Below are 121202 nucleotides of genomic sequence, written 5' to 3'. Positions count from 1 at the left end.
CTTTTTACCAAATGGTGCCTTAGCCACATGCGGTGTACAGTATCTTGTTCTTAATAAATGTATTGTGTTTGAAAAAAAACTTGTTTGTGTGGAGTGTAATTATAGAGTATAAAGACTAGGATTATTTTCTTTAGTACTGTAAAATTGTAATAAAAAGCAGGTTGCCTTAAGAGTAATATGTACATATTATTAAGGTTGATTTACCTTTTGAGTCTTAAATATAGAACCTTGCTTTGGATATCCCTGAAACTTGACCACAGGCAGTTCCTTGACCATTGACACTTGGAAACTACAGGCTTCTGCAACTGCTTTGGTCCCTTGGATGCCACCAATGGCAGGATGACTGGTATCACATTGTGTTTTTGTATGAATCCCATTTCAATTTGCTATGCCATGATAGACAGATCTCTTTATGAAGGCTCCTGGAGGAATACACTGTTTTAGGACTATATGGGCTCAGCGCAAGATGTTATGGTGTGGGTGGCTACTGGGTTCCACTCCCATTCCCAACTCTTACGCACCATTGAGACCCTGACCATAGAAATGTCACTTTGACATCTCACCTCATTCTTGGTGTTGCCATTTTAATGGCCAGCAGTGTATATTGTTAAAACGTGATAGATTAAAAGATGGCCAGATAGATGCTTACAGTGCCTATAAAAAGTATTGATTCTTTGAATTAATTGACATCTGTGATACATCACAGAGGTGTTGGAGGTCAAGATAGTACACTGTCTGCAGAGTTTTCTGGTGTATTCCAATAGGGCAGTGCCCTACCATATGTGGCACAAAACGTCTTAGTTTCTGGATGACCACCATGTTCCAGTTCTTCCCCAGCCCCAGCCTGCATGTTCACTTAATTTGCACATATAGGAAATGTTTGGACAATGACTGGTGAGCCAGAAACTACCAGTGGACCACCACAGATGAGCTTTGGGCACCTACAGAGGCTGCATGGCATTCCATTCTGCCAGCACTCCTCGCCGGACTTATTGGATATACCAAATACTGATTATTGTGCATTCTGCATGCTTGAACAAGATGTACTGCTAATCAGGTTTGCCATCTATCAGAAGTAATCTGCCATAGAAATGTCACTTTGATAGCTCACCTCATTCTTGGTGTTGCCATTTTAATGGCCAGCAGTGCATATTGTTAAAACGTGATAAAGTAAGATTAAAAGATGGCCAGATAGATGCTTACAGTGCCTATAAAAGTATTGATTCTTTGAATTAATTGGCATTTGTGATACTGACCTGCAGAAAGGACCCTTTAATGTCAAAGTGGAAACGAATCTGTTTTGCCAAATTATCTAAATGAATTGCAGGTGTAAATCACAAAATGATTGTTCTTGCAAGTATTCACCTGCTTCAAGTCCATATTTAGCAGCTGCAACCATGGCAGCCCTGAGTCTGTGTGCACTGATCTCTGCCAGCTTTGCACATCTGGACACTGCCATTTTCCCCCAATTTGCCCACCTGCTCGAGGTCTGTCAGGCTGTGTGGAAATCGGGAGTGAACACAATCGGGCCCAGTCACAAATTCTCAGTTGAACTGAAATGTGGACTCTTGACTTGACCACTCCAGAAGATTAACATTGATGTTTGTAAGCCATTCCTGTGTAGCTTTGGCTTTATGGTTGGGGTGGTTATCTTTCTGGAAAACAAATCTTCCAAGGCACAGGTTTCTCGTAGACAGCGTCAGGGTCTCCTCCACCATTTCCTTGTATTTTTGCTGTTATGTATTTTACACTCTCAAGCCTTCCAAGGCCTGGTGCAAAGAAGTACCTCCACAGCAAGATGTTGTCATCGCCATGCTTCATGGTTAAATGCTGCGTTCAATCATGGCATTTAATCTGATGGTCATAAAGCTCAATTTTGGATGAGACCACAGATCCTTCTTTCCAGCGTACTGTCGGCTTCTGTCGATGATGAAGCACCTTTTCAGTCAATAGTTGTTGCCTGCACAGTCCCTCCAGTCTCACCCACTGCAGCTTGTAACCTCTTGGTGGACTTCCTCACTCCTCATCATCTTGCACAATCACTTAGTTTTTGTGGACGGCTGATTTAAAAAGTGTGTGCTATATATACTCTCTCCATCTCTTCATGGCAGACATTTTCTTGTCACCATTCCCTGACCTGCTTTTCAATCTCCTCCTCTTGGAGTTGCTTGAAGTGTCCTTTCGTCTCCATTGTGTAGGTTAGGCCTTGATAACTGACTCAGCGTGACTTGGACCCTCCAGATCAAGGTGCATTTATACGACAGTCAATTGAAACCCCTGACAGGTGGTCTCCATTGAACTGGCTATGTGTCTTCTGAAACCAGTTGGCTGCACCAGTGATGATTTAGATGTGTCATATTGAGGAGGTGAACACTTGTGCCATCTAAGAACTTGTTTATGTTTATAATTAATTTAGACTGTTCCAGTGAGATTCAATGTTTCTATAATAATGAAATAATGAAAACTTGCAAAAGGATGAATACTTTGGACACTGTATGCTCTCTCTAAGCCCCTAATAAAAGCTTCACGCTAGGACACTACAGTATGTTTACGTGGAGAACAACGGCCTTCATGAGAGGCTTGACCCACTTCAATAATTTGCTGAACTGCTAAGATAATTTGCTTAAATATCTTCCATTTGTTAAATCCTGTGATTCACGTGAACAGCCACAAGAACCGCGGCCTGGTGTCCTTGTGTTCAGAGTGATGGTACAGATGAGTTGCCTGAGAAAGAACGGAAATAAACCTATTTTGAAGGGCATATCATGTCAGAAGCCAGTCCTATTATTTACTAATTTTGCTTTGCTGGCTTTACAATCCCATATATGACCTCTGCTAGTCTGCTATTTTTTATGCTCTAGACCAAACATACTTTCTCAGTAATTTCCTCCTGTAATTCAGGGTTGCCTGGCAATTTTCCACGGAGCACAACAGGTAATTATCAAAAGATCCGAAGTCAAGTTAAACAAACACAACCTCCTCAGTTCAGGAAACCATGGTTCAGGAAACCATGCAAAACTGACAGTGGTCCTCTCCGTCTCCGGTCATATCTAAGCAATAATCCCACACACAAGACCCTTTACTGGTGTATTTAAGCAAGCTAAAATGTTTGATAAGATCTGCACTCGTAGTACAGAAAAAAATAATTTACAGAGGTGGCAAGGTGGTGTAGTGAGTAGCTTGTTTTGAGTCTGAAACCAGGAAAGGCAATTGGCCTGGATGGGACTGAGGTCATTAAATGCACCAAAGGTCATTTGCTTGGGAAAAAGAAGAGTAACTCAAGATGTCAAGACTGCAATATTTTCAGAAGCAACTGCAAAAACTACACAAGAATCTCTCTGCTCAGAGTATGGTGAGCAAGATTTTTGCCCAGGTAATTCTGAATAGGCTCCAGAAACCCGGAGAAAGAGTTTTAGCCCAAGTCACAGTGTGGCTTCTGGTCTAAACGCTCCACGACTGACACGATCGTTCCCTATGCACCTACAAGAGAAGAGTAAAGAGCAGAGGAAACCTCTATATTTGCCTTTTTATTGATCTGACTAGGGCAGCACAGTGGCGCAGTGGGTAGCGCAGTGAGGAGACCCGGGTTCACTTCCCAGGTCCTCCCTACGTGGATAGATAGATAGATAGATAGATAGATAGATAGATACTTTATTAATCCCAAGGGGATTTTGCATGGAGTTTGCATGTTCTCCCTGTGTCTGTGTGGGTTTCCTCTGGGTACTCTGGTTTCCTCCCACAGTCCAAAGACATGCAGGTTAGGTGCATTGGCAATCCTAAATTGTCCCTAGTGTGTGCTTGGTGTGTGTGCACGCTGTGGTGGGCTGGCGCCCTGCCTGGGGTTTGTTTCTTGCCTTGTGCCCTGTGTTGGCTGGGATTGGCTCCAGCAGACCCCCGTGACCCTGTAGTTAGGATAATGGATGGATGATCTGACTACTCATCCATTGGGATGGTCTGTTCAAAATCCTCGACAAGATTGGATGCCCTCCTAAGCTCCTCACCCTGGTCCATTCCTTCCACACAGACATGAAGGGTGTTGTCCATTTTAATGGTACATCATCTAAATAAGACTGCATCCTTGCCCCCATGCTTTTCTGCATCTTCTTGACTTTGATGCTGAGACATTCCTTCAAGGACTTGACTAAGAGAGTGTAACTTCACACAATGTCTGATAGTAAGCTGTAAGCTGTTCAGTCCTTCATGTGTAAAAGCAAAGACCAAAGTCCAGCAAGTTCTCATGAGGGACATTCTGCATTTCAGAAATGCTGTGTTGACCTGAGTAACTGCAGAGACTGATGCTTCTCCAGAGCTTGTCATTACTTAGGTTTCACTATCATTGTGAAGAACATCAATGTGATGGCCCACAATGTTGAGAGTCCACCCTCTTATTACCATCTGTGACTTCAAGCTGGAAGTGGTGCATCAGTTCATCTACCTCGGCTTCACACTTACCTGGAGGCAGAGATGGATTGGAGGATCGGCTCTGCTGCCCCAAACTTTAGCAAGCTGACTCAGAGAGTCTGGAGCAACATGAAATTGAATTGATGCTTACCAGCACAGCAAGCCCTTACAAGAGTCCATGTCATTGATGGCAAATGATGAGTCAGAGAGAGAAAGACTGGGAGGCATGCAGCAAGGAGACAAACAATGAACAACAAAGTAACACAGTGCAGAGTCACACTTCTGGCCATTGGATCCTGAATGTTCTGGGCATGGAATTGTAGAGGGGCAGAAATCAGGGGTGGGGTTCTGGAGGGCAGTAAGATGCACAGAGTAACACAAGACAAGTTACTTCACCTAAAACAGCTTCTTGTACAAATGCAGAATCGTACAAAAACACAGAATGTGCCACATATGTTATCACTGGACTGCAAAACATTTGTCTGCTGCAGTGTTGCTAGCAACCATATTGCTCAAAAATGTAACTTTGGGTTCTGCTGACTGGCAGACTATGATTGTGAAATTACAAATAAATACTAAAAATTGAAGGTATGAAAAATTATTTTACAAAGAAGTAAAATGGTTCCAATAAAGGTCTGGACAGGTATGATCTCTACAGACCCTTAATATGTAATAGTGATTGTTGTATGTCCCATGTATACAAGGGTACGAAAACTGGCAGATTGTTTGTAGGACAAAGACCTAAACTGAGTAAAAATCCAAAACACGTCCATCTACTTTGGATCAAGAGTATTCCCAGCTTTGAATGGCTCTGAACTTCTCCAAAACACTACAAGCTGTGGAAGAGAGAGCTGCCACACACAAGTAGCAGGGGTTTGTCGTTCAACTGCAACATAAGCTACAACAGCTATCTGAGGAATATGAGGAACTGTAATGAAAAACACATTTGAAACATTCTTGTGCACTTACTGTCCTTTCAACAGGAGTGTCTTACCGTTGTGCATTCCACGCAGGTGACTCATTTGGGCAAGGCCGTCTACTGAAGAGGAAGAAATGAAGAGAAAAAGCAGCATGCAGTCTTAGGTCAGCTATGGCATCTGTATGATATGAAAACGTATGATTTATATCTCCTCCCGAATAGTAGGATTGAGTGTACTGTATATTGGAGTAATAGTGATTTTGTATAATTTTTATTTAGTATTAGCAGATAGAACTCACTGTGGAGTATTACTTCAAAACAGTCTCCTAATAGGGCAGGGACTGTAGTACGTTGTTCCGATGCCATTTGTCTCGTCAAATGCCCAGCTATGTTTTGTGAACATGATCGACTGTGCCCTGCCTTATGTCCTCCTCCTAATGTGTGGCATACCCTAAATGATTATATCATGAAACTCCGGATTTTGATGATGTTTGCCACTAATCTGAGTGACTTATTTACCTATGCAAAATTTGATTTCATCTGTGCATGCTGTCTTCTACAGTTGCCAGCATGTTGCTTGCGGCAAAGATTTCCATTGTCAGCCATGTGATTTTTAGGTGTTGTGGCAGGTGTCTCATTGTGTATCCCTTATTCAAGAGGATGGCAAAATGAATCATCTGTTTCTTGGATTCAATTTCCAAAAAAACCTTGCGACTTGAATTAGAGAAATCCACGATAGTCAGAATGAAGCTCTATGAAGCTCTATTTGTAATATTTACTTTGATTCTGGTTTGTGTTCTGGTTTCAGTAATCAGTTTACCGATGCCTCTTTTGGCTTCCAGCTCTTGTCTTTATTTTGTACGTCCACACTCCCCACCCCCCCAAGTTTCTTTATACTGTATGTTTTTACCCACTTCCTCCAGTCTCTTTTTTTCTTTCTTTTTTTTTTTTTTTAACCATAAATGGTTCTTAAAACATTTTAGTGTCCTGTTTTGATTTGATTTCCTGCACTCTAAACAGAAACCTTAAGTATTTTTAAAATGCACCCAACAGTCAGGTCTTAGGTTCACGCCTTTCATGACTATTCTGAATGAAAAATGATTGATTGAATTTGGGAGGAAAGAACAGAGCAACACAGATTTTTATAAACTTGAATTTCTGAAAATGATTAGATAGCCATGGTTTAAACACAGTATGATCTTCTGTTCATTTTATCAAAGCAGCTTACCCAAGGTAGGCATTGGGCACAAGGCTTGGAATAATCCCTGGACGGAGAACTATTCCATTCCAGCAAGAGCACATTTACACTCAAACCATTGTTTGACTGGTTTTTTGTGACGTGAAGTAGATGTGAATTTATATATCTTGTTAGTCATTAGCAAAATTATTACATCGGCAAGTTAATGTTAGTTTAGTCCAAGTACATAAAGAGAAACACTGGTAGTATGGCCACACTAGACAGATAAATAGATACAGTAGATATGTAAGGTACAATATAATAGATAGATAGATAAATAGATAGATAGATAGATAGATAGATAGATGTGAAAGGCACTATATAATAGATAGATAGATAGATAGATAGATAGATAGATAGATAGATGTGAAAGGCACTATATAATAGATAGATAGATAGATAGATAGATAGATAGATAGATGTGAAAGGCACTATATAATAGATAGATAGATAGGAAAGGCACTATATTATAGATAGATAGATAGATAGATAGATAGATAGATAGATAGATAGATAGATGTGAAAGGCACTATATAATAGATAGATAGATAGATAGATAGATAGATAGATAGATAGATAGATAGATAGATAGATAGATAGATGTGAAAGGCACTATATAATAGATAGATAGATAGATAGATAGATATGTAAGGTACAATATAATAGATAGATAGATAGGAAAGGCACTATATTATAGATAGATAGATAGATAGATAGATAGATAGATAGATAGATATATATTACTCTAAAATCAAATCCACGTGGCTCTTTATTTGACCTCAATCGTTTCCTCCAGGTTGTGATACAGTACTCGCACACATAGCACACACAATATTTGGCATTGCATTACCCTTTTACAAAATAAAATAAAAAAGATTTGGATTCAGAAAAGTCCTGCATGTTTCTTCATCTGCTTCTGTCTCCATGCTGGCATGTTATTGAATTCTGTACGGCTGCTTCCAAATATGTTCTGAAAGTCGTCATCGGAAATGTATTGCTGATGAAGACAAGAGACAAGAACATGGTTGCTTAGAAATAAATTGCTCTGGCCAGGCAGGATATCAATCTGGAAGCTGCTTGTCACTTACAATTTATTTTTGTATAGCCCAAAATCAAGCAAGGCGTTCCGCAATGGGCTTTAACAAGCCTTGCTTTTTGATTGCCCTCCCCCCAAAGTCTTGATTCTCTAAGAAGACAAGGAAAAACTCCCAAAAAAAACCCTAGTAGGAAAAAAAAATGGAAGAAACCTTGGGAAAGGCAGTTCAAAGAGAGACCCTTAGGTTAGGTGTGCAGTGGGTGTCAAAGAGAAGGGGGTCAATACAATACAATACACAGTACAGAACAGAAGTAATCCTCAATAGTACAGATCAGAACTTAACAGTAGATGATATCACATAATAGGATTCAGATTTGTTTAGAGTCCTGGAGACCTCAACCATAAAGCTGCCTCCCCCTATTGGCCATTCCTCAGCTGAGACAGTGCTTGGGCAGCCAATCCGATGAAAGGACCCCTCTACCCAACAATTCCTGCAATCCTTCATCAGCTGTGGTCTACTGCCCTTCCAAAAACCCACCTTGTCTTTCTGGTTGCAGACTTTGGTAATATAATAGAAACAGACTCACAGTTACCTCCTATTAACATGGGACCACCTAAAATGAGTCTACGGTGACAGTTCAGACGTGATACCCCTCTGCACTACAGAACAAACCAAGCTATAGGCAGGCAGCCACATGAGACTCACCTCTTTCTTCAGGGGGTCAACACCCTCTGGTAGCTCCTCCACTGTTTTATTGATTAGAAGAGCTGGGTCAAACCATGCTCCCTTGGCCCCTGAAGGATCTGTGGCTGGTTTACTTTGGCCCTGTTGGTGGGGTTTGTATGCCGCATGTGTTACTCCTGGTGTGGCTGGGCCCCCTGGTGCACTGTAATCGGCTGGTACATTCTGGGTAGGCATCTTCTTCCCTGAATCGATCTCAGTTTTGTTCAGATCCTTAAAAAAAAAAAAAGCCCATTTTCATTTTTTAATTGTATTGGTAATCATAGTGAAAGCCCATGCAGCTGCATATGCCACTAGTTTGAGCGAAGGGGATAGAGATGAGCTGACCACTTTAAACTTGTGCTCAATGGAGACCCCCAGTGATCTTCATTATGTGGTGCACTGAACTGCTCCTTTATTCAAGAGACTTTTCTGCAGGGAGAAGGCCGCCCTCATGTGGCTGATAAGTATAAGTACAGGCAGAACAGTTCAGATGTGAGCACAATGCAGCGGTTATCAAATACAGTCCAGTAGGGCCACAGTGGTTGCAGGTTTTTGCTTCAAATAATTTCTTAATTAGAACCCATTTATTTTGATGTTAAAACAATGTGATTTTTTGAGCTTAATTTTATTTAACTCGCTTATTACAATTTGGAGCATTCAAATTTTATTTCAGTTTTAAAAAGCTGCAATTAGGCTTTATTTCCGATTTTCTTAAATGTAGTGAGAAGTCAAGCAAAATTACACGTTTTATTGGCTAACTAAAGAGATTACAATATGCAAGTTTTCGAGGCAACTCGGGCCCCTTCTTCAGGCAAGATGTTGTGTTTTTTGTAATGTGTTGATTGCATCTTGCCTGAATATATATATATTGTAATCTTTTTAGTTATTGTAGCACCTGTCCTCTGCACTCTAAGAGTCAGGTGAAAGGCGTAAAGTGCCAGCGTGTGAGCTGTTGTCCAGTATCACTTGGCACACATAATGACATGATTGCTGTTTCAATGAATACTATAGGCCATTTGAAACACTGTGGGTTCAACCAGTTAACTTACTAAGGAGTCAGCCATCATGTACAGCACTATCAGGCAAGGCGTCTGATCAACACTACTTTGTCTCCAAATAAATGAATCACAAGTCGAGCCAAGCCAACCAGCCACAATGTTTGCCAGCCTCATCTTGGTATCACAATATTGCTATTATGAGTGAAATTAATTGCTTCAGTTATATTAGTAAAACTGGAAACTTGCGGCAGATTGACTGTTTATGTTGGCAAGAAACTGTTGTGTTTTATGTATGCACACTCACACCATATGGAACCTGAATTTAGCACCTCATTGGTCGATTAATGGCTTCCAGCACAGCAGGGTATGATGGAGCTGAAGTTTGGCTGAGATATTGCTGACCTGTAGGCCAGTTCTCAGAGTAGTGGCAACAGGTACTCGAACCAAAAAAGTTTTTTAGGGCAAAAACACAGCATTGGCCCTCTTAAAAGGCAACTAAAATACAGTCTGTACATCACATTCATCATAGAGGTTTAATATGTTTGTCACGTCAAATACATGATAGTAATGGCTCAGGGATATGACTTAGGCCTTGTTCACACGGGCGTTAAAATTGAGCGTTTTTGCGTTCGTAGCGTCCGGTGAGCGCGGATCAAGCGCCGAGTGTTTTCTACACGTAGGAGTCAATGAGAGTGTTCACACAGGCTTTGGTGACGTCGCGTTTGTCCGCTGGCGTTTATACGGCATCAAAAAAACGTTGCATGCAGCTTTTTCTTGGCGTTCAAAACCCAACGAACGCAAGGAAACCGCTTCTAGTTCGTTTTTTGCGCGTTTATTTTACGCTTCGGAGGAGCGGGGGGATTGGTTATTTCAGTGCATAACACCGGTGTAAGCACACTCGACTGCTGTTTCCTTACCTCAAAGTGACAAGTAGTCTCTCTTCGAGGCTAACACCAAGTCGCATATTGGTTGATCGGCGTGCAATGTGGCATTGCACCATCTGCAGCAGACAATCAAAAGTGGAAACCGACATCCGACAGTAATTAAAAACTTGCGGAAATTTTCGCATTTCTTCATAAAGCACAAAAAAACTTCCTTTAACCCGACGTTGTGCAGTCAGAGCATAAACCCAGTAGCGGCGATTTTTTCTCTCCCTACGTCGCGTATTACGAGTATTTTTAAAACAAGAAGATTAATATCTAACATAGCAAAATGGTCCATATTGAAAGGAGGCACCTCAAATAAAACAAGGGCTTTCATATCCAGTTCATATTCCAGTTCCACTGCCTCCACAGGTTAACACACAAACTACAATTTGGGCTGCAGGCTGGCGTTAGACAGAGACAAACGAACGCCGGTGTAGAAGTCAATCGATCGCCACCACAAAATGCAACATAAACGTCTAGGACGTTCAGAGCAAGTTCGTTTATCCAAAAACTTAATGCCCGTGTGAACAAGGCCTTATGCGTGTGAGTTGTCATTTAGCTGATCTAGACATTTCCCTGCCTGTTTAAGCGTGTCATCATTTTCTCACTTTCTCCGAAATGTTGCGTACGCGTGGGTCAGAGCTGCCATAATCAAACACAGGTTTCCCATAAAGTTTTCTTTTATAAGTCCCAACTTTTATGTGGAAAGTTTTGGATGCACATTTTTGTGTTTTTATGCAAGTTTTATAAATCTGTCCCCCGTTGTCCAGCAGAATTGGGTCCATTTAAAACTGTGTATGTGTAAGTTTATGTATTAATTGGACATTTAGAAATAAGTGAGAGAGAAAAGGAAAGGCAGAGCAGCACAAATCTTTAACAATTCACAAAAAATATGGGTAATGTTTTCAGAAAAGGAAAACCTACAATGTGCCAAAGATTTGTTGTGGAAGAGTGAAAGCGCCAAGGAGCCAAATAATTAATCCCAAATTTCATTATCATCAAAGATTGGCTCCTAATTAAAAAAAACTGGCTGGAATGAAAACCTGCAGATATTGCGACCCTCCAGGATCATGACTGAGGACCCCTGGTATAAACCATCTAGCACTTGTTAGGAGAGTCATTTGTTTCAACCTTGTAGTTAATTGTAGCCTGTTCTCAGTTTTAAGAATGTACTTACTTTGAAAGGTGCTATTGTATATAAAACAATTTTCTCACTGCAAGCATTTTTAAAGAGCTCAGCTATTTGAAAAGAGGCTACTGTAAGCCCACATTGTCGTGCCTGTTGCTTTTCTCTTTGTTCAGTGGGTCAGACTTGCATCTGTGGTTCTTTGATCTGGTAAATACGGATTAAACCTTCCCAAACCTGTGGCCTGTCACCCCTTGTGATCAATAAGAATAATTATTTTTGTGGGTTCTTAAAACTTTGACTTAGGTTTAGGTTGTGATGGTAAGTCTCTACAAAGTGATGAAAGACACAGAAAATTCGAGAGCATAACCATCAGAAGCATTAGAACATTAGAAAAGTTTTTTGTGGGCCATTCAAGCCCAGCAAAGCTCACCAGTCCCATCAACATAAATCCTCCAAAACAACATCAAGTTGAGTTTTGGAGGTCCTTAAAGTCCTACTCTCCACCACACTACTTGGTGACTTATTCCATGTATCTATAGTACACTATGTAAAGAAAAGCCTCCTAATGTTTATGCAAAAAGTACCCTTAAGAAATGTTCCTGCGTTCTTGATGAACTTAATTTAAAGTGACAGCCTAGATCCACTGTAGTGATTCCTTTCATAACACTTCCATCTTGTCTCTTTTTAATCTCAATTTGCTTAAACTGGAAAGGTTCAACTCCTTCAGTCTTTCTTCATAACTCATATCCTGCAGTCCTGGAATCAGCTTAGTTGCTCTTCTTTGGCCCTTCTCAAATGCTGCTTTGTCTTTTTTGTTGTTGATTTTTATATAACTTAAGCATATCTTTCTTGTACTCTACACATTGTGCTATACAAAGGGTCCTTGGGTTACGTCTCGACATACATTTCGAGTTTACAATGCTAACGCCCATAAAAACTTTAAAAAATTGAGACATGAGAAGGAATAAAGATAAGCATTTTTTACACTCATTTTTTCTGTTACTACAGTACAGTGTACAGTACAGTATATTTATGTTATTTTCCTTTTTCTGTGGCTTAGTTGTGTTTTTATGTTCTAGATTATGATTTTGCAAATGTGTTAGAATAGGGAAGTGACTTAGGCTAGGGTGTGTTTCGACTTACACCAAAATTCGGGTTACATCACTGTTGTAGAAACGTAGCTGTGTCATAACCCGAGGACCCCCTGTATAACCCAACATTCTATAAGCCTTCTGAACACAGTCGGATGGTAGATAATGATATGTTTACTATGCCTCCTAAGTACTTCTCTAATTGTGTATTCAAACCTAATATTTTGCATTAAATTTTGTCTGCAGAAATCTGCCCAAGCCTGTACGCTGTCAACGTCCCTCCTCAATGATTCTTGGGTTTCTAGATTATCTGTCCTTCAATCCACCTAGTTTGGTCTCATCTGCAAACTTAACCAGCTTCTTGCTTATATTCTTCTCCAGATCATTTTGTATACATTATATGAAAAATAGCTGCGGCCCTAGTTGTGATTCTTGACATCACCCAATTTTGATAAGGCTCCATTCACCATAACCCTCTGTTTCCAGTGTTTGTGCCAATTTCTGACCCATCTCAACAGTACACCCTAAACTCCCACTTCTTTTAGTTCAATGCCCAACCTCTCAAGTGGGACCTCATCATTAGCTTTCTGAAAATCTAGATAATTAATATCATACAAACTACAGTGGAACCTCAGGTCATGAACGTCTCTGAACACGTACAAATCAGGTTACGACCAAAAAGTTCGCCAAACTTTTGCATCTGTTCACAACCCCACACTCGGGTGACGAACAAGTCGACAGCTCCAGTCAAAAAGGCCAGTTTTAATAAATAATCACCACACTTGCGGCGTGGTGGTGTGTGGCTGAAGTGGTTCCTGAGGAGTTTGTGATGTTGTCGTTTCTCACCTAAGTGCACAGGTGAGAAGCGGTCCACATCCGTAATTGTTTCCAGGAACTGCTGATTGCCACGACTACCACATCCTCTTCATAAATAGGAGCGCGAGTCGGCTAAAGGGAAATAGAAGAGAACAGGAAAGAACGGCAGGTTGCAGGAGAAGGCAGGAAGCAGGAGGAGAAAGCTGGTGCAGGAGAGAGACAGCGAGAGAGAGCGAGAGAGAGAGAGCGTGAGAGAGAGAGAGAGGGAGAGAGAGAGAGAGAGAGAGCGCAGACTGACGTGCAGCCGAGAGAGAGAGAGAGTGCGCAGGCTTGCGTGGGTGTTTGTCTCAGTGTTATTCAATGTTTTTACATTTAGTTTACTATTACACATTACATTTACACATTCTATGGTATAATTAACTATTTTTGTGCTTAAAATTTTTTAAAGAAAATATATTTACATACAGTTCGTATGGTTTGGAATGGATTAATTGTATTTACATACAATCCTATGGGGGAAAGTGCTTCGGGTCACAACCAAATCGGGTTACGACCAGAGTTTTGGAACGAATTACGCTCGTGACCCGAGGTTCCACTGTACTCTGAAGTTATCCTTTTGTTGCTTCTTCATAGTATTCCACTATGTTAGTAAAACATGACCTCCCTCGTCTAAATCCATTCTGAGTGATCGCGAACGTTCCTGTTTTTGTTGTTTGTCCTTCCCTTAAGTTACCTGTGATGCAGATAAATCTTACTGGACTTGTGTTTTTTTTTTTTTAAGTTGAAAAGGATCTCAGAGAGCATAAGATGAACATATAGGGGGCTTAGAAAGCCCAAATGTTCACAGACTGTACAACAGGAGTAATCTGAACCTGGACTCTATTAGCCACTTGACTCCACCAAACCCTTGTTATCTTCTCAACCATGCCCTGGTTCTATTGGAAGCAGCTGGCATGCTTCTAGTCCACAAAAAAGTGTAAAGAAAAAAGAGAAGATGTTATGAATTGTAAAATGAGAGTACAATACGTACAACAGTGATTTTTGATATCCCAGAAACATCACCCAGGCTTTTCTTCATTTCATCATAGTTCTTTATTCCCTGCAGGGAAAAAAACAGCATAAATTAATAGAGAAAGAAGAGAGACACCCAACCCGTATGCTTTAAGTTTCTCATCACTATCAGGAACTTCTGTCTGACATATTGTGAACATATTAAATGGCATCCAATATTCTACAGTATGTGCCAGCATCCCTGTGGGCATTACAGGTGGTAAGGGACTAGATCTCTTTTCTCTTCAGTTCAGACTTTCCCTCTGTTCAAAGCTATACTAGTGAAATGGAGGTTTGCATGGTGTTTTGTCAGTTTATCCAAAGGGCAGGATCACCCCGAGTCAGGATTGACCTTCACACGGCTTCACCTCTCAGAACACATGATTGAGAGAACTGCACTTCTGCCTGAATAATGGCTGACTGAAACCCCTAAACAGATGCATGAGCTCCACACACTGCAGTGTCAGGTTCAACACTATTTTAAAACATTACTCATTTCTTTTTGCTAAATATTTAATAAGCAACTAATTTGTTGGTTCATTATGTTTATCTCTTCATCTCATCAACTCATCTCATCATCTGAAACCACTTCTCCAGGTGAGAGTCGAGGGAAAAACAGGTCAAGTAATCAGCCCTGACTTCCCTATCCCCAACTGCAGATTCCACCTATTCCTGAGGATTTCCCAAACATTCCCAAGCCAACTTAGACATATAAACCCTCCAGTGGTTCCTGTGTCTCTGTTCCGTAATGTGTGCTGCGAGCAGGAACAGGGGAACCACCCAAATAACCTCAACTGGCCCCTCTCGGTCTGCAGGAGCAGTGACTTTACTCTGAGGTTCTCCTGAATTGCTCAGCTTCTCACCCTATATCAGAATGTCTCTACAGAGAAACCTCATGTCTGCTGCTTGTACTCCAGATGTCATTCTTCTGTTCACTACCCACAGCTCATGACCACAGGTAAGGACAAGGATGTAGGTCGATCAGTAAACCAAACGTTTTGCCTTTAGACTCATCTCCCACTTCACTGCCATAGACTGGTACAGAGCCCACAGAACAGCTGACACTGCAATCCTCTTGTCAATCTCATATTCCTTCTTTCCATTACTTCTGAACAAGATCCTGAGAAACTTGAACTCCTCCACTAAAGGCTAAATCTCCACACCTGGAAAGAGCAATGCATTCTCTACTTAGAAAAAATCATGACCTCAGTCTTGGACATGCTGATCCTCATCCTTGACCCTTCATACTCAGCAGTGAATAGTGAATAGTGAATAGGAAAACATCATCTTAGCCTCCCCAACTAGACACACGCACATCCTCAGCTGTGCTTTCACATCCTGTCCATGAAAAACCACAAACAGGAGTGATGGCAAGACACAGCCTTGATGGAGGCCAACACCTAGAGTGAACGAATTTGACTTAACGCCAAGTATTCTGACACTGATCCCACATAAAGGGAATAAATATGAGTATCTCAGGATTATTCGGCAGGCTGTGCAACCATCCTGGTGAATGGATCTTCTGCTTGTTGAAGCATCTTAGATATGCAGATTAAGTTTAAGGCATATCTTCTTTCTGATAATGTTTCCACAAACTTTTGTTGTACAAATATCTCAGTGAACTTTACACTATCGCTATCATGTGAAACACAATGTTAGCCAATGAATAAGCTCTGACTGGGCTGGACTCATGACCAATTAATGAGAGCGGAAGGCAGGTCTTCAATTCAAATGCTTTGGTGCATCTGAGTGAGTGCTGTTCTACTTGATGAGAGTGTTTTCAGAAAATGACTTATTTAGCAATATTTTAGTAAAACTTCATGTGTTTGGGATGTTGTGAGCATATGACTGGATAACTTCACATGTGGATTATGTGACACTTCCAAAGTTGCTCATTATATAATTGATTTAAATTGTATCAGAAATATTTTTTATCTCTTTTCTGTGTGAAAACAGAAATTAAAACTTTTTCTTGACTATCCCTACAAACTACATGGAGTAAGTAACATACAGGGTGAGGCAGAAAGGACGGATGTTTTTTACAAAATCACAAAATTATTAATTTTTTCTTACAAAGAAATGTATTAAAAGATTTGAGTTCATATTGAAATAGCATTTGACAATTTGTAAGGATGGAAATGCAGGTCTAAATGCAAAATACATCTTACCGAACGATTACTGAGGCCAAGTTCAGAAGAATGCTTCCGAGCAGATCGACTTGGACTGCGCAGCAGGGCTAGTCGTACGCTATCCACATTTTCAGGGGTACGTGCTGTTCGTGTAGTCCCTGGCGGTCTTTTGTTCATTAGTGTACCTTGTGTACGAAGTGCTTTAACCCAACGTAGGATAGTGTTACGAGCGGGAACAGCTTTATTTCTGTGGATATTGAAATGGCAACGAAACTCACGCTGAACTGTGGTAAAAGATTGGTTGTTCTTGACAAAAGAGTTGTGCGCAAAAACTCGGTGTTCTATCGTCCATGGCTCCATGGCTTCAACTAAAAATAAAATAAAAAATGCTAAGACTTCGCGAACCTAACGCCACCTACCGCACATCTGTCACTCCACCTAGTGGTGAGTTCTAGCCATTTCAATGAAGTCCGTCCTTTTTGCCTCACCCTGTATAAAGAAATATCAGTTTTGGTTGGAGTATTTATTCCCTTATTCTTTTTTTTCTTCTGATTATTATTTATCATTATATGAATATCAGTATTATTATTTTTTGGCTGATGTCTTCATCCAAGGCAATGTTTGACATACGGTTGGTTACATTTCTTTTGATTTTTTCCAGTTGGATCACATGCAGGTGAAGTGTAGGGCACAGTCACACAGTGCTGGTAGCAGGATTTGAACCCACAACCTCATGGTTTGAAGTCAAGTCTTAGCCACTCTGCCACACTGCCTATTACAACATCATTATTGCAGCACCATTTTGTTTTCTGGATACACCATTTTGGAATAGTTTTCTCATGGCTGCACTGATAATTGTTTATTGGTACTACAGTAGGCTATATCTCTTTCTAAGCATTTTTACTTAGCATTGTGTTAGCACCCATTTGGTTATACTTGAGCTTCAGGATTAACAAAATAACAAAAAATAACTCTTTATAAATGCTTTGCTGGAAGAGGTGTTGGTGATTCCAGCAGAGGGGTGCTTACCCTGTGCTCTGTGTGTGGATCCCAATGCCCCAGTGCAGTGATGGGGATGCTGTGCTATTCAAATGGCTCTGTCCTTCAGATGAGATGTGAAACCAAGGTCCTCACTCTCCGTGGTCATAAAAGATCTCCGGGTATCTTTTGAAAAGAGTAGGGCGTACCCTAATGTCCTGGCTAAATTGCCCATCACAGCCCTATCCATTCTGGCCCCCTAATCATCCACTGTCTCTAATTAGCTCTCTCTCTCTCACTCCTTCACCACCTAATAGCTAATGTGTGGTGAGTGTACTGGCACAATAATGGCACAATCCAGGTGGGTGCTACACATTAGTGGTGGTTGAAGTGGTTGCCCTCTGTCTAAGTGCAGAAAGAAAAACACTATATAAATTGAATTAATTATTATTATTGTATTTAGGGAAAGAACATTTTTCAAGAACTTTTTTCCTGACTTTGCTTGCTGGCTTTAAACACCTTTCTAGTAAAATGTTAGTTCTGTTTTCTAATGATTCTTTTGCATGCTCCTGAAAAAACTTTCATCTTCCATGCTTTGATGAATTATTGTGTTCCTCTGTGCAAGCCAGTTACTATCCTGGCCATATACTTACATCCCACTTGTGGGGATCCCAGGCGTTGAACCAGCCAGTGAAGGTGGGTGGCTCGTGGCCTTGCTTCACCATAGTGACGGGGGTGCCCAGGTCTCTCCCAGCTGGGTGGGTCTTAAGGTATTCCATAGAGCTGTTAACCGATTCCTTCTTTTCTAGGTCATTGGCATTTTTGCCAATCCATAGAAAGATCTTTGTAGAAAGAGAAAAAAGAAAGAAAAAGAAAGATGAGCGACCAGTTTCTTATTGAGCCTTTGATTACACCCACATTCCTGCTGTCATTCATTTTCCATTATACTCCATTTTCTTTAACATTCCAGTGGTCAAGTAGGATCTGATTACATGTTATTGCAACTCCCCATTTATTAAAAAATCACAAAAAGTCAGAGCTTATAATATCAGCCTTAGGCACAAATAATAACTAACCCAGTTAGGAGGCCAGTCCATCACAGGACACACTCATTTATAGAAAAGACCATTTAGATCAGGCAATCTATGTGTCTCTGGTGTGTGGGACGAAAAAAAAAAGAGAATGCAAAGAAAATATTCTTGCACATGAGCAGGAAATATCATCAATGTGAAATTTCAGTTTTTTTACAATTTCAATAAATTTCCAGATATTTCTAATATCCTGTTTTCACTTTGTCATTGGGGGTATTGAATTTTGTTTGATAAAGGAAAAAATGAACTTAAATAATTTTAGTAAAAAGCTGCAACATAGCAAAATGCGAAAAAGCGAAGGGGTCTGAATTGTGTTTGAATCCATTGTATGCACAAGCAGTCCCATCCTATACTCAGTTAGGAGCACAATAAAAACATACATTGAACCGAATCATTACTGCACCCTTCTGAGGTGAAGACAAAACCACCACAGAGATCACCTGACACTGAAACTCACCTCATCCCAGGTATCCAGCAGCATGACATCATCTTCATCCAAATCTTCCTGTGCAAAGTCTTGTACCTCTGTCATCATGAAGCGTCCCGTCTGATTGGAGCACTCAAAGAGGCGGGGCTTGTAACTTGTTTTCTCTTCTTCAAACCTGAAGAGCAGGGAACACACAGAGAGAAAGCAATTTTCAGATTCTGGGCACAGCCTCCTGGTGCTTTTCCACTTGCTGGGCTGAGGCCACAGATGGGTTTTGGCAGGCCTCTAAAATGCATGTGAAATATTGTAGCTTAGGCAGACAGCGTCAAATTTACTTTTCTGTGTGTTGGCATTATCAGTTGGAGGTCTGTATATACGGCCAAGGAGATGACCTTGAAACCAATGGGTCACTGCTTCAAGTTTTATTATCTTCTCTAATTCACTCTCAGGCCCTGAGTGGATCACATGCTTGAATGCACTTCGGCAGGCAGCATGGCTTACTGGTTACAGTTCACAAGATCATTAATTAATTCTCACTTCATATACATATGGTTCATTTGATCTTTATATATTCAAAATTCATGCCATAATTTCAAATTAAAATGTGTTTATGCAAAATTAATGTGATACAGTATATTCAAACAATTTATATCAAGTCTGACTCTTTATGTTCCAAATATATTTGACTGTTTGGCACCCCATGCTCTAAGATGTAGTGTTCTTTATCTGTTGGATTAATACTTTTGTAAATTATCTGTGGTAGACATAAAGTAAGAATCTCATTGAACTATGTAGACATGAAATAAATTTAGATTTGACTGCAACACCGCCATGTGTTTACATGTGTCTACATGTGTTTTGTGGACTTGGAAAAGGCGGTTGACCGTGTTCCTCGGGGAATTCTGTGGGGGTATAGGGTACCAGACCCCCTGATGAGGGCTGTTCGCTCCCTGTCAGAGCTTGGTCCACATTGCCGGCAGTAAGTCAAACCCATTTCCAGTGAGAGTTGGACTCCGCCAGGGCTGCCCTTTGTCACCGATTCTGTTCCTAAGTTTTGTGGACAGAATTTCTAGGCACAGCCTCTGCGTTGAGGGGGTCCAGTTTGGATGACTCAGGATTGGGTCACTGCTTTTTGCAGATGATGTTGTCCTGTTTGCTTCATCAGGCCGTGATCTTCAGCTCTCTCTGGATCGGTTCGCAGCTGAGCATGAAGCGGCTGGGATGGGAATCAGCACCTCCAAATCCAAGATCATGGTCCTCAGCCGGAAAAGGGTGGAGTGCCCTCTCAGGCCCCAAGTGAGGAGTTCAAGTATCTTGGGGTCTTGTTCACAAGTGAGGGAAGAATGGAGTGTGAGATCAACAGGTGGATCGGTGTGGCGTCCGCAGTGATGCGGGCTCTGCATCGGGCTGTCGTGGTGAAAGAGGACCTGAGCTGTAAGGCAAAGCTCTCAATTTACCAGTCAATCTACGTTCCTACCCTCACCTGCGGTCATGAGCTATGGGTAGTGACCGAAAGAACGAGATCGCGAATACAAGCAGCTGAAATGAGTTTCCTCCGCAGGGTGTCTGGGCTTTCCCTTAAAGACAGGGTGAGAAGCTCAGGACAAGCTGGAGGAACTATGTCTCCCGGCTGGTCTGGGAACGCCTCGGGATTCCCCCGGAAGAACTAGAAGAAGTGGCTGGGGAGAGGGAAGTCTGGACATCTCTGCTCAAGCTGCTGCCCCCGCGACCCGATCTTGGATAAGCGGAAGAGGATGGATGGATGCAACACAGCCAAGCCCACTCAACATGAAGGATGCCTACTACGTTATACATGTAGCAGTCAACAGGCACCACTGTAATCTCTGAAAATGCCATACTAGAGGCAGTGTGGTTCTTGGTGTCTGACAGAAGGGGCGTCTTTAAGGCTCTGAAATGACATGAAGTTGGCAAAGTCACTAACTCCTTCTTCCATTTTGCCTTCAGAGTTGATGACTGCCAGCCGGAAATGTTATAGCATCACTCTGTCATGATGAAGCTCCTGGCTATTCTGCCTGGCCTTCTGTATAAAGGCAGGAACACCCAGAACTTGGAGTTCAGTTAGGATCCTGCAACTGCAAGAAGATGACCTTCTAGAGTAGCTTCCTATTTTTTTGTGAAGAAGACGACTGACTCATGTAGTTCCCTTTTGTCATTTTCATCTGGTTTTCTTTCAGATTCTTTAATAAGTGTGTGTATTAAATAGAGATTGACTAACAGTGTTCCCACCTCTTTATCTTGTTTGGTCCAATTATATGACACTGGTCAGCCCTAATCACATTTTTTAGTAGTCACCTGACTATTAAATAATAAAACATGGACCAAGGTACTTTGCTGACCATAATTACTCTCATAAACCGACTGCCAAGTTCTACATCATACAAATTAGCATTGTGGGTTTGCACCTTACCATCATTGAACTCATTTACATATTATCACACATCCACATTTAAGCTTAGTATGTACCTCTTGTCACTGGCATAGGGTGCCTTGCCCCCAAGTGCTACCCAGAAGTCAGCGGGCTCCTGTCCCTCCATGACAGTCTGCTTGTCTCGCTTTGAGATGATATCTGCAACAGTTTTGGCCATCTCACGTTCATCTCCGCTGCAGCCCTGGAGAGACAGAAGGGATGGATAAGGAACTGGACAGAAGATTACAAAAAGTTAAAACAGAGCTGGAAGGAAGAAGACATTTGATGGACAGTGTGTGTCCAACTCTGTCTGAGATTAATTAAGAAATGAATCATTTATATTTATAGCTGCACTTACTGTGTTAGCAAATCAACAAGTGTCTACTTTACTGGGTTTACCCGTGTCTGCCATGTGCTACATGTCCTGTCAGTGACAACATCACATTTGCACACAATAAAATATAAAGCAGGTGTGGGGTATCAACAGATCACATGTGTATGCAATTCAGAGAGAAAATAGGCAAGACAAATCAGATAAGTAGCTGTAAGCATTGAATGGTGGTGAAAGCTACAGTATACAGTCATATGAAAAAGTTTTGGAACCCCTCTTAATTCTTTGGATTTTTGTTTATCATTGGCTGAGCTTTCAAAGTAGCAACTTCCTTTTAACATATGACATGCCTTATGGAAGCAGTAGTATTTCAGCAGTGACATTAAGTTTATTGGATTAACAGAAAATATGCAATATGCATCATAACAAAATTAGACAGGTGCATAAATCTGGGCACCCCAACAGAGATATGACATCAATACTTAGTTGAGCCTCCTTTTGTAAATATAACAGCCTCTAGATGCCTCCTATAGCCTTTGATGAGTGTCTGGATTCTGGATGGAGGAATTTTTGACCATTCTTCCATACAACATCTCTCCAGTTCAGTTCAATTTGATGGCTGCCGAGCGTGGACAGTCTGCTTCAAATCACCCCATAGATTTTCGATGATATTCAAGTCTGGGGACTGTGACAGCCATTCCAGAACATGGTACTTCTCCCTCTGCATGAATGCCTTTGTAGATTTCATACTGTGTTTTCGGTCATTGTCTTGGTGGAATACTCAACCTCTGCGTAATTTCAACTTTGTGACTGATGCTTGAACATTACCCTGAAGAATTTGTTGATATTGGGTTGAATTCATCTGACCCTCGACTTTAACAAGGGCCCCAGTCCCTGAACTAGCCACACAGCTCCACAGCATGATGGAACCTCCACCAAATTTGACAGTAGGTAGCAGGTGTTTATCTTCCATCATGCAAAGCACTTTTTGTTATGTACAAATAACTTAATTTTTGTCTCATCAGTCCAAAGCACTTTCTTCCAAAATGAATCTGGCTTGTCTAAATGAGCATTTGCATACAACAAGCGACTCTGTTTGTAGCGTGAGTGCAGAAAGGGCTTCTTTCTCATCACCCTGCCATACAGATGTTCTTTATGCAAATTGTGCTGAATTGTAGAACGATGTTCAGATACACCATCTGCAGCAAGATGTTCTTGCAGGTCTTTGGAGGAGATCTGTGGATTGTCTGTAACCATACTCACAATCCTGCGCATATGCCACTCCTGTATTTTTCTTGGCCTGCCAGACCTGCTGGGTTTAACAACAACTGTGCCTGTGGCCTTCCATTTCCTGATTACATTCCTTACAGTTAAAACTGACAGTTTAAACCTCTTTGTAGCCTTCCCCTAAACCATGATACTGAACAATCTTTGCTTTCAGACCTTTTGAGAGATGCTTTGAGGATCGCATGCTGTCACTCTTCAGAGGAGAGTCAAGGGGAAGTACAACTTGCAATTGACCACCTTAAATACCTTTTCTCATGATTAAACACAACTGTTTATGAAGTTCAAGGCTTAACGAGCTAATCCAACCAATTTGGTATTGCAAGTAATCAGTATTGAGCAGACACATGCATTCAAATCAGAAAAATTACAAGGGTGCCCACATTTTTGCACAGCCAGTTTTTCACATGTGATTTAATTTCATACAACTGAAAATCTTTGTTTGGAAAACACCCCAGTACTCAGATGTTCCTAGGAAATGAAAGACATACCACTGTTATCTTTTTTGTTGAAAGTAGAGTCAATTATTATGCAGGTTGAGAGGGGTCACAAACTTTTTCATATGACTGTATGTGCTAATAGGAGCGTACCAGGAGCAGGAAAGTGAAAGACACCTGAATGCCACCACACCTTGATTGTGTCAGTCAGCGCCATCTATGACAGCTGCTAAAACATCCAGGCTGTATGGTCTGATAGTCACGCTCATTTACTTCGCTTCTGCTTCAGGCACATTGAGAATGTTAAATCTATAGTGAATGAATCTAAAGTTAGCGTCTGCTTCTCTGCTTACCTTGTTACTTTATTTTGCCACCTGGAATCTAGAGACTAGGGCAGATGCTCTCTAATTGGGGAAGCAAAGTCACAGTAGCAGTCAACCCTGAGTGAAGTCAAACCGTAGTGCTAGGTGCAGGTGCATTGTGGCTGTGGCTCCTTCCCAGTTAGGTGCGTGGAGTTTGCTTGTTCTCCCCGTGTCGGTGTAGCTTTCCTCTGGGTGCTCCGGTTTACTCCCACAGTCCAAAGACATGCAGGTTAGGTGCATTGGCGATCCTAAATTGTCCCTAGTGTGTGCTTGGTGTATGGGTGTGTGTGCCCTTTGTGTAGATTTGTTCCTGCCTTGTGCCCTGTGTTGGCTGGGACTGGCTCCGGCAGACCCCTGTGACACTGTGTTAGGATATAGAGGGTTCGATACTGGATGGATGTTCCAGAATGAATGGATGTTTTTTCCTTTTAACCAATTGATTGATTCTAAGTCTCAGTGACCCCATGGACAACTGCTCATCAGATGTTCTGTCAGTGATATTTGAATTTCTAATGCCAACACTTCTTGTTTTCTGTCTTCCAGCTTGTCTTTCAACCTTTGACTTTACTAATCAACAGACCCCTTTGGAATGATCTTTTTCTGATCTTCATATGTAATTAAAAGTTTCACTTTTGCTGCAAATAATTCTAATATGTTTTATTCATTTGATAACCTGTGGTTGAGTAATGTCTACTCATAAAATTAACCTGGAGAACACTGAGTGCTTAAACACGAAAGCACTAACAATGCTGCACATCCACATTCTGACACACTGAGTAGTTTCAGCCAATGGATTATTCAACAAAATTGTGTCAAGAAACACAAATGGACCTCCTTTATACCAATACGTTTGTATAAGGCCTCATTGGGGCCGTGATGGCCTAGTTAGAAGTTTTCTTCCTTTTTAAATTTTCCATTCTGGTATGAGTTCAGACCAAAGTTTATATGTGTATATTTATTTATTTATTAAATTATATGTCTGTTTATGTATTTATTTAAAAAGATTATGTAAAAAGCCAAAATTCCACCTGGGGACAAATGAAGTTCTATCTATCTTATCTAATAGGTTTCTTTTATTTGATCATCAAATAAGGCAACAGGAATCTATCAGAAAAGGTGCCATTTAACTTAAATTATCATACCTTGCCACACCACAGGTAGCAGATATGGTCCGTTTTGAGCAAGAAGACGTCATTTGAATTGAGAGAGGAAGCTCGAGCTGGAACTTCTGTAGCTTTAGTGTTGAATGCATCTGTTCCTCTGACCTGGAAAAGCCTGATTCCACTTTCTTGAGATTTTGGTCCTGTACGGCTTGTGCCCCCCTAATAAAAACATAAAAAGTTCACAAATGAAAGGAGACCACTTTGCCCACTTGAATAATGAGCATGAACATGAACGGAATATGTTTTTAATTAAAGAATTGGAGGTTCCAGACAGATCAGAAGATGGAAAAACATTTTGTAGTGTATATTCTGATGTTCTTTTTCTTTAATTCTTGGATGTCCTTATAACAACATACCACACTATATACAGTGGTGTGAAAAACTATTTGCCCCCTTCCTGATTTCTTATTCTTTTTCATGTTTGTCACACAAAATGTTTCTGATCATCAAACACATTTTACCATTAGTCAAATATAACACAAGTAAACACAAAATGCAGTTTTTAAATGATGGTTTTATTATTTAGGGAGAAAAAATCCAAACCTACATGGCCCTGTGTGAAAAAGTAATTGCCCCCTTGTTAAAAAATAACCTGTGGTGTATCACACCTGAGTTCAATTTCCGTAGCCACCCCCAGGCCTGATTACTGCCACACCTGTTTCAATCAAGAAATCACTTAAATAGGAGCTGCCTGACACAGAGAAGTAGACCAAAAGCACCTCAAAAGCTAGACATCATGCCAAGATCCAAAGAAATTCAGGAACAAATGAGAACAGAAGTAATTGAGATCTATCAGTCTGGTAAAGGTTATAAAGCAATTTCTAAAGCTTTGGGACTCCAGCAAACCACAGTGAGAGCCATTATCCACAAATGGTAAAAACATGGAACAGTGGTGAACCTTCCCAGGAGTGGCCGGCCGACCAAAATTACCCCAAGAGCGCAGAGACGACTCATCCGAGAGGTCACAAAGACCCCAGGACAACGTCTAAAGAACTGCAGGCCTCACTTGCCTCAATTAAGGTCAGTGTTCACGACTCCACCATAAGAAAGAGACTGGGCAAAAACGGCCTGCATGGCAGATTTCCAAGACGCAAACCACTGTTAAACAAAAAGAACATTAGGGCTCGTCTCAATTTTGCTAAGAAACATCTCAATGATTGCCAAGACTTTTGGGAAAATACCTTGTGGACTGATGAGACAAAAGTTGAACTTTTTGGAAGGCAAATGTCCCGTGACATCTGGCGTAAAAGGAACACAGCATTTCAGAAAAGAACATCATACCAACAGTAAAATATGGTGGTGGTAGTGTGATGGTCTGGGGTTGTTTTGCTGCTTCAGGACCTGGAAGGCTTGCTGTGATAGATGGAACCATGAATTCTACTGTCTACCAAAAATCCTGAAGGAGAATGTCCGCCATCTGTTCGTCAACTCAAGCTGAAGCGATCTTGGGTGCTGCAACAGGACAATGACCCAAAACACACCAGCAAATCCACCTCTGAATGGCTGAAGAAAACAAAATGCAGACTTTGGAGTGGCCTAGTCAAAGTCCTGACCTGAATCCAATTGAGATGCTATGGCATGACCTTAAAAAGGAGGTTCATGCTAGAAAACCCTCAAATAAAGCTGAAATACAACAATTCTGCAAAGATGAGTGGGCCAAAATTCCCCCAGAGCTGTAAAAACTCATTGCAAGTTATCGCAAACGCTTGATTGCAGTTATTGCTGCTAAGGGTGGCCCAACCAGTTATTAGGTTCAGGGGCAATTACTTTTTCACACAGGGCCATGTAGGTTTGGATTTTTTCTCCCTAAATAATAAAACCATCATTTAAAAACTGCATTTTGTGTTTACTTGTGTTATATTTGACTAATGGTTAAATGTGTTTGATGATCAGAAACATTTTGTGTGACAAACATTCAAAAGAATAAGAAATCAGGAAGGGGGCAAATAGTTTTTCACACCACTGTATATATATACATATATATATACATATACATATATACATATACATATATATATATATATTCTTACTTTATTTACATGAAGTTATTTTGAAGGTCACATGATTTGGATTGCTGCACCAGTGACCTTCAAAACAACTTCATGTTGCACCAGAAGTTACACTCTAAATAAAGTGGAGGTCACTTTTATCCCTCTGTGGACACAAAAACGTTTGATCTTCAAAGTGATAGTTGTCTTTATTTCCAAGCAGACCATAGACTTAAAATATTTGTGTTCTGGTTGAAATCTTTTTCGGATTCTGACTTTCAACTTTTGTCTTGCTCTTTGGTTCACATTGCTCATTTTCGCTTTGGCTCCTCCTGTATTCTTGCCCTTGCTTGTCTTTTGACCTCAATTTATCATTTCTAAATCATCTCCTTTTTGTTTTTGGTACACATAATCCTTTGCATTAGTCATGTCACAACTGATACTGAACGTTAAGTTGTTTTTGAAAATTTTGAATGCAAATCACAAATTACGGGGAGAAAGGCCCATTATGCATCTTCTACTCATGTATAGTTAAAAAAAACAAGCATGAAATATGTGGCGTGGCTCCTACTTGTAAACATTACACCAGCCCACTACATATTAATAAATACGATGCATGTAGCCTTCACTCACTTTTCCTTGCTGCACACATTCTGCTCCCCAGTAGATACTGACACACTGAATATGTCATCTGCAGTTTTTGTTAATAATCCTGAATTTTCTACCATAACAACTAGACTAATGGTAACGCAACCAAAACTCATTAAAGAGATATTCCAAGCCAAATGGATGTCACATTAAATTGTATAGGTAAAAATTCTACTTGACTGTGAACAAGAATCAATCCTAGTATACCAAATCATTTTAAATGTAAACCACAGATAAATGTCTTCATAATTACATCTGCCAGGATCATTTTGAATGCTTCCAACGGCTTCATTGCATTGTTTTTTTTAATCATACAATTAGTTAAAATAGTATGCTATTGTTTAGTAAAAATAAAAATATTACATTGTTGCATCATATTAGATGTTATTTCCACATCCAACAAGTAACGAAGACTTCTTCTGCACCTGAGTCAGCAGAACTGCCAAAGTATTGCATTTAATGTTTTTAAACTATCTAGGAATTGAAATTCAGCTATTGTTCCTTTCATAGGTGCCCCAATGCCCATTTCTAAACCCTCTTCACTTCTTGTTATTTTATGCAAATCATTTACTGAGAGAAAAAAAAAATGAATAAGAACCTAATGTGCTGCAAACAACATGTCGAAATTGTATTTGTGACAACTATACCTCATAAACAATGAGCTTCCCCTTGAAGATAGCCAGAAAGTGACGGGGCTCCTTCCCCATGGTCACTCGCACTTGGACTGGCTCGCCATTATATTTGTTGTCCAAGTTGACAGCCTGGTAAGCTGAAGCAGTGATCTCATCTTGAGTTGCATGTCGACCCTGCATTGGGGGATAATGAAAACATTTTGAAAATGAGAAACAGAAGGTGGCATCTATCTGTCTGTTTATCTAATGGTAGAAAACATTGAGCCATCCCATACTGCTACCACAATTTTTTTTACTACAACCAAAAGTTTCAACACATTTATTTTTTGTATATTTAAAAGTAACATGCTACATTTTAGTGAGCCGTAATCAAATTTTTACAAGAAACCGTCAAAAAATCTAGCCTTGAAAAGTATTTATCCCATTAGTCTTTAAGAATGTAATATTTGCAGTATTCCAGCATCAGCACTCATATTTATCAAGCATTTTAGAATTACTCTTTGGAAATGCATTAAAAGTCTGACCAGGATAAGAATTCATCCTGTCCTAGAAAAGGAGATGAGAAGTAGTTATGAAGCATCCTACACCCACTCCCAGCTACTTGTAGGTGTTGGAGCTACTTGTAGGCATGTTGTAGTTTTCCTGGAAATCATGATCACTCTTTGTTGTCTTCTGATATTAATACCAAGGCTTCAACACAAAATATTATTATTATTAATAATACCTAGGTGATTTCTATGTGAATTTATGTCAGGAGTTCAATCACACAAGATGTCTATTTCCTCCTTTTTAAGCCCATAGACAGTAGCTGTGGCTTTGTTGTAGTTTATTCAATACTTGTTAGAGTCAGATATAGATTTGAATTTGTTTTTTAATAGTGTATTTCTTAATTAATGTGGTGCGTTGATGTAGTGGCCTTACAGCAATCCTAGTTTCAAATCCTAGCCTAGACGCTTCCTGTGTCACGTTTGCATCCCAAAGATGTGCAGATTAGGTTAACTGACAACAATAAATTGGCCCAGAGTGTGGGTGCACTACAATGAATATGGCATCCTCTTCAGAGGAGGATTCTGCCAATGCCACCTATGACCCTACAGCAGGTAAAGTAATTTCAGAGAAGGGATTCATGGATGGGTATAGCAAGCATAATCAACATTCAGAAAGTGTGAAGTCCCTGGATGGACCGTCTCTTCTCATGGACATGTAGCTTATGTACAGCGGCTGCCAAGTCTAAACTTTCCAGATCTGGTGAGTTCATTGTCACAGGTTTTATGAAATCCAGGACATCAGTGATCACAACTCAGAATGTTACAAGGTGCCTACTGTACATCTATTTAAGGAAAAAAAGAAACAGGCAATTTAGTGCTTTTATTCTCACCCTCACCTGATGACCTCCTAAAAGTGATCTTATCAAGTCACTTTCATGCAAGCTGTGATTGCTGTTTTACGGGACTTGTCTTCGTGTCATATTCTTTTTCTCTATCCTTTTCCACGTTTTGACAAACATGTTCTCTTTCTTTCCTTCTATTTACTGAATTTGATCCCTTTGTTTTCTTTTAATGTCCCCTGGGATGTAATATGGACTAGTGGTTAAGGTTTTGGACTGTAAGCCTCTAGGCTGTAGGTTAAGACCCCATCACTTGTTTTTGAATGAGTGACCTTTCCAGCCAGGACATTACAGAAAATGTTATTCTAGATTGGTAGACTTTGCATAAAATCACCCTTTACATAAATAAACAAAAACATACACAAATACTTGGTCCTGACAGTCCAACTCAGAGTCACCAGTTAATGTAATACAAATGTGTTTGGGATGTTGGAATGGACAATAATGTGCAAACTCCACCCAGGCAGTGATCAGGCCAAGATTCAGATACAGACTGCTGGAGCTGTAAGGCAGTAACACTAACCACAATGTCACTAGCTACAAACCATGCTTTTTGTGATTCAGCATCTTTGGGAGCCAGTTACCTGGGGAATGAAGCAAAAGACAATTCTGTGTAATGACTATTGTTAAGAAGTATGAAAAAATGATAGGACCCCCAATATTTTTGATGCTTCATCCACCCCAAACTGAGGAAATCCCTTTCTTCTCAAATCCAAGAATGCTTTAATTCTTCACCACCCTCTTTATTGTCCAATTATGCAAGTGTTGCAGTGAAACACTTATCACTGACTTGATGGTTATTTTTGAGAAATTAGGTGCATAGGATGGGAGTTGAACGGTCTGTTCTCATTAAAATGTCCTCATGTTCTAATTAGATTAAATCGCACTTCTTTTTAGCCATCAGATAATCCTGAAGTAATTATAAAGACTATTATTTTTTGATTATTGCAAGATAATGATGATCATCAATCCGCAGTTGCTAAGTTACAAACGCAGCACCCTGAGGCGCTTGTACTAATCGCTGGAGACTTCAACCATGTGATGCTGGACAAAACATTACCTGCCTTCTCCCAGTATGTGGATTGTAACACTAGGGGAAACAGAACTATTGACCTACTGTATGCAAACGTTAAAGATGCATACAGCGCCACCTCGCTGCCTGCGCTTGGGAAAGCAGATCATAACCTGGTTCTGCTTCAGCCTCACTACAAACCAAGAGTGAGGGCGCTACCTACAACCACACGCTCATTCAGGAAGTGGTCCCCTGAGGCAGAGCTGGCACTGAGAGACTGCTTAGGAACTACAGACTGGGATATCCTGCAGGGGTCACATAGAGAGAATATTGAAGAGGCTGTTGACTGCACAACTGATTACATCAACTTCTGTATGGACATTGTAGTTCCAGTAAGAACAGTATACTGTTATGCTAACAACAAGCCATGGATTACAAGTGACATCAAGGGCCTTTTGAACCAGAAGAAAAGGGCTTTTAAAGGCGGTGGTCAGCATGAGCTCAAACGCGTGCAGAAGGAACTCTGAGTCCAGCTCAGGGCAGTGAAGGAGCAATACAGGAGAAGGCTGGAGAAGAAGTTGCAGAATAACAGCATGAAGGAAGTGTGGGATGGGATGAAGACCATCACTGGCTGCAACTCGAAGCGGGGTGCCACCAACGAGAGACGTGGAGAGAGAAAACCAAATGAACAACTTCTTTAACAGGTTTGACCGCCCTAACCCACTCTCACATTTGAGTACTGCACCCTCCACCCATCCTTCTGCTGATACCAGCACAGGAGAGACATTCCCACCCATAATTACAGCAGCACAGGCGAGCAGAGAGCTGAGGAGACTTCGTGCCAGCAAAGCAGTGGGTCCAGATGGAGTATCGCGACGACTGCTGAAGGCCTGTGCGTTGGAACTGGGGAGTCCACTACAGCACATCTTTAACCTGAGCCTGGAACAGAGGAGAGTCCCGAGGCTTTGGAAAACATCTTGTATCACCCCAGTCCCAAAGATACCATGTCCTAGTGAGCTGAACGACTTCCGGCCTGTTGCTCTGTCGTCACATGTGATGAAGACCATGGAGCGGCTGCTGCTTCACCACCTGAGGCCACAGGTCCGCCACGCCCTCGATCCTGTGCAGTTCACATACCAGGAGAAGGTGGGAGTGGAGGATGCCATCATCTACAGTAAATGCTACACTGATCCCTCTCCCACTTGGACAGAGGCAGTGGTGCTGTAAGAATTATGTTTTTGGACTTCTCTAGCGCCTTCAACACCATCCAACCTCTGCTCCTTAGGGACAAGCTGACAGAAATGGCAGTAGACTCACACCTGGTGGCATGAATGGTGGAGTATCTTACAGACAGACCTCAGTATGTGCGTCTCGGGAACTGTAGGTCTGACATTGTGGTCAGCAGCACAGGAGCGCCGCAGGGGACTGTACTTTCTCCGGTCCTGTTCAGCCTATATACATCAGACTTCCAATACGACTCGGAGTCCTGCCACGTGCAAAATTTCGCTGACGACACTGTTATCGTGGGCTGCATCAGGAGTGGGCAGGAGGAGGAGTATAGGAAGCTAATCAAAGACTTTGTTAAATGGTGTGACTCAAACCACTTACACCTGAACACCAGCAAGACCAAGGAACTGGTAGTGGATTTTAGGAGGCCCAGGCCCCTCATGGGCCCTGTGATCATCAGAGGTGACTGTGTGCAGAGGGTGCAGACCTATAAATATCTGGGAGTGCAGCTGGATGACAAATTGGACTGGACTGCCAATACTGATGCTCTATGTAAGAAAGGTCAGAGCCGACTATACTTCCTTAGAAGGCTGGCGTCCTTCAACATCTGCATGCTGCTGTTCTATCTATGGCGAGCGTCCTCTTCTATTCTATGCTTTAGTGTTGTGCTTATTTGCTAGAATTGGCAGTAAACTAACAGAAGTGTCAGGGAAAAGAAAAAAAAAACTGTACTTTTTGGTTGAGTAGAGGTCAGTACCTGCTATGGAATCCATTGTGTGTAAGACTTAGTGAATTCATGCTTACTGCCTACAACTGTCTGCAAGACATTTTTCTGTTCTGATATTTAATTCTGTTCATTTTATCTGAGGGATGCATGCCACAACAACTGGTCCAATCATAGTTAACAGATATTCGCTTATACACCAGAGTCACCTAAAAGTTCATTACACCACAACTAATTCAGGTTCTCCTTCCCACCGACTTCAATGCATTTTGTTGAATTCAGAGAAGTTCCCAAAAATTTCCATAATTTAGTAGAACTCAAGGTGATGTGAACTCAATGAGGTTTGCTTATCACTAATGATGTCATTATTATGACGGCATAAAGGTCAGCCTTTTACACTCCTGATTCATCAAGATTTAGATTTATAAACCAATAGCTTTCAGCATTTATCTTACTGGTTACAACAACATTTTCTGCCCTCTGACCATGAATTAGGTTTCACTTTTATTTTTTTGCTCACATGTTCCTTTTTTAACTTATGACTTACTGCTCTGCTCTTTGACCAGGATTCTAGCTACACGTCCTGATCCTTCTTTATTTAAAGTTAGTCTTCCTGGTTACGACCCATTCTTAAATTCTGATCTTTACATCTCTGCATTCCACTCTCTCAAAACTGCTGTCTCCTTCAGCAAGCAGCCCAATAATGAAGAAACTGGTGGGGAACAAAAATCTGCAGCCCCTCTGGCTACTCCAGGACATAGCTTGGGAATCCCTGCTTTATATTTATATTTATCAATAAGTTGCATGTTAAAATGTGGGTTTGCTATAATGAATCTATTGGTCTATTAGTCACTTGATGCTATCTTGCTACAGTGGTAAACGAGTAATGAAATTTCTGTATCTAGGCCGAGGGTTGTCTATCCAGCTATATAATATAGTGCCTTTTCTATCTATCTATCTATCTATCTATCATATAGTGCCTTTTCTATCTATCTATCTATCTATCTATCTATCTATCTATCGCATACCAGGAGAAGGTGGGAGTGAAGGATGCCATCATCTGTATGCTACACTGATCCATCTCCCACTTGGACAGAGGCAGTGGTGCTGTAAGAATTATGTTTCTGGACTTCTCTAGCTCCTTCAACATCATCCAACCTCTGCTCCTTAGGGACAAGCTGACAGAGATGGGAGTAGATTCACACCTGGTGGCATGGATCGTGGACTATCTTACAGACAGACCTCAGTATGTGCGTCTCGGGAACTTCAGGTCTGACATTGTGGTCAGCAACACAGGAGCGCCGCAGGGGGCTGTACTTTCAACGGTCCTGTTTGGCGTATATACATCAGACTTCCAATACAACTCGGAGTCCTGCCACGTGCAAAGGTTCGCTGACGACAGTGCTATCGTTGACTACATCAGGAGTGGGCAGGAGGAGGAGTACAGGAAACTAATCAAGGAGTTTGTTAAATGGTGCAACTCAAACCACCTACACCAGCAAAACCGAGGAGCTGGTGGTGAATTTTAGGAGACCCAGGCCCCTCATGGATCCTGTGACCATCAGAGGTGACTGTGTGCCGAGGGTACAGACCTATAAATACCTGGGAGTGCAGCTGGATGATAAATTGGACTGGACTGCCAATACTGATGCTCTGTGTAAGAAAGGTCAGAGCCGACTTTACTTCGTTAGAAGGCTGGTGTCCTTCAACATCTGCAATAAGATGCTGCAGATGTTCTACCAGATGGTTGTGGCGAGTGCCCTCTTCTACGCAGTGGTGTGTTGGGGAGGCAGCATAAAGATGAAAGACGCCTCACGCCTGGACAAACTGGTGAGGAAGGCAGGCTCTATTGTAGGCACAGAGCTGGACAGTTTGACATCCGTGGCAGAGCGATGGGCGCTGAGCAGGCTCCTGTCAATCATGGAGAATCCACTGAACAGGATCATCTCCAGACAGAGGAGTAGCTTCAGTGACAGACTGATGTTACTGTCCTGCTCCACTAACAGACTGAGGAGATCATTCCTGCTCCACACTATGCGACTCTTCAATTCCACCCCCAAACGCTAACATTATTCAAAGTTATTGTCTGTTTTTACATGCATTTTTATTACTCTTTAATTTAATTTTTTTTTTTGTATCAGTATACTGCTGCTGGATTATGTGAATTTCCCTTTGGGATTAATAAAGTATCTATCTATCTATCTATCTATCTATCTATCTATCTAACTACCAATGAGAAACACCCAAGTGATTTTGGAGATTTAGTGTGTCTTTCTGAGTCAAATCACTTTTTGCAAGGCAAAAGTTAAGTTGTGATTTGTTCACTCTGCAAATCCAGTATGCATCATATTGGAGATACGCAGCTGGCCATACCTACTGTGCAAAGGGTAGAGGGACACACTTTGGGAGTGCCAGCAGACAGTAGAATCCTTGAGTCTTACCTGCCAGATGTACAGGATGTACTGAGGCTTGTTGACCTTCAGGTAGGTGTAAAGAATGAGGTAACAGTCCCCACCATAGAACTGTCCATAAGTGTTAGGTTCAACTGGCTTCAACTCCAAGTTTTCAATCCTCCACGCCTGTTGGAAAAAACATTCAGATTACTAAAAATAATTAGTTAAAGGGGTCATGGAAAGGAGATACCAAATCCCAGATGAAGAAGTAGGCTGTACATTATGGTATTAACTCTGGACAGAAGCCCACAGCATGAAAAGAGAAGCAAAGTGTGTAAAGTAATGCGGACGTGTTCACAGTGTTCAGCATAGCAGACGAGATCCAGTGCTACACTAACATAATCTGATATAAAGTAACAGCCATTTTCCATTTTCTTAATGGAAGGGCAGATTCGCAGGGCAACTTTAGCCTGTCCCAGCAATCACTGGGTGCAAGGCGGGAATAACCCCTGGACAGGACAGCAGTCCATTGCAGGGTATCTCGTAACATTCTCATTTAATTTAATTCAAGGTTGCAGGGGGCTGGTGCTTATGCACCAAACTGAAAATAACCTGGCGGGGGCACCAAGTAGGATCAGCAACTCTACTTTTGTTGATGTCTTCATCATGACATAGAGTGTCAGTCCAGCAGCCCTGTGTAGAAACCTCATATCTGCTGCTTGTACTCATAATCTCATTCATTCATTCATTACCGACACCTCATCAGTGTTGTGCAAGTTCACACCTCACAAGAACTAGCTCAAAGTTCAGTTCACACAGATTAAAATGAACAAATTCACGTTCATAGTTCACCATTTAAATTTTGAACTACTGTAGTTCATGTTCGGTTCATTTTGTATTTTTTAAGGAGTGAGAATAAATGACCCATGAGTTTATTTTTTTCAATTTTACATGCCATATATTAGGCTATTACAGTGTTCTTGAATAAAATATAATAATTATGAAGACTTTTTTATTTAAATACACTTTATTGAGGTATACCTAGCAACAGTGGCAGTTACAGACCAAATTTACCAGGGGGGTCTGTGTTTTTTGATGGGGGCACAGAACATCACCGTAAGTGATTCATTAAAATTTTATCTCTTCAGCACTGGGGCCATAACAGGGGTCAGGGCCAGTTCTACAGGGGCACTGGCCCCTGTTGGCCCCCGTCTAAAACCACCTATGCCCAGCAACAAACACGTATAACCATATATGCCAATATCTTGCCTGTCAAAAAAGAAATTAAATCAATGCAAGTATACATGTAAATTACCGCTTTACTTCCAACCGTGTGCCACAAATGGTGACTTTGGAACCAGCGTGTAGGTGAACTAACTTATTATGCTGCCGGTCAAAATTCTCATCACATATTGCATGTCCAATGGGGAAAATATAAAGTGGCCTCACAAAGTACAACGTTTTCCTAAAAGCGAAAGCAGAGCTTCACTGTGTGTTCGTGTCAGCCGGGGTGCAGCTTAAGCACAAGCAGGCAGACACAGACAGTGCCTATTTGATTTTACGTTATTTTTTCAGAATACAAATAAATGCCAAAAAATCGTACAAAATAAATATTTGAAAAAATACACTATTTGTACTTATCCAAGATTTGGATCCAGATCCAGATTCGGCTCCACCCCTACATTACAAAACGTTTAATCTGGACCTAAACCAGATCCAGAATGTCACATAAAACTGAAGAAGCTCACGTTCAAGTTCTTCACTTGCAAATCCGTTACGTTAAGTTCACCATTTTTAGAAAAATGAGTTTGTTCAATGAACACGCTCTTTTGAACTAGTTCACGCATAACACTGCAGCTCATGACCATAGACGAGGACAGGGATGTAGATTGACCAGAAAACTGAGGGTATTGTCTTTAGATTCGGCTTTCACTTTGGCACCATATGCTGGTACAGCACCTGCTGAACAGCTACTGCCACTGCAATCTACTTGACGATCTCACGTTCCTTTTTTCTGTCACTCATGAACAAAATCCTGAGATACCTGAATTCCTCTACTAAGGGTATTTGTTTCCCCCTTCACCTGGTGAGACCAATCCACTCTTTTTCAAGAGTTAACTGTGACCTCAAATCAGTGGCATCACTAGAATTGGTGACCCCCAGTATGGTAACCAAGGCTGGATTGACACCCCCACAGGCCCTGGGTGCATACAGTTCCTTAACAGAGAGTAGATCACACTTTATACAGTGAAGTGCGTGGACTCCTGGGTGTTTAATGCATCGTGGTAATCTTCTAATATTAATGCCGTATGGAGACTCAACCATTGCATCGCACGGGGAAGGGGAGATTCAGTCCCCCTTAGTGATTTCAGCCCATGGAGACTCGATTGTTTCTAAAACACTCTACACAAATTTTATAGACAGTTAGTTTGGGGTCACCTGCTGTGATCCCAGTGATGCCACTGCCTCAGACTTGGAGGAGCTCATCATCATCCACTTCACACTTGGCAGCAAATCGCTCAAGTGCACGCTGAAGATCATAGCCAGACCTACCCCTAACCTCTCCAACTGGACACCCTCTCATCCTTGGTTACAACCTTGATGTCCTGTCCATGCAAACCACAATCAGGAGTGGTGACTGGACACGGCCTTGTGATCAATCGATATATCTGTCTTTTTATGCAGCAAATTTTATTTCTGTGTGTTTTAAATTCACTTTAAGATCGAGGTGATGGACACGCTACATTTGGTAATATGTGCAAGATGTGCGGTTATCTTGGTGTTACATGCCCTTCCTCTCCTCTTTCATAGCGTAACTCCCATTCTGCCCATAAGGTCTGCTAAGTCAAGTTATTTATTTGCAGGAGTCTTTTTAACAGTAAAAAAAAAACTTAAAGGTTTAGCCATTTAGTATCAGTTTGTTTTTTAAAGTGATCAGATGTGTGGAAAGTATAGGTTTATAGGGTTGTTATTGTCACAAAAAAATTCTTACTTGCATGAGATAATAAGAAACATTTGTGGATTTTATAATCAATGAAACCCACACAGTGTGGTAAAAAAGCAAGCAGCCCCCATTATCTCATGTTCTTACCAAGGCCTATAAGTGGATAGACATAAGATCAATTAAAAAAATTCAAGAACGCAAACTTGTACAAAAATCATTTGATTTTTTAAATATATAGAATTGTGTATCTTAGTTGTCAAGTGTATTAAACTCTTAATAGTGAATGTGTCATCACGACTTTGGAAATCTTCCAGAAAAATTATTTGACTTAATAAAACTCTGAATGTGATTTCTGATTCATGGGTGTAACATTCTGACAACAACAACATTTATTTATATAGCACATTTGTATACAAAAAATAGCTCAAAGTGCTTTACATACTGAAGAAAAGAAAAATAAAAGACAAATTAAGAAATTAAAATAAGACAACATTAGTTAACATAGAAAAGGAGTAAGGTCCGATGGCCAGGGTGGACAGAAAAAACAGAAAAAAAACTCCAGATGGCTGGAGAAAAAAAAAAATCTGCAGGGGTTCCAGGCCACGGGACCACCCAGTCCCCTCTGGGCATTCTACCAATAACATAAATGAAATAGTCCTCTTTGTAGTTAAGGTTAAGGTTAAAGCTGTTTACGGTCTAATGGCTCACCTCAACTTTTCCTGTGGCATCATCTACCATCCTCTGCTGGGCAGCGAGTTCCGGTCTGGCGTGCAGCTCCATGACATCAAACTTCACCTGGTCCACCTTAGCTGTCAGGATACAAGTATAAGATAACTGAGGATGGGTAGCATGGTGACACAGCTTCAGAGTGCTACATTTAAATATCAGCTTGAATGCTTGTGCTTTAAATACAAAGTAAGAAAAAAGTGACTAAATGAACTAGCCACGCATTGAAGGCTGATTGACACTTCTCTTAATTCTTTGACCCCATATTCTCCAGGATTGTACAGAACCCAAACCCCTACATCTGGACATTATGTCAATCCATCGTAAGACAGACTCTTCTAACCTGGACTAATTTAGAGTTTGACAGTCAAGTTAACCTGCATGCTTTTTTTTTTGCATGTGGGAAAAACCTGAAGTGCCTAAAAAAACCTCATGTTGACAGTGGCAGAACATGCAAAATCCACACAGAGGAGCACAAGGACAGGATTCAAATGAATTATGTAAACTCAAACACTTACTAAATTAGTAACTAGCCTAGCATTTGTCATCTAAAAGAGTAAAGCCGCTCTAAACACGTGCTGCGTAATATTATTACTTTTGTATTTTTGTGATGTCAGCTTAGACTGTGTTTCAGATCCAGCCACAGACAGGCTGAGCTTAGCTCTTCTATTAATTTGCCACTTCCTGGTGAGTGTCAAATGACCATACTTATGAGCTTCTAGTAATTATGGCGCTGTCTCCTTTTGTAGCATCGATATATTGCATTGAAAGTGACAAATGGCAGTGGATCGGGGTGCACTGTTTGGAGAGTCCAAGCATTGACATAGCCTATGCTCCATTATCCAACCCGCTATATCCCAACTACAGGGTCACGGGGATCTGCTGGAGCCAATCCCAGCTAACACAGGGCGCAAGGCAGGAAACAAACCCCGGGCAGGGCGCCAGCCCACCACAGGGCACACACACCAAGCACAATTTAGAATCGCCAATGCACCTAACCTGCATGTCTTTGGACTGTGGGAGGGAGTACCCGGTGGAAACCTATGCACACATGGGGAGAACATGCATACTCCACGCAGGAAGGACCCGGGAAGCGAACCTGGGTCTCCTAACTGCGAGGCAGCAGCACTACCACTGCACCACCGTGCTGCCCTCAGTGAAGCACGCTATACAAAAATAAATAGCATTGAAATGAATTAAACTAACAAAGCACAGTTAACCATGGCTGCTCTAACTATACTCAATGTATGTAAGCTCTGAATTGTGGATAGTGGTCCACTCTCTCTTAAAACATTTCCTATGTCAGGGGGGGTGAACTCCAGGCCTGGAGTGTCGCAGTGGCTACAGGTTTTCATTCTAACCCTTTTCCTAATCAGTGACCAGTTTTCACTACTAATTAACTTTTTCCCCATCACTAGCCCTGTTAGAAGAGTTCAGCCCTCTGAATTGATTCCTTTCTTCATTAAATGACAGCCCAGCAGAAATGAGATGTGAAACGAGCTATCAGATGACCAGCTAAACTGGGGCTTCAAACTCCAACCAATTTCACTCCAATCACTGTCTTAATGAGAAGCCAATTCTTGCTGTTAATTAAACCCGTTATTTAATTCCATGGCTTGTTGCTGCTCTCATTCTGCCACAGCACACATTTCTAAAGCTGGTGTTTTTCTGTTCTTTCTAAGAGCACCAATGTCAAAATGTTTTGGTGACCTGAGAGATCAACCTTACCGAGACCATCACCTCTCTTTAATTTCAGATATTGTGTGATGGGCACAGGGGAGCTGGTCATGTGGTGGCTTGTTTTGTGTCTCATTATTGTTTGGCTACTAATTGAGGAAAAAGAAACAACTATGGGGCCTGAGTGAAGATAATTAAAAGAAGTAATCAGCAGCAAAAACTGGTCACTAATTAAGAAGATGCTAAGAATGAAAACCTGCAGCTACTGCGGCACTCAAGGCCTGAAGTTCACCACCCCTGTCCTAGGTTATGCTCTGCAGGTACAAGCCATGCTGCTCCATAAAACCTCCTTCAAAATGAGCAAGAGGGCTTCTTAAACTAAGCTCTGTGACAGATAAGACTTTACCGATCTTGCCCAAAGAGTGGGTCTTTCCAATGCCCTGAGTTTGCCCCTTCTCCTTCCAGGACTTGAAAATCTGCTTAAACACAGACGACTCGGCACCTTCATTCATCATCTCCACATTGGTAGTAGAAGGGTAATTCTTGGCTTTGATAAACCCCTAGAAGAAAGTAAGGAGAAAAATCCAATTTGAACAATGGCACAACAACTGTACAGGTTTAACTTTGTGTATCAGATGTTATCCCCGATTCCCCGTAGTCATCAAGATGACACATCTGAACATTTCCTGGTAGAGTTTTAATTGTTAGAACAAGGAAGAAGTAGCACTGCCTGAGTAGAGTGGCTATAAGCCAGAACATTTTATGAAAGTCTCTTTTTTTTCTTTGCATAAGCACTATTAAAGTACAAAAGGGATTGGCAGTCCTGATGACATTCACTCCAGGTGAACTTTTAATCCCTGCATAATAACCTGACTTGAAATGATAGCGCAATTCAATTAATTTTGGATCAGGTGTATGTAACCTGCACTGTGTTAAGTGCTGACATAAATAAGAATGAGACCAAGCTGGAAACTGATCTGCAGAGAATGGCACAGGCACACCTAGAAAACTCCTCAGTCATCCAGCGAGTGATTATTGTATGTAGTGCCTTTCACTGATTGTATCACAAGGTGCTTTACAAGACACACAGGAAACAAGAAGATAACAAAGTGAAATAAAAAATACTGTAGCCCAGTGGTGGCCAACTCCAATCCTAGAGAGCCTCAGTGGCTGCAAGTTTTCATTCTGTTTTCTTAATTAGTGACTAGCTTTTGCTACTAATTTAAATCATTTAATGTATGTGATATTTAAGACTCAGACCCTTTAAATCAGAGCAATGTCAGTCCTGGAGGGTCGCCATGGCTTCAGGTTTTTCTTCTAATCCAATTGCTTCATGAGAAATCATTCATTGCTGATGAAGCACTTACTGCTCAAGTGATGTTTTCTACTTCATTTTAGTTGTCTCACTTATTAAGATTTTGAACCCTTGACTGCTTATTGTAGTCTTAAACAGCCGTATTAATTGTTTTTAACTGCTCCTTATGTGGAATAAGATGCAAATGACAAGGGAACCAGCAGTTCTACATCTAGCTTGTCTCCATTTCCACCCATGTGTATTCATCATTCATTATTTGGTTTAATTACGTACTCAGAAGGAAACTGAAGAGAAAGTGAAGAACTAAAAATTACTCCTCCAGTTTAGGCTTCAAATCACTTGGATGATAAATATAATTAGAAAAGAAAAAAAATCTATGATTTAAGAAAGATCTGATATGGTAGAGTGAAAACACTAATAAGCCATGAAATTAAATTTGAGGATTGGCTTCTAATTAAGCAACTGGGTTGGAACAAAAACCTGCAGCCACTGCGGCCCTCCAGTATCGGAGTTGGCCACCCTTGCTTTAGTTGAATAAATATTCTGATATCCAATGGTGTAGAATGGTGGTTGAAAGTGAATTTTATGTTACATAACATATTAGATATATTATATGGCTGTGCTACCCGTATAAGATGGGCCTAAATAATCAAGTGGACCTCAGCATTAACATTTGCAGAGCAACATCTATTGAAATGTACGTATTTTGTAATGAATACAGTAATAAACTTAATCGTGTTAGTCATTTATATTAATAAAATGCATGACCACAAATGTTTGTCAATGAGCCATCTGTTTGAATGACATATGTCTCTGTTATATGCCTTTTGGTATGGGATTTGTAAACGCAGTGTTAATGTTTGTGATGCGCCATCTGTTGGAATGACTGAGACATAGCAAGTGGATGGACACACAGATACACAGACACACAGACACTTGTTCTGTTATATATATACGTTGGCAAAGCAACAGTCCAATTGTTGCACAGTGTTTGAGTGGCAGGCTTGAACTTGAGGAAAGCCATAAAGGTGCTGAGAGAAGAAACTGAGAATGGGAGTTACTGGCTTTGGTTGCGGAGGAAAGACATTGGTTGGGGGTCAGCACCCCAGTGAAGGCAGCTGCAGGGGGTGGCGGTGTGACGTCCCCAGGATGCCACTGGCCCCCCTGTGAAGAGATGTACTGGTTTAGAAGGGTGAAACATTTACGAGCAGCGGTTCCAGCTGACAACCCTGCATCTGACCTAACAGCACCGGTGAAGGTGTGACAGGCTGAAGATCCGAAGCAGCATCTTACATGTACAATGAACTGAATAGGAAATGTCATTACATGGGAAATTGACATACAGTAATGGGAATGAGGAACCAAAGTTGTGAAAGATGAACAGGAGAAGAAAAGGAGGAGAGGGGAGTGTGATATAAAGGTAAGACAGAGAATTAGCTACCCCACTGACAGATCAATGTACGGTAAATAGGCAGGGAGAAGCTCCAGTGGTTTGCTATTTCATGTACAATCACATTCTCTAATCTGCTTAATCCAATTCACTGTCACTGGAGACAAGATTTGATCGGGACAGTCACAAACACAAGGTAGGAACTAAGTGTGGACGGGGTGCCAGTCCATCACATGGCCTTGAAATATACCCAGGGCCATTCACTAATTAGCCTAACATGCAAATCTTTAAAATGTTTGAGTAAAAGTAAAGTACCCACTGGACTGACCTCCTAGTCTGCTTCCATTGTCCCTCTTTATGCATTTACATCCTGTTTATACTAAGTTAGGAACACATCAAGACCACCACCAGTATCTACTCTAGAAATAATCCCATCTTCCACAGTGCCATTGCCTCTTCTGGCATGTTATACTGTATTCTGCTCTGTTCACTATGCATCTGCTTCCTCACACTCCATTTGCCTTATCCACCAAAGTGTTGATGGCATCACTAGTTCACATCTCCTATAGGCTGTACGAGTCTATAGTAGTAATTGTAATAGAACAAATGAATCAATTAAGTATTTAGCCATTGCTTCTTAACTGAACACATAACTACTTTTTGAAACTGTTTGATGCAGGGGGATATCAGCTAAAGAAGATTCAATAAACACAGCACCAAGGCCATCTTTACTTCTCCAAGAGATATGTGAGGATGATCAGGTGCTTCACTAAGAAAAGACAGAAAAACAAGCAGCACACTTACCACGGCTCTGCTAAGTGCCGCCTGCCTCTCCTGCTTCGATGCTAGCTTTCCTTTCCATACAAAAACCTTGGCACCACCTTGATCCAAAATGTAACAGTCCTGCAGAAACCAAAGAGAATAAATAAGCATCCAATTTGCTTATACTGAAAGGGAAGTAGCCCTCATACCACATACCCATTATGCTCCAAGATGGAGAATTTATCCAATGATACTTAGGTAAGATTGTGAAGCCATAGTAATTACTACTTGCTGTAACAGCATTGTGGTAGAATGGAGACTGAGTATTCTGTTCGACAGTATTGGACATCCTTTGCTTTGATGAGGGGTTTCAGGCATGCAATGACACTACTGTTTTAAATATGCAAATACTTCCCACTTAATACTTAAAAATAGTCACGTTTTGCTAATTAGCATAATGCCATCCTCCTTTTCTCTCTTTAATGTACCTTACTTGATGTATCACTCTTCTAAATAATCAATGCAAAGGTGACTATGAAGAGCACATTCTTATGACTATGTATCGTCAGACACACATCTCTACACTGATATCATGCGTCACGACTGAGCCATGGTGCCACCCCAGCTCTTCTATTTGCCAGCAGTTTCCTCCTAGCTCTACTAGCTGATGGATAACACTGGTCACGTTGCCGTTACATGACAGGATGAGTAAAGGAAATAAAAGAGCCTGACAAGAGCTCTGCACACTTCCACTGTGCATTATGATGCAATAAGGAATGCAGGACAGGCTCCCTCTTTCATCTTCCTTGATTTGACCAACACATGAGTGCAGTGGGATCGCTGATGCCCAGCAACTGATATAAATAGGAGGATCCAGAGCCTAAGTGCAGTTAAAAGGAGGGGCAGGGGCAGAGTCCAACCATCTAAACTACAATCCACTCCAGCAGTTTCAGCTTTTTTTAAGCAATTAATCTGCTAAGGTAAAATGCAATGTAAACATTTCCATTCCTTTCTTGAGACACTGAATTGTACATATTGGGTGAAGAATGGTACCGTATATACTCGCGTTTAAGTTCTCCCACGGATAAGTTGTGGATTTGATTTTACTATATAATTTCTGGTATTTTATAATGTCGGTTGTATAAGTCGAATGAGGAAAACTCACGCTATTGGTCCAAGAGATTACGATATGCTAACGCCCATCTGAGAGAGTAACCACGGAGCACACGGCCTCTTTTTTCTGTGTATTGTGCCTACGTGACCACACAGTAATACCTGAACTATTCCGAAGTGACGTTTGCACTGATTTGTGTTTTTTGTATCTCACACCCTGATACACCTTTATCATAACAGTATCCCTTATCTACGATGGAGTGTTCGATCAGAAGAAATATGAGGCTGGTTTTAAATTAAAAGTCGTTGAAGTGGCGAAACAAACTGGTGACTGCGCTGCTGCAACAAAATTCGATGTGTCTGAGAAACTGGTGTGAGATTGGAGGAGGCAAGACGATGTAAAAAAAAATTTAAGGGGCGCATTTTTAATGCCCGTATAAGTTGGAGTCTGATTTTATGATCGATTTTTCGGGTTTCAAGACCTGACTTATATGCGAGTATATATGGTATGTTACTACTTTTTCTTATTTAAGGTTAGTTGTTTCCTTGGTTAACAAATGCGCAGCGGCAGCAGGCTTCTTATTCAATCCACCAATTTTCTTTATCGGATTACAGTATGGCAAGCCAAATTACGATTTAGAGTTATCTCAAAATGAATTTCAAATGCAGTTCACTTTTTAAAATATCTGCAATATGTTTTCAGAAAACTCAAATGCATTTCAAGATATCTCAATATATATTTTCAGATATCTCAAATTAACCTTGTATCCATTTTAAAATATCCGGTATTAGGGTTAAGGACCCGCCAAGAGTCCTCTTTTCAATTCAAAAGCACAGAGTCATGAGAATGCATTTTCCCGTTTACGATGTATGCTGCTTTTTCCAGAACTGAGAAGAAAATGCATGCGTTTTGCACATTTTGAGCAGACGACTGGATAACAGACATGTGGATTATGCACCATGAGTAAAGTGATTTTTTTTCTTTTTTCCATGGAAGTTTTTCACATCGTTTCTCATTGTACAGCACGTGTTACAATTATGTTCCATTATAGCATATACTTGTTTGTTTTCGTTCTTAATGGAAACATGAGAATACATTTTTTTCTCGGCTATGACTACAGAATGCATTGGGTGAGTAACATATAAAAAATACTTTTTTTGAGTATTCCTTTAAGAAATTTTGAAATGTACTTGAGATATTTTGAGATACCTTGAAATATATATAAGATACTGTATCTTGAACTGTATCATTGATGCAGTGAAATTTTGTAAATGATATTCGGATATCTTAAAATAAGTTGTCATCTTTTTAAAGACATCTTGAAATGTATTTGAAATATGGAATAAAATTTGAAATATCTTGAAGTAAAGACCTATTTTAAGATATAATTAAATGAATTTGAGATATCTAAAAATGTATTTTAGATATTTGAAATGTGAGTCAATATGAAGATTCCTAAAATGCATTTTAAAATATCTTGGTTACACTTCCACATATCCTAAAAGAACATCCAGATCATTTTGACAAATCTGAAATGCAATTTAAGAAATCGCAAATACATTTTCAGATATCTTAAAACAGCTTGCTGTCCATTTTCAGATATCTGCAATGTGTTTTGAGACACCTCGATTGTATTTCAATGTACATTATTATAAAATTGACAGGAAGTCCCATCGAATGCATTGTCATTTTCAGTGGCAGGCCTACATTTTTGGGGCCCTGAAGCTTGAACTCTTATGTAGGCCCCTTTGCCCCCGTATGTTTAGAACATATTAGAATGAAACATCCATCCATCTATTATCCAACGTGCTATATCCTAACTACAGGGTCACGAGGGTCTACTGGAGTCAATCCCAGGGCGCAAGGCAGGAAACAAACCCCGGGCATGGCGCCAGCCTACTGCAGAGAATGAAACATCCTTAATGAATTAATTTTCATTTACGACAAGCCTACATGATGCTTTAATAAACTTTTTATGTTAATTAATATGTTATTTATATATTATTATTTTTAAAAAACCCATTCACATACAGTACACACACAAAATGTATAAGCAATATGGACTAAAGTCGTTCCCGGGGCCCCTCCAGGATTAGTGGCCCTGAAGTTTAAGCTTCATTAGTTTCATAGCAGATCCTCCTGTGGTCAGTTTTATAGTAAGTTATTTTGAGATATCTTGAATTACATTTCAGATATCTCAGACTGGGTACACACTTACTTTAAGATATCTCAAAATCCACAGGAACTTACAGTATTTCAAAATATCTTGAATTGCATTTGAGCTATCTCCATATGAGCAGTGTGTCATTTCAACATGTTTTGAAATATATTTGAAAATGTATTTAAGATATATTGAAATTGACATATTTTCAGATGTTATTGATTTTAATTCATTTTAAGATATCATAAATGCATTTCCAGATATCTTAAAATGCATTATGAGAGATCACTAAATGTTCACTTAGCTCGACATATTACAAGGCCAAGGGGAGCTGAAGTCTAAGTCCATCCTATCTTGCTGCCCAGCTTCCAGGCTTGCTACCTGCGCAGGTTATAACCCACTGCTGTCTTGTGCCAGACTAAACATGAACAGAAAATGGAGGGATCAGTGAGTATTATGTGGGAAACTAATGGTGAATGGGATTTTTTTTTATTAAATGTGTTTGTTACATCAAAATACTGTTATGCATCATGAAGGTAATAACTCCAGATAAGGAGATGTATACACATTATGGCCTACACCTTTATACATTGTCACACACGTGCGCTTAGGAGACAGTTGGTAAGCTCAAAGGTGAGTGAAACATTGCAAGATGAAGGGTTGATATACGGTAACGGTGCCTCTTTCTCTCTTTCTTCCCATCAGGAAAAAAAGAAGAAAAATAAACATACACGGACGGACTCTCGCCTAAAATGTCACATCCGTCCAACTCAGATGACGTATCTACCGGCCCCTTCAAATGACTTCAATTTCAGCTCTTCCTGATGACATCGCTACCCATACCACATCACTTCCGGTCCATACTTGATGACATTGCTTACATCAGTGGCCTGATTTTCCTGACTTGTGCATGAACTGGTTGCCTTACCTCAGATTTCAGCAGGTCTTGTGTCAGTGGCTGTGTTGCAATCTCCTGAACCATCAAGTTGCCACTTGCATCGGAAACACTGTGAAGACAAAACAAAAACTGTAAGGATCTGCTTTACCCAGATGAACAACATGAATGTTATAAAGAGGAGTGTGGTCCTGACTAGCCATTGAGCTGAAGAAACGTGAATGCTCAGGTATGCTGTAATTATTGATAGGAGACTGTCTGCTAAGTAATATAACGCACATCACACAATCATACACAGTACCCACTGTGGGTTCAATAAAAGCAAGAAACATTGGCTCACACACAATGGGAGCTGTGTTTTCACTGTTCATATACAGAACACACCCATCTTACATATTTCAGTAGTGAGCACACAAAGGAATTGGATCATTGACAAAACTATTTAGGGGTTTAGGCTATCCTGGCACAATGAAAGAGCTTATTATGAAACACATGTAATCTTGCTGCCTATCCAGAGAATTAACCTACTGATAGAGCCGAATATTTGCCATTTGGTACAGGTCGGGTTTGTCATCCGGGATGCTGTCCTTCAATTTGCCCTGCCGTTGCCCCAGCACAGCCGTCATAATCTTCAGCAATTCTTGGGAGGCGGCCTCATTTTCACCATCAATGATGCCAATTTGTGATCGGCCACCCCGCTCTCTGTCACGGATATCTTGTGCCAGCATCATACCCTACAACACACCGACAGAAAATTATTATACCACTGCAAAAATCATGCGTAAGAAACAATATTTGTTTTTTCAACAGGAATCTTCTTTTTAACAATTTTTACTTTCATATTCACCCACTATTCTTGGTTTAGATGTAGTATTCATAGTCACGTTAACATTTATTGAAATCACTTGATCTATACATTGAACAATTTGCACAACTTCCCCAACTTTGCCTCAGTTCTACAAGTCACTGCTGTAGTACAATTAGTAATGGGGACTGGCGATACACCAGTTCAAGTTATCAAGGCAATAGCCTAGAACAGCTGGAGTGAAAGGGGACTCAGTATTTTATTGATGACTCATAACAGGAAGTGAAGAGATTGTGCCAGTCTTTAAAACATGGGCATAGTTGTGTGTTTATAGCACTCCAGATGGGTGACTGTTATCCCAGTTTACATTTCTTGTAAGTATCAACTAATGATGGAGATCAATTGACTTCCTCTCATACCTTGACACTAGAGTCAATCTCCCTCTAGAAACCCAAAAAGCAAGGAATGCCAGCCTGGGCTACACATTAGCTGTACCAATCTCGTTCCTGGAAAACAAAATGACCAACCTTCAAGCGCTCCTGTTTGTTGCTTTCGGGTCCATTCCACTGAACAATCACCTTGCCCATGTCCAGGAGGAAAACATCTCCGCTGTTGAAGCTATTCCAAGAAACCTCCACCTGCGAAGCCGAAACATCAGGTCATTCAGTCCAGTCCAATATAGCGCCCTTCATTGAGTAAATCTCAGGGAGCTTACACAGATTTACAAATATAATATGGCCACAGCAAAACACTGCGTTATTTAATTTTTTCCCCAGAGCTTTTATAAAAATTTCCATGTGCAGAATAGGTTTTTGAAGCCCGAAGGAATCTATTTCTAACATTTGTTTTTTGCTTTAAATTCACTTTTACAATATTAAAAAAATAATTTGCATTTCCAACAATGTGAGTTTATATTTCTACTAGCCGTCCCCTGCGTCGCTGCACGTGTATTAGTGAAACAGGACAAACTTTAAAAACCAATAAACAAACAGGTATCGCTAGCTAAGAGGAGGCAAGGTATACACTCCAAACCACAAAGTTAGAGTGACTCAAACAGAGGGTTGAGCATGAGTGAGGAGGGCCCAGCCTGGCTCTCCACTCCTGACGTCATGCTTCCTCCTCCCCTCGGCCCGCAGCCTCTTTCTCAGATTAGCACGAATATATCGCTCCTGCAAGTGAACTATGATTCATAGCGCAATGAGAAAAGTCACAAAATCAACCAGAAGGTTCAACCAAATTATAGAAAAAAAACAATTTAAATCCGCTAAGTAGTTCTCTCATTCGCTAGCTAAGAGGAGGTAAGGTACACCCCGAGGCTGAAGCATGAGTGAGGAAGAACTCTGTCTGCTGCGTCTCTCTTGGATTCGCACAAATAAATCGGTACTGCAAGCAAACTATGATACTTAGCGCAATGACAGAAGTCGCAAAATCAACAGGAATGTTCAAGCAAATTATAGAAAAAAATCTGATTTAAATCCGTTAAGTAGTTCTCTCATTCACTAGCTAAGCGTAGGTAAGGTACTCCCCAAGGCTGGAGCGTGAGTGAGAAAGAAACTCGGTCCACTGCGTCTCTCTTGGATTCGTACAATTAAATTGGTACCGCAAGTGAACTATGATACTTAGCGCGATGAGAAAAGTCGCAAAATCAACTGGAATGTTCCAACAAATTATAGAAAAAAAAACGATCTAACTCCGTTAAGTAGTTCCCTTGTGAAAAGTGGACATACATACAGACAGACAGACAGATGCTGGATTTGACATATATCGAGCTGGGTCGGGGGGGTGGTTATTGGTTGTAACTTTTTATTTATTCTGAATATGTTCGTCTTAAGTTTGCATATATATTATATATATTCGACTTTCGTGGCTTCACTCCATCGCGGATTTTAAATGTAAGCATATCTAAATATATATCAAGGATTTTTTAAATGAGTTTTTTTTTTAATGAGTTTTCATTTTGCAATTGCTAAATTGCCAATAAAACAAGTTTTAATGGCAGTTTAGGAGAACAGGGTGTGAACTGAAAATGACTTGTTACAGCCATCATTATTTTTAAACTTGGCCTGGCTTTTTAACTCCGCTTCATCTGCTGATTTTTAATTTCCATCACTATATCAATTGAAGTTCAATTTAAATACAGTCATATGAAAAGGTTTGGGAACTTTTTTCTCAGCCTGCATAATAATTGACTCTACTTTCAACAAAAAAGATAACAGTGGTATATCTTTCACTTCCTAGGAACATCTGAGTACTCGGTGTTTTCCGAACAAAGATTGTTAGTGAAGCAGTATTTAGTTGTATGAAATGAAATCAAATGTGAAAAACTGGCTGTGCAGAAATGTGGGTCCCCTTGTAATTTTGCTGATTTGAATGCCTGTCACTGCTCAATGTTGATCACTTGCAACACCAAATTGGTTGGATTTGCTCGTTAAGCCTTGAACTTCATAGACAGGTGTGTCCAATTATAAGAAAAGGTATTTAAGGTGGTCAATTGCAAGTTGTGCTTCCCTTTGAGTCTCCTCTGAAGAGTGACAGACAGCATGGGATCCTCAAGGCAACTCTCTGCACTCACGCCACAAACAGAGTCACTTGCTGTATGCAAATGCTCATTTAGACAAGCCAGATTCATTTTGGAACAAAGTGCTTTGGACTGATGAGACAAAAATTGAGCTATTTGGTCAGAACAAAAAGTGCTTTGCATGGCGGAAGAAGAACACCGCATTCCAAGAAAAACACTTGCTACCTACTGTCAAATTTGGTGGAGGTTCCATCATGCTGTGGGACTGTGTGGTTAGTTCAGAGACTGGGGCCCTTGTTAAAGTCGAGTGTCGGATGAATTAAATCCAATATCAACAAATTCTTCAGGATAATGTTCAAGCATCAGTCACAAAGTTGAAGTTATGCAGGGGTTGGATATTCCAACAAGACAGTGACCCAAAATACAGTTCGAAATCTACAAAGGCATTCATGCAGAGGGAGAAGTACAATTTTCTAAATGGCCGTCACAGTCCCCAGACTTGAATATCATCGAAAATCTATGGGCTGATTTGAAGCAGGCTGTCCATGCTCGGCAGCCATCAAATTTAACTGGAGAGATTATGTATGGAAGAATGGTCAAAAATACCTCCATCCAGAATCCAGACACTCATCAAATGCTATAGGAGGCGACTAGAGGCTGTTATATTTGCAAAAGGAGGCTCAACTAAGTATTGATGTAATATCTCTGTTGGGGTGCCCAGATTTATGCACCTGTCTAATTTTGTTATGATGCATATTGCATATTTTCAGTTAATCCAATAAAGTTAATGTCACTGCTGAAATACTACTGTTTCCATAAGGCATGTCACATATTAAAAGGAAGTTGCTACTTTGAAAGCTCAGCTAATGATAAACAAAAATCCAAAGAATTAAGAGGGGTTCCCAAACTTTTTCATATGACTGTAATTGAGAACTTATCAAGATGCTTGACATGATTTAATAGCTGCATGTCTCCGCTTGATATTGTGTCACAAATGGTGTTGAGTCCCTATGATACTCATCCATCCATCCATCCATCCATCCATCCATTTTCTGAACCGATTTACCCAACTCAAGAAAGTCTGAGCCTCTACCAGCATCATCAGGCAAGGCCCCAATCTAATGCTACAGTGCCAGTTCAGAGTCTCTAATCAACAAATCATGTCTTTGAAATGTTAGAAAAAACACTGAATACCTGGAGAAAACTCCCACAGAGACAGTAACCCTGTCAGCATATTAAACCAGTGTTCTGGTAATGGGAATCAGTAGTGCTAACTATGGTGTCACCATGTAGTCCTACTACTTAATTCACTTACCTCTTTTGCCGTGCAGTTTTTCCGCCCTTTAACGTGTAGCAATCGCTTGATGTTATACACATTTGTCTCCACATGCTTGAAGCCTGAAGCTAATCCACCCTTTTTGTAGCTGTTTAACAAACCAAGAATAAAGAAACAATTAGAAATAAGCCAGAATGAGGAGTGACTTTTCTTGGGTTTTGTACAATGGATATTATGTGTCAGACACAATGGAAAGAAATTAAATGCCATATGTGATCTGGACTCACAGAATATTCTGTGTGTCACACAGCCTGCATTCGCAATATCTGATGTGTTTAATGTCTTCAAAAGCATACCAAAGGAGAGAGGGTCCAGCAGAAAACTTTACTCACATGATTCCATTCTTGAAATAGCTCTTGAAGGTAGCCGACTCATAGCCCTGCACCTCTCTGTACTGGACAGGGCTGCCGCCAAGAAAGTCGTCCAGCTGTGTGACTAAGATGGCTGCGGCCCCCTGTTCATCTTGAGATGACTCACTCCCAATCCAATAGTGGATATCGAAAGCCAACTTGCTGGAGACTTGTTTTCCCTGCATATAAAGAATAGGAGTGTTTGCAAAGTGAATCTGATTCAGATTGATAAAGATGCGGACATTCTTTTGAAATAACTCTACTGAAAGCAATGGTAGGCTGAAACATGCTACTGCATGACACTATTTTTATTATCTTTTGAACGTAATTTGTCTGGAAAATATGGAGGGTTAATTTGGCAATTCTAGCCAAAGAAATCACGTTTCACTTTTCTAATAATTCTATAATAGAAGAATGTCAAATGGCGTACCTTTATGCATACAGTCCCTGCTTTATTATGTTAGTGACAAACACTTAAGCTGCCTGGCTGAATGTAAATAATTGTTCTGGAATGACAACTTTGACGTCAATTCTGGAACAACAAGAAGCTAAGAAATTAGTAGTAGTAGCACAGACCGCAGAACCACGGGGCCACTTGGGTTGTTTTCATCATATAGTTGTGTGCCAGCCATTGTTACGAAATTGAGGCAACAGGGAAACTTAAAATTTTGCTTTACAAAAAGAATCAGTAAACTATACCGTTTCTTGACCAGTCAATTTCAGGCAATTGATCCAGGAAGAAAGGTATTTAATACTATTGGGCTTTGCCCCCTGCTCGCTTCGCTTGCCAACCCCTTTCACCCTCTGCCAGCGGCTGCTTCTCCGAAACCCCTCTTAGACGGTGATACAATAGGAAACAAATACATTTTTTTTAAAGAGTGATGCAAAGGTAAACAAATACATTTTTTTTAACTCCTCTTTGCTCGAGCAGCCGCTGGAGTGCAGCTGGTGCCCTCATGCGTGATCTGCAATTCGCTCGCCTACCCCTCCCCCTCCTCAGCCAGCGGTAGGCGCCGTTGTGAAGATGGGGGCTTAGCGCACCTCAAAGAGATGCGGCCACTCCTCCGAAACCCCTCTTAAACGGTGTTACATTGGGGAAACAAGTAACAGGTGTTTTTTTCACCTCCACTTTGCTCGAGAAGCTGTTGGCTTGCGGCTGCTGCTGCTGCTGCGTGCCGCATGATCTGCATTTCGTGCGGATCTTCTTACATTTAAAAACCTGTACATCACCTGAATATTCAATCTCTTTTCACTGAGCCATTATTTCCCAGAGTAATATTTTCAGTTTGTTTGCGCTAATGTGATCTTTACTCTAATGTTTTGAGACTTTCAAATTTTCCTACTTCTATTTTCGCACGGGACTTGCGTCTGAGAGTTGTAAGTATGATGTGACTTGTCCATCTCGCGGGAAGTGAAAATGTCTCTGTCTCTCTTCTAAAGATCACATCTCGTCCCTGGGAAAAAGCCTGGTCTCGTCGCAAGTTTTTTTTTATAATGGAGAGATATATACCCCACTCTTTAACACCCCCCATGTATTCATCTCATCTGCAACCTTGTGACAATGCCAACACAGGGACTACAATTCCCATCAGGCAGAAGGGGTGTGCTGTGCTGGACAATTTGATCAACGTCCACAAAGTTTGAATAGAAGTGTTGGCAAAAGCGAAATGCCATCAATGATAGGGGCTGTTGTTTTTTTTTTTCTATTCTCAAGCACTTTGGGATAACAGTTTCATTCTGCGGGATTACAGCTTTTGCCTTACTGTTTGTCTCATCATGTATTTTATTTAGCCATGTTGCTTTTACAAAAGACTTTCCCTCAGTGTAATTTAATCTGGCCCATTTTCTGAGAAATGAATGGGTACAAAAGGAGTTTATGAACTGTTGCCAAATCCTAAGGGAGCAATTCTCCTTTTTTTTTCTTTTTCACAGTCCCCCACTTTAAAAACTCTCAAGTCTAAGTAACTGCTTTTAGTGAGTATCGCTATTGCAGAATCACATGCGACGTATAATGTATTTGAACAAAAACTTATCTCCTCTACATCTTGCTACCTATTGTGATGATCTCTAAAGTGAGATTTGGGCCACTCAAACGTGCTGACATCATGAACTTGATCAGGTGTGCTCTTCATTTTACTGTGTACACCACACGTGACAATAAATCTGAAATGATCTGATTAGACTGCATTGTTTTTATTAATACACAGTCTTACATTTTTTAAAAAGCCAAGACTGTTCATCATCAAATTCAAAATACCAATCAACAAAGACTGTAAAATGCTTTTTGAAGTAGGAAAAATAAAAATACAAAAAACACAAATCAAGCGATGGAGCTAAGCCACGTTGGAACAGAATGAACTGTAATTTTTCTACAAATGATAGAACTGCTGCTTTTCAGAATGTGATAGAAAGAGAACATCAACATCACTTTTGAATGAGTAAAAGTTATCAGTAACTTGTATTATTTTTTGTTCAAACCAACTTAATAATGAGGCAGTACTTATTTAATAATAATAATAACAATTCTTTGCATTTATATAGCACTTTTCTCACTACTCAAAGCGCTCAGCAATTGCAGGTTAAGGGCCTTGCTCAAGAGTAGAGTCCCTTTTGGCATTTTTACGGGATTCGAACCGGCAACCTTCCAATTGCCAGTGCGGATCCCGAGCCTCAGAGCCAATTGGGGTTTTGATGCCAATTCAGAGAGATTTATAGCAGTTTTTCGCTTGGAATGAATGAACTTTAAATCACCTTTATAACATTACCAGATACGGGTATTGGTGATGTCCGTTAACACAGCATTTGTTTCCACACCATCCACCGCACCCCACCTTTGACAGATGCTTTCTGCAGTCCACGAGTAGTAGTAGTAGTAAAGGGAATGTCGTGCCTGCACTTGTAAACTAAAGGTGTAGGATGAGCAGCAGTGGGGAGCTGAATACCTTGTGTTGGTCATAATAACTCCTGACACATGGCAGAGGGCAGCATGGAAATGGAAGGGGTTGCATACAATTACTCTTACAAATCTTAAGGAAGAAGATACAAAATTGTAAAACATTTTAAAAAGCAGCCAGTGTGTATAAGCTATAACAAATATTCATGCAGAAGTCAGGTAGAGTGGTGGCTCTGAGGTGAAGGATCTGTGTTGGTATCTGGAAGGTTACTGGTTCAGGTAACCCGTTACTGCCAGACGGAATCCTACTCCATTGGGCCCTTGAGCAAAGCCCTTAACCTGAAAATTGTTGAAGGGTCACTGTACAGTGGCTGACCCTGAACTTTTAAACACCAAGATTATGCAAAAAGACAAGTAACCCTTGGGGATTAATGAAGTACTGTATATCAAATCAAAATATGGACTACCTGCAGCCTACAGTGTCAAACAGTGCACACTATTGTAACGCTCTTTTTAGTCAATTAGGAATAACTCTCCAGCAGCCAAAGATGTTTTAAAATAATTTGTCCTTTCATACTCTTGTGAGTTTTGTAAAGATGATATTAAAAGTCATCTCTGTGGCTGGCTCTGTAACAAATAAAGATGAATTAAAAAAATGAAAATAAAACGGTACAAACCATGTCGCCATTTTGAAATGAAGGACAGTTTTCTTCGACATTGTGATGTAATATACTTACTGTATATAGGGATTTCATAGTAAACATAAGTTATTAGTTTAAATGAAAACATCACTAATTTTGATGCATTTACAATTAACACTAACAATATATAGAAAAACAGTAGAACAACAGTCAGGATGCAACATATTATTATTTTATTATTGGCTGCTAGGAAGAGATTAGTGCCTGTGATCTGCTGCGGTGACAGTAGCCATTCCTGTCTAATATGTCGCTACATCTCTAAAATGTTGCAAGAGACCAACCACAAGTCAAAGGGTTCTGAGGCACATTCATATGGTAGCATGGAGGAGAAGTTTGTGCATCTTCAGCTTTAATGGCTTTACCATTTCAATCTTAGGCTTTGGTGTTAAAAAGAAATTTATGGATCTTAATTTATAAATAACAGAAGAGTAACACAACCAATTTAAATATGTAATTAGTTAACAAAGAGACGATATTCATCTAGCCATCTTGTAAACCTGCTTATCCTGGAGATGCTAGAGCCTAAAGGCAATATCTGAGTGGCAAAATTCACAACATTTCCATGAAAAAGGTGATACCCTGTTCTCTTTTTAAAATTAATTGACGCTGGGTCAAATAACAGTCACCTTAATGCTTGTCAGTTTGTAGCATTGCCACATAAATTTGTATATGGTTTGTTTTTTAGTCTCTCTATGTAAAATCCCATTGCCATTTGAGAGTACTGTAGCATAAGATGGGCGGGTTGGATAGAGAGGACCTTTTGGGAGGTACGGGGCTGCCATTGTGATTTTCGGGAGTGCCATGGAAATGGACGCACTATTTAAATAGGGGCACGAAAAGGCAGGAAGAGAAGGAAGAAAAGACAGCCCGAGTTTTTATGGTGGAGGAAAAAGACATGATGACCCATCTGAGTGCAGGAGTGGTGGCTCTGAGGCTAGGGATCTGCACTAGCAATAGGAAGGTTGCCAGTTTGAATCCCGTTAATGCCAAAAGGGACTCTGCTCTGTTGGGCCCTTGAACAAGGCCCTTAACCTGCAATTGCTGAGTGCTTTGAGTAGTGAGAAAAAGTGCTATATAAACGCAAAGAATTATTATTATTAGGAGAAAGATTGTTTTCAGGGAGCACCACAAGTTCAACGCAGTCTGGGGTGGCCACCTCAAAGATATCGGATACACGGAAGGAAGTGAACTTTACCGTGAAAGGGATTGGAAGCAGAGTGAGCCGTAAATCTTTTCTTCTGGGATTAGCGTGTCTAAGAAACTGAACTATGGGGAAATAGGATAATCGGATAAAAAAGGCTAAACCGAATGGGCGGTGGGGAATATTCCTCATAATTTTATGCCTTTTGTTTATTGTATATATTGGAAGAGGGGGAGTTTTGGGGGATTGTAGAAAAGGTATTAATTACATTTTGTTTGTTGCATCTTTTCTCTGTGTGGTTTTGTAAAAATCGCTTTTATTATTATAAGTCATCTTTCTATGCAGTGGGAAGGAGCTGAAGGCAGTTTGGGGTTGACCTGCAATCATCAGTACAATTTTCATTATAAACTTAGAGAAGTGTAGCGGTTACAATCGTTACAAGTTAAGGAAAGAAAACTAAGCATCAGTAGAATACTTACACTAAGTATTATGTAGCAATCTCCTTCAAAGAAGTTCCCATAGGCCTTTTCTGGGATAGGAGACATTTCCATTTTCTAAAAAAAAGGTCATTATATTAGAGTGTACTGTAAGAGACAGAGGCAAATAGTATCCAGAGGGTGATTCATAAAAAAACTGAGATACACATTGCATTAAGATCTATTATTGTCAGCTGACAGTGTATTATTGGCATCAGATCATAGTGATCATCATCAGATCTGTGAAAATACAGATTTAAACATTAAGTAATCCAAGTACCTCACAACCACTTGTTACCTGGGAAAATACATTGAACTGTCTAAAGTGAACCATAAACACCTCCAGTTTAGAACTGAACAGTTTTAAGGTGAAAATAGACAATGGCAACAATACCCAGACTACACACACTGCCTGACTCAAACACTAGCGTGTCCTGCAGCATCGCTAACCGCTGGGCAGCCAGGCGTGTGCCTAACAGAATGAGGCAGACAAATTATTTTCTACATGCAGTACCTCTTCTTAATGCACCAGCAATCTGCAATTCTTCGAAACGGGAGAATCATACCACTGGCTTGTTTTCCAATAGTAACGAACCAAATGATTTAATTCACAGTGAAAGTTTGAATTTCACGTTGCAAAAAAATGTGCGATACAGATGGCATTTTGCCAAAAGTGAAATTAATGTCATTAGAAAATATATTTTTTTAATCGAATCTAAATTCCATTTTTCTCAATGTGCAAAAGAATGGAAAGAAGGAGTGCAGCTAGACAGCACTTAGAAGCACTTCTCCAACTTTAAAATACTATTGACTGTGGCAGGAACAAAACCTGGACAGGGCGCCAGTCCATCGCAGGGCAAACACACACACCCCAACCACACACCAGGGCCAATTTAGGATCGTTAATTCAGCTAACCTGCATGTATTTGGACTGTGAGAGGAAACTGGGCACCCCAAGGAAACCCACAAAGACACAGGGCGAACATGCAAACTCCACGCAATAAAGCAATATTTACATAAATAAGAAATTACACTTAGAATGAGATGAAAAACTAAAAAAAAAATTATTATCAAGACAGTTAAGGGTGGTGGCATGGTGGTGCAGTGGGTAGCGCTGCTGCCTTGCAGTTAGGAGACCTGGGTTTGCTTCCCGAGTCCTCCCTGCGTGGAGTTTGCATGTTCTCCCTGTGTCTGCGTGGGTTTCCTACCACAGTCCAAAGACATGCAGGTTAGGTGCATTGGCGATCCTAAATTGGCCCAAGTGTGTGCTTGGTGTGTGTGTGTGTGTGTGTGTGTATACTGCGGTGGGCTGGCGCCCTGCCTGGGGATTTGTTCCTGCCTTGAGCCCTGTGCTGGCTGGGATTGGCTCCAGCAGACCCTCGTGATCCTGTGTTAGGATATAGCGAGTTGGATAATGACTGACTGACTGACAAAGCTGAAGGTTGTTATAAATATTTTAAAAATTTAGATTACTGAGGATCGCTTATTATTTATTTTGCACAACATCTGGTTGGGCTATGCCCTAATGGCCCATAATGCAGAAATGCCATTACAAAAGTATAAAAATTCAAGTATCCTCTTGGCACCTAAACATATAAAAGAATTATTTAAAAAGGCGGCGCAGCTATGGCAGGTTATGAAGATATTCAACATTTAACCCTGCATGTGAAATTAACTTATAAGTCAACAAAACCTGAATTTCTGTTTGGTGGGTGTTGTTGCCCAGTTTTTGTCCTTATCCTAAAACATTAGAAAACTGACAACAAATTCTAAAAAAGTTTGGTTCACATTCCTGGGGACATGATACGACTGTCAGGACGGGCAGCCCCACAATGCATATTACACTTTATACAAACTATAAACGTTTTGAAGACTTGCTGTTATACAGAATTTGAACTAGAACTCGGACTCATCTGCCTTTTTGAACACATATTGGGTAGCCCACTTAATCAGTATTTGTTTTGCCTTAAGGACATGTTAAAGAGAATTAGCCCCCAATAAATATATTCTGCCAACAAAGGGAAGCATTAAGATGTTGTTGTTTTGGCAGAAAATGATGTGCGGTTCATTGTCATAAACTGACTTCTGAAATTTCACACCCGCTCAGGTTGAAGAGGGGGACTTTGAGAAAGTGAAGGGCTCTTAAAGAACAATGAAGCACTCTCAGCTGGATAGGTTGGTATTTTTTTTGATAGTGCTGTCTACACGTTTACAATGCATATGTTAACTTCATACTCGACTTGATGTTATTTGGGATGAATTAAGTGGATAGGAGAGCTGAGCTTTTTTGAGCTGAATGGCCTGTTCTCGTCTAGATTGATCTAATGTCTATTAAACTGATAATAATGACCTTTGTTTTACAGTTATGAAGTGAATAGGATTTGACAAACTCATATTTACCCATTCACTACATCTGACCTGACCACAGTGTCCACAATAAAATACTAACTGAAGGCTTTCACTTAGGCCTTCACCACACAGAATATATTGTGTGTATATATATAAATAAATAAAATGTATATAAAAAGGTACTGTATATATACTGTACAGGCCAAAAGTTTGGACACACCTTCTCATTCAATGTGTTTTCTTTATTTTCATGACCATTTACATTGGTAGATTCTCACTGAAGGCATCAAAACTATGAATGAACACATGTGGAGTTATGTACTTAACAAAAAAAGGTGAAATAACTGAAAACATGTTTTATATTCTAGTTTCTTCAAAATAGCCACCCTTTGCTCTGATTACTGCTTTGCACACTCTTGGCATTCTCTCGATGAGCTTCAACAGGTAGTCACCTGAAATGGTTTTCACTTCACAGGTGTGCCTTATCAGGGTTATTTAGTGCAATTTCTTGCTTTATCAATGGCGTTGTGACCAGCAGTTGTGTTGTGTTGTGTGTTGTGGACGATCATTTATTTTTCAACAGGACAATGATCCCAAACACACGTCCAGGCTGTGTAAGGGCTATTTGACCAAGAAGGAGAGTGATGGAGTGCTGTAAATGGACATGAAAATAAAGAAAACACATTGAATGAGGAGGTGTATCTAAACTTTTGGCCTGTACTATATATTTGCTTTTGTTGAGCATTCTTTATCCATTCCAGTGGCTGTGATAACTAAATGGACTAACAGAAGAATATAGTGTATGAATCCTCCTTTACCTCGATGGTCCATATCTGCAGTCCTGGCTTCTGAATGACACTTTTGAAAGCTTCAGGAACAACTGCTGGCATCTTCGGTAGTTAATCTAGAAAATAAATTTGCCATCAATATTATTAGACAAAAAATTCCACAGCTTATCAAACTCAGTGTGTTCCAAATATTTTCAGTTAAAAATGTAATAGCCAATAATTCATTATGAAACCTTTACAATTACAGTAATCCCTCCTCAATCACGGGGGTTGCGTTTCAGAACCAACCAATCGATGAAAAATCCGCGAAGTAGAAACCATATGTTTGTATGGTTAGTTTTACATATTTTAAGCCCTTATAAACTCTCCCACACTGTTAACATTATTAAAGCCCCCTAGACATGAAATAACACCCTTTAGTCAAAAGTTTAAACTGTGCTCCATGACAAGACAGAGATGACAGTTCTTTCTCACAATTAAAAGAATGCAAACATATCCTCCTCTTCAAAGAATGTGTGTCAGGAGCAGAGAATGTCAGAAAGAGAGAGAGAGAAAAGCAAACAATCAAAAAATCAATACGTGCTTTTAAGTATGCCGAAGCACCGATAAAGCGGCATTTTGTAGAGGAGCGTCCATATCTTCTAGGCAAACAGCCCCTCTGCTCACAGCCCCTCCGTCAGACGCAGAGAGAGTGAGAGAGACAGAGAAAAGCAAACAATTAAGCACTGCGCGGGAAGCATATCGTATATCATTGAGGAGTTTTAGTTAATATGTAATACGTGCTCTGATTAAGTAGCTTCTCAGCCATCCGCCAATAGCGTCCCTTGTATGAAATCAACTGGGCAAACCAACTGAGGAAGCATGTACCATAAATTAAAAGACCCATTGTCCACAGAAATCCGCGAACCAGCGAAAAATCCATGATATATATTTAGATGTGCTTACATTTAAAATCCACGATGGAGTAAAGCCGCGAAAGTCGAAGCGCGATATAGCGAGAGATCACTGTACATACACTTTAAAGGTGAATGTAAGGTTGCTGACCATGAATATGAAAATATTTTGGATATTTGATTCTTTACCAGTGGTCCTAGCTTCTAAGAGTCACTACCAAAAGGTTACAAATAACAAATTCAAACATCAGTATCTTTTCTGACTATTTCAAAGTTACTGATTAGAGATATGATGTTACTTTTCATTTCCGATCCTTTAGGATTGGGATCTAACATCCTATAGACCTCTATCAGAGGGTGAAAAATGATTAATTTCTGTTACAACTGAGAATATTTAGACTTTAAACATTTAAATTGAAGCACACATTTTAATATTTCAAATTGTGAGAGATGGCCAGCAGCTTGTCCCGGCCAATACATCCAGGCCTCTAGATGGAGTCCTCCCTGTAGCATGGAGGTGCCCCGGATTTTCGTAGGGCATCATGGGAGATGGAGTTTGACTTCACAGCCCTGCTGGGTGCCGTGGGTGCCATCTGCAGGGAGACACAAGGATTTCTATTTTCGCTATAGCCCGGAAGTACTCCCAAGTCACGGGGACGGAAGAATAGAAGTACTTCCGGGCTGAAGAAAAATATGAATCTTTATCTAACCCGGAAGTGCTATTGGATCACGTGGACTGAAGGACAGGAGCACTTCCAGGTCAAGGACTATTTAAAGGACTGTGGGAAACCCAGAAAGCTAAGCCAGAGTTGGGAGGAAGTGTAATGGAGCTGCTGGGTGGAGAGGAGGATTTATTGTTGTGATTATTGATTATTGTTGTGTATTGTGAAGGTGGAGGTGCTTTGTGTACATTATAAAAGAAATTTAAATTATTTCTGATACTTTTACCTGGTGTCTGGACATGTTGTCTGCGGGTTTGGAGGAGCGACAGCACCCTCTACTAGTGTCACAAAATATATAATGCAACTATTCTTGTGTATTATGTACTTTTACCTCATGCAGTATATCAGTACATTTGTTATGAATACACTGAATTAGGGCAGCAGCATACTTTATAAAAATGACATTTGATGTTTCATTTTCAGAAATATGCAATAATTCTATGTTTAGTTTAAAATGTAAATCAGTATAGAGAGTATAATGTAGTGAGTAGTAAGCAGTGTTTTTTACATAAAAATATCTGCAGTGATAAATTCTGTATTTTGGTAATTACTGCTTATTTGTTTATCCCTATAATGCCTACTTATTTCATGTTGTGATTGTGAAATTACAGCAATAGTATAAATATATATATATATTATTAATATTATTATTATTATTATATTATTATACAGGCTTCTTTTTTAAATGGCATATTAATTTTGTTTTATGTTTTCTCTGTAGGGGGCTGTCAATTATTGTAATAGGAGAGACCAGGGAGGAATAAAGGCTGAGAACAGCTGCACTACAGAACAGCGCCTCCTGGTAGATCTTGGGGCCTCTGTCCTCCAAATCCCAAGGTACCTGCCTGCATTTTTGCTGATTTTTATACCATTCATTTCAACACAACTTCATGTAACATATTATAATGAAGATCTCAATAGTAATCTTTGAACTGACATAATAGTTAGTCCTCCATAATTGTAGTAACATGTGGTAAAGACTCCACAATATGGGTGGCTCATGGGCTGTTGTGCGCAGATACAGGTTGCATAATCTCCCCTGAATACCAGCCTGTTAGAAAGGAAGAGAACAGCTTTGACAATTTTCTAAATATCCCGAGGCAAGCAATGCAAGCACTTGCCAATGAATAATCCCAAAAATAACAGAAGAAAGAGAGTGACATTAGTAACAGCTGGTCACCTGGGAAAAGCTGCTTTTCAGTGCTTTGACAGCAACTGCTTCCCTTATTAGCCGGCATGCTTACCTCTCAGTGCTCGCTGGCTTTCACAATACCTGAGCAACCCACCCATCATCTCCAAAAGATCTTTGTCTGTGCCTGCTCAGTCCAACCAGCCTCCAAAAGTTAAGTTCTAGCCATTTTTTAATCTGCTCATCCATGTGCAGTGGCAGTGTCTACACTTTTAAAAATAAAGCTGCTAAAGAGTTTCTTCAGAGTGATGCCATAGGGGAAACCTTTTTCGCTCCTAAAAAACCATCCACTTGAAGTTTCCAAAAAGAACCTTTACATAATTAGATCCAAGGTGCCATAAACAGCCAATGAATAAAAGATAAAGTAACTGATTTGTGAAATACCAACAGGGTTCCAATGTAAAAATAACTCTCACTGTATACAAGAATAGCCTACCCTCAGGTTTATCTTGATCTGTGGTTATCTTTCTAGGTACAGTGCATCCAGAAAGTATTCACAGCGCATCACTTTTTCCACATTTTGTTATGTTACAGCCTTATTCCAAAATGGATTAAATTAATTTTTTTCCTCAGAATTCTACACACAACACCCCATAATGACAACGTGAATGTATTCACAGCCTTTGCTCAATACTTTGTCGATGCACCTCTGGCAGCAATTACAGCCTCAAGTCTTTTTGAATATGATGCCACAAGCTTGGCACACCTATCCTTGGCCAGTTTCGCCCATTCCTCTTTGCTGCACCTCTCAAGCTCCATCAGGTTGGATGGGAAGCGTCGGTGCACAGCCATTTTAAGATCTCTCCAGAGATGTTCAGTCTGGACTCTGGCTGGGCCACTCAAGGACATTCACAGAGTTGTCCTGAAGCCACTCCTTTGATATCTTGGCTGTGTGCTTAGGGTCGTTGTCCTGCTGAAAGATGAACCATCGCCCCAGTCTGAGGTCAAGATCGCTCTGGAGCAGGTTTTCATCCAGGATGTCTCTGTACATTGCTGCAGTCATCTTTCCCTTTATCCTGACTAGTCTCCCAGTTCCTGCCGCTGAAAAACATCCCCACAGCATGATGCTGCCACCACCATGCTTCACTGTAGGGATGGTATTGGCCTGGTGATGAGCAGTGCCTGGTTTCCTCCAAACGTGACGTCTGGTATTCACACCAAAGAGTTCAATCTTTGTCTCATCAGACCAGAGAATTTTGTTTCTCATGGTCTGAGAGTCCTTCAGGTGCCTTTTGGCAAACTCTAGGTGGGCTGACATGTGCCTTTTACTAAGGATTGGCTTCCGTCAGGCCACTCTACCATACAGGCCTGATTGGTGGATTGCTGCAGAGATGGACAAATCTGTCGATATCTACTGTATTCATGGTTATCTACTTTACATATATAAAATCCTAAGCCTAAAAGTGCAACGATTTTATGTCACGTTTTTTGTCACGCTTTAAATCGGGCTTATTTTAAAACCTACATATATATGTTTGGTATCATTCTTTTCAGAATTTATCTAATTTTTTTGTGATACTGTTAGATTCTTATTCCATTTTTAAATTACAAACTAAAATATCAAGAACTCACATCCAGCGAGACAAGACTTTTTGCCAATTGATTTAACCACACCTGGGGCCGGATATAAAAGACAAAGAGTAGATGACAAAGACAGCTGCTGTATAGGCTTTTAAATGTTCGAGGTGCTATGCGAGATGCAGATCAGCAAGCCAGCAGCTGATTGAGCAAAGAGGAGGTAAAAAAAAAAACTGTATTTGTTTCCCATTGTATCACCGTTGAAAAGGGGGTTTCGGAGGAGCAACTGCGTCTCCTTGGGGTGCGTTCAGCCCCCCTCTTCACAACACGAGTGGCAGAGACGCAAAGTGTCTGGTGAGCGAAGCGAGCAGGGGATAAGCCCCCTAGTTTACTATACAGATCATGTTTCATATCTAAATAAATAAAGGTTCTTTCTGGAACCTCCGTGTGGATAGGTGTTTTGGGAACCGAAAGTGGTTTCCCAATGACATCGCTCTAAAAACCTGGCCCCTTTCTTTTTAAGAGTGTACTCTACTAACTTAAAAGATTTCAATTTTGGCCTCATAGCAGAAACCTTTTAAAAGAATCAATTTCATATGAAAAAATCTTTTTGTGAAAGAAGTGGTTGTTTATAAAGCAATGGATCAATGAGGAACAACACAAGCCAGTGAAGTGCCATTACAGAACAGTTATTTTTAAGAGGGTACGTAGGCAGCACTGGCCATGACATGCGAGCCAACCCTGAATGAGGCACCAGTCCATTGCATACATCGCTTCTGCAGACATCACACTCACAACGAAGCAGCACAAAGTAATCAAATAATCGAATATGCATGCCTTTAGGATGTGGAAGAAAAACAGAAGGATCCAGAGGATCACCCCAAGCAGGGAGAGAATGTGCAGACCCCACAGAAAGCACAATGAGCTGCCTTCCATTTTACTGCCGGCAACACCCCGTGATTCATCCTTCGCTGTTTCTGTGGATGACGTGGGAAGGATTTTGAAATAAATTGATTTCCATAAAGCATGCAGTGCGGATGGAATTTCAGGACTTGTTTTTAAAACCATTATTACTTGCCAATTAGATGGCGTTCTCAATCACATCTGTAAAAGTTCAACGGTAGAAGCTATGGTCCTCAAATGTTTCAAAAAAACACCAATTATCCCTGTGTCAAAGAAAATTAAAGAAATCCTGTTCAAATGACTACAGATAAGAGACACTCACTCCCATTAAAATGAAATATTCAATTATGTTGATGTCTTTTTTTAAGTCGCTTTGAATAAAAGCATCTGCTAAGCAAATAAATGGACATAAATGTTTTGAGAGACTGGTGGAGGGACACATTAAACAGCATATTCCAGGTAATATTCGTGGTTACCTCCAGTTTGTATATCAACCACAACAACAACATTTATTTATATAGCACTTTTTCATACAAATAATGTAGCTCAAAGTGCTTTACATGATGAAGAAAGAGAAAAAAGACAAAATAAATAAGAATTAAAGTAAGGGAACACTACTTAACATAGAATAAAAGTAAGGTCCGATGGCAAATGTGGACAGAAAAAACAAACCAAAAAAAAAAACTCCAGCCAAAAAAATTAAATCTGCAGGGGTTCCAGGCCACGAGACCACCCGGCCCCCTCTAGGCATTCTACCTAACATACAGTAAATGACCTCAATCAGTCCTCATGGTATTCATGGTATACTCAAGGTATATTGTCGGGATCTGTGTTACTGTTAGGAAAGCCTGTCTGACTTGTAAAAGAGGAAAATATACCAAACTAGAAAACAGATAATAGAATATTTTAAAAATATTTGCTATCTCTTGCCTTACCGGTTCCTTCAGCACCTTTCCTTGGTATCCGCATGTATCTGAACCTCTCCTGACCGACTCGAAATCTCTTGAAACTGCATTCCTGCAAAGACTGCTCATTTCTGTTATTATTTCCTGTCCGTTTTTTACTTTCAGACCTTGAAGATGAAACCCCCTATAGATGCCTCCTATGCCATTTCTCCATCACCAAAGCCAAACTGACTGATTGCTCTGAGGGACACACACGGACCTTAATGTTGTATTACATAGTAGAAATAAAAGTTGAAATAACCTCTCTGAAGGTACGTACATTTGAAACATTAAGCATATTTATAACTACACTCACAGATAATAATTCTTTATTTTAAGATACTTGATTTCAAAAATTGGCCAATGCTTTTAGATAGGAGCGTTTGAAATTGTGTAAATGTGTAGCTTGTTCTCTGTTCGAGATACCACAATGAAAACTGACATTTTCGTGTAGATTAGGTGTACCAAATTTCAGCAAAGCAGTTGTTTCATGAGGGCCGACAGACATGATGAAAACAATACAGCAGTGCTTCTTGCATTATATGCAAATGGCCTCATTAATACTTAACAGATTATTAGCTCTTTTGTAGTCAAGTAGTTATAAATTTCATTAAATGATAATTAATATATTGGTAGCATTTTCTAATAACTTTTATTAGTTAGTGATTTACAAACATTACATAATGCTTGTTTGCTTCTTTACAAATCACGTATGCATTGCTGTACCTAATCTAGTAGAAACTATTTATGCATTGTAAAGGACTGTAAAGGGTCAGTCAGTCATTTTCTAACCTGCTTAGTCCTAAGGGGTCTGCTGGAGCCCACCCCAGCTCGCATAGGGACAGGGTGCCAATACTTGGGCCAATATAGGATCACCAATTCACCTAAACTGCATGTCTTTGGACTGAGGGAGAAAACCAGAGCACAAAGAGGAAACCCATGCAGACACGGGAAGAACATATAAATTCTATGCAGGGACGACCTGGGACACAAACCCTGGTCACCACTGTGCCACTCCTGTCCCAGATTGTAAAGGTTTTTTTTTAATGTAATTAATGAGAAGTGAAGCAAAATGATACTCTTTATCGGATAACAGAACAAATAACAATGTGCAAGCTTTGGAGGCAGCTCAGGTCCCTTGTGAAATGAATGAAAATTATTATAAAGTGTTACCAAGGGTTGCAGTCAGATACATTACGTCTCCACATTTTAACACATTCATGTATACAACAATCAAAGGAGGAAAGACTGGAAATTTTGAAACAAGTATAATAAGTAAGAAAATGTACACATGGTGTAGTATTCAGATGCATTTGCAGATTTGGTTAGCTGGTTTGAAGGCTGGAGCATTTTAAATTTTTCTAGTCTACTCATCAAAGAGTTTGATATTGCAATTGCACATTTTTGTAACAGGAAGGCATATTCAACTCAAGTGATGAAAAGATTCATCTGGTATCGTTATAGCTGCTGGATCACTGGGTCACTGGCTAATTGTAGTTATCAAGTTTTTAAAGAAATGCTGATGTCTCTAGCTAAAATTGTTGGCTCAGTTTAAATATGATTGATAGTGGATTATTGTGGTGTTCTGCAGATAAATTACAGTGTCACAGAAATACTTAATCAATTTAATCTTTAAATAATGCAGCTGTGAGGTTAGTGTAACGGAAATACTGAGTACACATTTACTCAATGTGGCATAAAGGGTCACCAAGCCATCGTTCATACATTTCTATATAAGTTTAGTTGCTTTCAGTTTTTACTTTTTCAGACATGAAAATTCTGTCACTTAACCGCTTTAATTTCAAGGAGCAGGAGGAGTGAGCTGCTGTGACTGAAGTTTGCGAAAAACACTGTGCAGCCATAGAGACAAGCACAGGATGAGGCAGACGCAGAACTCAGAAATGTTAGCATATAAAGGGACCTACCATGGCATTTTGGTAAAGTAAGGGATGGTACTGCACTTCTCATGTGTGGTGATGAACAAATAACGAATATCATTACCGTGCTGAATAAATAATGAATAGCATTATGTCATCTTATCATAGTTGACTGAATGAGTATATACACAGATAATGGTGTACTTTCCTTATATGGTTACACTCAGCCATCCAGCCCCACCCTAACCCTAACCCGTTCCCATGCCCTGCAGTGAGATGTATTTGCTTTATGGCAAGGGTCTCCAACACATTGCTTACGACCTACTGGTAGCTCACAACCCCTTTCCAAGTGGCTCGCCAAAGGGTTAATGAACAGTACATAATTTTGAAAACTTGATTAATCAAATTAGGGGTGGGCGATCTTTCCAAAAAAATCATATCACGATCCTTTAACACAGTTGAATTCAATTGTACTCTCGTTCGTTAAGGAACATGCCCCGAAGCTGGTGAGTGAGTGAGGAAGGCCCTTCCCCTCGGCCCGCTGCGTGTTTCTCAGATTTGCACAAATAAATCGGTACCGCAAGCGAACTATGAAACATAACGAAATGACAGAAGTGGCAAAATCAACCGGAATGTTCAAGCAAATTATAGAAAAAAACCTGATCTAAATCCGTTAAGTAGCTCTCTCATGAAAAGCAGACAGACAGAAAGACATTGGATTTTATACATTATACAGGGTGACACAGAAAAACGGGAACTTTTGAAAAACCCAATAAAAATAGAAGAAATCCAACAAAAAATGTTTATTCACAGCAATTGAACCACTACAACTTGCCTTTTAAGAGACAGTAATCCAAATTATCAATGTCTGAAAATTATGTCCTGTAGATGACGTCCTCCTGTACGTATGCATTCTTCCAATCTGCTGTTGAGGTTCCCCTTTGATCGCTGCAACATCTCAGCTGGGAGACAACAAATTTTGTCTTAAATTCTTTGTTTCAGTTCATTCAGTGTCCTTGGCCGAGTCATGTAGACCCGACTCTTAAGGTAGCCCCACAAGAAAAAATCACTAACGGACAAATCCGGTGATCTTGAGGGCCAGGGAATGAATGTCACCGAATCTTGAGATGACACGGTTACCAAACAATTCTCGCACAGCTGCCATTGATTGTCTTGCAATTGATTACTAAATTACTAAATGGTGAGACTGTTTACAGCTCAAGGTCCCTGTCCCGCAGTGCTGCCAACTGTACATGGCTGCCACCACGCGTTTCAAAAGTTCCCATTTTTCTGTGTCACCCTGTATATTAGTAATCCTTCAAAATGATGTGCACTTAAAGTCTCAACAGCATTCTCAGCATTTCTGGAGCTTAGTAGAGCCAGATAATCAGTTCTGAAAATGTCTGCTTTCTTTGGGTCTCCATACCTCTGTGAGTCTGACATGAATATCATTAAATCAAATTTCAGAACAAGACTGACAGATGAACATTTAAATGACTACATTAGAGTGAACGTCAGTGGCTTCACTCCACCATAACTAAAAAACACATTACACATGCAACTGGACATGTGAATACTCTTGTGAAGTGAAACAGTGACATGCAACAAAATGACAAATGAATAAGTCATATCTGTGTATTTGGAATTGCATTGTTTGGTTTTGACAACATTCATGTTTTAATTCAATAGTGTGAGATACGCTAGAAAATGCATACAGACATACAAAATGCACTTGCAGGTGAACTAAATATTTTTTGGTTATGTTTTTATGCAAAATGTGAGTCGTGAACACCAACATTTTGTAAATGTTCAGGCAAAACAAGCTTATTCAGTTTGTTTGGGTTGAAATAAGCTATGAGAATAAACGTTAGAAAGCACAAGTAGCTCTCGGCCATTTTCATTTTGTAAAAGTGGCGCTCAGGGGAAAAAGGGATGGAGACCCCTGATCTAGAGTGTCAGGTGTTTCTGGCAAACAAGTAAAAAGAGAAAATATAATAAATGTAAAAAAGGTGAAGTTACCAGTCTCAAACCTAATTTTTAACGGAAGTTACACAGAATGTTTCTCTGCTCTAATTTGCAGTTCTTACACAAAGATAATCCAATCTTCTTAATCTAATTAAGTGTTGTCAGAGTCCATTCTTACCCCAGAAGCACTCGACACAAGCAAGGAGCAACTTCAAAAGAGGAGCCAGTCCATCACAGGGCACACTTACTCCTTGGGGGTCAGTTTAGAGTTTCCAACAGATCAATGTCTTGATCAATGTCGACAGTATGTCTTTGAAATGGGGGTTAGGGTTAATCAGAGCAACTGAAGTAAAACCCACTCAGACAGGATGAGAACTGGCAAACTCTGGGCCTGGCTGGAATATGAGCCCAGAGTGTGGGAGAGCTGTGCTTGTTTCACAGTGTTGCTGTGACACACCTCATGAAGTCAGACGCGGTATTTTGTAAACGTATATGACTCAGGCACAAAAGCATGCATTTAGAGGTAAAACCCAAATGAGTCAACAAAAGTCCAATACAAATGAATGAAAGTAAACACCCATTAGTGAGCCTGTGACATCAGCCAGCCATAAATGCGCCCCTCTCATTGCTACAGATATCTCTGTCCCACTGAGTTCTGTGGATGCTTTCACCACAGTATGAAATCCTAACAGGCTCATTAAAGAGAACTTACATCTGTTGGTCACTCTGGAAATGACCGACTAGCCGTAATGACTTTCTCCCTGTAGCACACTGAAGTTCAAGCTTCAACAACGCAGTGAACCCTGACTCTGAAACAGCAGAGTGTACATATTTCAGTTTCATCCTATTCTTACTACCCGCACTTCCACTTATAAGCCTGGCAAGATAAATAATAATTTTAAATACATTATGAAAGAGCATAAACAAAATAACATTTTAGAACATAGAGAAACATCATGCACTATATTAAAAATGTATATACACTGCATATATGCAGCGTGTTTTTAATTTATCTTCTCAGGTCAGCCAAATTTGAATCAGATCTTAACATATAGTCTAAAAAGTCCTTGAGATTCCTATCCTTGTCCAATGACCTCTGCCAAGAACGAGACCCCTGGTTTTCTATTACTTCAGTGTAATCCTCAGAATTCTAAAAGTTGAAAAGTGGATTTTTTTTTCAGAGGATTTAAATACTATGAAGATTTTATAAAGAAGGTGGTCCTGGGTAGCGCAATACACCCTGGTGCCCTAAATGAAAGCACTTCAAGGCGTCTCAATGACCACGGCCTAGTAGTTCCTTATACTAAAGGCCAGGTGACGTCACATACCTTACTTGCGTCAGAAGGAAGTGTCCTCCAGAAAAAAATATAAACAGGAGAAAAACGGTCCAGTTACCACGCAAATCAAGCTCTGCTAACAGTGACCATCTGATGTCAAGTGCGTGACAGGCTCACATAATGTGGTGAGGTCTGCACCTGCATCCCTATTTGTTTGCTTAGCCTGCTAAGGCGTGTCCAAGTTTAGCAAAGCTCCATTTTTACCACAATAAAAGCGACAAATGATGCAGTTTCTGGGAGGATAAGCGTACTTTTTTCATTCTTTATTGTAAAGTCCAACCTCTCACTCCCTCTAAGCCAAGATAGCTGCAGGCAGGGCTTCACTAAGTGGGGAGGCCTTTCTTGTTCTTCACTGCCCGATGTACCTTTGACTCCATGCTGTGTGTGACCAAAACTCATAAAAACTCAACTCCACCTAGTTTCACAAAAACAAGTGACTTGTTTGTGGCCTAGTGGTTAAGCTGTTGTATTGTAAATATTAAGGCTGCTAGTTTAGCCCCCAAAACTCCTTAATAGTACACTGGCAAGAAAAAGTATGTGAACACTGTGGAAATAACTGCTTTAATGTATAAACTTGCCTTAAAATATGGTCTGATCTTCATCTAAGTTACAAAAACAAATGAACAAACACAATCTGCTTTAACTAATAACGCACATTTTATTCTGGTATTCTTATACCCATTGAATACATCATTCAAATATTCACAGTGAAGGCTGGAAAACGTATGTGAACCCCGAGGCTGATGACTTGGACAAAAGCTGAATGGTGTCTGGAGTCAGCAAACCTGAAGTCCAGCCAATAAAACGAGATTAGAGGTGTGGTTTAGAGATACTTTGACCAATAAGAAAGACTCAAACATTTTCACAAAAAGCATCTGTTGATGTGAAGCTTTCCTTGCAAAAAAAGAAATCTCGGGAGATTTACAATCAAGAATTGTTGAATTGCATAACGTGGGAAAGGTTTACAATGCAGTTTCAAAGTGCTAAGAAATCAATGAGTCCACAGTTAGACAAACTGTGTATAAATGGAGAGGATTTGGTACTGTGGCTACTCTCAATAGAAGTGGGTGCCCAGCTAAGATAATTTGATAGGCATGACACGGAATACTCAATGAGGTTAAAAAAAGGAACCCCTGTGGAGCAGCTAAAGGTTTGAAGGAATCATTGGAACAGTTTAACATCTCTGTTCATGAGTCTACCATACGCAGAACACTAAACATGCATAGGGTGCATGGCAGGACATCAAGGAGAACATCACTGCTCTACAATAAATAAATAAATAAATGCTGCACGGCTGAAGTTTACCAAAGACCACCTTGACACTCTGCAATTCTTTTGGGAAAACCTTTTGTGGAATGATGAAACCAAGATCAAACTGTTCTGGCATATGCAGTGAAAAAGGGTATGCAGTATTCAGAAGCACATACTTGATAAGGCACAAAATAATATATTATTCCAAATAATTCAACATCACTTCAATCGATTTTTTGTATGGTGATTTTCACTGAATAGAGGCTCACCTACACACAGACTGAGACCCACAAGAGCATTCAGAGTCATTAAACAATTTGTTAATTTTACCAAATAAAAATCCTGCTGTGATATTTTTATAGCTCTCAAATGTATGTATGACATTGTTTAGTGTTAGAACAGTGTTAGGACTTGTTCATCAATAACATTGAAGAGATATTCAAGAGTCTGAATGCTTCTGCAGGGCAATATTTAAAATAACTACGTCTGCCTAAATCCACAGGATAGATAGATAGATAGATAGATAGATAGATAGATAGATAGATAGATAGATAGATAGATAGATCCATTCATCCATCCATTATCTGATCCCGCTATATCCTAACTACAGGGTCACAAGGGTCTGCTGGAGCCAATCTCCGCCAAAATAGGGCGCAAGGCAGAAAACAAACCCCGGGCAGGGCACCAGCCCACCGCAGAGATAGATAGATAGACACAAGAATTACTAAAGGAAGAAAACCTATGACTTGCCTAAATAGAAAAAAGCAGTCACATTGAGAGGACATCCCAAACAGAGAAACAAAATAACTGGTGGCCTTAAGGTGCCAATAGGGGGCAGTAGTTCCACTATGACAGAGATTATTATACTATTCAGTGCCCTTATATCAGCTGATAGGTTACTAGAACATGAAGAATAACAGCCCCTAAGGGAGAGGAGTGCCCACAGAGACCCATCATAGGTGGGTAGTGAATACACTGCATGTTTTCTATGGATAATATAACACCACGTCCCCAGTGAAAGATGCAGGGAGAAGCCATGAGGTCTGGGTTTTTCTGTTTGCCATTCCTGGTAATTTAACTCTGTGAGTGTCTGCTGGAAATAAAAAGTGATATTGTGTTTGGAGCCACTAAAGAACAGCATTGCCTTTTTGGAGCACCTGATGGCTTATAGCAGGGCTATGTGACATCTGAGACTTTTGTTGAGTGGAAATAGGACAGAAGATCCTTGGTAAAAAACAAGTGATGAGACAGGGAACTCCCTTAGGTGTCAAGTGAAATCACAGGATGAGTTTGGGATTTATAGATTTACATGCATGGATTTCACTCCAGTCATCAAGGTAGATGCCTAGCCTGCTTCCTTCACGCTAATGCTCGCATTTCTATCTCTTTCCAAGTGCACTCTCACCTACACTCATGGTGGTGCGTCTGCTTAATAAGCATTCATGGAGACCTTTCATCATGTGAACCGTGTGTTTTGCATAAACACCTACTGCCAACCTCTTATTAGCACATGTCATTTTGGGGTTTTTCATTTTCACTAGTTATCATGGAGACATTTCCAGTAATTACAGTTTAAGCGGTGGTAGGTTCAATTTAATTTTATATGTAACACCCGGTGTGACTGCTGATGATCCCCAAAGTTGTATACACAGATTATCCACTGTCTGCAGACCCAGAGACCACCCAGCAATTACATTGTGCTCACTTTACACCAACTGTCCTTATTCAGGAGCCTAACAACTCTGACATTACAACAACAACCAAAACATCTGTGATGTTTGGCACCAAAACACAGCTGGTGGCATGGCCACCTCACAGTGTTTGAATCATCATGAAATGAACCATTGAATCATCATTTCCAGATGGAGTTGTGCATGTCGTGTGTATGCAGTTTCAGTGTTCTTTCCATAGCCTTTAAATATTTGGTGTTAAACTGAGTGTCATTGCTAAACTGGCTTGAGGTAGGCGACATTGTGCTGAAAAGCTGGGGAGAGCTCAGCAGTGGTGCCAGGAAACCACTTGCAGTGTTCAGAAACTAAAGGAGCCGTCTGTTATTAGCTCACACTGAGCAGATGCTGCGTGTTCACGACTGACCACAGTGCCAATCTTCGACCTGAGATGTTTTATGGTGTGAATACACAGCAATTCACTTGGTGACGAGGACAGGATTTGCACTGTGGACGGGTAGGGTGTAGTGGCGACATTGCACAGAAAAGACGGGGTGGACAGAGAAAGAGCTCAGCTAATGATGTCACCAGGAAGTGCTCCACTTGCTGTGTTCAGAAGCGGTCTCTGTGTGAGGCTAGCTAAAGCATTTTCATTAGCTCACTCTGTGAGGAGACCAATTCTGAGCCAGTTCTGCTTCGCAACTGACCGCTGCCAGTTCACCACAGTGCAAATATTTGAATGGCGATGTTTCAAGATGCAAATCCACAGCAAATCAATGACCATGAAAAGCAGCCTCAGAAACAAACTGGTGGATTTAACCTCGCAGCTCCATTCCCAGCCAGCCTTGGAGAGAATCAGGAGGCTTTGTCAGTCGCAAAATGTGCAAGGAAGGATTTCCATTTAGGACAGAAGATTCAGTTATTTACAGTGCATACATTACCAAAAGAAGAAAGTGAATTTTTAAAGAACACCATGGAAAAGGTGGAAGGACACGAGAAGAGGCACTGGCCATGTGTTTCATTGGTATCTTTGTGTATAAAGTATAGTTTGTAGCATTTTAGAAGGGGGGCTTCAAGTGTTTCCTTTACAGCATCTATCTGTAACTGACTGCTTTGGTTCAGTCCTGTTATGTGGCAGTCAGTGACTAATGGATGATCTACAGAAAGCCCCAATTCCAAAGTGAAATTATTAGTGCTTTGTAAATGTTTGTAATGGCCAGCATTGCCACTCTAGAGATGGGCGGGTTCTGGAGAGGTGATTGACAGCAGGGTATTCACAGGTGTGCTGAGCCCCTGGGAGCCCTGGAACCTTCTCGTTATACATTTGAAGTCCAAGAAGGTTCAAGAAGTCACGTGGAGACTCCCTTGGCATTATAAATACAGCCTTACAGATGATAATGGGGTAAGTGCAGGAAAAGGGACACAACACGAAATGCTGGACAACAATCAGAAAAACTGTGATAACGAAATAACCTGCCTAGTAAAGTGACTGTTATTTTTACAGGGCATTTGTAAGATGGATTCAAATAGAATGCTGCTGTAAATTATTTGTTATGGAATAAACACGCCCGTTTTTCCACTTAAATTTCATTCGGTGTGTGTGTCTCGGTCTTTCCATTTTGGTCATCTACAGTATTTGTTAGAGGTCTTAATGTGTACTAATAATTGACGAGTAGATGCCTAAAGGTTTCCTCTAAATTTAAAGTCTTACCAAAGACTTTACGACTAGTATTTAATCATCAAAAAAGATAAATGTATAAGCATAAAGTACTAAGCAGGAAATATGAAGAAACGCAGTCTTCAGGATGTCAAGAAATTCCAGACTCCTGCACATACAGTATACACAGATTCAAACTGCCATTTCAACCATCCATTGATTTCCCAAACCTGCTTAGTCCATTGCAGGATTACAAGGAGTCAAACATGACATCTGGAGCCAGCCAATCCATTAGGTGACATAGGCAGCTGTCATCTGAGGGGTGCCATTTGTGAAAGTTAAGGGCTGTGTGTTCCAGACACAGAGGGTGACATAGATCATCAAACTCTGATCATTCTGACTTGGCACTGTTATCCGCTGGATGCTGTTTACAACAGTAAAAGTATGCAAGCTCCATATATCAAGCGACACACTCTATTTAACGTCTGTGATATATACACAAAAGGCACATGTTTGTGCTACTGAAGGAGCACACATTCCTGGCACAGAGGGAGAATCCCCCAGGTCATTAAAGACTAATAATACTGACTACCCGGTATGGTCAATTAGGGGCACCATCCATCCACCCCACCTAGGGCTCCAAACGGTCTTCAACTGGCACAGATGGTATCCAACTTAGATCTGAAAATGAATGGAAAATGGAGTACCCAGATAAAACTCACATTCACATGGGGAGAACATCAAAACTCCTCACACACACAATATGCACATAGTGACCAGCCCAAGACTCAAATCAGGTTCAGTGTAAGGCAGAAGTGCTAAATGAACCTGAATGATTTTTCTTCAACACATTTTTTATAATATAAACATCCACCCAATTTATGACCCCACTAAGCCAGATCACAGTTACAGTAGAGGGGCAAAGCCTTACCTAATTTCCACTGTGTGCAAGGCTTATAGTGACAGGCACCACTTTGAGATGTGGGAGCAAAATCAAAATACTTGGAGAGAAACCAAAGATGACATTGACTACAAACTCACCATGGACAATGACTGGATTGGGATTTAAAAGCAGGACTCTGCAGCTGGGAGATGACACAGTGCCATCCATAATGTAGGGAGGTAGACAGTGTGGCGGGCCCTGTGGCTTTGGACTTCAGACACTAAGGTTGTGGGTTCAAATCACACTAAGGACTGTGTGACCATGAGCAAGTCACTTCACCTGCCTGTGTTCCATATGAAAACAACAAAAGAAATGTCACTTTTTGTATCTCATATGTTGTAAGACCACTTACAGTAGATAAAGGTGTCAACCAAATAATATAATATATATGAGCAACACCTCATAATGTGACATATATATATAATGGATGATGGATATACGGAGTATCAGAGGTGGGTAGTAACGGGTTACATTTACTTGAGTAACTTTTAAAAAAAATTGTACTTCTAAGAGTAGCTTTACTGCACCATGCTTTTTATATTTACTTGAGTACATTTGTGACGATGAAACGCTACTCTTACTCCGCTACATTGGGCAACACTCAAAACGTAACTTTTTTTCCCTTATATAAAGTTTGACAGACAATTTTCCACACACCTTCCATTGCGTCTCCAGCTCTGAGGCGAGGTTTTGGATGTTCCCCAAATCAAGGCGCTGCAGCTTTGAGGACAGATGTTGCATTTTTCGTTTGAAAGCATTAATTGAGCTAATCATATTGACCATGGTTTTCTCTTTTCCTTGCAGCTGTAAATTAAGATCATTCAACATGTTGGTCAGATCGGAAAAAAAATGCCAAGTCTAGCGGCCATTGATCCTTATTAAGTTGCTTGTTTTCTGCATGTTTAAAGACAAGGAGAAACTCCCTTTTTCTCCGGCCAGGGGTCTTGAAATCTCAGCAGGTATTTCTCCCTATCCATCTGCCTCAACGAAGGTGTCTTTTATCAACTGTCCATCTTGGAAGGACTTCTTATGCTTAATGATCGAGTGACTCGCCCGGAACAATGCTTTGATGTGTCTGCCTTTGCTTTTGAATTCAGCCGAGTGAAAAATGACGGCTGTCCGATTAACTGCGATTTTAGTTTCCTCTCCTTTCCCTTTCTCAGATCGCTCTTCGGAAAGCTTTTCGGAAGTCAGTTTCGTAGTTTTTATGAACAGTTCGAAAGTGCCTTTCCACATTTTCCTTCTTTGGAATAGCAATGATAGATTGACAGATCAGACAAACGCACTTCGATTATGACATTGTGAGAGAAAAAAAATCCTCTTCCAATTTCACATCCAGCCCATAAACAACATTTTTTTTTTAAATCCCTTCTTTAGTCGATATAAATTGGAAGGTTAACTAGATCACTTAGATAGCCAGAGTTTTGCAGTAGCTCGTGTGGGATGACCAGTGTGTCAGAAGAAAAGAGGTCTCAGACTGGCCGCCCTGTATGTCAATCAAGTGGCAAATGCCATAGGGAGGATATATGATAGATAGATAGATACTTAATTCATCCCAGGAGGAAATTCACATACTCCAGCAGCAGTATACTGATACAAGAACAATATTACATTAAATAGTAATAAAAATGCAGGTAAAAACAGACAATAACTTTGAATAATGTTAATGTTTACCCCCTCAGGTGGAATTGAAGAGTCGCATAGTGTAGGGGAGGAACGATCTCCTCAGTCTGTCGCTGAAGCTGCTCCTCTGTCTGGAGGTAATACTGTTTAGTGGGTAGACTAACATTTAAAAAAAAATGTTTTGAATGCAATGCGATCCACCTGCACTACCTTTCTGATCTACCAGTCGATTACGATCGACGTATTGGGCACTTCTGCTCAACACAGCCAACATCCAGGTGCAGGAAATGAACGCAAGACGCCGGATCTGTTAGGCACAAGCACAAACTACTGCACCACTCTGCTGACCATATATATCATCCATCCATCCATCTTCTCATCTACTTCATCCTGAGAAGGATTGCAGGGAAGCTGGAACCTATAACAGGAAGCTTAGGGAGAAAAGCAGGCACCAATCCATCACAGGGTGAACACACACACACATCAGGGACCAATTTAGCATCGCCAATCCACCTAACCTGCACGCCTTTGGACTGCGGGAGGAAATCGGCATATCTGACAGAAACCCATGCAGACACGGAGAGAATGTGCAAAATTCAAACAGGGATGTGAACCTTGGTCTCCTTACTGCGAGGCAGCAGTGCTACCACTGTGCCACTTATATTATTCGAAGCATGGCATTCTGGGGCAGTGTTACAGTTGTTATTGATGCACCCTAAGAAATCTGAGACCCTGGCTTCAGATCTCACGCCAGGTCTGCATGTTCTCTTTGTGTCTCTAAGGCATTTCACCAGTTAAAGTGGGCCAGTGCAAATGTGGTCAGTTGAGTGGAGTTAAACTGGCACCCTGTTGATTCCTGGCTTGTGCATGATGCCTCTGGGTTAGCTTAGCTGGGATGAAAATATTATGCTACTGTATTTCAAGTTATTTGGTATATCAGCGCATTTAGGTTTGAACTAGTCATGTTGATAAGTATTGTATTTCTTTTCTTCCATATCTGGTGACTAAAAAGATGTGAATAGCATTTTCTAAAAGTTAAACCTGATATATTTTCCTTCATAGTGAATTTATCTGTCTTGTTTAAACTCTTGGTCACTGAGTATGTGCCTGGTATACTTTCCATAAAGAGAGTGATATTTATTAGTCGTCCTTTAATGCATGTAAACCACCCAGTTGTACTGTGGACGTAATGCTCCATTTAATGTAATAATGGACCTTACCTGGAAGCAAAGCCATGTCAGGAATGCCACATTCATGTTCCGCAGAAATGAATGATATCTTTATGTGTTTAGAGGCTGGCTGTCACTCTGTGATATTTATGTCACTTGTAAGTAACAATTCTGTTATAATTACTTCTTCACAGTTCTCTGACAACACACCTGATCAGATTCTTTGTGAATTCCAATAATGCTAACATAAACTCTAAAACAGTACTCCCCATGCAGACTAAATATTATTTGTATGTCTGGCATTGGGATATTTAGTTACACTTTTAAAAAGTACTGAGGCTCAGATGAGAGACCAACGATGTGCAGCTCCTGCCACTTTGTCCAATGCTGTCACACCTCATTCCACTGGCAACTGTTGCTGCTTTAAACACTTCTTTAAATCTGCCGCCTGGCTCGATTTTAATGCACAACTGCTGCTTCATAATGGAATCAAATAAGCCAGAGCAGAGCTAATCGGGCAGAATTGTCAAACAAATTGAGCGCAGTATAAGCTTAGAGTGAAATGCAAATGCTTGTATCGGATGAAGGAAGGGCGGTCGAAAAGCCACATTCCAGATTTTGCATTCCAGTTTTGGAAACAAGTTGACACACTAAACTTGCTGCTACAGGGTGGATACGCCCTGCCGAGATCAAAGAAGGCATTTCAATTTGTGATTTTAAGAAGGTAACTTTAGGAGATACTGCAGGCTATGCAGCAAAGCAGACTCAGGTATCTGAATGGGCTGACCATACTGTCCTGTCAAGCTTCACTTTAGACATGTGATGTTCCTTAACTTGATACGAGATATCTTTGAATTTAATGGTGATCTAACTCTCCACACATGTGAATGACCCATTTGAGTCCAACAGACTTCTAGGGGTTCTTCTTACACATCACTACTGCATGAGAACAAGTGGTTTCATATCTCTTCAATGTGAGCCGTGGCTTGAACCTTGAAATCATTCAGGCTTACAGAGAGAGTGATGAACCCTAAACCCTGTGCTATGCAATCCAATACCTAGGCCATTACGATGACATGGTGACTGCATACAGAAGCCTACATTGGACTTTTCCTTTACCAGAGATTCAGACCAGCCATGTCAGGTAGGTAAGACACAAAAAGACCCTGAGCATCAATGTTTTTTATTTATTCCTAGTGTAAAAGGAACTGATCCTCAGTGTCCTTGTACAAAAGGAGCAAAAGATTCTCTGAGGCTAAAGCCAATGTCAAATTGTGTAACCTTTAGCCATGGGACCTGTCAGACTTGCTGGCTGCAGTTGCTGTGCCATGTCAATTTAAGCGACTAAAAATTGCTTACCATATCAGAATTACCAACTGAATTTTGACCTTTCAACACAGCTTTGCTCACCCGCTTTTTTCTGACAGCCAACAGCATTTTGCCTGATGGAGATGGTCCTGTACAAAGAGTTAACAGCTACTATGAGTTCAGACACAATCTCTGCCTTTTTTTTTTCTTTTTTCCATTCTCCTGTGGTATATAAAACACGACATATCCTGTTTGTGAGGTCCAAAACACCCTCGTGCCTTATTGGAAATGTTGGATGAGCATTCAGCCCTCTTGGACACTGAGCGCACCCCATGACTAAAGACAAAATCAAACCTATCTGATTATGTCTGGGCGAGTCGCGCACCAGTTGGAGTGAGTCACTGGTTTGTCACATTAGTCAACCAGCTTCACAGGAATGACCCGCAAACTGCCTATGACTTGTTAAGATTATGGTAATGAAGACTGAAAATTGGTGGAAAGGTCACATCATGAGACACTGTCTTAGGATATGTTCATGCTTTTAGGATTTCTTTGGTGTACATCTTATGATGTACCCTCTAAAGGTAAGGAAATAATTTCTTTTTATGGTAATGTTCAAGAGTCTAGTTCTCATTTTTTAAAATACTGCTTCAGTTCCTTTACCATAAAGTTCCCTTTTTGAAAAACAGGATTAAAAAACAATGTTGGAAACTCTAAATGCATCAGCATAAACAATGAGGTTACTAGAACAGTTCCTTTACAATAAACTGGTTAAACTGGCTCCCTGTCCAGATCCTGTTCCTGCCTTGTGTTTGATTGACCAGGAATGGACAAATAGGATGCCACATAAAAATGTTTAAATGCTGGGTCAGTTTAATGAAATGCCATTATTCTAACTTCAGTTACTCCTGCTTTATGTTATTTAACGTCTCTCATTGTTAACACTTTTGCAAAGTGACTTCTATGTGGGTAAGAAAATTGGATTTGGATTGACAAAGGGTTAAGAAAGGAACACACAGCAAAAGTGGAGTGGTCACGTTACCCACCTTGTGCAGAAAAAAAAAGCAATGGCAGTTTGTAGGGATAAAGGAACACTCGTTTAGTGTAGAAGGATAAGTGTTGTTCAACTTTTCGTTGAAGCTAAGGGATTTTCATGGGATTGTAAGTCTGTGTATTGTGTGGATTTTAACGCAGATGGAGACTTGTGTGAGATTTAAATGTGTGGTCTGGGGGGCTTTATGTTAAAACCTCAGTTTGTGTATGGGGGAGTTGGGGGGGTTGGTGTCTGCAATGGAAATTGATAGCAACTGCAAAATAAGATGACTTAAGGAGAATTAGCTATTACAAATAATTATGGTCATGCAGGTTAGCTTATTCTGTTGCAAGCTTTTAGTTTATTTAAAATATATTCACAAAGTTCTTAACATTAAATTAAAAATATGGTCACATCACTCCATTTCTTACACTGCTTCACTATTAGATCGAACATTGCAGCAATCTAGATTAGAACAGGCCATTCAATCCAATAAGATCACCAATCCTATTCATCTTGATTCTCCGAAATAACACTGACCTGAGCTTTGAAAGTTTACCACGCTACCCTATAACGTATTCCATCTCAAGATTTACGCTACTATCTGGAAGGCTGCTGGTTCAGATTCCATTACTGCCAGAAGAGCCCATTGAGCCCTTGAGCAAGGCCCTTAACCTGAAAATTACTCCAGGGGTGCTGTACATTGGCTGACCCTGTGCTCTGCCCCCTAAAGATCACTGAAAAAGACAATTTCCCCTTAGGGATTAATAAAGTATATCAAGTTAAAATTTAAAATCTGCGTATGATTCTTTGTATTAAGAAAAGCTTTCTAACTTTTATGTGATTTTTATCCCTTAACATGTCTCCATCTGTATCATCATGTTCATGTTGACTAAAATCTGGGATCCAATGTACTAATTCCTTTCAGAATTTTGAACCCTTCAGTCAGGTTACCTCTTAAATCTCCATTTGCTCAAAGTGAAAAGGTTTGACTTCTTTATACCTTGCAATCATGGAATCAGGAGACCAAAACTGTACACAGTACCCCAGGCGAGGCCTCACTAGTCCACCTTAATAAAAGTATACTTGTCTGTGTGTCCGTCCGGTTACTCCACAAGATTTTCAGTAATTTAATACATTTCATTTTTCATTCCAAAAGATGGCACATCACAAACATTAACACTGCTTTTATTAATCGTGTGCCAAATGGCATATAACAGAGACATAAGCATTGTGTGTTGCACTGCAAAGATCTACATTGATTACTTAGATTTCAGTCTGCTCTGACAGATAGCACAGCCAGTGTGTTGTAAAGCTTGACCATAACCTCCTCTGGCTTGTACTCTACACTTTGTAATCTAACATCCTATTAGCCTTCTTGATTGCTTCTCTAAACTGGATGTAGATAATGTCGAGTCCACTATGACTTCTAGACTTGACATCTACAGTAGGTGCACTTTCAAGTTTCAAAGCTCTCATTATGTATTCAAATCTTACTTTTTTACTTCCAATGTGTAATACTTTACATTTATTTACAGTGCATTTCATCGGCATACCTAACCAGTTTGTTATTTATTCTCTTAGGGCTTAGAAGTGACTTTGCACTCTTCCATTTGACTTCTAAAATTGACTTTTTACCTTGCAGAACCTATTAATGCTTAAAATATTACACAAATACAGGATTCAAATTCTCTAGACTAAGTAAGGTTAATGTAAGCAGAAATGTCTTTTAAAATGGTGTATCAGTTTTAGAATCCTCCTGATTCTGTCTCCATCAATGCATCTCAAGTGCCTTAAAATTAAAGATGTGGTCTACACAGACTGCGGTGGGCTGGCGCCCTGCCCGGGGTTTGTTTCCTGCCTTGTACCCTGTGTTGGCTGGGATTGGCTCCAGCAGACCCCCGTGACCCTGTAGTAAGGATATAGCGGGTTGGATACTGGATGGATAGATGGTCTGTGTGTTCAATCCCTTGGAGCAATCTGATTTGTCAGTTTAGCTTTCGTATGATTGGTCAGGTTGGCTATGTTGACATGTCCAAAGAGGAAGTGCGAGTATGAGATGCACGAGGACAATCCCTGGGAGAGTCGCCTTCAAAGATACAAAGTGTAAAATTGGACAGGAGATGAGAAAGGCACCTCAAAAATAAAGGCCGAGTCTGAGGAGCCAGCTTTACAGGGACGTGCTCGAGAAAAGGAGTGCCGGTTAATAGACGTAGTTATGATATAGCAGGTTGGATAATGAATGGATGGATGGCCTACGGCCACTTTTTAGTGTAAACTCAGTGTTGTAATTACCATATTTATTTTACAACATATATTCATGTGAAAAAATACTAATTTTCAAATCCAATTTTTCTTGATTTGCATTACAGAAAATTATCAATAATGACCCCATGAGCCTTGAAGGCAGGACTGATGGAGCAGAAGGGGTGTGTAGCCTACCATCAGCCGCATAGAATTCAATGATTTGTCAGGGGTGGGTTCTGCCATCAAGGTGAACTTTACCGCAGTAATGGAGGTTAGTTGGACAGGAGAGAGTGGCTACGAGTTTGAAGAGATGTAAAGAGACAGAAGGACTTTGAAAGACTGAGGAAGCTGACTTTGAATACTCTACAACTATGCAACGCATACATGGGACTCTGCATATTAAGAAATGCAGCAAAAGACTCTCCATGGTAGTTTTAGAGTCGCCAACAATCAGATTGTTTTACATAAATGAACATGTGCATAAGTGCATAACAGACTATTGTTTCTAAGCCATTTACAGTATTTGCCAGTTTGCTCAGATAGAATTACTGCTACTACTTGTCTCACACTTTTCCAGTACACGTTTTGAACTAATAAGGCTGTCATGCTTCCACATTACAGTATAATCATCTGATTTCCTCCTTAGTATCCTAGGTGTCCATTCCACTTTTAGACAAACAATCAATCTTAACCATAAACTACAGCAGATGAGAAAATGGCACTGGTGTAGAAAACCCATATTTGGACCAAAAACCACTTGGTATTTCTTTAAACAAGAATCCTTTACCCCCAGACAATTTCTTGAGCAGTTCTGAATGCACATTGTGGACCACCAAGAAGGAGCTGATTGGCATGCCAGTGTTTTAAAATTTCTGCATGATTTATTTATTTAAATTTCCATTACTATGATGTTTTAGTTTTACCTTCTTCTTTTAATAACTGCCCAACTGCAATGAAATGCACTCTATAATTTGTATTTTTCAAATAAAGAAGCCTGAATCTTTGATGTATTGAAGCTTTTTAATTCAAGAAAGATAGATGCTTTGAGGTAATATAGTTATTCTCACTAATTATGGTTCCAGAGAGTGGCAACATATTACATGTTGATTTTCACATGCAAGGAAAAATTTCAGTATATACTTTGTACATGTGACAATAAGGAATCTGTAACCCTATAAACCTTAAGCATATTAGATAGATAGATAGATAGATAGATAGATAGATAGATAGATAGATAGATAGATAGATAGATAGATAGATAGATAGATAGATAGATAGATAGATAGAATGTTGGTAACAGTGAATCATTTCTTTTGCTTATTCCCTAATGCCAGAGGGTTGACTATAACCATATACTGTACAGGTATTAGTATGACAGACAAATTCCTACTGCCAGTGTTTTAATGTGTGGATTACAAATTTTAGTTTAATGGTAATATGTCTCCATTAACACTATTCCTCATTCACATAGATGACCATTTCCTTTCTATCTTTTTCCACTCCTTCTGATCACATCTGAAAAGAATGGTTTCATATTTCTGTATATCACTACATCCTACTATGCTCATTCAGTGAATACTGTTACAGACTTCTGCTCATAATTTCTCAGTTCTTGGTGGAAGGCATCCCACTCCAGACACCATTGTAACCAAGGGTTTGTCTATAATGTCTACTGTGGCTTGTCCCACACTTGAGACTGAATCCCTACCTTTGGCTTATCATCCCCACTAAGAAGCATTGAAACAAGCTAAATAAGATCTGAGCCCTGGTGACCAGTAACAGTGTTTTGTGTGGGGCAATGCAATACATTTGCATACCTAACCAAGCCTGCATGCTTCTTCCTCTCATATTTTTCCACTTCTATGTGGGGGTGATGTGTTTGATCAACTCTTACTATACAGCTTGGCCCTGCACTTCGTCCCCAGTCAAGCATTTTTCCTTATGTTTACCTCATCTACCCACCTCCACTTTTTGTTCTTTCACTTTCTCTTCCCCTGTACTACCAGCCCATCACTCTTTTGCCCACATATTCATTGTCTTTCCTCCGCACATGTCTATACCACTTTAACCTACTTTCCAGTATTTTCTTGGATACCTCTCCCACTTTTGCTGTACTTCTGATTGTCTTATTTCTTATTCTGTCCTTCCTGGTAACTCTACATATCCTTCTCAACATTCTTATTTCTGTCACATCCAACTTCTTCTCCTGCACTCTCTTCGCTGCCTATGTCTCAGACTCATATATCACTTCCATTTTTATCGCTGTCTTAAAAACCTTCTATTTGAAATTCACCTTACTTCTCTGATCACTCTATCGCAGATTTTAAATGTAAGCACATCTAAATATATATCACAGATTTTTCGCTGGTTCGCTGCTTTCTGGACAATGGGTCTTTAATTTAGGTTACATGCTTCCTCAGTTTGATTGCCCAGTTGATTTCATACAAGGGATGCTATTGGCGGATGGCTTAGAAGCTACCCAATCAGAGCATGTATTACATATTAACTAAAACTCCTCAATGCTATAAGATATGCTTCCCGCACGGTGCTTGTTTGCTTCTCTCTATCTTTCTCACTCTCTCTGCCTGACGGAGGAGGTGTGAGCAGAGGGGCTGTTTGCACAGAGGACACGGACGCTCTTCTACAAAATGCCGCTTTATCGCGGTCCTTCTGTATACTTAAAAGCACGTATTAATTTTTTGATTGTTTGCTTTTCTTTGCGAGCGCTCTCTCTGACATTCTCTGCTCCTGACGGCGCTCCTTTGAAGAGGAAGATATGTTTGCTTTCTTTTAATTGTGAGAAACAACTGTCATCTCTGTCTTGTAATGGAGCACAGTTTAAACGTTTGGCTAAAGGGTGTTATTTCATGTCTAGAGGGCTCTAATAATGTTAACAGGGTGGGAGAGTTTATAAGGGCTTAAAATATATAAAAATAACCATACAAACATATGGTTTCTACTTTGCGGATTTTCACCTATCACGGGGGGGTCTGGAATGCAACCCCCGCGATCGAGGAGGGATTACTGTACTCCTGACATGTTCTTCCAGTTGTTTCATCCATACTGACTGTACTTTGTGGTTTATCTCAGCACACACCTTGGGCTCCCACTGATCCTAGATATTTAAACGTATCCACTCTTTTCAGTAGTTGTTCCTGCATGTTAATTTCTCAGTCCTGCTCATAATTAAACCTCAAATATGAAGTCTACTATCTATTTATTTTCAGTCCTCTGTCTTCTAAAGTCCTTCTCTATTCTTCCAGCTTCTTCTACATTTTCTCCTTCCTGGTGCTAAACAACCCAATGTCATCAGCAAAAAGTATGAACCAATGGGCCTGGCCCTTTACCCCATGACTCAACACATCAACGGCCAGATCAAACAAGTTAGGGGTTTAAAGAAGATCCCAGGTGCAGACTTACTGTAACTGGGATCTTGTCTGTTACCTCAACACTGCTTCTAACCTGGGTCTTAACTCCCTCATACATAACCTGGAAGTACTTCTCTGGTACTCCCCTCTCCCTTATACAACTTCAGACCTCATGTAGTGGCCGCCTATCTTAAGTCTTCTACAAATCAATAAACACCACATGCAAACCTTTCTGTTTATCTTGATCCTCCTACATCAGTTGTCTCAATGCAAAGACATAATTCTTCTGTGATGTATTATTTGAAGCATTCTGACCTAAAATAATACAAATATTATTATATTTTTCTGGAAAAGGCAGTAAGGACATATTAAAGGTAGACTAAAAAACAGAAGTTCATCCACAGCCGTCCAAATGCCATATTTCTGAATTTTGTTTTGATTTTCTCTTTGACTTACTGAGCACCAGACGATTTAGGGTGCCTGCCTGCCCAAATCCTGATTATCTGGCAAACATGCATCATAACGGGAGTGACTGCAGGAGAAACTCGAAGATCTAATTAGCCCATAAAAATCAACATCACAGCCGATGGAAAGAATGCATCATGATATAGCATGGGTGTTAAGGTAAATTCTGCATCGTGTAAATGAGAAAAGGTGACATCAGATACAACTGAAAAGCAAACAAGTATGACTTCCATGTGTTATCTTTGGTCGATGTACATACACACTGTTATCAAGACATCCTGCTGATGGCATCACACATAATGCACTGCTCCCTACAAGCCAGAGATAAGACGCTGCCACTGCTGGAAGTCTGTGCAGCACGTCTGCTTCCCTACACATCAAGCTGCAGTGTAATTTCAGGTCTTTAGTAATCAAGAAAATATTCGTGCGACACGGGAGTGGTAGATGCCAGGGTGAGGTGAGAACTTTACTACACAAGAAGGAAGCAAAGATAAAAAAATCTTTATTTCTGAGGAACTCAATATATATACGTATATTCAATTAAATGTGTAGCCTTGAGTGTCTCTTAGCTGCAAATCTTCCAGGTATTAAAAAAACATTCACATTTCACATAAATTAGGGTTAGGGTTTTCATCTGAAACCTTGAACCTAAAGCTCCCCATTCAGGTCAGTTGTACATTGTACACGACTCTGATGAAATAAATGTCCTGCAATCCCCAACTGAATAAGCACGTTAGAAAATTGGTGGATGGACGGATGGATGGATGGAAGAATATGCAGTGACTGTGTGGTGGTGCAGTTAATGATGCTGCCTGATTTGGGTTAAATCTCACATCCAGCCCGTGTCCATATGGTGTTTGCACGTTCTCCCTGTTTCATACCACATCCTCAAACGCTGTTCATTTTAGGTTTACTGCTGATTCTGAAATGTTTCTGTGTTAGTGTGAGGGTATGTGAAATCTGGAATAGCCTGCCAATAGGAATTCGCCAGGCTAATACAGTAGACACTGTAAAAAACTGCTGAAAACACATTACTTTAACATGGCCTTTTCATAACTTCACTTTAACTTAATCCTGATACTCTGTATGTTCAACTCATCATAATAACTATTCATGGTGGCTCTAAAATCCGTACTGACCCCTACTCTCTCTTTTTCTTTTTCCGGTTTCCACCTACTCAAAGCATCATGATGCTCCAACATTGATGGACTAAAAGCCAGAAGTCCACATGACCATCATCATCAAGTCCTTCTGTGAGAACCCTAAATGCAAAGAGGACTGTTTCATTGATGTTAGGTAGAATGCCCAGAGGGGACTGGGTGGTCTCATGGCCTGGAATCCCTACAGATTTTATTTTTTTCTCCAGTTGTCTGGAGTTTTTTTTGTTTTTTTCTGTCCCCCCTGGCCATTGGACCTTACTCTTATTCTATGTTAATTAATGTTGACTTATTTTATTTTCTTACTGTGTCTTTTATTTTTCTATTCTTCATTATGTAAAGCACTTTGAGCTACATTTTTTTGTATGAAAATGTGCTATATAAATAAATGTTGTTGTTGTTGTTGTTGTTGTGGGAGAATGGTGCCCCTTGTGCCTAATGTTGCCAGGATATATTAATCGTACCGTATACCATGTAATAATAAACTGCTCAAAAAAATAAAAGGAACACTTTGAAAACACATCAGACCTCAATGGGAAAAAAATCACGCTGGATATTTGTACTGACATGGACTGGGTAATGTGTTAGGAATGAAAGGCCACATTGTTTGATGGAAATGAAAATGATCAACCTAAAAAGGGCTGAATTCAAAGAAACCCCAAAACTCAAAGTGAAAAAATTATGTGGCAGGCTAGTCCATTTTGCCGAAATTTCAGCAATTGCAGCAACTCCTAATCGTGCTCAGTAGTTTGTATGGCCCCTACATGCTTGTATGCATGCCTGACAAAGTCGGAGGAGACACGTTCCTAATGAGACAACGAATGGTGTCCTTGGGGATCTCCTCCCAGATCCTGACCTGGGCGTCACTGACCTCCTGGACAGTCTGAGGTGCAACCTGGCGGCGTCAGATGAACCGAAACATAATGTCCCAGAGGTGTCCTATTGCATTTAGGTCAGGCGAGCATGGGGGCCAGTCATTGGTATCAATTCCTTCATCCTCCAGGAATTGCCTACATACTCTTGCCACTCTTGTCGTGTACCTGGAGAAATCCAGGACCCAATGCAGCAGCATAGGGTCTGAAAATGGGTCCAAGAAATTCATCCTGATACCTAATGGCAGTCAAGGTGTCGTTGTCTAGCCTGTAGAGGTCTGTGCGTCCCTCCTTGGATATGCCTCCCCAGACCATCACTGACCCACCACCAAACCAGTCATGCTGAACGATGTTACAGGCATCATAACATTCTTCACAGCTTCTACAGACCCTTTCATGTCTGTCACATGTGCTCGGGGTGAACCTGCTTTCATCTGTGAAAAGCACAGGGTGCCAGTGGTGGACCTGGCAATTCTGGTATTCTATGGCAAATGCCAATCGAGCTCCATGGTGCCGGGCAGTGAGCACAGGGCCCACTAGAGGACATCGGGCCCTCAGGCCACCCTCATGAAGTCTGTTTCTGATTGTTTGGTCAGAGACATTCACACCAGTGGCCTGCTGGAGGTCACTTTGTAGTCTCTGGCAGTGCTCATCCTGTTTGTCCTTGTCCAAAGGAGCAGATACCGGTCCTGCTGATGGGTTAAAGACCTTCTACGGCCCTGTCCAGCTCTCCTAGAGTAACTGCCTGTCTCCTGGAATCTCCTCCATGCCCTTGAGACTGTGCTGGGAGACACAGCAAACCTTCTGGCAATGGCAAGTATTGATGTGCCAATCAATGAGAAGTTGGACCACCTGCGCCACCAAACTCTGTAGGGTCCAGGTATCGCCTCATGCTACTATTTACAACCCCCTGTGCTACTTAACTGACCAGATCAATATCTTATAAGTTTCACTGACTTGATACTATACTCAGATTAAAAAGTGTTCCTTTAATTTTTTGAGCAGTATATACAGTGAATAATAATTATTTACATTTATATAGAGCTTTTCTCACTACTCAAAGTACTGTACTTTTCAAAGTGAATGGGGAGCCACTTCAACCACCACTACGCATCCACCTGAATGATGCGACAGCAGCCATTTTTGCACCAGTACGCTCACCGCGAAGTGGTAAGAGAGAAAGAGACAACTAGAGGCAGGGGATGATTAGTGGATAAAAATTAGTAGGCCATGGAAGGTGATTTAACCTGGACATGACGGATACACCCTACTCTTTATGAAGGATCCCCAAGGATCTATTATGACCACAAAGAGTCAGGACCTCTCATCTCATCTGAAGGGCGGTGCCATTTTTGCAGCACAGTGTCCTTGTCATTGCACTGGGGTCCACATTCAGACCACAGGGTAAGTACCCCCTGCTGGCCTCACCAATACCACTTCCAGCAGCAACACAGGCTTTTCCTAAATGGACTCCTATCTACAGTAAGTTCTGGCCAAGCCCGAACATTTTTAGCTTCAGGTGGATGAACTCTTCTGAAGTGCCGGTGGTATGGCTGCTATAGTTTTAAAGCATCTCCTAAATTCACTTTCCCACACAGGAAATGACAGTAAAGTGTCACCTAATACTACTGGCATAACTCAAATAATTTGCATCCCTGGACGGTGATAAGTTAATTTAGAATTCAACCAGAAGGCATTGTTCCATCAATAAAACATCAGAAGTACATTTGAAAAATTAAACACTTAATGCATCCAGTAGAAAATGTACAGTAATTGCATCGTTTAGGCAAGATGATGGGAAGAGCATGTTCTGTAAAACTGAGGAGGCACTTACAACCCACTTATAGTATATTGATTATTTTTAATGATATAGAAAAGTAAGTATAAAGTGAAACAAACCTAATGGTTAAGAGCACAGTGTCACAGTGTGTAGCCCCATCCCGGTTTTGAACCCTATGCCCAGTCATTATTTGGTGTGGGGTTTACACTTTCTGTTTGTGTCCATATGGGTTTTCCTCCCACATCCCCAAAGATGTGCACACTTGACTGGTGATTTCAACCTGGCCCTGCATGAGAATGTGCATGTTAGGACTGAAATCTTGACTAATATGTCTGGGTTCCACACATACAGAAACTCGCTCCTTTACTTGAAAGGAGCAGCTCAACCGAGAATAGAAAGGGCGAACATCCAGACTGAGGGTGAAAGTAAGGTGGAAAGGTATCAGATCTGCTCTGGCTCCATATAATGAGGAATGTTTGATCATTTTTAAATAAGATGGATGAACTGTCCCATCCCATAAATGAGTCACAATGAGTTCAGGTACTGTGACATTTTGGGTATTGTGGAGAACTGCTTAAACTTTTATTTCAGAAGCTGTTTTAATCACACAGAGTGGAAAAAGCAGGAGAGGGCCAGGACAGGACACCAATGCTAAAAAAAGTGAGTACATTATATTTAAAAACTAAAATGTGTGATCCAGACACTGGAATGTGGACTGAATTCTTCCATGTTACCATCTAGGGTACAGGTGTCAAACCCCAGGCCTGGAGGGCCGCAGTGGCTGCAGGTTTTCATTCTCACCCTTTTCCTAATCAGTGTCCAGTTTTCACTGCTAGTTAACTTCTTTTCCCTCTATTTTAATATCCCTGTTTTTAAGGATTAAGTCTCCTGAATTGATTCTTCTTTTTCATTAAATGACAGCCAAACAGAAATGAGACATGAAACGAGCCAACAGATGACCAGCTAAATTGGGGCTTCAAACTCCAACCAATTCCTTAATGAGAAGCCAATTCTTGCTGTTAATTAAGCCCGTTATTCAATTCCATGGCTTGTTGCTACTCTCTTTTTGCCACAGCAGACATTTCCAATATTGTTGATATTCTGTTTTTTTTTTCTAAGAACTCCTAAAATGTTTTGGTAACCTGAGGGATCAACCTTACTGAGACCTTCATCTTTATTTTCAGAATTTGTTTGATGGATACAGGTGAGCTGGTCATGTCCTGCTCGTTTTATGTCTCATTACTGTCCGGCTGCTCATTAAGGAAAAAACAACTAAGGGGCCTGAGTCAAGCTAATTAAAGCTAAGGCTAAAGAAGTTAATTAGCATCAAAAACTGGTCACTAATTAAGAAGATGGTTAGGATGAAAACCTGCAGCCACTGCGGCCCTCCAGGACTGGAGTTCGACACCCCTGATCTAGGGAGACGAGTTACATCATCCTTGTTAATGTTTACTAACTCAGCAACCGACACGGCTATGTACAAATCATTCTGACCCTAAAATGCTGGTGACTTCAACCAGGGAAGTTTGGAAAGAAACGACTTCTATTAGTGTGTTCCATTTATGGACACAACAAGCTGGACCTGCTCCACCCAAAGGTTAATAGCTTTAAATATAAACCTGTGGCCCAACTGGGCAGATCTGAGCACATCTTACTGCCACTCTACAAGCCTGTTACTGACAGCAGAGGCTCTCTTATTATCCATGCCAGAAGTTCTTGGGTTTTGGTTGATATATTTATAATTTTGGAGTTCCTGTGAAGACTTAATCTTCCCTTGCAAACAAACAAAGTTTTATCGATCTATCTATCTATCTAATCCTGCTGCTGCTGTTATAAACTCTAACTCACGGTGAACTTGACTTGGATTAAGTGGGGTTATGTTCAGTGGCATAGCTCAAGTTCATGCCACTCTGGGCGGGGTGGTGCTTCAATTTGCTGCCCTCCAACATATCTGAATATGTTAACCTATTTAAATAGAAAATAAAAATGATATATTGAGAAAAATTAAGTTAAATTTTGCATAGATGTATTCATATATAGAGAAACAGCAATAACGTTTCACATATAATCATTTATAAGCATCAACTAGACAAGAATATAGTATAGACACACTGATAAGCCGTGTTCTGATTGTTAGTTTAATATAATTAAGCTGCAAAAACCAGAACCAGTGTAGTGTACAAGTGATAGGTGGGGATGTTTTCTGCGCAGAGAAAGAATGCATTCGGATTGATAATGAAACAAAATTATAAATTGTAAATTAGTTGTTTATCTTCCTAGAAATTATTATTGGTGTAATGTTTAAGTTTATTTTTGTTATTGCCCCATAAATTTCAACTGCTGTGTCTGATGCTGTCACAGAAAGACAGTCTGAAAATTATTTTTGAAGCATTTGAGGATAAAAATCAGAGAATTTGACTTTTTTCTTTCATAAGTGATATTTTCCCGAACCCTGCTGCTTACACACGAATTGTGCTGAGGCTTATGGCCAATAATGCCACCCCCAAAAATGTGCCACCTGGGGAGGACCGCCCCTCCGGCCGCCCATAGCCGAAGCCACTGCTTATGTTATGCAAAGATCAAACTAAACTTAAGGCACATCTATACCAACTAACCACTCTCCCTAGTAGTGTAGTAATGTGCCATCATCCATACCAACTCATTTCCTGCCATGCGGAAAGCCCAAACCTGTAAAGAGACTTATGAGGCAATCTCCGGCCCCTTCTGATACATTACAAAAGCACGTCAGGAGTTCGCCTGATACTCTTTCAGTTTCTATTTCTGGTAATTAGAAGAGAGGGAATGTTCACCACCTTGCTGGTTTATCTGAACAGAATGGGTGGGAAAGCCAACAAACTACATGTCTGCAGAGGCAGCATCCAGCGTGTCGGCATGAAAGGCAAAAAAACAGCTACCTTATATAAAAATGGGAACAGCTACAGAAGAAGAAAAATTATTTAAAAAATGGGCAGCACAATCAGGTTAAGCCTACCATGAAGCATATTGTGCTGTCTTATTTGGCTGCTGGGGACTACTGGACAGATCTGACCACATCTTACTGCCACCCTTAAGCCTGTTATTAAAATGCCAGCAGCGCTCTTATTATCCAAGCAAGAAGTTCTTGATGTTATGTCTAGTTGATATAATATTTATATCTGGTTTTAAGTCACGGAGCGAGTGTTCTGTGTGTGAGAGTGAAGTACCAAGCAGCGCTCAGTCAGAAGTATAGGGTGGTCCAAATCTAATTATGCAATTTTCATTACGCTATAACTTATTAAGTTTATTACATAGAAAATCACCGGAAAAATCCCAGACCATCGAGAAGTGTGTGAACTGACGGCGTGAAGAATCGTCTTTGCACAGAACTAGAATCGTCCCTGCATAAATCAAACTCATCCAGAGGATCTGGATCTGCATAATTAGATCTGGACCACCCTGTACAGTGCAAATACTGTGCCTAAAATTAATGAAGAACACGGGTGTTTTGGACCTCACAAACAGAAAAGAATCTCATCTATCCTGTCTCGTTTTTTATGTTTCATAACAGAATAGAAAAAAGGGAAAAAAAGGCAGAGATTGTGGCTGAACTCGCTGCAACTGGAAAGCATTTGTCTACAGTCAACACTGACTCTGTCAGGCTGTATGTTACCGGCAATAACAAAAAAAGACACTCTTGATACTGAAATGCGAAAATGCGCTGGAAAGTTGTCACAAAGTCATCTAATTTGTCATGCCCTGCAATTTCTAGTTGTATAACTTAACACCCTCATGCAACAAAATCAGCAGCTGACTTTGACATCTCCTCTGGGTAGAGGTCATGTAATGTGCCACTACCTAACTTGTTTTCATTATCTTAATGCTGGAAAGCAAGCAAAGCACAACCTGCAGCCAAACCTTATACTGCAACAGCAAAACGGCATTTCAGTGATTCTGTTCACACGGGCAGATCAGAAGGTGGCAGAGAGCAAGAGATAGAAAAGGAGAAGCACTCAGACATACAGTACATGATGGAGCTACCTGAAGGTCTTTCTCAGTTTCGTACAAGCATCTTCTCTGTATTAACCAAGAAATCATGACCCACAGAAGAGTGAGAAGAATTTAGATTCTGAAGTTTCCAGGAGCACTATAACCAAGACAAGCTTGATCATAGTAAAATTGAACAAACTTGTTGGTGTAGTGTAAATGAATAAAACAGCTGCCACATGGCTACAGAGTGTTGGTTCAAATTCCAGTCCAGTTTTTAGATTTGCACATTATGCATCTGCAGCAATGTGTCTGAGTCTGAACCACTTTCCAAGGATGCTGAGGTAGGACTGATTGGTATCCACGACCAGTTCCTGCCAATGTGATCCTGGAGTGGAAAATGTCAATTACGAAATGCATTGATAAATGAGAAAGCATGGAGAAGAGACATGACTAGAATCCAATCATGCTCTTTAGAAGGCAGTTTGCATTGATCATGCAAGTCCTGAATTTGATCCCTGGGCTTGTTAAAAGTCTATAAGGAATTTACACATTTTGTGCCTTTATGGGCTTCTGCCTAAAAAGTGGGAATGACATTTCATTCACAGACGGTTTCGGATTTGATAGGTTTACACCCCCTACCCCAACCAGACCCTAAACTCAGTTAAGAGATTTGAAAATGTGGCCTTGAAGGGCAGCTTATCAAAGTGGCCAATGGGATCAATTGAGTGCAGATATAAAAACAAACTTTGTTTTGAAAGTAAGATCCAAGCTTAATTTCTCGTGTTCTTAGTGACCCAGGCTTAACAGAATGATGATTATCACCAGCGGTAGCGGAGTGTGAAGCAAGGATTACAGAGATCAGATTTTACTTGCCTATTCTCATTTAATTAAAAATTCACCTAGAATTGTTTCCTTGCTTTCCCTTTGCCCCTCTCACACATTGCAAGTTGTGGATGACATGCTGGTGTGTTCCCTCCTTGCGGTGATCCCCTCACCAAAACAGATAACATAAAGATCTGGACAGGGAGCCCATCCCCCAGAGACAAAACGCTTAGACACATTTGAACCGCGAACCCGGGCTGTCCAACCCTTTATAAAGCGCACAGTTCTACCGGCAGCAGCAGTTCAGTTTCAACACCTTCAGGGATGAGAAAGTCTAAGCTCGAGACGCGACTCCCTCCAGGTGGCTCTCACTTTTGTTCGGCACCTGCTGCGGGGAGGCCACGCCCTGACGACGGTTGCTAGGTGACTTGAGAGCGCTGGCACCGTCTCGCTGTCGTGTGCGCGTAGGAGGCAAACAGGATATGTGGGGGGAGAAGAGGCAGAAGTGCGCTGCCCTTCTTTCTTCAGGGGCCAATTATAGAAACGACAAACAAAATCCACATTAAAAAAGTTACCTTACGTGGAACTGGAAAGGGAGGGAGCACACGAGCATGGTGTGAGGCTGAAAAATGTGTTTAGTCGCAGCTTGTCGCTCAAGCCGTAGCGAAAGAGCGCCCCGGGGATTAGTGGCAGAACTGATTGCAATTTAGATAAGTAGTGCCATTTCCCTGAATAACAGGACGAGCGAGAACGGCTTGTAATCAGCACGAGGGAAGGCACGGAGCCATATGGGATCAAATTGTTTTGCAGGTGCCTGCCTCTCCCGCTACATCCATCCGCCCGCTGTTGCCATTACAGGCTGCCAGGGGCGCAGTGCAGGACTCACCCCTGGACAGGACACTTCCAGTGTGCCACACAGCAGGACAATTCCAAGAGTCCAGTTAAGTTAAATTCAAGACTTTTAAAATGAAGGGTGAAAACTCGAGTAATGGTGGTGGTAACCCACCTAAAGAATGGCTCTGCAAGTGTATAATAGAGCCACTTTATTCTAACAATCACATCTTTAGGATGTGGAAGAAAAACTTATGTAACTGGAGAAAAAGAACACTGTAAATGATGGAGCTTTAGTAATAATGCACAGGGATAAGAACACCTCAAATACAATCAAGAAACCGACTCCAGCTTACACCTCATCAACACCATCCAGCTCAGGTAGTAAGGTGATGCTTAAAGAGAGTAAGCCATTCATTTTCTAATTCAATTAGTCCTGAACAGGGTCACATGGGTCTGCTGAAGCCAATCTCAGATAGCATAGGGCACAAGGCAGGGACAAACCCTGGACAGGGTGCAGTCCATCGCTGGGCAAACACATACACCAACACCAACCACACACTAGGGCAAATTTAGGACTGCCAATACACCTAACCTGCATGTCTTTGGACAGTGGGAGGAAACCCACAGAGACATGCTGAGAACATGCAAACTCCACACAGGGAGAACTCAGGATGTGAACCCCGGTCTCCTTACTGCAAGGCAGCAGCGCTACCACTGTGCCACCCTTTAAAGAGAGTAGGGGGTGTAAAAATAGATTGATGTATATCAATGCATCTGTTCACATCATGAAAGACATGTGTATCCATTTACTTTTAAAAATCGAGGTTAACCGTTTTAATCAAATGTACTTAATAAATATAATAGGATTTGTTTTTATACAGTCTTAATTTTGGTATTTTTGACATTTCTAAAAATTTGTCAATAAAGTACTGAAAGTTAAACAATAATTGTCAAAGACTAGCACTGGAAGAACAGCCTTCATGTTTATCGTTCACTTTGGGTCCATAGTTGTTCTTATGCAAAGGCTTATAAAACAGTATTCATGCCAAACGTTATATTAGGGCAGTATTTTAAGTATATATTGTATTTTAGAACTGAATGGTACAGTGCTTTAGAGTATTTCTTTAAACAGTATCCTTTCCACAATCTGTCACTTATTATCACTTGTTTGAAACTTGGCATGTGCTGTTACTGTAATGAATGCTTTTGCTTGAATACTAAGTACAACATATCAGTTAAAGAGTGTCCTATGTAATTGTCCTATTATATCAAACCATATTATATTGTATCATAATGCAACATGCACAATTCCTGAGAAAATGAATATATCGTGATTTTTCCTCATGTATTGATAGTGCATTGTATCTTTAGCAGGTCCAGAGGTTTACACCCAGGGCTGGCACCACCATTAAGATGAATTAGGCATTCGCTTAGGGCGCAGATCATAACGGGGTGGGGGGGGGACCCAGCTGCACAGGTTAGCTACTGAACAGTCAGTTGGCACACTAATAAGCTTGGCACAAAATAACTTAGCACTGGCACTGCTTACACCCCTAATAAAAAGCTGGGGCTTATGCACCAAAAGACCATAGCATTCACTTAGCCATAAATCAGAGTCTGTCTCGATTCTTGTTAAAGAAAACCCATGTGGATACCTGGAGAAGGCAGCAGTGCAGACCACTGAGCCTCCATGACACCCAAAAGTAATAAAATGATCACGTTCCACATAAGCCTTTCTTATCAAATATTTGCAGATTTATAACAACATTTCTTCTCTAAAACACATAGCCAGTCCTGAAACGGTTCAGTAAAGCCACTGTCACATTACATGACTTTTTGTCATCAAGTATTTCAGATTTGCTGATTTTGTCACTGATCTCGTTGCTGCACCATATCAAATTACACAACTTGAAAATCACAGCATAGGTCATATTTATCAACTGACCGCCCATCTTCCAGTGCAGTTGTGCTTGCCCCTTTGTCTAACAGAGACAGAGTCTGACAGAGTCGGCAATGTACAGAGGATTAGCAGCTGCAGCAGGTTTAGCGGAAATCTCGTCTCTTTATTTATTTTTTTCATTCTGTTATGCTATGTAAAATAAAAGACATTAGATGGACGAGATTCTGTTCTGTTTGTGAGGTCCACATCCTCTGTGCTGCCTGACTGAGCTGGCGCTGCATCATCACTGTATGAAAGATTAATAGCTGTGGTGCATTTCGCCACAGTCTCGGCACTTTTTTCTTTTTCCATTCTGCTTTATTAGATAAAACATGAGACATCAGACAGACATGCTTCTCTTCTATTTGTGAGGCTCAAAACAAGCATGTTCCTTATTCATCGTTGTTACATTCTATGCATTGTACTTCCGGCTACATACTAATTGGTTCTCTACTCTCAAACACAAAAAGTTTGCCCCTGAAACCAAACAGAATATCAAACTTGTCTAATTGGCTTAATGGGAGTGTGCCACCGACTGCGTCCGACTGGCTAAGATTACGTAAATAAAGACTAAGACTGAAATACTCTAAAAAAAAAGTCGTCTAATGTGACCCTGCCTTAAGCAGGCAAAATCCATCCCAGTTAAGGTGATGTCACATTACACGCAAGTTAGATTCTTGTCAGATCAGGGTCTCTGATCTCATCACTGCCCCATGTCAAATTTACACAACTGTTAAATCGCAGTCCATGTCACATTTACCAACCAAACGCCAATATTTCAACGCAATCACACAGCCAGCCAGTAGAGTCTTGTCTGATGGAGAGGTGCTTTACAAAAGGTTAACAATTGTGGCGAGATCAGCAGCAATCTCTGCCCTTTAATTCTTTTTCTCATTCAGTTATGGTATGTAAAATATGCGACATCAGGCACACAAGCTTCTCTTCTGTCTGTTAAGTTCAAGACACACATGTTCCTTATTCCTTGTCACTCCATTCTATGCATTGTACTTTCGGATGAGCAGTTATTAGTTCCTTTGGTTGTCAACTCTCCTATGTATACAGCACACCCCTCCAGCTAATGAGAAAATGAAACATGCTTGATTTTATCCTAGCCTGTTGCAGACTTGTTGGTCTCAGTTGTTAAGACAGGCCATAGTAGATGATCAGCTACATGGGAGTGCGCCAGCAACTTCCCTAACTGTAACTGAAGGCCACGACTGAAAATAATTGGAGAGTCATCTAATGTGACAAAGCCTTTACTTTGAAAAAATCTAAAGTTTCCTTCAAATCATTGTGTCTGAAGCTGTAAAAGACCATCAGGTTAAATAAACTGCAGAATTTCCTCTTCTTAACCAATTGATGAGGTAGGCCTTCTAAGGGTGAGAACAAACCATGGTGAAGTGGATGGTGATACGACCCATCTCAACATACAGAGCAATTAAAGTGAGCATCACAGAAGAATGTGTTAAAGGCAGGCAGTGTGATGTCTGCATTTGCGCAATGGACCTTAAGACCATAAAATTATTTGTTCAGTCCTCACAGCTGATGAATTTTGTGAGTCTGAGCATGTCAGGCCCAAATAGTTTAAAAATATTTATTTATGCTTCCACGTCATCTTGCCAGCGTGCCTCAAACAGGGTGTAAGATCAGCCTTACACTTGGCACCACAACCAAGTCCTAAAGTCCCTTCATTCCGCCTAGGTGACTAAACAAGTTAGCTACAATTCTCTGCCCACAAGAACAACTAAACTCCAGAAAACAACAGCCTTCATCCATGATGGGAACAAAGCAGCCAGGAATGTGTCCTCAACAACAGAGCTTTGCCAGTTGCACTGAGCCTGTGACTGTGAAATGGAGGAAGTCATTGGCTCACCTTTCCATCAGAGATCACCATCACCCCTATAAGGCCTGACCTAGTCCTCTGGTCCGCTTCACTACATACAGTTGATATCTTTGAGCTCACCATACCTGAAGAAGAATCAGTGGATGAGACATCTGAGATGAAAAAGTCATGCTGTGAAGAGTTTGCTGCCAAAGCACATTATTGGGTCTGGAGCAATAAAGGCTGCCTATTGCAAGTGGGATGCAGAGGTTTTAAGTCAAACTACCACCGGGCTGCTCAGAGATCTGGAAATCATTGCCGGGCTTTAAAACAAAATAATATCAAATCAAATCTGCTTCAGATGTGGCAGAAAAGAGCAGCCAGTGGCTTTGGCTGAAGGGGCACGACCTCATTTGGACTCAAAAATAGTGATGCTGAAGAGTAGGTAGACATTTAGGTGGGGCAGTTCTGGAGTACTAGAAGTCATCGAAACCTCCAGAGACATAGTGAGCTAATAAACAACACATCAAGGGAGGAGGATATCCATCCATCCATTATCCACCCCACTAAATCCTAACTACTGGGGTCTACTGGAGCCAATCCCAGCCAACACAGGGCGCAAGGCAGGAAATAAACCCTGGGCAGGTCACCAGCCCACCGCAGGGCATGCACACACACTAGGGACAATTTAGAATCGCCAATGCACCTAACCTGCATGTCTTTGGACTATTTTCTCAGTCCATTTCTTGGACTGTGGGAGGAAACTGGAGTACCCGGAGGAAACCCATGCAGACACGGGGAGAACATGCAAACTCCATGCAGGAAGGACCTGGGAAGTGAACCCGGGTCTCCTAACTGCAAGGCACCAGCACTACCCACTGCGCCACCATGCCACCCTAGGAGGAGGATATCCACCTCAAAATTCATCCATTCCAAACAGTCTTCACTGACATTAACACAAAGATCATCTCTTGGAAGTGTATCACAATGGATGACCCCTTATCCTGTGTTACAAGAACATGGGTAAAAAAGTTTGCAAAAATACAATTAATGATAAACTGAAGTACCCCAGTATATTGATGCAGGTGCAAGAAATGGAGGTCATCCAAATTGAGGAATGAGACAGATCAAGCTCTAAAGCAAATACAATGAAGTGCAGTATAATGGCCTACTGCCTGTGACCGGAGCACCAAAAGCTATAGCTTCCTTGTGGAATGAGCACTTTGAACAATATAAAATAGGTACACTAACACCTCGTGGTCTCCAAATGGACGGCGACAGAATGTCTTCAGAAGAATGCAGTTTCACTTCAGCCAGGCTCAGAGTCAAAGAAGTCTCTCTCCTTAGCCTGTGACTAAGTACTTGCTAAACCAGTTTGGGAGAACAATACACATTTATTCGTTATAAAAAGGAATCTTGGGCAACAGCTAGCAGGGCCAGGAGTGGAACTGGTCAGGCTGCAGAGCCAAAGAACACAAGATGGATGAAACAGAAAGTCAGAATTCCTTCCAGTCTTTACTGCTTTCCCTATTTTTGCCGTAATGTTCACTAATGCATCACAAACTACGGACCACACTATGACACCCTGGGTAAGACATCTGGCACATACTGTATCTTTGCTGCCTGTCCTTTAGGTCACTTCATCATCCGCTGTAAGGCACAAGAACAGAGATGATTAAAAACGAATGTGTGGTTTGTGCTGCTGCCTCTCAGCTCCAACTGGATGAAACTGATTGAAGCTCTGATCACCCTCAGAGTGCAATCTGCAGGTCCTCCCCATGTCTGTGTGATGTTTCTTCAGGGATTTGGGTTTCATCTTTCATCCTAAAGGCATACAGGTAAGGTTGGCTGGTGACACTACATTGACCCATTCTGAGTGTATGTGCATCCTGTGATGTTTTGAATATTCTCAATTATCTGTGAACAATTATCTGAGCTTGTGTGAATAGTTTGATATTATAAACAGGTAGTGGATCAGGCTTAAGACAAGAACCACCCCTGGCAAGGTACACTTGCTCCAGTACAATAAACATAACATGGATAAATGTCACAAAGGGGCTTGGCGTGAGGAGATGTGAGTCCACCATGTCGGCTCATCCTTATTAACAGTTAAAAAATCTACAAGCTGACACATTATTGCTTGTGGAAGTGTGACTATAAAAGAAGGACCTGAATGCTAACTTAGTTCATTTTTCCTTTGTTCCAAAAGTGATGGTTCACTTGTTTATTCCTGTAGCAACGATGGTCAGGATGTTGTGCTTCACATTATTTGATGAGCTGTATTGAATGAGGCAGGACATTTGCACTCTGTAAAATGATTGATTTAATCTATTGGCAGATTAACAGGGGAAGTGCATAAGGCATTAGTCTCTCAATTACAGGACTTCTTGTTCCGCTTCTTCATCACACTCGCTTCATGTCACCTAAGGGCCATGTCACATTATGCGACTTTTCCAATGATTTTCAGTCCTAGACCTTCATTTATATAATCGTCATAAGTTGATGGCGGGCTCCAGTGAAGGTTAGTCGAGTGATGTGACAAATACTGCAGACATGCAGGCTTGATTTTGTCTTTAGTTGTAGGGGAAGGCTGTGTGTGCAGGAGAGCTGTCAACCAATGAATGTTCATACGGAGGTGCAATGCATACGGTGCAGTAACAAAGAATAAGGAATGTGGGTGTTTTAGACCTCACAAACAGAAGAGAAGCGTGTCTATCTGATGTCTCATGTTTTATGTACCATGACACAATGGAAAAAAGAAAATACAAAAGTCCCGAGATTGAGGCTGAATTTGCTGTACCTGTTAACCCTTTGTACAGCATGGGCTCCTTCAGGCAGCACATTATTGCCTGTCACAAAATGGGGCGAGCATCATTTTAGTAGAGTTAGATCACAGTTGTTAAAGATGATGTGTCCAGAAATTTTCAGTCATGTAAACTGATGTGGTCTGGTGGTGGGATCAGCAACTGCAGTTGACAAGTCTGACATATCTTACTAACAGAAGTTGCGTAATGTGAACATCAGCTTATCCTGTGTAAAAAAATTTTATATTGAAGTCATAAGGGGCCATAAATAAAGACATCAGCAAACTACACAGTAATACTAATTAATGTCATCACTGCCTTATGCCCGTTGCTTGCTGGGATAACCTCCAGCTTCCCTGTTACGTTACTCTGGATAAACAGGTTGGTTAAATCGATGAAAGGACTGATGCCATCACGTTTTCTAAGTGCATTAGACTTTTACATTGGCTTGTAAGGCCAATTAAAGGTCTGAAGCCATCAGGAGGGTGGAGGAGGTGGACACAAGGCCAGAAGGCAGAAGCAAAACGCCACCTGCATTAAAAATGTGCCGGTAGCACTAAACGAGAGAAACGTGAGAGGACCAGCTGTCAACCATTTCTCATGTAATCAATCAACATCAGTGGTGACAAAGAGTATGAGAAAGAGACTCCCTGTGGGTCAAGTGTTACACTCATTTAATTTAGATATTACAGCTCTTACAGTTTAATTAATGAATCTGTATACAACCTTGGGCTGTTGATCAATGGCCACCTGTCCCTCAATGACCATGTTGCAGCAGTCTTGTAGATTCACTCTACACATCATCTGAGAGGTCCGACCGTATCTGACAAAGTTTACGGCACAACTCCTGGTCCAGGTTGTGATCTTGTCAGGTCTGGACTACTGCAAATCACAGGAATACCTGCTTGTGTCAATAAAGTACTACAGATGATTGAAAAAGCAGTGGAACGTCTTGTCTTCAACCAGCCGAGGTAGACACACGTCACTCCTCTTTTCAGATCACCACAATGGCTCCCTATAGTGGCACTATTTAGTTCAACTTTTTGATAGTTGTCTACAGAGAAATCAATAGGACAGAACTTATACATATAGAGAGACACTTGCGAGGTCCTGTGCTTCTCCTTGACCAATCAAGTCTGCTGATGAATGGTGTCTGGAGATGTCACCCCTGTGTGGCATCAAATCTCAATCGAGCCCCTTTTCATGCCTAGCTCCTAGCTGCTGAATCAGGCTGTCCAACTCCATTAGAAATACTGACTGCCTCAGTGTGCTCAAGAAATGTTTGAAGACTCTTTTGTTTAGTAAATTTCTATCTAACTGATAATAGCAGGTAGTTTTTGTAACTCGCTGGCATTTTGTTCTGAGCTTTTCACTTGTGGTCTTCAATTTTGTACCCTTGTCCAGTCGCACTTGTTCCCAAACAGTCCCCAGACTGCTGTTTACACAATTATGTCGACCTCTTTTGTGAGTCACTTTGGATTAAAACATTGACTAAGCTAATACATGTAAAACGTAAATGCAAATATGTAAAATAATTTCATAAAGTTGCACTCAGGAAATAGTAAGAGGAAATGCTGGTTGCAGAGGAATGAATGACTACACTCAGAAATGTGTATCTACTACGTAACCTGCATTTTCTAACCTGCTTAAGTCAGTTCAGAGCTGTGGGGGGGATGAAGCATGTCTAGGAAGCATCAACCACAAGACAACAACAACAACAACAACAACATCAACAGCGTATTTCTTGTATAGTCCAACATCACACAAGGAATGCCTCAATGGGCTTTAACAGGCCCTGTTTTTGTACAGGCCACCAGCCTTGACTCTGAAAGAAGACAAGAAAAACTCCCAGAAGAAACTTGTTATAAAAAAGATGGAAGATATTTTGGGGTTGGGTGTCAACAAATGTGGCAAATATAACAAACCCAAGAAAATACAAGTAATTCTCTTCACAGAGCTAGGTGGGCAACCTATCATTGCCACCTCAGAAATACAATAGTGCAAACAGACCCAGAATAGAGATGTGGTCGATTGCAGGGCCAGTTCACACACACTCACACATACACACACTTGCACACAAATGACCAGTTTAAAGAAGTTAATTTTGGCTAACAGGCATATCTTTCAGCGAGCCACCATAGCACCAGGAGATAAACCAACACCTGGCTAAAATTCAGACTAAGCTTCTGGAGCTTTGAGACAGCACCACTACCCAACATGCTATTCACTTCTACCCTAATACACTTTGCAATTTATTTTTATTAGAATATACCACAAATATTTTTTGTAATTAAGAGTAACTTCTCATCTTAAGGAACAACTGAAAGATTTCAGTTATCAGATGAGGTGGCTCGGCCATCTGATCAGAATGCCTCCTGGATGCCTCCCTGGTGAGGTGTTCTGGGCACGTCTAACCGGGAGGAGGCCCCGGGGAAGACCCAGGACACGCTGGAGGGACTATGTCTCCCGGCTGGCCTGGGAACGCCTCGGGATTCCCCCTGGAAGAGCTGGAAGAAGTGGCCGGGGAGAGGGAAGTCTGCTGCTGCCCTCACGACCCGATCTCGGATAAGAGGAAGATGATGGATGGATAAACTATTTGAAATTTTATATAACAAAAAATTAAAATTGCCTAGGGACACCCAACAACTCTGTAGATACTCGATCTCTCTCTCTCTCTCTCTAAGAACATACAACATCTGAAGTGACAGTTTGCCTTATTTACCAAGTGAAGTTCTCTCAGTTCCTCCTTGGAGGCAGCTGTACACAGAATTATTGTTTATTACACAAAGGCAGGCATCAAAGGTAACCTAAAAACTGGATCTCAAGTTGGTAAACTGGCAGGAGACTAAAAGTGAAGACTAGAGGAGAATGTTCCATGTGGAGAAGAGTCCCTCAGCGATCTGTCCTGAGTGCGTTACTTCAGGATAGTCATTTCAGTATGGTTGGTAAACTTGTTAAATTCTCAGATGACACAAAATTGGACTTGGACAAGCTTCAGAACTGGCCAGACACTTGAAAAATGAAGATTAATGTAGAAACGTGCAAAGTTCCACAGATGGCCAAAAGGAACAGCAATTATAAATATGGGAGACACTGTCCTATAGAAAGCACCTTCTGAAAAGGATTTCAGAGTTTATCGTGACACCACATTTTCATCATTTAAACCTGGGGTTCTCAATGTCAGTCCTGGGGACACCCTGTGGCTGCAGGTTTTTGTAGCTTTTAATTGGAATCCTGGGATAATTAAGTAAACTGTTATTTCACAGATTCTGTGTTTTGGGAACAATATAGAAATTAGAAAACTAAGTTTGGTAAAAAAAAAAAAATATGAATATGTACTAAACAGTTATATGGTAACAATATATATTTTTTTCTTTTTAACAATATTTTCATCTTAATATTCATTCTATTTCTCCGGGTGTTCTAATTGTTTAATTGGTCCATTGTTTTCTAATTAGTGGGTCTGAAGCTAAAGTAGTTGCAGCCGTTCATGATTCAGTGTTGTTTGCCTGGGTGTCTGCTCTGCTAGTTTTTATTTTATTGTCGTTAATAAGATACAATGAAGGGGGAAAACTGCACGGAGAAAGGGCAAAATATAATGAACTCAACAAAAGAGACGTAAGCATTTAAATCCAAAGCAAAAGGAGAAATATTTCTAAATGTCTTATAAATGTAAAAATCACCCTGCTGTGCTTTCTTAACGTAGAATAAGAGAAGATAAAAAACAGCAGCTAATTAACTGAGATCAGTGTTATCAGTTGTCACTGATTATGAATCAGATTGAAGCAAAAACCTGAAGCCACAGTGACCCTCAGGACCGACATTGAGAACCCCTAATCTAAACTAATGCATAGTAGTGATTAAAAAGGCAAATAAAATGTTAGGTTATATTTTTAAAACTGTTGAATATAAATTGACCACCGTTCTGCTCAGAATATTTAATGCACTAGTGAGACGACATCTGGGGTACTGTGTGCAGTTCTGGGCACCAAATGAAAAGAAAGTAGCACTTGAAGCTGTACTGAGGAGAGTAGCCAGAAGCATCCCTGGAATTAGAGACTTGTTCTACTCTGACAGACTCAGAGAATTAAACCTGATTGATCTCAAGCAGAGCAGACTGTGTGGAGACCTAATTCAGGTCTTCAAATTCTCAAAGGCATTGCTGAAGTAGATCCAGAAGAATTCCTTCAACTTAAGGGTGAATCATGTATTCGAGGATACCAAGGGGATGTGCATTAAGGATTAAAGCCAGAAACCACTTCTTTATGCAAAGAGTTGTGGGAATCTGAAAGATACTAGCAAGACATGTAGTTAACGCAGGAACCTTGACAACTTCTAAGAAGTATCTGGATGAGATGTTGGGACATCTAGACAAACAAGCTTGGTGGACTAAATGTTCTTCTCTCATTTATCAAATTTCTTATGCTCTTAGGATAAATTTAAAGTAAGTTGAACTCTAAATGCCTGTTCTCCATTTTTGGGGCCTGGACAGGAGCAAAGCCAATCTGTGGAGTTTGGAGGTCAAGCTGCCTAGGGTGAGGCCTATTTTGGGCAAGCAAAGTATGACCCTGGGCTGGTTGTGTGGGTCTCCTAGAAGCCTCACACCATTTTCACTATAAGATTGCACTCAATTCATAAAAAAGAGATTTTCTAAGACCAACCCAGCAGTTGTTCACTGTAGGCATTTTTCCTGTGTATATTTGCCACCACATGCCTTTGATTGTGTGCTCATGATACAACCCCCGGCATCTCTGTGCATGTTGTTCTTTGTTTTGTTTTGTTGCTTTTGGAGGTGTCCACCATGGTCTGTGACAGCAAGGAAATTTGCTTAACCTAGGTTGCCAGTATTTAGAGAAACAATAAACACATCTGGTTCCAGGCTCAAACTTTTGCTTGTGTCTCGGTTTTTTCCAATGTGGTGTTCAACATAAAGTCCTGCTGCTTGCCACCAGCCACCAGAAAACACTCACTAATACTAAGAATTGTATGTTTTTTCCTTTGTTTTATTTGCATCTGACCCTGGGAGTGACCCTAATTTGGTGGGGAAAAGGTACATTCAGCACTGGCAGAAAGAATAAGGACAACATTCAAAGAATCTAAGAAAAGTCCTATGCACCATCTGATGACCACAGGGGGCACACCCGTGGAAAAAGTGTTTAGTGTCTGAAAATGAACACAAGATGGGTTTTTCATATATATACGTATTTTTTCTTTACTTCATTTTTCTTTTTTGAGAAGACAGCAGTAGTTTCACCTTTGACAAGCCTTCGTGACAGAAGGTTATTCAACAGAGAGAGGAAATACGCAGGAAATTCACCAAGGACTCTGTTCAGTTTGTACTCACAGAACACCTAAAATATATGTTAAAAAAGAAAGGACAAGACATGATGGCAAGTGTCACACAGTGGACCAAATGCTTCTGCCCCCAAATAGCCTGAGATGACATTACTGGATTGGAAGACAACAGTTAGCCATTGAAACACGCAAAGGAAGAATGTGTAGAAATATTATATATGGGCTAAAAATGAATATTGAGAAATGCAGAAATTATCCATCTATTTTTTAAAGTTGGGTTTTTAGCACAAAGTGCAATCATCCAATACCCAGCCTGCTGGCTATAGTTAGTGGCTTCACTCCATCACAATGTCACACACAACCTGAACAGCTTAGAGTCAAACAAACCTGTCGATTGGGCGTATATAAGAGGTGACCTCAGAAAGTGTTAGGTAGGCCACGTGGACACAAGGAGAACATGCCAACTCCATCCAGATAGAAACCAGGGGCCTCGTGTATAACACAGTGTGTAGATTTCACACTAAATCATGGCATATGGACAAAAGTGGAAATGTGTGTACACACAAAAAATCCAGATGCATAAATCTGTGTATACGGTAAGTTCCATGCACTTCCCCTTTACAAACCCCAACGAATGTGAAATTTAACACATGTACAGGCACATAAGAGCCCCATCGTGACTCCCCCATGAATTGTGCATATTTTAATGCGCAAATCAATATAAATGTCACCTTCCATTCAGTGCTGGGATAAAAAACAATGGAAGAGACGTGAAAAAATTAACGATTTCAGCAAATGCGAAGTGGAGACAAGGAAAAATGTACTAGTTGTTGGCATACGCAGTGGTATAAACAACAAAAGCGTGGCGGAGACACTTGAAAATTCAAGTTCAGAAAGTCAACAATGCCCGAAATAAAAAAGAAGTGGTCAGATATCATAGTCAACATGAAAAGGTGAGTCATAGCCCACCGTCTGTTTATTCTGTTTCAGACAATATTACAAAAGCTGACCCCCGTGTGATGTTCAGGTGGTGATGGTGCTGCTGTGCCGAGCTTGTCTTCAGGCGCTGGCTACACACACACCTCTGCCTGGGAAACCGCTGGGATGCCATCTGGCTGTGTGCTGACGGACGCTGTTCTAGAGTCACAAAATGCAATACTAATGGATGCTGTAAGAGATGTGGCCAATGAAATAAGGAATATAAGAGCTGTACTATGTGATATTGACCACGAATTACATGAACTGGTTAAAAAATAAATGCGGCATCTGATTACCCGTTTTTACATTCTGCTAATTCATTCAAATGAAGTTGTAATATTTTCTGACTGGGCTGATCATTTGGTGGGACAGGGTCAGGTTCATCATAGCACATCTCTTCTGGTACATGCCTGCACAATGCGATACACTTTCTGTGCACTATAGAGCAGCACACTAATAGAGTGGAAATACTTTCTATTTACATAAATAAATTAATTCTCTGAAGGTGCCTTTATAGTGTAGCAGCAGCACCGAACACCAATACGATTCTCTGCTCCTACTTTGAGGTGAGTCGCTGTCCTTAAAAGGACTGCGTGCCTTTTGCCGCACTAGTTGGAAAAAGCACCTGCAACTGTGCAGAGCTACCATTGTTATAGGTTCTCCAGCTATATATGATGTAAGGACAGCTCATTTTTTTGGTGATTCATCCCTGGCTGATGTAACTTGTCTGGCGCCGTTGCAATAGCAATGTGCATGAAGTTGACCTCTCCAATTACATTTGGAAAGCCGGACATTGCTGTGAATTGCATTTTTATGTTTTTCCAGTTCACCATGGTGTAAGGAAATCTTATCTATCTGGATGATAAGCGGATAATACCATCCTATACAGCTGGCATGGTGCAATGAAGTGATGTTTGTGAAATACCCCAAGTTCACGTTGAAAAGCTCCTGTGGCTAAAAAGCCGAGAGAAGACAGAGCTGACTATACTTGCTTAGAAGACTGGCGTCCTTTAACATCTGCAATAAGATGCTGCAGATGTTCTATAAGACGGGTGTGGCGAGTGCCCTCTTCTACGCGGTGGTGTGCTGTGGAGGCAGCATAAAGAAGAAGGACGCCTCACACCTGGACAAACGGGTGAGGAAGGCAGGCTCTATTGTAGGCACGGAGCTGGACAGTTTGATATCTGTGGCAGAGCGACAGGCACTGAGCAGACTCCTGTCAATCATGAAGAATCCACTGCATCCACTGAACAGGATCATCTCCAGACAGAGGAGCAGCTTCAGCGACAGACTGCTGTCACCGTCCTGCTCCACTGACAGACTGAGGAGACCCCACACTATGCGACTCTTCAATTCCACCTGGGGGGTTAAACGTTAACATTATACAAAGTTATTGTCTGTTATACCTGCATTTTTATCACTCCTTAATTTAATATTGTTTTTTATCAGTATGCTCTGCTGGAGTATGTGAATTTCCCCTTGGGATTAATAAAGTATCTATCATCATCATCATCAACTTGCAAAGGAGCAAATACAGCACAATTACTCAAAGTCTGCCTTTGTAAAGCCAGCACCAGTTCAGCACAGAGGGTAGCTCTTGGAAATCGAAATCAACTTAGAAGCCAGTCATTATAATCTATAAATACGCGCTTTCTTCTAATTTTTCCATTTCGGATGTCTTCTAACAATGCTAAAGCAGCCATGGTAGTTCAAATAGTTTGGCCATTCTGTGCATCATTATATTGTTACGGAATGATTACAATCAAGTGAATTAAATTTGTAAGCAATATGCAATTCATTTCGGTACATTTGATAAAACCCACATCATAGACATGAATGTAAAAAAGAAAAGCAGACCACAGAAACAGTAACACTGCTTTGACGCTGGGTGCCACCAGTTTGCAAAACTGAGCAGAAAAGTGCGTACGCAAGGGGGGACGCTGCCGTGAAAATGTGCGTGGCTTTACGTCAAGTTTAGTTTTTATACATCTTGAGGTGAGTGTGGAAACGGGTGTACACGACATTTTTATACATGAGGCCTCAGGTGTTCCCAGAGACCTGAGACAGCAGCAGCACTAATAACTGAGCCATCCGAGAAAGCTTTACTTTAGTTAGTATTTGTTATGATTAAATTAAAAAGACAAACAAGAAAACAAGAGAAAGAAACAACTGCCTTTACTGTCCATGGAGGATGTGGACTCCAGACATTTCAGCTCAGTCCTATAAATCCTTTTACAAAATCTTTCAATGCAAACCATCTGATTTACCGAATGTGTACTCAGCATTGTACATTTTCATATTTAAACACAATACAAATGTGATAAGAGGTCTGATTTCATGTAAATTAACTGTTCATATATTTCTCCAGCACAGATGAGTTCTTCCTATTTCTTCAAACTGCATTGTAGGTTTGGTCCACGAGTACACACTCCCACCCACCCATATTACGGATGATGGCCACAAACTGACAAAAACTATTTAAGATTTTGAAAGCGCAGCCGTTCCTTATTAAATATTTTCACACTTGACGCTCATCAGCATTCATTTTTCAGAACTCTTCGCTCAGCTGAGCAACGGCGGGTTCAGACTTCGTCCATCTGCTAGTCTCATCAAAATAGGTCACTCAACAACCAAAAGAGGATGTTCACAGATTCATTTAAAAAACTGGAATATGAGAGTGGCCAGGACACTGGCTGACTACAGGAACGTTAGGGACATGACCCGATTCCAGATAAAAGACGGTATGAAGGCACTGTGTGCCCATTTTGATTATTTAATCCTGTGATGTGAAATGTGTAACTCAACTAGTGCAGGAACAGACCCCAAGTCAACAAAGCATTGAGCCCCTCTCCCCCAAACTCTATTATCAGCCACAACCTATAGACACATTAAATAAAACTGCATTATTGCACCAAATGCCAGTCTTTAATTGTATTTTTAGGACATCAAATACAATCTAAAAACTTTATTGAGCTAGCTAAGGCGATGGTGCATACCACATCATTTACACAACAATAAGATGACTTGGGATTTGTGTACTTTACATGAAGAGCTAGCAAATGGAGAACAAACACAACAGCCTACACATGATATTCATTCAATAATAAAACACAAATGCAATAACATGAATTGGGAAGTAATATGATCATCGTTTGTGTGCTTTCCTTTCCCACAAGCAATCACAAAAAACACAGTCATTAGTCCACTGGAACTGTGGCTGTCATCACTAAATAAACGGTGTAGAGCTGAATATTGCTGACATGTTGCGTACATCACTGCAGCTGCTGATGATCTAAATATCCAGCGAGCAGCCGGCAGTGAGGTGTACCTGACGGGTTTTATAGAGCTACAAATGATAACATCACCAGCAAACAATATACTGTTGGTCAACTATGATCACCAGGTCTAGAAAAGACAACTAGAGAAGTGGGCCTAAAATCCACACCACCACCCCTAACTTCTTCTGACACAGCTGGTTGAATGTTCTTGAGATGCCCCTCAACCTCTGAACCCTAAGAGGCCTCTTCAGAAATCCATGTACGCAGGGCCTGACTGGGAAGCTTATTCAGGCCAGGAATCCCAAGTCTAACCCAGGCCACATCAGTTTTCTTGTACAGGCACAGACTCAAAAAAAAACCATCAAACAATGTTTTGTCTCAGAATGAATGAGGAGACAGTAGGTTCAGATTTTACACATACGTTTCACTCTTAAATATCGGTCTAATAAAGTGTGGAACAGTCAGTCAGGCATTATCCAGCTCGCTATATCCTAACTACAGGGTCACGGGGGTCTGCTGGAGCCAATCCCAGCCTGCACAGGGCACAAGGCAGGAAACAAATCCCAGGCTGGGTACCAGCCCACCGCAGGGCACACACACACACCAAGCACACACTACGGACAATTTAGAAACGCCAATGCACCTAACCGGCATGTCTTTGGACTGTGGGAGGAAACCCACACAGACACGGAGAGAACATGCAAACTTAATGCAATGAAGCAAACCCAGGTCTCCTTACTGCGAGGCAGCAGCGCTACCACCGTGCTGCTCAAGTGTGGAAAAACACTTCATAAATAAACAAACCAGCTAGTTCTATAATATTTATATCAAAACAAATTTGCAAAAAGCACCGAACCACAAAAAGTAGTTGTCAGTGGAATCCACGGTGACGAGATTATGTTTGCAATTTCAACTGAGAGTCTGGAATCTACACGGCGTCTGGATGGTAACGCTGAATACGTGTTGGTCAAAAAATGGCACTTTCAATTTCTTCAATAGACTAAAGACTCAAGAAATGTCTCAGGGCCACAGAATTCTGTCAAGTACTTTTTAAAGAAGGCACTTAGGAAACAAAAAACTATGAAACATTTCGTGTAACCTATTCAGTCACTCTCTCATCATAGCGCTAAGGTTTAACTGTCAGAACACGAGAGACACACTTTACACACGTCTTAAACAACTATTATCATACACTGATAATTTCTGTATTATCTATTATTTATTTATTATATTACATAACATCAATATTGCTGCTGCTTCTCTGTCCTATCTTTCAACAATGTCTTGTCTTGTTTGTGTTTTAATTTGTTTAATTTTTACATTTTTAAATTTTAATTCTATTTTTAAATTATTACTTGCACATCATGTTGTTACACTGTGGACCCTGAGCTTCGCAATTTCGTCTATCTGTATACTTGTATATGGTTGAGATGACAATAAAGTTCACTTTGACTTTAAAAAAATTGAAATAAAGTAAAAACAAGACACGTTCATTAACAAACATCATGAAATCAAGAACAACTGGAACATTTAAAAGCACAAATCATTCCACTCACATATGTGTTTCATTAATAGAAAAATAAAACACTTTGTGTAGCCTATTCAGTCACTCTAAGGGAAAAAGGAAAAAACAAAAAATGTTAAAAATGTGGCCATACGCTACACTTCATTAAAATCTGAAACAAAATAAATACACAGTAACAAAAACCAAAACTCATACAACATCCAAAGTAATAATTCAAAGTATATTATAACCTTTTAAACAATCTCCATACAGTATATAACTTTAATCTCAAAAACACGAGACGTACGCACCTCTCATCCTAGCGCTCCTGTTTAACTGTCAAGAGCGTGAGACGCACGCAAAGTCAAAACTTGACTTGAACAAAAACAAGAATCCCTCCAACGTTAAACCGAAAGGATTTTTGCCCACTACAGAGCAATAACGCCCGCTCGTCTTCCAGTATAATAACATTATATCATTTCACCATTAGTTTATTTCACTGGCTGCTCTGAATGCCAGGCCAGACCAGGCAGCAGGCCACCGGGAAACCTCCCACTGATTGTAAACATCAGTCCGGCTCTGGATGTATGAAATTGCGAACCATAATGACATGTCTAGACATTAACCTTAATAAATTACATTTATATTGTGCTTGTCTTTCCATAGATAGTGGGTAACCACTTCAACCACCACCAGTGTGTAGAATCCATGTGGATGATGTGATGGCAGCCATTCTTATGCCAGTATGATCACCACACATTAGCTCTTAGGTGGTGAGGGGGTGTGTGAGATAGTTAGCCAATAAGGGACAGAAGATGATTAAACCAGGCAGTGCCACAATAGCAGGACATTTAGTCAGTATTCTCTCTGAAAGATACCCAAGGATCTTTTACATCCACAGAGATTCAGGATTTCAGTTTTATGTCTCATCCAAAGAATGATGCAAATTTTTATGGGACTGATCGATGAGGTCAGTCTCATTATGTCCCAATATCACAAAATACTCACATCAGTGACGAACCATCCATTGCACTCCTGGTAACATTGTGGTTAAGATTAGCGTCATTGTGTGACTCAAAGGCCATTTTGTGTCTGACGTTATGGCCATTACATGACCTATGTTAGGTGCTGTGGACTGCAGTTAGACCCATCTCAGTCAGGGAGTGCTTACCCTGTGGTCTACGTGTGGAACCCACTGGTTCAGTGCAGAGATGGGGACAATGTGCTGTTAAAATCAGCTCTATCATTTGGATGAGATATAAAACTGAGGTCTTGTCTGTGGTTATAAAACATCCTTGGGCATCTTTCGAAAAGAGTAGGGGATACCCCGATGTCCTGGCTAAACTGCCCCTCACAGCCTGGTCGTTCTGGCCCTCTAATTATCCTCTGCCCCCTACTGGCTAACTATCTTCCTCACCCCTTCACCACACGGCCGCTAATGTGTGGAGAGCATACTGGTGCAAACATGGCTGGCCTCATATCGTCCAGGGGGATGCTGCATATTGGTGGTGATTGAAGTGGGCCCCATACTGTCTGTGTAAAGCAATTTGAGTAGGTTAGAAAAGTGCAATATAAATCTAATTAAATATTATTAACTGGGTAGGCTTAACCTCATGGCTTTAAAAAGTGTGGATCTGAACATTAAATGGCCTGAGTCAGCCCAAGGCTCTACCCTGGCTTAAGAGCCCACAATGGCCAATGGTCTATGAGTGTTAAAGGGACCTTTAGAGAACAATGCACAATGTAAACAGGAAAATCATTTGAAACAGGATTTGAAGTCAGCAAGGGAACAATAAAACAAGGTGGAGTTAATGGAGAAAGAACACTCCTTGAATTCAGGACAGACAAGGCACGTCAGCGGCTGAGACGGCCCGGCGGTCCAGGAGCTGAAACACACAGTTGGACCGCTTAGTTTAATCCCTGCTATGGACAAGCAGTGTGACCCATAGCAAGTCATCTGAGTCACATGTGCCCCAGCTATAGAATTATAGAAAAATGCATCGTGTTGTTTGCTTGCAGAGGGATGGAACATACTAGAGAAAGACACTATATAATTGGAATCTTTGAGATTATTTAAATGTTATAGTTGAGTCAGCCATACACACCTGACTTAATGTGAACAGTAACTAGAAGTACACTGCCTTGCACAAACTCATAAAAAGGCCACACAAATACTACAGTATTAGGAGAAAGAATGAAGCCAAGTTTGACTTGGAGACTCATTACTATTTCCAGTGCAAGTGTGAGCTCAGATTGTGGAGTGTACACTTTCACACATCCATACATCCATTTAACTTAATTCACTTTTAGTGTATGCATAGTACACTTTGAGGTACACCCAGGATCAATTTAACATTGCTGATCAACCTCAACATATTGTGCCTGGAATGTGAGAGGAGATCTACATTACATTAAGAAAAAGGCACAGGGAGAATGTGCAAACTCCAGCATTTGAGCCACAACTAGAACAGAGTTGGACTACACACTGCGCCAACGTAATGCCCATCCAACACAAATTCATGTTTTCAAGAAGCACACCAGCAGGAAGCATGAAAGGATACGATAGATAGATAGATAGATAGATAGATAGATAGATAGATAGATAGATAGATAGATATTACTTTAAACTGACCTTCACAAAACCAGATCTCAATCTATTTGGTCCCGAGTTCGCACAATGTCACCCCGAATGTTTCTCGACTGCCACAGATTGAAAGTGCGCAGCCTCAAGAGATCTTCAATATAGTAGTTCGCGATCGGAGTGGAGCTGCTGGCTTCATCATTGAAATAACGCACAACAAATTGGCCGAAACGCAGTCCGCGGATTGTAGGACTGCAGTTCAACGCTAGAAGTACGCTCAAGTCTCGTATGTGTTTAAGGTAAATCAAAGCATATTTAGAACAAAAACTTACCTGGCAGAGGTGTGTGCAAGCGAGTGTGTACAGGACGGATTGCGGGAAAGGTCACACGTTCACTCTTGCTATCTCACTCTCTCTCTACCTCCTTGCAGGCTCGCTGAAGCAGATTTGCCAAGCTCGTTTCTCCGCCCTGCTGAACACACCCTGCCAGCCTCACCTGCATGCCAGAGTCAGAGTCTGAGTCGCTCTCTCTCTCTCTCTCTCTCTCTCTCTCTCTCTCACTCACTCACTCACTCACTCGCTCACTCGCTCACTCTCGGGCACACCTAGCAGGACAGACGAGGACGCGCACACGAGTTTATGTGACTGCGCAGGTTTCTTCCCAACCCTAACAACACACAGATAGTTCGTTGTATAGTTCGGTTAAAATTAATTAAGAAACGTTAACTGATGGTATCGTTCCACAGAGTTGGAACTTATGCGTGAGTTACATGCATAAAGTTAGTCTTTTTTTAAGTGTTATATCTCTTAGTAAGAACCCACCAACTTCCCAAATCCACGTCAACATACCCGACAGATCGGTCAATTCCCAGTTCGTCCAACTCCTAGGCGCACTTTGTTATGTTAAAACGGTGACTTGCTATCCGCTGGGAGTCGCTAGAATGTCGAAGTAAAAACAACCCAGAACTTCATGAAACCCATAATACTTGGCGTGACTCTGCCTTATTTGAATTCTTTATTCGGGGTTGCCCGGTGTCGCAGTTGTTAATTCTGCAGCCTTACGGATACCGCGTCCTGTGTATTAGAGGTTCCTGTGCCTGAGAGTCTCCTTCCTATATGTCAAAGAAGTACAATATCAGTCAAAAGTTTGCACAAATCCAGAAATGTTCATGTTTTTTATACAAATCAATACATTTTATCAATATATTATTAAACTGACTAAAAATACAGCCAAAACATTACGAGTGTTTCTAACAGCTATTACCGCTTGAAATGACATATTTTAAATTATTATTTACATGTGACTGCAAAGCCCCGTTTTTAGTAGCCATGCCTTTATTGCCCTAATGACAAAATCTATTAGCTTACCCTTAATTTGTCTTGTTCAAATGGTAATTGATTAATAGAGAAACCTTTGCAATTGCATTAGCATAGCTGAAACCTGTTATTCTGTTAATCTGGGCTGACATTCCTAAAGTTCAGTTCTTGGTTCAAAAATGGACACAATGAAACCACTTTCTCAAGAAACACGCCAGTCATTTTTTTTTTCCCAGAAAAAAGGCTACTTCATGTGACAGATTTCATACAAAGGTTTGAGAGTAGAGGACAAGTGGGACCTAACCAGGGTAGAAGAAGAAGGAGAAGGCTGAACTGCATAGGAGGGCAAGCGGATCAGAGTGTAGTGTGAGGAGCAAACGCCTAACGCGTCCTCAGTGGGCTTCTTCCTTCAATACACGCCCAACACCTGTGTCGTCTGCAGCCATGAAAAGGTGACTCCAGGATGCTGACCGTAATGTGATTTTCCACTAATCTTCTACACAATGTCTGTGTTCTTCTGTTCATTTTAATGTTTTCTTTTTATTTGTCAGTTTCAGAGATGGCTTTATCTTTGAAGCTCTGCCTCTTAGGCCAGCATCCCAGAATTGCCTTTGCACCATTGCAATAAAAAAACAACAAAAAGTGTCTGATTTTTTCTTTATGTATTTCTTTATAATTATTTCCTCATTTATTTATTTCAGTGGCACCGCACATGACATCTAAAATGGCTGGAGATGAAAACTGTCATTTTCAACTATCAAAGATGAGTGGCTGGGCTCTAATAAGTTCTGTTTTTGATTGGTGAATTGATGGTGGAGGAGACGCTCGCAGTTCAAGTGTATAAGCCACACTATTCTCAAGGCAAA

General features: G+C 40.6%; 1 protein-coding gene across 1 annotated transcript; it reads right to left on the bottom strand.

The window, feature by feature from the left end:
* Positions 1-7308: 7308 nt before the first annotated feature.
* On the bottom strand, positions 7309-119472 carry vill (villin-like). Its single transcript, XM_039753701.1, has 20 exons — positions 119353-119472; positions 61340-61425; positions 58176-58250; positions 52944-53140; positions 52591-52699; positions 49285-49395; positions 48481-48686; positions 47986-48064; positions 43825-43923; positions 40722-40875; positions 38621-38721; positions 35017-35154; positions 28241-28399; positions 24937-25116; positions 21437-21582; positions 18983-19127; positions 18088-18276; positions 14308-14376; positions 8300-8548; positions 7309-7554 (listed from the first exon to the last, which is right to left on the bottom strand). The coding sequence occupies exons 2-20, from the start codon at positions 61409-61411 to the stop codon at positions 7441-7443; spliced, it is 2592 nt and encodes an 863-aa protein (XP_039609635.1). The 5' UTR covers positions 61412-61425; positions 119353-119472; the 3' UTR covers positions 7309-7440.
* Positions 119473-121202: the final 1730 nt, after the last annotated feature.

This window comes from Polypterus senegalus, chromosome 5, assembly GCF_016835505.1.
Source record: "Polypterus senegalus isolate Bchr_013 chromosome 5, ASM1683550v1, whole genome shotgun sequence".
NCBI lineage: Eukaryota > Metazoa > Chordata > Cladistia > Polypteriformes > Polypteridae > Polypterus > Polypterus senegalus.
This window is presented reverse-complemented; position numbering and strand designations above follow the sequence as displayed.

Bases quoted from the DNA above. Each gene is read 5' to 3' on its own strand.
- vill (XM_039753701.1), bottom strand. From the start codon at position 61,411: ATGCCAGCAGTTGTTCCTGAAGCTTTCAAAAGTGTCATTCAGAAGCCA. The intron at 58,251-61,339 runs GTAAAGGAGGAT...CCTTTTTTTTAG, and splicing joins TGCAGATATGGACCATCGAG to AAAATGGAAATGTCTCCTAT. The intron at 48,687-49,284 runs GTTGGTCATTTT...GGTGTGTTGTAG, and splicing joins ACAAACAGGAGCGCTTGAAG to GGTATGATGCTGGCACAAGA.